Genomic DNA, 135,000 nt, shown 5'->3' on the forward strand with positions numbered 1-135,000 from the left:
ATTTGTTTTTGTATTGGGTAAAATTGGGTAAACACAACGATGGTTCGTTATGAACCTTTGGGTCATGTGACCCAAAGGCAGCAAAAGGGTTAAGGTGTGTGTGTGAGTGTGTTCACATGTGTGTGTGTGTTAAGGGACAAAGAGGTCAGTTGGCTGATGACATCATTAACCACATTCTTGTCTCTATGTCCTCAGCTTGTGACATTGCTGCTGAGAAAACACTTTGAGAAAAAGAGAGAAGGAGAGAGACAAAAGACAAATGACCAGGCCTTTAGACCACATAACTGGACCAGAAACGTCCCAGAGACTTAGGCCAGTCAACCAATCAACACTTTGACCTCCACCTAGAGTATACAGTAACACCTTTTAATACATTGTTTAATAAGGCTGATAATTAGCTGTGGTAGATCAGTGTGATGAAATGCGGACTCTGTTAATAGTTTGGCCATCCTGTGTCCCTTGGGCTCTGTGTTAGCCAGCATTAACACCTCAGCAGGAACCAGTCAATTAATTTGGACCAGCACCATGGTTCTTTTCATATTACACTTCACCTTTGCCATGGACTCCACTTGACAGACCAATCAACCTGGAGCTGGGGGCAGATGGGAGCTGACAGGAGGACAAATTGAGCCTCTTTTCAACCTGCTCACGCCGTGCCCCTCCTCCTCTCCCATTCCTCTCTTCCTTCATCGTGTTGGACCAGAGAGGCACCGCTCCATCACACCCAGGACCCCCGCAGCCCCAGCCGCCTTCTCCCAGAGCCCCCTCCCCTCTCCTCTCCTCCCCGCTACCCAGCTGCCTTTGCTCCCCGAGCCTCATCTGCATATGGCTTCTGGCCTCTCTGGCCGTACCAGCTCCCCAATGAAGGATAGTTGTGTCAAACAAAGGGCTCATTAAAGGTTTAGATCAAGTTTGTTGTGCTGGCCAACATCTCCCTCTTCCCCCATTAGGTAAACAATTTTACTTGGTGGAAGCTAAAACAATTATAGGGTGACGGCAGGGACTCACAGGGAGCCAGCCAGGCAAAATGAGATGAATTCTTATGTGAGAGATCAGACCCATATCTGGCCAGGATAAACAGACAAGATGAGCCAAACGTACTTGAAAGAGGGAAAGAGTGAGAGAAAGTGTGAGCGAGAGGAAAGAATAGAGGAGTCCATGAACAAACAAACATACAATGAGCGAATTAATGAACAAACAAACAAAATAGAAAAGGGAATAAAGAAAGAAAGGATTAGAGATTGAATATCAAATATTCATATTAATTGCTGTAGTTCTTTAACATGGTGTCTAGAAGCACTTTAGAGAGGGATGTTTTTTCAGCAGACAGGGCTATAAATGTGTATCATTTTAGCCTCCTGAAGAGCTAGCGAGGTGCCAGGTCCACTGTGGCTTCAATGACAATCCTCCCAGCGTGGTAATGTTGTCTCAGTAAAAGGGTTTGCACAGCCACTCACCTTCTGCATAATCTGCCTGGAGAATCTCCCAGACACAAACGGATGAAAAAGCCCTTTCCAAGCCATGCCATTTACCCTGAAGCAGCCGGCAGAGAAATTCACCCGTTTAGCCACGTTAAGAGAAAGGTCATCAGCCCACGGTATCTGCGGACCAGATGAAAGCCATTTTCAGAGCAGCTGATAAACACTTGTGATTAGTTTTTGGTCGGGAGAGGAGGAGAACGAAGGCGAGGGAGAGGGGGGAGACAAAACAGAGCAGAGATAAAGACCTGCCAAAGAGCCTCTGCCTGCTCAGATTAGTGAGGGCATGCTAGGCTTCACATAGACCTCGCATTAATGCTCCCCCCATGTTTGAGCGTAACAACTTCCTACATCGCACATCGACTTGTGTATCACATATACAGCAATCAGTATGCTGGCACACCGGATCAGGAAACACAGCAAGTCCTTCAGCATGATGTTTCGCTGACCGCCCATCCTCTAACCACTGTCATAACTCCACTTACAACTACCCCACACGGTTGCTTTAATCAGATCAACTGCAAGTCATGTGAGGTAAAAGCCCGCAGAGAGCTGAGATGAGACAGCTTAAAGAGGACAGGAAGCGACATGCAGGGAGTCCAATCAGATTGTGAGATGAACGCGGCGCCAGGCGCAATGTTGTTACCAGCCAGGAGGAGACCAGCATCATGGACATGACAGTGACAGAATCACCATGGTGATTAACCTTGGGACAGGCCAGGGAGTACAGGGTGCCGGTTTTGAGAGAAATTGAAACATTTGGTCTATTGCTACAGTGGGAAATAGTGCTATCTGGGGGTGCGTCTGTGTAACAGTGGCAGACGGTCTACCGCCTCGCAGCCCCTCGCTGAAGGAGAGCCTCACACGAGTCTCAGCAGGACGAGCGTACAGACGTTTGTTTTTCCGGAAGGCATTGGGCTTGGCTGTGTCTCTAGACCTTGTGTAGTAATGGAAAATGGGGAGGGGGGGTATTGTCTGATTTATTTGTGACGTTTTCCACTTTGTCAAAGACATTCGAGGGCAACATCAGCTTTTAAATCATGAGGAAAATAGCCCAGTGCAAAATGGATAGTCCAGGAAGAAAATACTGCTTTAGTTGGTTTAAAACAATATTTTTCATCTGACCTCCTTGGGCGTTATAGCTGTGTGTTGCCTGCTATGTATTTCAACAGCTTTTAATACTGAAATTCTCAATTGTAAATTGCTCCTGCATTGCCAAATAACACTCAAAGTTACATTATGTGTAGGATTTATCCGTTAAATAAAAATGGTCTGTCTCAACTGAGTCGTTGTTTTGAAAATGAGTCTAGATCAGCCAAAAAACATGCAGAAAGATGTATGTTGAATACAAATATTTTGAGTGAACCAAGCCTTTCAAAGCAGTTATTTCATTTTCACTTGGCTCCGGACAACTTAATCCACCAGTGATGTAGTTAATATAAAACCTCACCCCTCAATGTCAACACAGTGCCCAAATTATACATGCAAATGAAGTCATTACTATCTAATTAGCAGCCCAAAGCAGAGCAGGACAGAGAATAGCAAACACACACATACACACACACACACAAATACACACATACATACACACTTTCTCACTCTCACACAGACAGAGTACTGGGCAGATGAATTCAAGATAGCAGTCGCACCAGTCTGTCACAGGGAGGGAAATTCACATTTTGGCCTGGATGTGAGCTGAACAAGTAGCATGGAGTCAAAAGGAAACCACATCTGGCCTCTCCTGGTCACTCCATCCAGAGTGACCATGAGGGTCTTCAGTGGAGGAACCAGTACAAGACAAATGAATCATTTATGATATTCCCAAATTAAGAATAAAACTTATGCACCCAATGTATTTTAACAAAAAAAATAAGAAAAAAAAAGCATTTAGCTTGTAAAATTGATAAATGGAAAATATTTTAAGAGGCTTCAAGGAGTTCCCAGGAGTTTTTGAGTGAGGGTTTACATGAACATTTGCCTCAAATTTTTCCTGGCATGCATTGTGCTTAAATACAGATGGTCTTCTGCTGACAGGTGCCCTGCCCATCCGAAGTGACCGTGAGGTGGATACAATGACTCGAGCTCTCTTGTGTGGGTGAAGTCTCTTGTTAAGTCTTTTGCTGGAATGGTCATGTAATGTGCTAGACGACTGCATGCTCATTGTTCATGCTACAGCATCAATCTGTCTCACGGTTAATCATTGATGACAGCCATTCTACTAGTCTATTCAGTGACACACTCCAAGTCACTCCCTCCGGGAGCTGGGAGCTGATCGCTAGACCGGGTGTTGACCAAGAAGGCCCCTTCTACAACCCTCCAATTCCAGCTCGATCATGTGATCAGCTGCAATGAGCCCTGGCAGTGACACTATCACAGAGTGGGCAGAAACCAATTTCAGCACAGAGCTCAGCAAACCCAGATGCAATTTGATGAGGGGAAGATTTCTGAGAGTGGGTGTACGGCCGAGTCATTTCCCTCGCTCAAATTACAGGTTTGACGTTTGAGAGATTTACTTCTTGTGAGCACTCTTCTGCTCCTGCCCCTTGCTCCTTGCTCTCTCTCTCTCTCTCTCTCTCTCTCTCTCTCTCTCTCTCTCTCTCTCTCCCTCCCAACCTCCTTCCCGCCACTCTCCTCTTCCTTCTCTACTTTATCTGCCATTTTCTGACATGACTAATGGATGTTTGGGGAATCCTGCAGCGGATGGGAAAGAAAATAACACTGTGCATCGTGACCTCCCATCACCCCTCATCTCCTGAGGGGCAGGAGGACTCAGCTACCTGACGTGAGAAAGAGAAGCTCAGTTGAGGGGTGCAGTGTTAATACCCCTCTTAGACACACACCTGCACACAGACACATCACAGCCAGTCTAAGGCACACGTAAGTTCACACATTTAGATGGTTCTGATTTAGATGGAAGAAAGATGGAAAGGAATTGCTATTACTGGGAGTCGATCTTTGGCTTCTGTAGAGTGATGGAAAGAATCAAGTTCTGTTCAGCATTGTCTGTCTATTTCTGCACATCAACATCACACATCCCATCTCCCGTTTCTGTTAAGTGACATCAAATTTTGATTTACAGGATCCTTATCTGCGAAAAAATTTAACAACCATAACCTGGACCATGTGTTGTAGGATAAAAGGATCTCAAACCAATTTATTGTGTCTTGTTCAATTGGCTTCATATAGTTTGAAAACCCAGTTGGTGTTTATCAATGGCTTTCATACGTTTATTTTCACGTCCACACTCTCTTTAACTGTCAGAATAGTTGGTTTAAGAGCTGATAATGGGTGTTCCAGATCAGCTATACCTCCATGGATCGTCAGCCCTACCATGAAAAGGAGTAAACAGAGAAGTTACCTGAGACCAGCACACAGAGGTGACTTCCCCATCTGTAATATAGCTGAGCCCAGCTGCTCCTACCGACCAACGCTGGCCTTTTATTACCCAGAGTTCATAGGGGCTCTTCCAGCAGTCACCCAGACCATTACTTTATCATGTTACTACCAGCTGAGCACAGAGATATAGGGGAGAAAGGAAGGAAGATGCAGAAAGAAAGAGAGAGAAAAAAAGAGAAAAAAAGAGAAGAAAAGAGCGAGAAAAAGAGAAAGAAAGACTGTGGGGCAGGGGAAAAGAGAGAGTGCTGCGGAGAGGTGGACCAGAGATAACCAGGGAGATGAAGATAAAGAGAGAGGGAGGCAGAAAGAGAGCGGTGAAAAAGAGTGAGATAGGCCGTCGGCCATGGAGATTGATACAGCCCAGGTACAGCACATCAGTGTTCCAGATGGTCACCTCTGTATGGGATGTTTGAAGGTGTTAGCTGAAGCAGAAGGATCCAGAAGCCGTGTTTCTTCCCTGTGCTTAAATCATTCCCTTACCGCCGTCCCAGACTCAATCCAGAGACGACCCCTACAAACAAAGCCCGTCTCTAAATCTTTCTGGAGTCTCATTCCTGGGATGTGTTTGTTCTGTGCCATGCAGCTGGACTGCTTAATATGTTTCCAGCCTTCCCTTGGTCCAGATGGCAGAGAAACGAGCAGCTATTACGACGCATCTTAAATGCTTCAGAAATCATTAAGGGCCGCTGCCAAGCTCTTCTAATGCAAGGCCGGATTATATTTAGGACATTTAGGACAATCGAAACACAACAATGTTGTCATTGCAGGCAATTGCATTTAATGTTATGCATCGTGCCCTGTGATTAGAGGATACTGGAGGATGCTAGCTATTATGTAAGTAATGTGTACAGTTTGCACACACTGTGGAGGGGATTGAACCCCGTTATTGCTCTTGTCAAGTCCAAGCATCAGCCATTTGAATGTAATGTAAATGGGATGTTGAATTTCAAAAGCTAACCACTTGGCCACAAAAACACTCACAGTTAGAGAGAACTGGCGGACATGACAGAGCTAAAGACCTCAGGGAGGCTGATCTGTTTTCAATTCACCACCCTGCATTGGTCGAAAAAGCCAGGTCATTATCCTGACTGTTATTTCAGGGTGTCATAAAAACGAAGTGACATTTTTACAGGTCAATCATTAAGGCCTGTCCACAGAGAATAACAATGCGTGACATGTTTATGTCTTGACGTCCAGAGGGCTGATGGAATGGGGTTTGGGCCAGGTCAGTGTCATCTCCAGAATGCTCGCTGGCGGCCTTGGATGTATGTGTGGTTTGAATACTAGACTGACTCTAACTGTTTCCTCCTCCTCCATAGCTGGATCAGTTTACAACCCCCTGTCAACCCCCTGTCAACCCCCTGTCAACCCCCCCCCCTCTCTAAGTTCAAGACACTAGTGCTCAGGCCAACAGTGTTCCCAAGCGACACATTCCAGCTGATGCTCACGCTGTTTCAGTGCAGGTTCTAGAGTCTCAGACGACTGCTGAACCAGCTCGTTCGGAATCTGTTCCAACCTGTTCGGACTCGTTTCCAGTTTACGGTTGTGGTGCTGGATGTGATGCAGGGTTGTGGAGCTTGGGACTTGGGACTTGTGACAGGGTTCTGTGGATTTCACTGGACTTTAGCCTTGACCTTCTGCTTGTCGAAAAAGAGCATCACAGTGTCTCTGACCTCCACCTGCACACACACAGCAGGGGGCGACACCTGCTGAGGCAGGGAAGAAGGACTCTCCAGCCAGCCTGGGAGAAAAGCACACACACAAGTGCACGCAGCCACACACACACACACATGCACACAGATACCTCACACGCAGACAAATATACACCCAAACACTCTTATACAGTCAGGTGCACAGACATTAATTCCATCTGACTGTCACTCTCTGCTGGTATTAATATAACCAGAGATGGAAGATAAAGTGACAAGCTGTAGAATGAAACACAGGAGACGGAAAATAGGAAAACTGACAGTGAGAGACAAACAGGGCGAGAAGGAAAGAAAGAGAGAGGCGATGGCGGGGTAAAAGATGGATAGACGGCGAGAGGAAATTACAGCCAGGACGTCACGTTTGCCATTTGGAGTGATGGAGGAAACTGGTCCGTAGAGCTACTTGGAGCAGAAGACATTGGCTGACTGACAGGTATCCCATGGTGGACCATTATCTGGGGGCACGGGGAAATAAAGGAGTAAACCCTGCATTGGAGAAGGGTGAAGTTGCCTGCCGATTCCCCATCGGTTTCTCAAGACCACTGTTGCCAAGTTAGCTGAAAGGCTAGCCCGCTGCCCAGTAGGAGACAGTGCCTGTGTGGAAGCCTCCCTGCAGGTTTTTAACTGCCATGCAAGGTGGATTCAAGATGGAGTCTACAGCCCAAAGAGGAGTCTTGCTGTGCAAACTGGACGTGTGCAATCCCCCATACGTTCCCCATTACAGCCTGGATGTTTATCCAATCAGCTCTACAGCCGGGGTCCCGCCCTCCACCTGGACCAGAGACCCAGCCCCTGTGGAGGGATGGAAGGATGGGGGGGATGAAGGCATGTAAGGGGGTAGAGGGGCGAGGGGAAGGAGGTGTCGAAGAGACTTAAGGGGTGAAGGGATGGAGGAAGGGAGGGGGTAGAGGCGTGGAGGGAGGTAGAAGATTGAAGGGAGGTAGAGATGGACGGGGTAGAGAGGGGAAGGATGGAGCGGATTGACACATGACGTGCACAGTATCTGAATACAGTACAGTAGACACAGCGCACGCACTGCAAACAGTATGTGATGCATGAGTAGCTTCGTTGTTTGTGGTGCTCATGCTCCAGCAGGTGGACCAGCATGGCGACAGCCATCCTTGCCACCCCAACACCACTCCCTGCTTCTCTTTCATTTCCACCAATCAGGGCCCCTTGCTGGGGCCACGCAGGGCCATCGGGACAGTGACAATGTTACGGCAGAGCAGGGACATCGGGAGGTCATGCCAATTACTCTACGTCGCTTCGCCAAGTGCACACTGGGAGTCATACATAATTCAAGAAAAGGCTTTCAAATTAAACGTTCCCCCCACACGTTCACCATCGCCAGAACCTCAGCGCTGGGAGGAGGCAGGGCCACTCGGGAGGTTTCAGGGTTTGATTTTGTCTTTTTTATGCACTCGAGCACGAAACGTTCATGCACGTACCAATGCAATGATTGTACAAGAAAAGAAGCATTGACGTTAACCCCCCGAGCACATGTCAATCTCCTGCCATCCGTCGGTTTCACACACACACACACACACACACACACGCACACACACACACACACACACACACACACACACACACACACACACACGGTATGCAGGCAAGTGTGCAGCATTGATCCTCTCTATCTATTCATCTGTAAAGAAGCATGGCTCCCAAGGTTGTTTCATGGTCAAATACATGACTGTACAGCACAGTAACATTCCAGACCAGTTAAAAGCCTGTTATTCTCCTGTGTACCCAGCACAGCGTTGTATCACGCCTCGTCAGGTCTCGAAAGCTTTCTTAAGAAGGCTGTGATGACGAGGGGCAGCCATGACGATCCCGGGCATGTCGCTGATGGATCTACTCCTTAATGATCTGACCAGCTATCTCACTGTAATGGCCTTCTTTGGGATGGGAAGAGCAGGCTTTGATGGATTTCAAAAGGAGGAATGGGGAGGGAGGGAGGGAGGGAGGGAGGGAGGGAGGGAGGTGAGGATGTTATGGCTCTGGTATTCTTCTGTTGAGTGATTCAGTCAGGTGACCCACCAGGGATCAATAATTAAGAGCTCTGAGCAGCAGAGTAGGAAGAGGACAAGAGAAGAATGCTGTTGCTCCTTATCTCATGTTGAGACACACAGCTGGCGTGTACAACATCTCCCTGGCTGGAACTTCCTTCATGCGACATATTTATGTACAGATGATTGCAATTGTAATAATTGTTAGTATAGTGTACTAATCATGCCTGATCTGTATGTATACAATTCCCAGTTCATACTTATTATACTATATGTCTATGAAGAGCTGCAGTATATTAATAAAACGACCAGATATGTAGGATGGCCATCAAAGAGATTATTCCAAAGAGAGTGAGAGCCATCTGAAACTATCCTCCATGGTTATGGGCAGAGAGACAGCTAATAAAAGCAAATGCTTTTGCTCGTTGAAAGCCTTATCTAAATATGATTAACTCGGCCACACTAAAGTGCCGGTGGCAATGAACGTCAATCTGCTGAATGGAGAGAGAGTGTAAAAATCCCGGTGAGCATCGCTTCAAGGAACAGCAGGAGGGGATTTTTCTCATCTCTCTCTCTCTTTCTCTCTCTCTTTCTCTCTCTCTTTCTCTCTCTTTCTTTTCTCTTTGTCTCTCTGTCCATCTCTCTTTTTCACTCGCCGTCACTCTTTCACCCTCGCCCTCCTCCCTACCATATGCATCTCTCTTTCACACCCTCCCTCCCTCCCTCCCTCCCTCTCTTCTCATTAGACACCCAGGAGCAGGAAGACTGAGAGCTCTGTCTCTCTAACAAGCTGCAGTAAATGTCACACCTCCATCTGACAGAAACACCTTTCCAACCCGTGCAGGTGATTCTTTCCGCAGGGTGTGGGACAGACGGATGGCTGAACCTGACCACTAATCATCCTCCTGTATTCACCATCCAGACGAGGAGCAGAAGGAGGAGCAGAAGAAAAGAAAAAAAAGAATGCTTTGTCACCCGGGCCGTAATATCACCAATAGACGGAAATCTTTTCAGCCGATTTTGATTCGGAGACGTAGAGGTCATCGATTAACCCCTCTGAACGACTCCAGGTTGCTAGCGGTAACATTGCTCTCCTGGGGGTGCTGACATCCCCACTTTGTTGCGGTATCAAATGATGATGATTACAGTGATAGCTGAGTGAAACCGACAGAGGACAGGAGAGCACATTAAGAATGACAATGTTATGGCTCGGACAGATAGGCTGATAGATCAGCAGAGGCTGTAAATGACTCGTCTGACCTTCCCAGCCAGCTAGTATCAAATCACGTCTGTCAATCACCCAGAAAAACACAGCGGTTGAAGCAACTGTGTCAAAATGGACGCCCTTTTCTTTGAGGGTGTCTGGAGTCGACATCAGCAAAAGACGGATGTCCTGATGTCCTCAGGCAAGATTTGCTTTCGTATTGTCTTCTATCAGTGGTTGCCCTAGAAACCCATGAAATATATATCAAAATATCTAGGTCCACCCAATCCTCTTTCTCTCCCTCCCTCTCTCTATTTTTTTTTCTGCACTTCTCTCTGTCCCTCCCTCACTTGCTCTCTGTTTCCATCTGTGTTCTCTATCTGGTAATAAAGCCCTTGTGTCGAGCCATGTCCAGACAGGACCTAGCCTGCGTGGTTTGCCTCACACAGCAGCTTTGGAGCCCCAACATTGAGAGAGAGAGAGATCAGAAGCAGAGCACAGGGCCAGTCGGGGTGAGACTCTCTCTCTTCTTTAACACCTCTCCTCCTCTGCCTTTTCTTAGACCTCTCACCGGTCTCCGAAATCGATTTCTCCGCTCAGCAGGCCCTTAAAGAGGGCGCGGGAGGGAGGGGGAGATGCAAGGAAGAGAGAGAGAGAGAGAGAGAGAGAGAGAGAGAGAGAGAGAGAGAGAGAGAGAGAGAGAGAGAGAGAGGATGAGAAAAGGAGGAATGGAAAGAGAGGAAAGGGCTCTGCACGGTGGGAGGGGATGAGAGCAGGTGGATGACGTGAAGTGTTGCTTTCAGCCCATGGCTGCGGAGGGCTGGACGTGGGAGTGTCGGCAGGGACTCCTCTCAGAACCTCCTATCACAAAGAAAGATAGGGTTTGGCAGGCAACTTCACACAAGGCATTGAACTGTACTTTATGTGGAACAAAATGTCCCAAGTTCTATCCATGGAACGTTAGACAGTACATACAAACGCAACATTTCATACAGGACACAACCTGTAACATACCTCTGTTTTGCTTTTGTTTTTTAGGACATACCAGGACATTAATGGAGAACGATTTGTTTATGGCTCAAGGGTGATTCGATAAAATTCCGTATGTGATTATATAACAGTTCCAAAGGGTTTCTTTTCCAGTTTTTTGTATCTATACAAACAGAATGAAGGTCTGAAAGTGTGATGAACTGATAAAACACTTCAATCATCTTCTGGCTGGAGAGGAAAAACGACATGGAAAGATCCACAATCTCTCTTCTTCAAGTCTCCATTACTCTGACTCCTCCTGCAGCAGTAACAGATTAAAGATCCTGGTTGAGATGACACCTGGGCTGTCTCACTGTCTCACTGCTGGGCTGTCTCACTGCTGGTGAGACAGCCCAGCAGTGAGACAGTGGTGCCCTCCTCCAGAGGGGCCCCACCCAGGGAGAGCATTCTGGAATGCTGGTGAATGTTGGATGTGCTTGGCTGTGTTGGTCAGATGAGTCTTTCAAGTAAGCAGGGCCCTATGGCATGTGCTTGTTCAACCATGGGACCCTTCAGGGCCAAATGACCCAAGATCAGCACTGGCTCCCAGCACACAATCTGAACCTCTCGCTCTCTGTCTTTCTCACTCTCTCGCTCTCCCTCCCCCGCTCTCAGTAACATAACTGAACACACACGTACACACAAACACACACACATTTGTGATTGTCTGGTTACAGTCCTGCCCTGCCATCCAGTTCCTTATCCGTGAGAGTAATGGTGTTGTAATGGCATTGTCTTTCTCTCTCTCTCAACCTGTCAATATTCCTCTCAGCCACTGCTTCAAAGGTCAAGGTCACAGACGTATGCTGTTACTGTAGCACCACCAACCCCCTCTCCTCCTCCTCCTCCTCCTCCTCACCATTTCTTTCCTCCTCCCCTCCTCTCCATCCCTGTCCTACTCTGCTTTCCCCTCCGCTTTCTCCTTCCCCACCTCCTCCTCCATCCCCCTCCTTCTCCCCCCCCCCCCCCCCCCAGCCGTGGCTGGTCTATTAGTGTTCTCCTCAGCCGAGTAGACAGGCATGTCGCTTTATTGTTTGAACATATCCAAGTCCACACCAGCCAACTTCCACTGGCTTATTGGACCTGTAGGAATATCAGCTCTCACTGGAAGACTCCCCTCAGTGTGAGAGAGTGGAAGGCAGTTTAAAAGTCATTGCCGTGTAATTGTCCTGTACCGAGTGACACGAGGGGGGGGTGCTGTGTCTCTGTGTCCCCAGGAAGCAGTCAGCGTAATCAGGCCGGTGTGGTGTGACGATGACCCTCCGGGCACAGTGTTGAGGAAGGTAGGTAGGCTGGCACAGAGTTCATCGATTTCCAGGTGATGTTTCGGACATCGATTCAACCCAAAGTGGGCCTCTTCTCTTCCTGTCCTCTTCACCTGTCCTTGTTGGAGGGCAGTGTTTGTGTGTGTGTGTGTGTGTGTGTGTGTGTGTGTGTGTGTGTGTGTGTGTGTGTGTGTGTGTGTGTGTGTGTGTGTGTGTGTGTGGAGGGTGAGTATCTGTGTGTGTGTTGTTTGTCTGTCGTGTGGATCATATGGGGCACAGTTAAAATTAGGTTTGAACTCCAGATAGAAGTTCATCGTTGAAGCTGGTTTTGGATTGTGTAACTCGTCAATGCAGAAATACTAGAGGACAAAGAACTGTGCTTGAGGTCATTAAGTACAGAACTCTGTCCAATCACACCACCACAGACTGTTAAAGTAAAGTAGGCAAGCCTCTCATCTCTGCTAGACCACTCCAGATGTACTTCAGTGCCAGCTGCACATGACATTTCCACTGGCTAACATACATCACAAGGGCTCTACAGTGTTTCCTCATACAGGTGACTCTCTCTCTCAGCGCTGTAGTTACTCCTACGTACTGGGATTTCAGGCATGGAAACTGCTGTGCTGTCACAAAACACCCTTCAGCCCACCACAGTATCTCATCGCACCACGCACCACACTGCATCAGTTTGGGCAAACAGAACAGCTGTGGTCCAGTTCCAATCTTGCTTCCATCAGGCAGAGACTGACCCAGATGCATCTAGTCCTGTCCTCAGACACTGGGGAGGGGAACCAGGTCAGAGCTGTTGTTGTGACCAGCATGGCCATCGGGCCTCATGCCCAGATCTGCACGTCCCAGGGGTACGATTTTAGAACATGAAGGAATACTCCCCCACACACACACGCACACTGAATGCACACACACATACACAACACGGCCACACATGCAAGTGCACTCACACGTGTACACACCCACCCAAGCACAAACAAAAATAGATCATTGCGCACACACGCAAGCACGTCAACACGTCAGCATGTGAGCACGTACACACACACGCACACACACTCACTGCTATTTACTGAATTTGGCTCCTTCGGGGTGAGTTGCTGTGACCAGAGAGTAAACCTGGGAATGTTGGAGGACAGAGAGAGAGTCTGATGGCTCAGAACCTCCTGAAAATACAGCCACAGACAACAACACAGCCTGGGCTGCAGAGAGACTATCATACATGATAGCCTCCCTATCTATCTATATTCATATGCCAAATTGTATTTGAGGAATCAGTTCTAAAGCAGACGTTAAATAATTGATGCTGTGAAATCAATCTGTAAGACGGACATTTGAAGGCAAAACCAATCGTCTTTCAGATGTTCTTTTCAGTTCTTTCCAGTAAATGTAGAGGTGAACGTCTTCCTAGGTGAGCACAGGAATCACTACCTCCTTCCTTGTGTGTCTGTCCCCTGTCGCTTCAGCTCAGGAGCGCAGGACTTGGTCAATGGATGGGACCAGGTTGGTTGTTTGAGAGCCACCGTCCAATGGAACAAGCTTCTCTCTCCTCAGATCGGCCAATAGACAGTCTTGGTGGCTGACCGGTAGGCGGTGCCGATCATTGCCATGCCAACACCGCTCCCCAATGGTGTCCTGATTAACGGGGTGACGGCTGAGATGTGGTGAGTCCCACGCCACACACGACAGTGAACCGGCAACGGGTGACTTATGGAGTTATATTTTTAAAATTGGCCTCTCCAGTGTGACTGATAAATCAACACACAGGTCATTAAATGGTTCATTATCCCTCTAATATGATTCATTGACTGCAACTGTGTGTGTGTGTGTGTGTGTGTGTGTGTGCGTGTGCGTGCGTGCGTGTGTGCGTGTGTGTGTGTAAAGGAGAGGGCAGTGCCCATGGGCAGTAACACAGATGCCAGCGCAATCCACGGGACATGTTGGTGCTGTCCGTCAAATTGATTTATAGACGGACACTGCCATGGACATCCAAGAGGTCAGGGGTCACACTACACACACACTATTTCAGCTTCTCTCTCTCTCTCTCTCTCTCTCTCTCTCTCTCTCTCTCTCTCTCTCTCTCTCTCTCTCTCTCTCTCTCTCTCTCTCCATCCCTCTCTCTCCAGCTCTCTCTACCTCTTTTTCTATCTCTATTTTTCCATCTAACCTCCCAGGGGGTGCAACCTCTCCGCAGACTCTACCTCCGACACACACACACACACACACACACAGTGATATCTAGTACTGCATATCTAGGGCAGGATATTTGCCCTTGGTCTTTCCTCTTTTGTCAGTTTCAGGGTCTCTAAGGGGGAAGAATCTGTGTGATCTGTGTGTTTGAGCAGCTGTCAATAGGAAGCTTTATCCCTGTTGCTTTTCTTTAGGCTGGCACAGACAGACAGAGCTCGGTCACAGTGTTGCAATCACCTAGAGATGACTCTGGGGGGAGGGCTTAACGCCGTCCATCTCCATGCATCTCCATGGGCCTGTTCAAATACTGTCATCATAAGCGTGCTTTGGCTGTGTTCTTAATGTACAATTATAATGAATCTCTGTTCTTGGCATCAAAAGCATCAGTTCTAGGACGACCAATTATAGAAATGGTAGTGCAGGATGCGCTGCCAGGTTTCTAAAAGGTGGTCTCTCCACAGCGAGTCCCATCATAGTGCGCAGCCGCGCACTGAATCTGAAGTGTTTGTTGTCGTGCCTGTTGTATGAAATGGCTTCTGTTCATTCTTGTGAACGATACGCTCTTTGTCACTCAGCATGTCGTTCCCGCAGACACCGTCGTGGACTGAGTCCGATATAGTCTGCGCACGGGAAGAAAAGAAACAGAGGAAGGGTGATAGAGAGGGAGAGAAGTGCAAAATAGGACGCAGAGCAGCGTTGAGGAGTGTGGGGAGGGGACGCTGAGCAGAGTGAGTGACACAGAGCGGACGGGGTCGATCAACACTTGAAAATGACATCCCCCGTATCTCCCAGCGGTCCTCTCTCCCCCCCTCCCTCTGCGGGGCTAATATGAAGAGACGACAGCGCCCGCTCTCTCCCCATCCGTCCATCCCTCTCTCCGTCCCGGTCCCTCCCCTTTTTCTCTGTTTTTCTATAGCTCTCTCTCACTCTCTTTCACCTTCTTTCCCCATCTCTCTCTCTCCGCCGCCCCTCTCTGACTTTCGCACAGAGCACACGCGGACTTACCCACTTCCTCTCTCCATCCCGCTGTCCCTCGCTCTAACACATGCGTACCTGTTCTCTCTGTCTCCATCCCTTGGAACAATGCAGTCGTGAAACGGCAAAGATCACCGCTGCCGTTGTAACATCATCATTAATTCACACGACCGAGTGTGCGAGCGAGTGTGCGTTGCATGCGTTAGGGAGCGTGCGGGCGTGTGTTGGCCTTCTTTGTTCAGGTTTAAGCCCCCGCCGCGAGGCCCGCCTGCCGCTCACGAGGTGAGTGGAGAACAGAGAGGAGAGGCGCCGCGTGCTGCATCTCATTACGGCCTCCATCCCCCACGATGCATCACTCCTATCGGTAGACGCATCGTAAAAACATTCACGGTGCCTCGTCGGGAGAGACACGGGAAGACCGGGGAAGAATCTCCCGTTAACGAGGCTACCTAACGTTTATTGCTATCGGTTCACAAGGCTGGGAAGGCTTTGGCTTGGCAGGGAGGGGGATTAACTAGCATGTTACCTTGAGGCAGTGCTGATTCACAGTCTGCACAGAGCCACTGCATGGGTGATGTGTGGATCAGATCCTTCGACAGCTGACGTTCTGATTCAGTTGGCTCTCGTATGTGTTTCCTCTTTGATGATGTGTCTGTGATCTGATAGATCTACCATGTGTTGGATGGATCAGTACCACACAGCACATAGAAAAGTCTCTGGGTCAAAGGGTTGGTCCGAGTCCAGAGGTCCCACTAATAGTCTTCATCTCTTCTTCCTCATCTTCCTCTAACTCTTCATTCCAGCTTTGTTGTTAAAATGTGAAGTGTCTCAACAACTCATGAAACACAACTACTGAAATAAAAATGGAAATACCCCACTGCACTAACTTTATCCATATGGAAACCAATTGACAGCTTGTCCCGCACAATCCCAGTATTCATGTGTGTGGCAGTGTACGCATTCGTTATGCTAAGCATGCTTCTGACTTCCCTGTTCATCTGAGCGTTCCCTATTTGATCTATTTCTGACAGAGAAGTATCATTCAGTATGCTGAGAGGCTGAGCGGAATGCTAGCACTGCATGTAACGCTGCAGCCTAATCAGAGAGAGAACCCTTATCTGTGAGACACACAAGAGAATGAGAGGACACACACAGCTGTACACACATATGGAACACACACACGTACGTACACACACACACACACACACAATCTGTGTTGATTGTTTGTCTTTATTGGTTGTTGTCGTCTCCCCCCCCCACCCCCCCCACCCACCCACACCCCACCCCTTGGGGATCTATCTAGTGACAACATTGCCTCCTAGTGGCAGTCCAAGCAGTCAGGAAGCTACCAAGGGCAGCTGGGAGGAAAAAAGCTGAATAATACCTACACATTCAGTTACAAATGGAGATATTTGATGGGCAGGTGAGGAGAAGAGAGGACCGGAGAGGACAGGAGAGGAGACGAGAGAGGAGAAAAGGAGAGGTAAGGAAAGGTGAGGGAAAGAGATGTGAGGTGAAGAGAGGTGAGGTGAGGTGAAGAGAGGCAAGAAGAAGAGAGTAGAGGTGAAAACATAGCCACCACAGTGTATTAAGTGATACAGTAGGTAATTTGAGCCAGCCGCACAGAGATACAACTCTGGGAGCAGTAAGCCTGTGTCACACACTCTAAATTACTCTTCTGCTACAGAAATACAATCTCCTTTGGAGCATTTAGCGGTATTGGAAAGGAGAGAGAGAGCATGTCTGCACAACAATATTACAGAATTGCCCAAGCCTTTTTGCTGATGAGAAAGAGAGTTAGCAAAACAGAAAGAGAGAGGGAGAGAGAGGGAGAGAGGAGGAGAAGGGCAGAGGGAGAGAGGGAGAGATGAAGATAAATAACTAGCCAGAAAATGACATAAATATCTTCAGAGACTGTGAGGGAGTTTTTCAACACACAAAAGTTGTTCCCTCTGTACCTGGCACAGAATATGAGTTAGATCTGAGTGAGCAGGCCAGCGAGCAAGATCATCTCTTTCACTCACTACTCAGAAATACATGTATGTCCGTGCTTTATCTGGTCAGAGGGAGCTCTTTCTCCAGCTCTTTCTCTTTCTTTTTCTCCCTGTTTGTGTCTTCACTAAGGGCTTGGTGAGAGAAATCTGCGCAATAACCCACAGGTCAGTGCTGGACTCTGTGAAAACGTCTTTGTGGAGGCGGTGGTGTGTGCGTTCATGTGTGTGTCTGTCTGTTATCAATTCTGAAATCTTTATGGTAATGACAGATGGTTCAGGATGAGATGAGTGAAGCTGAGGTTATCTGGAACTGATAGGAAGTTACAAAGGGAACGTGAAACCTACTCCCCAGGGCTGAAACAGTGTGTTACCAAAGGTTTAAGGTGTGTGTGTTTGTGTGTGTGTGCATGTGTGTGTGTGTGTGTGTGTGTGTGTGTGTGTGTGTGTGTGTGTGTGTGTGTGTGTGTGTGTGGTTGAAGCTGGGGCTGGAGCTGACAAGGCGGGCTGAGGCGAAGGCTGAGACGGAGGTTATGGCTGAGGAAGAGGCTGTCTGTGGCTGGGGCTGGGGATGAGGCTGGAGCTGTCTTCCTTGTTCCCTCAGAAGACAGGCTCGGGAGGTAGACCATTAGAGCAGACAGGATACATACAGATGCAGGAGATAAATGATCTGTCACACTCTGTCTCTTTTTCCCCCTCTTTCACTCTCTCTCTCTTTCTCTCCCCCACTTACTCTCTATCTCTCTCTCTTTATCTCTCTCTCTCGATCCATCTCTCTTTGGCACACCGCAGCGCCTATCCGATAAATAAACATGGGGACATCTTGCCATTGTTTAGCGTGTCAGCGGCGTGTCGGCCAATCCTAGCAGGAGGCCAGGGTGGGATCATGGATTATGCATGAGTGCTGGTGGTTTCGGTGGTGCACCTCCAGCAGGGCCAACATGTCTCGTTACACCTGGGAAACAGCTGGCCATGGGGAGGGGTTGGAAACAGGCAGCTATCCAGCCTGGAGCTACGGGGGGTGAGCAGGGGGGGGCAACATGGAGGAGATGTGTGTGTGTGTGTGTGTGTGTGTGTGTGTGTGTGTGTGTGTGTGTGTGTGTGTGTGTGTGTGTGTGTAGCAGTAGGTGCGTGTGAGCGAAAAAAGGGAGCGAGTCAGCAGGGAGAAGGAAACAGAGGAGTGTGGTGCTGAGGCACAAGTCCTGAGTTGAAGTGAGGCAGTACCTCCATGGCTCTCTCCCGCTGCGTGTGTTAGCGAAACAGAGCAACGCAGAGACACTGTGCCGGCACTGATGGCTGATGACTCACGCCTGCTCTCCCTGTCCTCCTGTGCCAGCAGGTCCGGGGCCTCCCCAAAGGCACAGAGGCGTGATGCAGAGACGGATGCAAACACCCCTCGTCCTTGGACCCGGCTGTACTACACGCCGAAACAAAGATAACAACATCCTCAACAGGCGCACCGTATGGATTGATTCAATTTGGGCGTGCTCCACTCTGTGAAGAAGACAGGGGGGTCGGAGGCGCAGGAGAGAGGGATGAAGGGCAGGGGAGTCGAAGAGGGATGTTTGGAGGGAGAGCGGGAAGGAGGGAAGGACAGAGGAGAAGACAGAGGACGAGAGGATGCTTTCAATTTACTTTGTTCAGTGGGCTATGGAGGAAGAAGAGATATTGGCCCTGTGGGCCTGTATAGGTTTTTACAGGTTGAAGAGGGGAGCAGGGGAGGGAGGTAGACAGACAGACAGGCCGGCAGGAAGGAAGGAAAGTAGGAAGGAAGGAAGGAAGGAAGGAAGGAAGAATAGAAATTATGTAGGATGATGGAGACCAGACTGTGGTAATTGCAAGAAATCTGAGCTTTGAGCTGTGTTTTTATGTATGTCTGTGTGTGTGTGTGTGTGTGTGTGTGTGTGTGTGTGTGTGTGTGTGTGTGTGTGTGTGTGTGTGTGTGTGTGTGTGTAGCTGGGGGGGGGGGGTTGGTGGGATACGGGAGGTCGTGTTATTCATCAACCTGCCTATTAGGAGTCTACCTTTGAGCCATTTGAAAGATATGAGGGGTTTGTGTATGTTTGTGTGTATGCCAAGGTCTGATCCCCTGCTATTGATCTAGATCATTATCATGCAGGACTTAGCTCCAGACACAGGGACCAGGGACCAGGGTAGAGACACTCAGACAACCAGGGAGGAGAGAGAGGAAGACGGGGGTGGAGAGAGATAGAGAGAGAGTGAGCGAGGAAGACGTGAAAAGGGGGTATCGTATTTACAGTCATAGGTAGAGGTGGACAGGTAGATGTTTAGAGAGTGTGTAAGTGTTGCTGAGACTCAGGAGAGCCTGACTCCTTTCTTTAGAGGGTCACCAGGTTGAGCCTGTGTACAGTCACCCATCACATTTATAGGATAATGGCTCCAAAAGGAGCAAAATTACAAAACATGACCTGCATCGTTGTCTCTGAACCACCCTGTCGCGCAATTAAAGCATTTTACTGAAGAAAGTGCTCTCAGACAGATCCAAACAGTTAAAATGGTGATGGCTCATAGCTGAATGCAGCCTCAATAGAGTGTTTGCCTAATAACTAATAACTGCCCCTCTATTTAGGCTGGCATCTCTCTTTCCTGTCCTGTCGTCTTATTTCCTCTCCGCTTCTCTTCTCCCCTTCCCTTCCCTCTCCTCTCTTCTCTTCTCCTCTCCACTCCACTTTTCTCCTTTCTCCTCTCCCTTCCTCTCCTCTCTTCTCTCCTCCTCTGCTCGGTTTTCTCCTCTCCTCCAGTTATGAAGCAGTTCTCTGGTTGATTGACACAGAGTGCTTGGAGAGTAGAGGTCACTTCTGTTCGCAGACAGATTAGCCACTTGTTCAAGGAGCAGAGCTACAGGTGCTCCTTGCCTGGAGGGTGTGGCCCCAGACAGAGAATCACTGCTGTTTTAGAGTTTCATTTTGCTGTCTAAATGACTACGTTTGTGTGGAACAGCTGCCACCTGTGGTTTAATTGTTAAGTCACTGCTTGTTTTGTGAAGGCCGACCAACTGTTAAGTAGCACCAGTCTGATAATATCCTTTGAGATGGACCTATAATCACCCACTTGGAGAGAAGGTTATCTCAATCCAGATGAAGTCAAATCCTTGAATACAAACTACTACCTTCTACAGAGACTTCCATTCCATTACCTCTCAATAAGCCCCATGTGTTGGGGGAAAAGGCAGCTTGTGTGCGTGTGTGTGTGTGTGTGTGTGTGTGTGTGTGTGTGTGTGTGTGTGTGTGTGTGTGTGTGTGTGTGTGTGTGTGTGTGTGTGTGTGTGTGGGTGTGGGTGTGTGTGTGTGTGTGTTTTTCTCTGTCCAGTCTAGACATTGACTCATGGATTCACCCACCTGTGGCGAAGTGCTACCTACATGGCTGTGACAGTTGTCAAGTATGAATTTTAGTTTTGAATTCATCTGCTGTGAAGCACCCTCGGACAGTTTCCGCCTCGACTGAGAGAGAAATCAAATCCCAAAAATGATACTACACAGACAGACAATGTGGAGGAAGAAATGGAGAGAGAGAGGAGGAGTAAAATGGAGAGAAAGAGAGCGAGAAAGAAAGTGAGGAAAAGAGATAAGGGAGGGGGATAAAGAGAAAGTGGAGGACTTGATCATTAAAATGAAAGAAAACCTATTGTGCTGAGACGTTATTAAAGAAATGGATTCAAGATTTGAAGCCACCCCCAGACAAAGGTTGAGAGAAGAAGCAGAAAGGAAGTCATTTGACGGGAGCTGTTTCAAAGTGGTAAACTTCCTCAAGTGAGACTGCCTGTGTGAATACCGTATCTGGAATTAACTGTCTGCTCAATATGTCCATTTCATCCTGATATGCAACTCCATGCCGGTGGATAACCAGTATTATGTTTCCTCATGTAGTCTAGGAAGGGTTCTAGTCCTACTGTCTCAGATTCTCAGATCCATCAATCTCTTATTACATGTTGAGCTGCGTAGAGAACAGGAAGGGAGAATGAGGATGAGCAGGAGAGTGCACCATGTTTGCCAAAATTGATTTTAGCTGCGGACCATCAATCACCAAACCCTTTTAGTATCCTTGGTAGCAAATCCTTCCTAATTTCAGCATCAGTTATAGACCACACATCCTCTCATGCCGTCAGTGACTGTTGACAGAGAGCGGTCGGATGTGGGGCTATCAAGGAAACCTTGCCATGAAATTGAGAAATGTTTTCAAATGTGAAAAGGTTTCCATCCTTCAGCGGGGTATTCCAAAACCGAAGAATATATTTGTTTGTTTTTTCAGAGCAGAAAACCTAGAGAGCATTTGTTCCTGGACAAGTGTTGACTCACAAAAGACAAAAGCATTAGCCTCAGGAGTGACTCAAGACTCAAGACACTCTAGTGCGTCGTTCCTGTGGACTGATGCACATGCGACTGACACAACGCCTCATGCGTTCTCTCGAAACAAAGACGTCCATTGAACATGTGGCCGCTCATTATCCACTGTCAACAGGCCGCTCTAGGCAGCGCTCTCCCTACCTGCCGGCATACCGTGAAGACTAAACATCATCAGAATAGAGAGAGAGGGTACATCATGGGAGGGAGGGAGGGAGAGAGAGAGAGAGAGAGAGAGAGAGAGAGAGAGAGAGAGAGAGAGAGAGAGAGAGAGAGAGAGAGAGAGAGAGAGAAATGTGAAATTATTATAATAATATATTATCTGTTACATGGCATTATTATAATTATCGATTTAATTATTTATTATGATTAAGTTCTCTGATGTGTGTTACAGTAATAATTACATGTGTTGTCCCATCACTGTGGACTGCTTTGACAACATGATTTAACCTGAACATTCATGCCAAGAAAATACTTTGAACTGAATTGAATTAACAGAGGGAGATAGGGAGGGAGAAAGAGAGAAAAAGAGAGTAGGACATCGAGAGAGAGTGAGAGAGAGAGACAGAGAGAACAAAAGAGAGAATGAGAAAGAGGGAGACAAAGAGAGAGAGACAGAGAGAAATAGTGAGAGGGTGAGAGATAAAGAGAGAGAGAGGGATAGGGAAAGGAAGAGAGAGATAACAGTTCCTGAGTTTTAACTGCAGTAAGCAATGTGGAGGTCAGGTCATCTCTATCTCTTTTTATTTTAACCTGGGGTCTGGTGTTCACACAATCTAATGGAATTCTGGGACCAGCGTGGCGGTTTACATTTTAATCCAAATTCCGTGCATGGAGGTTAAGTCTTAGTTTGGCTTTCATCAATAGAGCACCAAATACCCAGTCTATTCAGGAGCTCAGGTTAGAGAGCAGTGGAAAGTGAGCAGTCACCGCTTTGTGCTGTGTTGTCTTTGAAACCCAAACACAGCATGCCCGGTATAACATCAGACAGGATTTGCTCCAGTCACATCCATTGAGATGTTATGTGTGATGTCAAAACATTTCCCTCCCTCTCACATTTCCGTACCTCTGTCTTCCTGTCAGTAGGGATCACTCTAGTGGCAGCATCCTGTGTGTGTGTTTGCGTGTGTGTGTATGTGTGTGTGTGTTTGTGGGTGTATGTGTGTGTGGGCGTGTGTGTGTGTGGGGGGGGGGGGCGTATGTGTGGGGGTAAGCGTGACCAAAGGGCTTGTGACAAGCTGAGTCATCGTTTCCCTTGGTCCTTCGTTTAAATGCGAAACACATGCTGGGTCAACCTTCCCATTACAGTAAAAACACACAAAAAGCTTGTATTTGTTTTCAACTGATGCTACAGTACAAAAGCACAGAACCACGGCTCTGTTCAGAGCCAAGCGAGCGCCTCTTGTTTACTCTCCAGCATCGTTTTGCCTCCTCCTTCCTCTGGGAGCCATTTCCTCTTCCTCCATGCATTGTTTCTCAACACGCGCAAAGCGGTAACTAACCACCCGTCTGTAATTTTCACAGCGGTGCCTCGAACGACAAACAGGAGGTATGAAAGCACTGTAATTGTTATGAATGGGCAGAATCAGGAGAGCAAACAAGATTCAGAGGAAAATAAACCCAATATGTTTCGTGACAGGTTGAATTAATCTGGAGCTCCTTAAGCAGCCAGTGGCCCCTGTGCTGCCCAGCACCACATCACTGAGGGCCTGATGGACTGGCTAACTGGCCAGACGGACGATTCATCACAACACAAGAATCAACGCTCCCCTCACGGGCCGCCATCAAAATGGAGGCAAACCTGTCCAACAGGTGCAGAACTGCCTCCCTCTCGTGCTGTTGTGTCGCCATGGCAATCAGAGTTATACCCACAGGGGATTGCCGTGGGGTGTGTAGATGTGCTTGTGAATACATGCTTGTGTTAGTGTGTGTGTGTGTGTGTGTGTGTGTTTGTGTGGAGCGTTGAAGAGAAGCATGTTGAGATATGGACGGCTGGATGATCAGGAGCTCCTGTGGGCCCAGGGTGTACTGAGCGTGCTCCCTGCGGAGGAAGAAAGGGATGAACAGATGGAGAAAGAAAACAGATGCCATCCTTCACTCTGAGAGACGACTGGCTGAGAGGGGAGAGACGAGACCTGGAGAGAGAGAGAGAGAGAGAGAGAGAGAGAGAGAGAGAGAGAGAGAGAGAGAGAGAGAGAGAGAGAGAGAGAGAGAGAGAGAGAGAGAGAGAGAGAGAGAGAGAGAGAGAGAGAGGGGGGGAGAGAACAACCTCTGAGAGCATGGGACTAGACTGGGCTAACTCCTAGTGTGTCGGAGGTTGAAGGGGAGTAAATATTTGTCTGGCTTAGACTTGGGATCAACTGAGTGGAAGAGTGAGAGAGAGAAAAGGGACATCTCACTGTAAGAACGTACTACCCAATAGATTAGATGACAGCAACAGCTTGGAGTTGGTGTGGCTACACTTCTGGGGACGGGTTTCTAAAAGCTTGTTCTAAAAGATGAATTGGTATGAAAGCGTAACAGCCCAATCTGGCTTGGATAGCTCTTCATCTTCACTGGAGGGTTTGGGAAGTTACTGACACGTCTGTGCCCTGTTCTTCCCCACAGCATGCATCAAACTGGGTTTCCCCTCAGCACTCAAACAGCACCTGGTGCACGTCTGGTCACACCTGCAGGACACACAGGTGAGTATCTCTTGCTTTCATTTCACATACATTCAGCACTTCTAAAACTCTGCTCGACTAAAAAACACCTATTAAGATGAGAAACTTGTTTTTTCTGACTGTATTTTCCTCTCTTTCTCTCTGTCTCTACCCCTCTCTTCGTGTCCTCTCTGTTTTTTTACCTCTGTCTCTGCATCTGTCTTTGTCTCTACCTCTCTCTCCCTTCTTTCAGTTATTCCTTTAATACACACACACTAGGAGTCATGCAACTAATGAATTCATTAGTTACTCCTTGGGGAAAACTTTGTAAAGCAACACTCTCAGCTCCTCCCCTACACTCCCAGCCCTCCTCCCCTGCCCTTCCTTCTCCTCATCATGCTCTTCCTGCTCCTCCTTCTTCAGCTTTAGGCCCACTGAAGATAGGGACAGAGAGCTTCAAGATTGCAGAATACTGTATGTGTGTGTCTGTGTGTGTGCATGCAGTCCTTATTGTGTGTGTGTGTGCGTGTGTCTGTGAGAGAGTGTTTCCTCACTTTGGCGTTGGCAGTGTTTGTTGTCTCATCCCCCTCCGAAGATAACATATCGTTCATGGGCTTAGATAATTACTCTTCAGTGTGTGTAAGGGGGATAAAGATGTTTAATCTTCTAAGACTCATTACTCACAGCCCTGTTAATTACAGGGAGAGCAGAAGCATCCACAGACCTGAGGAGGGAACACTCGCTGTGCTAACAAACCCCCAATACAACACTTTACTGTAAAATGGGTCCTGGCTTTCTGCCTTGTTTCAAGTTAAAAACAGCCTACTGTCATGAGGTTGGTGAAAGACTCTTGATAAAACCCAGTTATCTCCCTCCAACTACGTCGCTGTGATTCTCAACATCTCTGAAACAAAACAAGAACAATAATACATGAAAGTCATATTTTAGATTCTTTCAGATGTTCTTCTTCCAAGTTTCTCATTGTACTATCTTCTGTGTATTATTTACTGTGTTCAGCAAAGGGAAAAACACGTTTGTGTGTTTCATGTGATTCTCCAATCCAAACTCTCAACATGTTCTCTGCTCAGACACACTGGTAAGAGTGAGGGAGTGAGTGAGCCCACAGTGAGACAGATCAGCCCAGTGGAAGGACAGGGATTAAGGATGGGGTGGGGGGGGGGGGGGAGTGCATCAACACTATCGGTTTGCTCTTTTTTTTTTTACTATTACCTCACCGACAGTCAATATTCATCCCAGTGTCTTCGACCCGGTCCACAGAGGCCTGAGATGGATGACTGTGTGCTGTAATGTATGGGAGATCCCTGTTTAAAGTCACTCTGTGTTAGTAGATGCATCCGTCTGACTTGAGATATTGGACTGTATTACAGTAACACTGAGGTAGAACACTCCATGCATTTCTAAAGCGTTGAAGCAATCAAATAAGAACATATTGGAATTGAAAGACGTGGCTCATGTCTCAAGGGGCTTGAATACATTAATAAATCTAATTGATTGAAAGGTAACAATAACAAGGAGCTTTTGTTAATTAAACAGTGTTCAATGGAATCTGTGGACTTTATATTACTTTTCACATGGAGGACAGGAAACACAAATTGGGTATTTTGTCAAGCGTTCACATTTTGTCGCATTCTCACGCGTCTCTTGAGGGCAAATCTGTTCCAGTGCTGTTTTGTCTGGCAGCCAATGTCATTTTAGATTTGGTTGTGATTAAAAAGCTCTCCAAATTCCAAATTCAAAGTGACTTTGCCCCCGCTGTGAGAAGCCTCTGTAGAGACAAAGATAGAGGGGGTAAAACGCCCCCTTCCCTCTTTTTTCCACAACACACAAAAAATATTCCTCAAGCATTTTTACAGAATGAGGAAAGCAGGGACAAACTTCAGATGGACTCTGATGCTGCTTTTTGTATTTATTGACTTTCCTATTCTCCCATATTCTCTTTGGATTGCATTTCTTCTCCTTTTCTCCCACCTCTGTGGTGTGTTCTTCAATATGAACATCTCCATGTTTCTCCAGTACCATAGAAACAGCCACCCTGCAGCACACGCTACATCAAACAGAAGACAGATCCAGTCTTGGAAGGGTGGATGGAAGGAAGGGCTGGGGGAGTGGAGCAAGAGGAGTGTCTGTCTGTCTGACTGACTGACTGTCTGACTGTCTTTCTGACTAGCTCTCCAATGTTCTTTCTGCCTTTTTCTCACTCTGATTCTCTGTTTCTCTGTTTCTCTGGTTCTCTGTTTCTCTGGTTCTCTGTTTCTCTGGTTCTCTGTTTCTCTGTTTCTCTGTTTCTCTGGTTCTCTGTTTCTCTGTTTCTCTGGTTCTCTCTTTCTCATGCACACTCCTTCAAAAAGACACAGAAGGGAGATGAATTATTTAAAAGGCGCACTTCGTTAACATCTTACCTCAGCCTCTTCCTCCTCCTCTTCCTCCTCCTCCCTCCATTTCCACTTCCTACTCATCCATCCTCCTCCTCTTCTTCATCTTCCTCCTCCTCCGAACCCCTCCTCCCCTTCTTCCACCTCCCCCTTGTCCTCCTTCTCTCTCCTCCCCTTCCTCCTCCTCTCTCCCCTTCCTCTTCCTCCACCCCAACCTCCACCAACTCCTCCTCCTCCTCCTCTGAACCGTGTTCTGAGCAGGTGCAGATGCAGACCTATTTCTGGCCACTCTGTTATTATGACATCATCAGCTTCACTTCCCTGTTATTATCTCCTACCTCAGCTCTGTGACCCATGTTGAGATGGAGAGAGAGGTGACTGATTGGCCACTGCATTTCTTCATGGGCCCAATCACAGGAAGGATGAAGACGGCCGCTTAGGAAAGCTGTGGCATGCTGCCTTCTTTCATAGATGAAAGCAGTTTTTACAGATGAGAAAAAAACAAGAAACAATGGCTTAAAACTTGTGCGTGCGCTCACACACACACGTACCCTCACACACACAAACACACAGACACACAGAGACATCCTCAGGGTGAAGGTCTTGTCAGCCCTTTAATAAGCTCAGCAGGACCACAGGTTTGTCTGCTCTGATGCACCTGCAGCCAGGAGGAGAGGGTGGAACAGGTGGGATGATTAACTAGGTGCTAGACCCGGTCCTACCTCACCCTCTCCTCCCTCTTCACACTCCTCCCCCTCTTCCTCTCTCCCACTCCTCTCCCACCTCTCCCTCCTCACCAAATTCTCCTCCTTCCAACTTGCCTCACCCCCCCCCGTCTCTCCTCCAACACCCACAACTCACCCGCCTCTCCCTCTGCACCCTCCTGGCCTTCTCACGTGGAAGGACATTAATTGGCAGGGCGCTTTCCATTTTAAAATGAGCAGCACTCACACACATTTCAGCTTGCTCATAGTCTGACTTGAGTCTGCGGGACTCTAGAAGCGAGGGTGAAGCGAAGCGAAGGTGAGGGAATCGGGCTAGTAATCCGAAGGTTGCCAGTTCGATTCTCGGTCATGCCAACTGACGTTGTGTCCTTGGGCATGGCACTTCACCCTACTTGCCTCGGGGGAATGTCCCTGTACTTACTGTAAGTCGCTCTGGATAAGAGCGTCTGCTAAATGACTAAATGTAAATGTAGAAGCAAACCTGTCTCTCAGTCTGCATCCTTCTTCAGCCCTAATGAGACAGGCCACAAGGACACACACAATCACTCCAGTCTTTATGCCAAGAAGGATACAAAAATACATCATCGCGCAAGCAGTTACCCAGTCCCCCACAGAAATAACTATCTCTTCTGGATACTATTTGTAAGATGATCTATCTGAAGCCATTAATTGCCTGGCAGATTTACATAGTGAAAGATAGTGAGTAGAAACCACCTAATAATGTAACAATGAGGGGACCTGACTCTGAGATGAATAGAGATGACTATCAGCCAGTCTCAGAGGGCGTGGGGAGGAGAGGAGAGAGAGAAAGAGAGAGAAATAGAGAGGAGAGAGAGAAGTGGAAAGGGATAGAGAACAGATAGGAGAGTGAGAGAGAGAGAAGTAGAGAGGGATAGAGAACAAAAGAGAGGAGAGAAAGAGAGAAAGAGAGTGAGGGAGAGAGAGACAGAGAGAGAGAGAGAGAGAGAGAGAGAGAGAGAGAGAGAGAGAGAGAGAGAGAGAGAGAGAGAGAGAGAGAGAGAGAGAGAAGGTACATTAGCATGCATACCCAAGTCTGTTGAGTTACACATACAACCATCAGAGCCATGATGAGAGTCGCCAGGCTGGGATGAAAGCTCTGTACTTTGATCCTCATTATAGAAATAATGGCCACCAATTTCTTTCTCCACTTTGACTACGATGGACATTGATTCTGGCAGACGTCCATTGCTGTGCAGAGTTGACAGGAGAGGCACGTTGGTATACAAGGTTTGAGAGTGGAAGGAGGTGAGGGTTGGCAATGAGGTGTGTACATATTGTAGGCAGGGGCAGGTGGCCTGCTTTTGTTCTCTTGTTTTCATTCCCATTGCAGTGTGGCTTCTGGAAAGCCAACACAACAGACACAATGGTACTCCTCCAAGAACAGCAACCGGTCTATAAAATTCAGAGAGTTGAAAAAGTAGAGAAAGAGAAAGAGCGAGAGAGAGAAAGAGGGAGAGAGATAGAGAGGTAGAGAAAGAGCGAGCGAGAGAGGTAGAGAAAGAGCGAGCGAGAGAGGTAGAGAAAGAGCGAGCGAGAGAGCAACGGGGCGCAGAAGGAGGGAACGGCAGCCAGGGATGACGCAACATGGTGTGTGCACGGTGAACTAGACGTGCTGTGTACCTGAGGACGTGAGGAGCTGGACTTGAGATAACCCACTTCTGTCCCCTGCAGGACAGCGGCAAGCTGCTGATAGATGGTGCTGTGTTTCTCTCCTGCTCACACGCATGCACGCACAGACTCTCTCACACACAAACACACACACTGCTAACATTCAGCCAGGGAGGCTACAGTATGAGCCAGGGTATCATTACCACTCATAGACACAGATGTGGTTCCACCTGCTTCTCATGCTCACCTCACTCTGTCGGATTCTTCAACTCTGGAACCTTTCAAACTCAACATGGAAAGCCCTTTTTTTAGGGTCGATTTTGTCCAGATCGTCGGGTCTCTTCCCCCACCTTGTTGCATCTCCATTCCCCATGTAGATCCTATCCCATGTAGCAATGTACATATATCTGCATACTTCAACACCATTCAAGATACTGGCAATACTTCAAATGCTCGTTAAGATCTGGTGGGTTACTCAAATCAGAATCACCACAAGGTCTGCTGTACCTGGTTGGCTGTTTGCACAGTGAATGAGGAGTTAAACAGCTCGTTAGAATTATCTCCCCTGACATCATATTCAACCGAAGGGGGGGGGGTGGGGAGGAAGGAGAGAGGGAGAGAAAGAGGGACAGAGAGAGAAAGAGAGGGGTAGAGAGAGACGATGTCTGTCTCTCCTATCGCGGGCATCAGTTGAGATTCTGGTGGGAGCACCATGGTGAGAGCTGACAATTACCGTGTTTAATCCAGCACAGAAGAACCCCCAAGCCCCTGCTAAGCCCCTCTACCAGGCCCTGTTGAGTATGACAGATGGACGGAGATATGGCAGTCATTAAAACAGGCATACTGCAGTGAATGACCCACCAAGACTCGATTGTAGTCCATCGATCCAACACTGCTACACGCTGTGTGGGTGAACACACCACACAGACACAAACACGTGCGCACACGCGTGATCACGGACACCGATCCCTGGATACTGGCTGGAGACATAAAAGGAGAAGGTTGTGAGTTTTAACACAGGGGACTGGGCATTATGTAGCTGGATCCATTAAGAGTGAGAGCCTTTCTCCCTCTTACATCTGCACACCGTTTAACAGCAGTAGAACATTATTCTACTGCTTTTAGAGCCATAAATGCTAACTTGAGAGGGACATGAGAGTCTCTCTCTAATACTGGCAGATTAGGTTCTGGAACAGTTTGAACTGATATTATCAGATACTCGAGTCAAGTAGGTAGAGTGTGTGAATTAGAATTGCCACGAAAACTTTTAACTTGTATCATTAGAGTCCACAAAACTAGCAAGACAAGATGAACAGTAGTTGTCTCTCGACTGATCTAGTTGCAGGAAAAAGATGAGGTTTCACCAGAAAGCAATCACTGTCTATATTTATTTACAGAGATGGAGACTAAAATGACAAAATATGGGTGGAATTTGCGATGATCTCTAGTGGGGAGCGTCAAATATGGGCTGCACTCCAGCCAGTTTGCCAATAAAGGGATTTCAAATAAAGCTTTTAGGAGAGGAGGAAGTGTTAAAAGGCTGAATCCATCCATTCTGGTGCCTGGGATAATTGCACCCCATCTGTGACAGTTCTAACACTCATCTCCCCTCAAACGGAGCCAACTCTTAACAACTTTACTTACTTTTTACTGATCAGGTAAAAGAGAATGGAAAGGGGCCTTTGTGTTGCCATTTGAATAGCTGCGACATCTTTTTTCCCAGTTAAATCTAGCTCACATGTCGAAGCCGCTGGCTGCGCCTGGCACTAGCATCGTGCCAAACGTAAATGTGGGGGTTCAGTGACAGCCAAATACCCCACAGATGGTGTAGGATCAGTGGTGGACTGACTGTGTGTGGTAAAACAAAGCGTCTGGTCCTCGTTTGGATGATTATTGTGTTTGAGCACATAATGATAATCTGAAGCCAGGAGCCTGACTGTCAGGGAGCAGTATTTTGAGTTTCTATCAGTTGTGCTTCTTCTTCTTCTAAACTGAAGCTTTAAGAATATTCTCCAGATAGCCCTTCCTGGACTTTTCTTTGACAGGAAACAAAGTTTTGAAACAAACGTTTTACATTATGTATTTGATTCGTTAACATGAGTTGCCCTTTGAAAGTTTATCTCTTCTGTACAATTTACAGTATACAATTGTCCATGTTGAACTCTTCACCATAGAGAACCGGCAACAGAAAATCTATGAACATGACTTACAATTGGTTTCAAAACTCCCTAGACCAAGATGATGAAAGACAGGTCAAACACACACATACACTCACACACAGCAGGGAGTGCAATGAGACACATTCGTTCTGTCAGGAGTAAAAATAAAAATAAAACAGTTGGATTGTAGAGAAGTGAGGTGAGGTCATACAAGGACAGGCAGCATCAGACAGAACCGCAGTACACAACATCTGTTTAGGTATTTTTGTTGTTTCCTTTTTGTTTTATCTGCCCAGTTGTATATCTTTTAACTGCCTTTTCTTCGATTAGTTTCCGACTGGCGTCCATGTTGTTCGGACCAGACCAAGTTGTTGTAGGCGCCATTCGTTGCCGACATAGATTTCCAATTTCTGTCAAAAATCTATTTTGCGGCTCTGGCTCCCCCCCCACACACACCATCTCAAAAGCATTTTCTACTGCGCTATAAATTCAGTGGTAAGAGGAGGGCGGCAGAGTGAGACATGAGTCATGGGTTGAACTAGACGTTTCTAGACAAAGCTGATCAACATTCAACTGGAAGTAATTCTTAATTATAATATGCACTTTTTTCCAAAACTTCCCCCGATGACAGACCTGCATTATTTATGACCGAACCTCATATACGAAACATAGTATGACAGCTCTTTGTTTTCCTAACAGTACATCTCCGACACTGAAGGTCATGTGAGCATGGAGGCTGGAGAGTAGTAGGGGGGCTGATAAAGATGAATTTGGACAAAAATGTCGTTGAATTATTCCTGGCCTGGAGCTACGCGGTAATATGCCTTTTATGTCATGTGATATGGCAGCAGTAATGGGGTTGCTTTGAGGATTCAGTACAACTCTCCATTCCCCCCCCCCACCCACACACACACACACACACACATCAGAGACGGGTGTGATGTCAGGTTATTTGTGTGAAGGTAGTTCCCCCCGTCTGACAGACTTCCTGTCAGTCTCATTTCCTGTCTGTCCTCTGTCCCCTCCAGCCCCAGCTTTGGTCCTCCGGGAGCCTGACACTCAGTGGAGATGAAACGCTGGTGAGTAGAGGATCTGGCCTGCCACTCCTCCATCCTCTCCTCCTGACATCTGTACTCCTCTACTCTGTTGTGGCACAAAATCAATAACTGTCCTCTCAATCGCCTTTCAAAAACAACTGGTCATTTTGGATCAGACAGTGACCCAAGCAATGGCTGCCTCATCTGTTCTGATGGTATAGAACAGTGAGGGGATGTTCATAGTGTTTCCATTCCATGTTAAATGGGTCAAAATAAAGCAAAAAAACGCTAAAATGATATTAGAATAGGACTGATTTCAGGACTGTGTCAGACATGTCACTGTCTGGGCCTTACCTGTGGATAGGTGATTGGTACTACTATGATGATACAATGACCATTACGTATTTCAGCAATTTGATTCCACTTGATAACTACAGAACACAATAGAACATCATACACATTATCTTCTCTCATTGTCAAGTGAGAAGCCATTGTCACTGCAGTGCTGTCTGAAGATCCTGTTCACCAGCTATTCTCTGGTTTCTTACCATCCAGCACACTCATATCCACTTTAATTATGACCTGCACCATTTAATTCAGTTTTGGATTTGTGGAATAAATTGTTCTGCTAAGTTCGGAGTGAGTCAGTAAAACCTGTCGAATTTTCAGCGAGACACGCCAGATTACGTAATTAATCAAACTGCCCTTGGTGTAATGAGGTTTTACCAACCCCCTTTTAATCCCCTGGAAATTAATCATCTGGAATTAAACAATTGTGAGTATTTTATAAAAGGTTATGCTTTAAGCCCACAAAACATAACCTCGCTCTCGCTTCACACTGCAGTGGTGCCAACTTCAATTTACACGCTTCGTAAAAGTACATTTTCCGAAAATGAATAGAAAAATGTAAACACAATTTCTCATTTTATTCGCATTTGGTGTTGCAATGTTGAGAATGCTTTCAGCATAATACAAATGGGCTGAATTAAGCCACCGAGGTGAAAAACAAACGTACACTCTGCAAAACATACACTGTGCATTTAACTCAACCAAAGAATTGACATTACCCCAACTTACAAACGTACGTCACTGAATTACAAAACTAGATAATGTGTAAAAATGATACAATATTCATGACACCGTGGGGGGAAAAACTGTTTTCAGTGAGTGCTTCGTAAATACATTCAACGTGTAGACATAAAAATAAGACTCCAGTCTGAAGCATTACCAACTTTCATTTCATAAACTCAAGACTTGAAAACAACAGTCCATCAAAAATGGAAATTGTAGCTAAAAGGCCTGTTAAAACCATTAAAAAAAATGACCCCTTTCATTTTGTGCTCACTCACAAACCAGTGCAGCATAGAGGAATGGCTAAAGAAATAAATAAAAGGACAAAGTGTCTGTGGTTTGTGCATGCTTTCTGTCATAAAGAAACCAAATAGGGTTCAGTAGAGGAAGCTTCCGAAGCTGCCCTTGCCATTCCGTCTGAACTGGTTCCCCTGGATGGAGACGAACATCTCTTGGGAGAGCAGGTTGTCCACAGCCTGGGTGCCCAGCTCCCTGATCCTGCTCCTCTGACGACACAGCTTCTTGGCCGACGTGGCCACCAGCTCCCTCTCGATGGCCCCGTTTCCCTCGGTGACCTCTGGCGGGGTGTCATAGCAATGAGGGGCCGACGTCTCCGTGACCTCTAGCCCGATGAGGGGAACGTCCGCTTTTGCCTCTCCGCCAACCCCCTCTCCTCCCTCGGCCTCCTCGCTCACCCCCTTCCCCTCCTCCTCCTCCTCCTCCTCCTCCACTGGCTCTCCTAGGAAAGAATCACCAGGATACATGTTAGCATAAAGGGTGTGTGTGTGTGTGTGTGTGTGTGTGTCCCAGCGTGTGTACCTGCAGCAGCAAACTGGTCCTGATCCTCGTCTGCTCCAGGTTTGACCAGGATCACACCGTAGCCTTCGTTGTTGTGGATCACGTTGTTCACCATGGTGATCTGGGGCATGCTGTCCATCTCATCTGCAAAGTCCTGGAGGGAGGAACACACGACAGAGAAGGACCAGGAGGAAGGGAAGGAAAGAATGAATGGGGAAAGAGGAGATGGAGGGGAGAGAGGGAAAGAGGATTGGAAGCAACAGGTGGCAGAGAAGAGAGAAGAGCTAAGTGTTGTGGAGATGGTCCTCCTTCAGGTTTCAAAGCTCGACACTTTAACCAAGTGGGTGAAATAAGTGGCAACTTGAACTTTCTAGAACAAAACACCACTTCTCTGCATGGAGACAGACCGGTTGAGTCACATCTACTCTGCAGGGTACAGGAAGTGTATAGTGAGCACATCAACACAACCTGAGCCTGCCAGTGGACCTCACCTTAATGAGAATTCCTTCTTTACAGTGATGGATGCCGTTGCCCACCAGACTACACACACTGCCAGGGTAGATCTCCACGCCAGCTCCCTAGAGAACACAGCACAGGCAGGTGGGGATGGGTGTGGAGAGGCACAAAAACACAGCTGTGACGCAGACAAACAACATTTCACACATTATCGATACATATAACCTTACACACACACAATGTCATGCGCGCGCACACACACACACACACACGTATACCTTTGATCCGTAGAGATCACACATGTTCATGGTGAGCTGGGCAGAGGTGCGGACGACGACCCCAGTGGTCTCACACTGCAGCACACAGTTCTCCATCTCCAGCTTCCCCTGACGGACACCTGCAGAGGAGGGGAGGGAGGGAGGGAGAGTGGGGTCATTCCTCAGCCTCCAACATCAACATTCAGCCCCAACTCATCTAGAGTGGCTGAACCTCAAAAGGTCCGGGCCACCATCTTGGTCAGGCCCAGCGGAGCGTGTCGTCTCAGTGCTGGCATCCACAGCAGGAAGCTAGCTAGCTGGTGGTGGTGGTGGCTCAGTATTGGTCAGCTACTCACAGAGAATTCCCTCGATGGCGTCGTGCTGGATGAACTTGACGTTGGAGATCTTCACGCTGGCTCCCGTGGACTCCAAAAACGAGTCTCCTTTGCTCTTCTTCTCGATCACCACCTCGTCAGGAAGACCGAACCCTGCCCGGATACACAGCAGCCATTATAACACCGCATAGCCGAGGGGAAGCACAATAGCCAGGAGGGCGCAGCACCGGGAGCAGTCTCATAAACACATCAAACAGTCTGAGGGGAGGGGGGCTGAATTGTGGATAAATGGGCCATTGCACTTTCCCTCTCCCCCACTATCTTTTGAAGAATCATGTTGACAGGGGCAGGGATCGGCGAAGAAATTACACAACATGTCATGTAAACCCTTTCAGAAACGCTTTCAGAAAGGGTTGGGCTTTAAACCGCCCCTCAACCCCACCCCCCCCACCCCACCCCCCCACCACCAACCCTTGGCTCAAGGCACGGAGAATCAGTGGTCTCTGAGAGAAATAGAAGACAAACTTCTGGGTCGTGCGACGAGGCTGGGAGTGGTGCAACACTCCCAGGAGCCACCTGAAGTGGAGCCCTGGTGCCTGGGTCGCTGACCGCAACTCTCTGGGTCTCCAGTGTCTTCACATGAGGAAACCCTCCAAACCCTTCTTTTAGGATAGTGGGGACTACATAAGGGCCAAGGGGAAGAGGACAAGCACCTTCACTGAGGGCAGTGGCCCAGTCCAGTCATGATGTTCGAGACAGAGCTCCGCTGCAGAGCTCCTCCCTCCCCTGGGTGGCAGGGCTGGACCAGAGGGCAGGCTGTGAAGGATCGTTCTGTCAGCCAGGTGTCATTAGCTCTTTGACTCCAGGTGCTCCACACTCATTACACTCACAGCCATTATCAACACTAGCCTTGGCCAGATCAGTCTCTGCCCCTGGCCCCTACAGCAACCCCCCCCCCCCCACCCCCACCCCGAGCCCCCAAATCCCTTCCAGCCCTCCGCTTGGCCTCTTTGATATTGTGGCTGTACAGTAAGTAAGACAAAGCGCTGTGTGTACGCCACAACCATCTACACATCGACTCTGTTTATGTTGAGGGAGAACTGGATTGGAATGAGCTCTAATTGAGTTGCTCTTCTGCCGACATCATGCAGACCACTCGGCCTCATACCAAGGCCTCTTAATGCTCCCCTCAGGGGATCATTGACGAGCACACACAATCACGCACATATGCCATACAAGTATAAAGTAGGTTTTCTTGTCTGTTTATATACCATTATACAAGCATGAAGCAGCCTTGTTTCGTTTCCCCCAGCTCCCTCCTTCCCGCGCTGCGCCTTCTGGGCTGTGACCTCACTCCTACGCCAGGCGCCCCGCTCTCCCCCGGGGCTCGCCTGGCGTTCCTCTCAGCTCGGCTCATTCATTATCATTATCGGGTCCTCGCTGCGCCATCAAGCCCAATTTAGCCGAGCCAGGGCTCTAATCTGGCTGCTCTGTCCTAGCCGCTCTGGCAGGCTGCTCCTGTGCGAGGCGGCTCTGGCCTCAGCATGAATTAGCATGCTAGCTAGCTAGCTAGCACCGCCGCCGCAGCTCCGGAAGGTCACGGCGCCGGCTGATCGTCTGCAGGTGAGACGGCCACGCAGAGACGGGGAAACGAGCAGCAATAAAACACTCTCGGAGGGTCTGATATTGACTCTTCCCCTCCGCCGCTCGCCGTTTCAAACGAGGTTATTTAAAATGGAAGCAGGGGGGAGACCAGACCGAGCCGAACAGCAGATTGCTCTGCTGCGAGCGGAGGATTAGATTCTCAAGCACACCCCTCTGACGTGTGAGCCCAGGTTACATGGGAGGACGGCCGTGCTTTATGAGGGCGCTGTGTACACGTGCTAATGTACGAAAGGGGCAGCAGGTGTAGCGGCGAACAGTGTTAGGATGAGCGCGGCGAGCGGCGTTCATGGCGCGTGTGTGTCTCGCACCGCCTGCTGTACATTCAATTTGCACCGTCCAAACGCCACTTGAGATTTCTCATTTTCGGAGCGTCGGCTGACAGGAGCCAAACAGAGATCCCTTACCTTCCACCAGGATGGAGTCTGGGATGGTGATGGAACTGGGGATGCTGTAGTGTCCAGGCAGGATGAGGACCACGTCACCTTCGTAGCAGCTGCCCACGGCCTGCACCGGGTCACTGTGGAACTAAAACACAGACACCCCAACAGCTGAGCACTCGCTTACTTCCCTTCTCTCTCTCCCCCGATTGGTCCTCGGCAGAGTTAGCAGAGACGCGTGACGGAAGCGCGAGGATACATTGTTCCCTTTACGGTGTTTAGCGTTGTGTCCCTACTGTTTCCCAGCGAGTTCTTGTCACACAACTGAAGAGAGACAGACAGACCCACTGGGTCTCGGAGGAATACACAGAAACGAGAGGCACTCTGCGCTGCGTGAGCACACACTGCGCTTTATACACACACACACACACACAGGCGCGAGTCTCCCTGGGGAATAGAACAATACATGAACAAGTGAGATCAAAAAGTAATATAAGGAAAGTACTTCAGCTGCCCTTGCAAATCCCAGTGCTAGACGCTGCTTAGCTAGCCGTGGAGATACAGCAGAGAACTGCATTGAGGTGAACCAGATGCAGAGGCATCTCTAGGTCTGACCTAGAGATGTGTCTCCGTGGTTTCAGACCAAGAGCATTGGGGTTCATTACAGGACATCCATTTACCATTTTGACAGATTAAAAGCTAACTGAATCGGATTACTAGAAGACAGAACTGTCTGGCTGGAACTGAAATTCAAATGCACATCAAACCTGTTCTCAGCACTGCTTAAACCCAGCAGGGTTGCAGAAGTCTTTGCGAGTAACCATTTCACACAACCCGCTCCTCAAATTAGACTGGCAACAAAGAACAGGTGGCAGCTTGACAACATAAATGTTATGTTACTGATTTCAACTCAGCCACCCGAGCCGATTAGAATCTCACTTGAATTATCGCTGCACTTTGAAATGTGGAATTGAATGTCGAACTGCCAGTGAACCGTGCGCATTCTGGGGTGATGTTTACCTGGACCTGGTAGTCTTCTCCAGAGAACTCAGGCTGCAGCTTGTTCACCATCAGGCTGTGGAGCTGGCTCACCTGGGTGGGGGCTGAAACCACGTGAACCAGCCGCCCCCCACCCTCCCTCACCCCACGGGCGCTGCACGACTGCAGACCTGAATTCACCTTGTATCCCAGAACATACCTGGGGGAAACAAGGCAAGGGAGGGGAGGGATAAAAGAGAGAGAAGAGGAGAGAGGAGGAATAAAGAGAGAGAGAGAGGGAGGATGAGGGGGAGGAGGGGTCAGACTGAGTTGAACCTTGACCAGGTCACCCTTTTCTGAAGTACTAAAATGTTGTTATCATACACGGTAGTGGTAGCAGGGAGCAAAACGTAATGAGCTACATTCAGCAACACATTCTTCACATCACGAAGCACGCGAGACGCATTCCTCTAACATAGCTTCACAGAGAAGAGTCTGAGGAATGTAGTAAACATTCAGCAGGTTCATCAGTAGACCCCATGAAATAAATCAGTCTTCAGCTCCCCTCACCGCCCCCCCTCCTTCCTCTCGCTCCCCCCCCTTCCTCTCGCCCCCCCCCCCTTCCTCTCGCCCCCCCCCTCCCCCTCACCTGAGCAGGGGGTTCTCCATGATGCAGAGCTTGCGCTTCAGGCCCTCCATCTGCTCGTACAGCTTGAGGCCCTCCACCATGGAGACGTTGTCCAGCTCCGACTCAGAATCACTGCTCAGGCCGTTCCTCAGGCTGGAGAACTCCTGGTAGCTCGCTGAGCAGCGCTGCAGCAGAGAGACGTACTCAGAGACCAGGCCGGCGGGCACGCGGTCCTCCAAGATGTCATAGTACCTTAGGGACACACAGACACAGGGAGAGACAGGCAGAAAGAGAGACAGACAGGAAGAGATACAGACAAAGAGATCCAGAAAGAGACACAGAGGAAAGCAAGAAAGGAAATGGCTTTAGAAATTCTTGAATCTAATAAACACCTCCACAATATTAAAAGTAGAGTAAGAGACCTTAATAAACCTTTTTAACGCGCAACAGCATTCAACGCCATGGGCAATTTTTTTACATAAGTAAAATCACTGTTGTGTGAGATGCTTTTATATTTGGCGGAAACCTTAATATATTATATTATAAGACGTCTTATATAAAGCATATAAAGAATGCAGCCAACAAAGTTTGTCTCTTTTCTACATGCAAAAGTAGAAATGTCAAAAAATCTTGAGTGCATCATGACTTAGTAGCATCTTTCCTCGCCAATAGACCTCAACCCTTAAGTAATAGCTCCCTGTCCATCTGTCAAATACCAAGCGGTTGAGCTGTCCCTTCCTTCCTGTCCTAAAGAAGGCTTGAATGCCCCCAGAAATACTCAAACCGTAGCTTCGGAGAACGGACAACTGGACGTCCCCCTATCCCACAGCGCCATCTAGTGTTCATGTCTGGTCCTGCCCCCGAGCCTCCAGTATCAGCCGCAGCCATTACACGGGCAGACGGACAGACGCATGGATTTTCTGCTAAACGCGGAAAAAAGAATGGTGCACGGAATGCTATGCAGGCCGTGTCAACTGTCTGATTTGAACAAAGTCAGCTGAGATGACAGAACGGCAGCCAGTCCAAAACAGACTGCTCTGTGCGGCGTGTTTACCGTCTCCTACCATCCACCACGCCCCTGTGACATGCCCCACATGTAGACCTACAGTCTGAGACGAGGCTCCACACATCTGACAAAGTAGTCAAAGTCATCATCTTCATCCTCCTCATCCCACTGCCTCCAAATGTGCTGGTAGAAAAACCTGAGGGAAATAGAGAAAAAAGAAAGAAAGAAAAACAAAAGAAAAATGTCATATACAAAAAGACAGAAGAACCAGATCGTCGAGTACCATCCCCTCAGGCTCCCTCCCAAACTAAATCACCTGAGCCACACCCCTCCTGGACTCTATGAACAGGTCTATTGTCATCTCTAAGCCACTGTATTTCCATGAGAAAAGTCTGCAAGAGAGAGACTTACCTCAGGTGCTCCAACGCTAGAGCGGTCTGGTCAAAGTCCCCAGACTCCTCGTAGACCACCTGGAGCTCCTGCAGAGGGGCTCTGTGGAGGGAGGCCTCCAGCAGGACACTTATGGCCTCCTCTGTCAGCTGACAGCCCCTGGCCTCACACTTCATAGGCACCACCAGCTTCACCTTAGCCTTGAGCTCCTTAAAGTCCACATCGGCCACCTGGGAAAGCAGGACATGGAGAGTTGTCAGGAGAACCTTCGATGCACAGCAAAGAGTAGGAAGGATTTTAGACTCTCAAGTATGGTCACACTGGAGTTTCTAACAATTCTGCTTCAAAATAAAATGCTTCCGTAAGCATTGCTTGCTGGGGAATATTGACTCGATATATTTGAGTATTTATAGGTTGTTAGCTCTTCCACATTTTGTCTTCTCAGGACACTTACCTCCACCAGCACATCAAACACTTCTGTGCACCAGAGAGCTTGCCAGTCACAAGGCTCAAGAGCCTTCTCCAGGTAGTCAGCTGTGAACGATTTCACTTCTGACATCTTACAGTCCCCTGTCCAGACACATGACCACACGTCAGACCATTAGACTTCAAGCTCAACTCAAACAGTCAGACACTTCTCTTTTCAATGTGTGACAAAATCATCAACTCAAAATGAATAAGCTGAAGGACATTTGTATGTTGAATTAATTAGCTAATCTTAGGACAAGCTAATCACTCACTCTCAACTTCTTAATTGTATACCTAGCATGTAGTCTTGATACACCTTGAATCGCTCATAGTAGAGGAGATGACTGGTCTGAAAGGTGTCTGGGAGGGATGATTTCCCTGGACGCTCTGCTCGCAGAAGCCGAGTACCAGCCTGGTCTGTGTTGAAGTAGTCTGTGCCACTGTCGTCATCATCTTCACCCTCGCCATCGCCCTTGTCTTCGTTTTGAAGGAGTCCTGAACATTGTACAAATATCAGCCTAAATAACGTCTGATGGTCAGCAATGGAATATATCTAGCTATGAACCTTTTAGATGGTTACTAATTACCTCTCTACTATACTTAGTCTAGCTAAAAGGCAGGTGATTGATTGATTTAGTTAGTTAGCCAGCTAGCTACTATGTTATTGCTAACAGTTTAGCTAATGTGTTCACTTGCTGGCTAATAAACAATAACAAACTGGAAGTAAAGGGTTTCATCAACGAACCTGTTATAGCAATATTTTGTCTCAAATCACCATCCTTGACACTCTCTTCAATTTCCACGTCTGACTCCAAATTCAAACATTCGTCTGTCTTAAATCCACTTTCACTTGAAGAAATGATTGTCGGGATTATTATACCAGCTGCCTCCCTGCTTTCCCCTGATTCTTGTGTATCCATAGTTGGACAAAATACTTCGTCGGCCATAAGCTATCTAGCTGTCTACTGTAGCTAGTTAACTTTTAACGAGTCTTAAATTGAAAAACACGACACTAGAATCGATTAAATCGTTGAAACAAGACACGGTCCGGTTGTTGCCAGTATTGGTGGCTGTAGCTAGCTTGTCTCTGTTTCAAACATTCAAATTTTCCCCGGTTCATTTAACCTCAGCCAATGAACATGGACGTTGGTGTGTTTCCAGACGTCTTGGGCGGTTCCTAACTAAACGTTACAGTCCAACCATGCCACAGTCCATGGTCCTGCTGGTGCATAGTAGTAGACTACAAGTCTGTCTTCCGTGACCTGTCGTTAGACTCCCATTCATCAAGATTGTTTTAGCGTAGTTAGAACGACTCAACCACTATGGGGGATCATTTAGCATTAATAACTAAACATTAAAACTTCTTCCAATACACCAGAAGATGTCAGCAGAGGGCAATCTTTTTCTGTCTGTCAGTGTCATGTTGCATTGCTCAACTAGAATATACAGGAAAATATGTGGGCAAGCCTCTGACTTAGGAGAATAACGTATTTGTTGATGACAGTCAATATAAATATATATATATATTATATTTAGTTTACTGAGCACTTAATAAATTATGGTGCACAGCTATTGATACCAGCTCCAGCATCACTCAGCAAAGTGTGGGGAGTGTGTATGTTGAGCACATGTCCAGTAGGCGTCCAGACAGATGGACTGTCAGAGACATGGTGTCAGCTTCACCAAAATGACTAACAGTAAGTGAGACTGTACCCGAGAAAAGTAACAACATTGTTCACACAGCATAACGTTTGGAGAATATCTGGATGAGGTCAAAATGTCCCATTATTTATACTACAGCTTGTAGTATAAATAATGGGACATTTTATGGAATGATTTTTATGGCACGATATGTAGGGAGGATAGTAAGCTAATTAGAGTTTAGGGCACTTCCATTTTAGCACGCACCTGGTGATAGTACAGAGTTCAAACGGATTATGTTCAAGGGCCATTGAAATTAACAATAGGAAACTGAAGTGGATGCTCAGTTGGACCTGAAACAAACAGAATGGTAACATTCAGAAGGTCGTTATGTATACGATTTAGACAGCAACATGAAATAAACCAGGTATGTGAATATTAACCATACTGTAACCATGGAGCCTAAAATGCCTAAAATGTTATTATATCCACAAAATCACTGTCATAGCATCAAACATGTGCGTTGCGTCCCAGTCACACACAGATTCTAGACTTGATAGGTTGGTTTTGAACGTCTTTACGTGCGCCCCACCAGAACCAATAGACATGCAGATCTCGTGTGATAAAACACCATGCCTCACAGTTAAGAGGCGTCCTCTTTTTCTGCCACAATAGGATACTTTTGGTTGAACACTCAACATGGTCCACTTTGTCTCGGGTGGTTTGGCTTCTTGACAGTTAAGCTACATTTTGGCTACAATGCAATCCGAATTCCCATCGATTTTGTTGGGCGTCGGATCTCCGACACCCGTCACCCCCCAATGGAAATCGGAAGATATTCTAAGCAACTTGACCTTCGCTTCCCATGGAAATGCAACGACCGTAGGTGAGATGGAGATGCCAGGTAACCGGCGCACACAGTATGGACAGTTCTCTCCTTCCACCTCGGTGTTTCTGGCGGTACTTATGACGCTCCTTGTCTTTGCAACAGTGCTAGGAAACGCGCTCGTAATTCTAGCTTTCATTGTGGAAAAAGGTTTACGCACTCAGGGCAACTTTTTCTTTTTGAATCTGGCCATAGCAGATTTTCTTGTCGGTGAGTTGGTTGTGTATGGTCTATTACAATTGGTAAAATCAAAATATTTTTCAGTCCTGAAACTTTATTGTGAAACGTGGTTGATGGTTGTCATTCCACCCCAGGAGGATTTTGCATTCCAGTGTACATCCCTTATGTCCTGACGGGCGAGTGGAGACTGGGGAGAGGTCTGTGCAAACTGTGGCTCGTGGTGGACTATACGCTGTGCACAGCATCAGTCTTCAACATCGTCCTCATCAGCTTCGACCGGTTCCTATCCGTCACTAGAGCGGTAAGAGAACATTTACGCACGGCAAAGCGCAGTTGATGAACACACAGGACGGACTTACTATACTATTTTTCTTCGTTTACGCAGCACGTCGTGAGTTTGTCTGCTAGCACAAATAACTCAGTTGATTGGATACCCTTTTCGAGTTAAACAAATCAGGATTTATCATGTCAGCATAACATTGGAACAAACACTTATTAGAATACAAAATATCACACAACCTTTGAATTTATCAATAATCCACTGGGGTAATAACTGACATTTTCATTCAGACATGCCATTCAAGCATGCAGAATACGACAGATTCAATTCATTGCATTCATTCATAAGTCTATATTTTCATAACACGCTATGAAGCCCAAACTGTTTCCTCCTGCAACAGGTGAGCTACAGATGTCAGAAGGGAGTGAACCGGGGGGCTGTGATGAAGATGCTGAGCGTGTGGATGGCAGCCTTCCTCCTCTACGGTCCAGCCATCATCAGCTGGGAGTATGCAACGGGCAGCAGCGTGGTGCCCGACCAGGAGTGCCACGCTGAGTTCTACTTTAACTGGTACTTCCTGATGACGGCCTCCACCTTTGAGTTCTTCACGCCCTTCGTCACGGTGACCTACCTGAACGTCAGCATCTACATGAATATCCGTCGGAGGAAGCTGATGAGGGACGAGACCCCGGCCGACACCGTGGTGGCGGGGGGGAGCTGCGAGATGGAGGAGCTGGGGTTGGCGGGTGGAGGAAGAGGAGGAAGGGGGCTGCAGCAGGTGTTCTTCGTCAGGTCGTTGGAGGCCGAGGGCCGGAGGAACCACACTCGTCTAGTCAGAGCCAAGCCGAGAAACTTCACACTGCCCAGTGCTAAAGTGTCGGTGGTGAGAGGCGACAGCAGCCTGGGGAGGGGGAGAGACAGCGCCCTGCTGGACCTACCTCCACTGCAGATGGCCGAGATGGTGGTCCAGCACCCCTCTGAGAACGCCTTCCACCCCCAGAGGAGCCGCTCAGACGTGGCCGCCAGCCGCTTCCGTCTGTCCAGGGACAAGAAGGTGGCCAAGTCGCTGGCTGTGATCGTGTGCGTGTTCGGCCTCTGCTGGGCGCCATACACCCTGTTGATGATCATCCGAGCGGCATGCCATGCCCAGTGTGTCCAGCATTATCTGTATGAGATCTCCTTCTGGCTGCTGTGGATTAACTCCTCCATCAACCCAATCCTCTATCCACTGTGTCACACCAGTTTTCGAAGGGCTTTCAGCAAACTGCTCTGTCCAACCAAGGTTAAGATTCAACCTCAGTACATGGAACAGAAGTATTAACTGAAACTGAGTGATAGATTGGGCTAGATGTGACCAATCATGATGCATATGTTGTTAAAACCACAAAGTCTGGGGGAACAAGAAGACTCTTCTCTGGCAGCATTTTCAGCAGTTTCCAGGACAGGTCTAGATGTTGGAGCTAAGGCTTTCAAACGTCGGGACTTTGCAAAAAAGGTGCCGCATACCGTGTTATTGCATGATGGACTTTGTGTTGTGAACCTGATCTTGTTTTTTACAATATTGGAATAAGTGTCGTACAGTGCTGTTTTCTTTGTCTCAAGAAATCATCAATAAAAGCACTTCACTTTCAGAGCCTCCGATCATTATGTCTCAGTTGCAGACAGCTTGATATCCAACAGCTGTTAACCCTTGTGTTATCTTCGGGTCGTTCTGACCCATCAGCCGTGTGACCCACCGTCGTATTGCGACAACTTTACCGCATACAAAAACAAAGTGAAGCATTTTCTTTTAACCGTTGGGCTGTCTCAGACCCCCCACATTGCGAAGGTTAAAAGAAAATTATTTGTATTTGTTTTTGTATTGGGTAAAATTGGGTAAACACAACGATGGTTCGTTATGAACCTTTGGGTCATGTGACCCGAAGGCAGCACGAGGGTTAAGTGAGTCTGCTTGTATTTACTAGATATCAAGCCTAGAAGTGTTTAGACAAACAAGTGCAATGTATTTTATCAGGTGCTTTTGTTATTACTCCAGAACAAATTAAGACATTGAGACTATTCCAATTAGAGTTTCCAAAGGTACAATAATACCATATGGTTAGTGTCACCGGAGGACACTGACAAATGTAATTCCAAACCATTGAAGTGCCCCCAGCAACTCTATAGTTCATCCTATCAAAATGGTAGTCATAGTTTCATATACCTTTGTTGTGTCCAGTAGTCTGATTTATGTACCCAGCAACAGTTGATAATGCCTGAGTGAGTCATCCTTGATAGACAATACCTTTCTAGTGTATTCTTGGAAATAGTATGTTTCAGTCAGGGTCACTCAACTATAAAATCTCTCCATGATATACTATGACAGACACTACAATTTCTGTAAATAAAACCTATTTAATTACAACTTCTGCTTCTCCACGGAGTAAGCGGTTTGTTAATTAAAGGAGCCCTCAACAGCCTTCTGTGTATTCAGCTTGTTAATAGAAGGCAATTAGATTATTCACAACTGACAGGCAGATATTACATTTGGGGAGTCGAGGGAAAAAAGACACTAACAGTTTAAATCAAAACCTGGTAAACAAGATGGGGGGAAAAAAGTAAAAAAAAAAAAAAAAAGTAGGATTAATATGAATTAGTTTATTTGTGCAAATGACATTGATGATAATCGATGATATTTATTCTGCTTTTGTTTTTTTTCTGATTTACAAGTAGGTTATACATACAATACATAAGGGTTCATTATCCAGAAGAGAGACAAAAAGATGAACAGAACCCTCCTCAGACAAAGATTCTAGGCAATCAATGCAGTTCATCCAAAGAAAATACATCCATCAGAGCTCCCCTGACAAAAGACCGTCGCACACACACGTTTCAAGTCCCTTAGCACTCGCAGATTCACATAGGCAGGGCTGTCTAGAAGCATGGGCAAACACAGCGCACTTTCACCTCCACACATGGCTAGCAGCCACAGGACACGGCAACAACCAGAATAAAAAAAAAAAAAAAAAAAAAAAAAAAAGAAGAAGAACAGCTTAGAAGCAAACATGAGATTCAGAAAAAGAAAGAGGGGAATGAAAAGGAAATGAAAGAGAGCACGTAATGGGAAATCTACAATGGCCGCCCTTGAAGAGGAGGGGATGGTGGGTGAGGGGGGGGTCACAGCACCAGGTGCATCGTGGGATCCATATACAACACAGAGCTGAATATGACATATAATATGAGCGTGAAAACAAGACAGCTCTACAGCAGGCTACCTTAATCTCCTCGACACAGCGAAGAGCGCCACTTGTCCCCCAAGCATGCACTCATATACTCCTCTCCGGTCACTCACGATCACTGATGGCTCGAGGAACTGATTAGTACCCGCCATATCTCATAGCAGTCGCTGGTGAAGAGGAGTGGATAAGGGCAATTTTGGGGAGGCGGGTGCATAATCAGGACAGTGTATGAGGGGAGACAAGACCAGATGGTAGGTTATGGGCAAGGAGGTGAGCATGAAAAAGACACACGCAGCTGCGACCGGCTACTCCCCTCTTCTTAAGCATGACGAGTCTGACAATAACGTGGTCAAACATGCAGGAATGATACGGTACCACTCTGGAAGTGCAAGGCAAGGCAAGGACAGCCGACTGGCAAACTGTGCATTCACGTCTCTTAATCAACACCTTCTGTCACAGTAGCAACACTACATCAAATTCAAATCTCTTTTGTGTAGACGGGAGTACAGCGAAGGAGAATAAAGAGAGATGGACAGGGATACACACACACACACACACACACACAAAAGGAGCGCAGATGAACGGTAGGCGTCGTGGGGGTTGACATCTTTCCCACTGGATGGAATACCCTGGTGTGAGTGTGTGTGTGTGTGTATATATATATTTATATAAAGGTATTTATCTCTGGGTGTGAGGCCCCTACAGAACCAGGCCCTCGTACGCCGGGCCCTCAGATTCGGGGGACTCTCTCTGCAGGCGCAGGTGCTCCAGTGTGTTGTGGAAGTGTTTGTTAATCTGCTCCGTCTCCTCGCTGGCCTCCAGGTTGGGAAGGTCCTCCCTGATCTTCTGGATCAGCTGGTTCAGAACCTGCACCGTGACCTGCGCCGAGGAGGGATGGAGACGGAAAAAGGAGAGAGAGAGAGAGAGAGGAGATGAGTAAAAGATTGATCGTTTTTACTGACAATCGAGTCTGCAGCACCTGGGACTAGCTGAAACAGCATGAGTGAAACCAAGGACAAAGACATACAGGCCGACTGCCAGCCAGCAGTCGAGTTCTCCTACCGCATCGTTCTCCCGCTCGTAGAAGCAGACGTATCTGTTGAGGATCTCGATGAACAGCTGCACTTGCAACGAAGGGTCCATGCACTGGTTGGCGATCTTCAAGGCCTTCTTCAGACACTCCATAACCCTCTTCCCATCCCTGATCTGGGGAGGCACAAGGACACACAAAACACTCATCATGACAGTCTGATGAGAGTGACACTGCCGAGTTCGGGACTCCGGCCCACACACAGCCGACGGTCGACGTTGACGCACACACGCGAGCACACACACAGCATGTCAACCCATTTGAACGGATTAATTAGCTTGATATTTTATTCAGGCTATCTTTAACCACAGAAGCTGTCAATCAACAAGACGGAGCGTGGCAAAAAAAAAACGGAAAGGAGTTAGTGTGAGAACATCTGCTGTGAGATGGTTCTCAGCTCCGCTCCTGCTGATCACTCGTTATGCAGTATGCACCGTCACAATCATCTCCCTTCAGTACAGCAGGCGGAAGGAGGGTTCTGCCAATCAAGCTAGCTATGAATCCCACCAAGCACCGTGAAACAAACACACTCTGCCTAAGAGGCTTGAGAAACAGCAGGCCCCCCTCGCAACTACGCGTGATTTCATCATTTACGCGCGTGGAGTGCAAAATTGCTTGATGGAATCCCATTATTATTCCATAACAGTCGTTAAGATTTTGTTTGACTGATTGCAGTCCTTCAGTGTCCTGGAAGTAATACTGCACTGTTATACACACACACACTTCCTCCACACCCAACGCGCACCTCGTCGCCGCTCTTGTCCGTGTTGCGTCCGGACCAGAAGAGGTGAGCGCAGATGCTGACGGCGCGACACTGGTCGGGCTTCTTGAGCAGTTTGGAGGCGGCGAGGGCGCACTGCGTGCGGAGTGGCTCGTGGTTCTCCTCGCTGAAGCAGCGCGTCCGCTCAAACGTGCCGATGATGAGGGTGATGGCCGCCAGCTGCGCCTTGGAGTCGCTGATCTCATCCTCGTACAGAGAGAAGGCCTGGAGGAGAGCAAGAGAGAGATTTCAGGACCGGACTATCCGTCTTACCAGTATCCAACTGTCCGTCCATCTTTTCATGAGCTCGTCGAGAGGAGCTAGGCGTTCCTTGGTCTTTTCTGTATTGCTGATGCTTGCGGAATCCCTCATCTAAAACGTTGAGAAACCCATTCAGCAGATATACCGTCTCCTGTGTCACCCCCCGGTCGCCTACCTGGGACATGAACTCGTAAGCCACCGGCTCGTGGTTCTCAAAGCCGACCTCGCCGGCCGCCAGCGCCCCCTGCAGGAACAGCCTGAGGGGCAGCTCCGCCAGCTCCGCCTTGATCAGGGCGCTGATGGTGTGGTGGGCAAACGAGAAGATCTTCTGACATTTCTTCTCCCACTTGTCGTCCTGAGCCGGGGGGGGGGGCAACACACAGTACAAGGTCAGCATCTCCGTTCCAGTGGAACATAATGCATTGTCAACAGCCATCTGGGATGGTGAGGCACACAGTTCCTTGGAACTAGCCACCGGAACTGTTGGTTTCCTGCTGTTCTTTGACCCCAACCTTGTGTATAATTTTCCCACTACTTTGGATAAAAGCGCCTGCTAAATGACTAAAATGTAAAATGACTAAAATGTAAATGGGATGAAAACGGAGGAGGGTGGGAGAGTGGCGGAGGCGTACAGAGGAGGAGTTGTCTTTGTAGCGGAAGGCCAGCTGGTAGGCAGCAAAGACCAGAGGGGGCAGAGTGTAGCGAATCCTCTGGTTGCCTCCTGCGCCAAAGTGCTTCCTGGCTGTGTTCAGAATCTGAAAGAAAAAGACACACAAACGGGTGTGTACACACACACACACACATTACTTAACACCATGAGCAGGGATATTGTTTTCTACTATCTTCAGGGCTGCGGTGTACAAATGGGTATGAAGGCCACTGTATTGTGGTATGCTCTGGGCCACTGTGTACCAGGTACTGTTGGTCGGGGTCATCGGAATGGAGGAGGTGGATGAAACGACCCACAAGGCTTTGCTCCTCTGCAAAGTCCTCAGGGTCTGGGTCCTCAGCCGGCTGGTCGGGCTGGTCCTGAATCAGCGTTGACACCAAGCTGAGGATAGCATCAACCTGGAAGAAATGACGGGGAAGGGGAGAGATCGAAAGAGGGAAGTGAACAGTGTGAGCGGAGCTATACTGGTCTGTGCTTTGATTCCTAAATCAACCCCGAGCCTGGCCCCTAAAGAGAACTTGATTACGAATCAATTGGTAACTTCGTTAACCTCCGGAGGTCCTGACCAATGGTCATAATCAGGAATAATCAGGACTTGTTTGACCTGCACAATTGCACCACGACAGTCGTCGTGGAAACGAACAGTGAGTGGGTGGCTCTCATTTGGTTGAGGGTCATTTAAAAGGGCAGTGCTCTCCTGGCATTACTTGAAAATCAATCTCGTCTTTTTGTTAGCTGCCATCGCTTTATGGACATAAAGGATGTGTGAGTCATGCTGGACTTCTCTATTAAAAGCCGGTGAAGGTTTCAAACCTGAACTCGTCGACATCCCTTAAAAGAAAGAGGAAATGTAAACAAGCCAAGTGATGTCGCTGGCAAGGCTAAGCCATATGTGGCTAAGCGTAGCACAGAAGATCAATTGAGAGTAGGCTCGACATAAAAAATGCGCGTGTACAATTCCAATGCTTGCGAGTACCTCAGCGTACATGTGAATACACGTCCGTTAGTCCTGACCTGTTCCTGGGAGATGATGACGGTGCTGTAGTCCAGGGTGTTGCTCAGCACGTAGCAGCTCATGCTCTTGCGCGACTCGTAGTCGAAGTACTCGAACAGCGGCGGGAAGTGCTTGAGCTGCAGCACAGTCAGGATGTTGTTGTAAGTGTCCACCGGGATCTTCAGAAGACGCGTCAGCTCCTTGGACACCGCACTGCTGGTGGCGATGCTACAGACAGGGTGGGGACAGATCAGTTCAGGCTAAGCCAGGCTGGATTCATTTATGTCAGGAAACAGGCTTGAGTTACCTCAGGTCATTTGTACCTCAGGTCATGGCTGAACACTGGGACAAAGTTCGATTTTGAAAACATATGGTCCATACTGAATTATATTTGATATTGTATATGACATTATACAACAGATGGTATAAACAGTATTGACAGAATGCTAAATGTGCCACAGAGCCATTTCTCTCTGTGTGGCCAAGTGAAGCACATCTGCAATGCAGAGCAATGTTACATCCAGTATGGATACAGCCTTACACTGCAGTGAAACAGCTTATATCGTTCAACAATTCTGAAATATCATTCATGTGTAACATCTGTTTGTCAGATGTGGCCTCACATGGATTTGTTCGAGTGTGAAGATGAAGAAGAAGAGGGTGATTTTCTATTATTATGTGACCTAGGAGATCAAAACAAAATGTATTGAGTTCTATAATAGTCTGCTTCAAAAGATAATTAAGGCTTTTCACTGATGGCTTTACCTATAGGAACAGCCCAATATGGAGTTGAGATGGGATGGAAAGGGCAGCTCAATCCAGATAATTAGGATAACCTGTCTTTCCCTTTCTCTTTTGTGCTTTAATGTCTCAGTGTGTCTGGAAAACTACAGTACTCCAATTCAGACATACTAATACCTTACCCTTCCTCGTGCTCCCATTTGTTGGAACAAAGCACTCTGGTGAAAAATTGTTTTTTTTCTACGTCTTCATCTAACGACTAGAGAGCATTGCTCTTTCCTGGTCACACACAGTGTTCATTTAGGAGGTAACTTTCTGACAATGTCCTGCATGAACAGGGAACTATCCTACTTAGTCGACCAAAAGTTCTGATCAGTGAGAGAGAAGACACCCTGTGAAGTGTCAGCACACTGGGTTCCTGGGTACGTGTGTGAGTGAAGTCAAGCTAGTGCACATTTGGTGTGCTGAGAAACTCCCATCCACACCGCCGGGTACGGCAGCACCTGTTGAGTGACGGCGCTCTGGTACTCACTGTTCCAGGTTGAGCTTATTAAAGATGTCCACGGTGCTCTCCAGCACCTTGTCTACATAGTCCACCCTGTCAGGGTAGCACTTCATGGCCAGGTTGATGAGGGACACCTGCAGGGACACCACATCCTCCGACGGCATGTCCTGGCGAGACTGGAAAGGCAGAAAGCCACACAAGCGGACGAACAAGGTCGACACGGCTCTTTTTGAAAAGGAAAGCGGCAGACCTTTCAGTTGGATGCACAAGCACTTAGACCTGGGGGGAGGGCGGGGGGGGGGGGGATAGTCACTGTGTAGCTAGGTAGGTCATACCTGTATGACTGTGGCCACTTGTTGGGAGAAAATGTCAAACAGCTTGATCTCAGCAGGGATTCCCGGACCGTCTTCTCTGTGAGCAAACAGCGCCAGTCTGCACCGGACCAAACAAATAACAACAACATCAGAAACCGGAGGACGTCAATACGCTGAGATAAATAGACTTCAGGGTGTGGAGTTGCTATGTTTGAACTTGAAACAGATTGTAAGATTTATAGTGTCGTCCTATTTTTTCACCCCCATTTGTACAAAGACCAGTACCCGGTGCACAATGTCCACCAAACAGACCAAGCCTAGCGCTACAGTTAACTCAAACAGGTAGGCATGCAGAAAATAGCTTCTCATGGCTCCACCAGGCTGAATCCCTTTGCCAGGGGAACTGTCAGTGGGCTGCTATCCTGTACCTGTCAATGAGAGCGATAATGATGTTCTTGACGTTGACGTGCTGGTGCAGCTCAGCGCAGGAGCGCAGGAAGGGGTTGAGCGTCTGCAGGTGGAACTCATCTGGGAAGACCTGGAGCACAGGGGGAGCGCCGAGTTAGCAGCGTGTTCCTCCGTGTGACGCAGGGTACTTGGGTAACCTGCTTTGACTTTGCCCATTTCCAGGTATGCGTTCTGATTCAGGGGTGTGAAACGAACAATGGGCTTCCACTTTTCACGGAGATCGTGGCTTGAGGCCCAGAAAAAGCTCCCTGGAGATATGATCTGCTAGATACTATTGAGTTGGAGTGAGTTTCACACTGATTCACACGTCAGGTGGCGAAACGGTGCCGTCTTACAATACTGTCTAGAATGAGACTGGTTTACTGTACCTGGATAATGCACTCCATCAGGTACTCCTGAGCCAAGGGATCCCTGCAGTTCACAACCTGCTCCAGCACACCTGACAGCACAATCTAGATAATCACAAACAAACATGTATTCAACACAGACAAAACATGGGGAAAACCAACACAGGGCTTGTTGGTTCAGCAGATTGGTGTTAATCCAATCAAAGCACAGGTAAACACTGACGGTAGAACACAGAAAGGGGGGGGGGGAGAATCTAGATGTGCATGAACGGAATCGTAACTCAATTCAAATGTAATGTTAACATAAACACAAAAGATAAATCACAACTAAAGATGTGCCTCCTTGTGTGGGATCTGTATATTGTAAATGGGAATAAATCTCTAATAAAAAAACACATAAATGCTGGAGTGAGCCCTTCAAAATGCCAACATTCTCTTTGGAAAGGATGTGTTTTTCTTTTCATTTGCAATTCCAATAGGCTCATCGGGCATACATGAGGCAGATGGTAATTGATTCACATATTAAGATTATTCACTATTCTCAGCCCACACTACAGAGCCCTACTGGGACAATAATGCCCTCCATTAAAACCCACTCAATAATTAGGCCTCAGTCTTATGCACAGGTGCTATCTGCACGGCATGCTGCACGTTCTGCCCTAGGTCTTACCCTGCTCTCCTTTACTGTTACACACTGAGCTTGGCTCAAGTAGCACTTCATTTGCAAGTTAATATCTAACAAGTGGTTCAAGCGACACGCATCCGATCAAATAGAATTTGAGCCTCACAGAAACGCACACGTTTCTCCCCTTCAACAAAGACACACACACACACACACGAACGCACTGTCTCGCTACCTACCTGTTTGTACTTGTCCACGTTGACCCCCTCCAGCTGGCTGAGGCGGACGAGGTTGGTGCCCACCAGGATGCGGAGCTCCTGCCTCTCCTTCTCCCTCTTCTCCCGGTCGCGGCTGTGGCCCTGGTGCTGCATGCGCACCCACAGCTTGTTCATCTCGGCAAAGTTGAGCAGGACAAAGTCGATGGAGTCGTTGACGTCTCCCGTCATCTCCTCCCCTCCCCTGGACGGGTAGGAAGAGCAGGTCATGGGGGTCACATCGCTTTCATGACTCCATGAAAGCATCCCTCTTTTCCCAACGTAGTCTTTGAACTAATGTCCTTTCTGGATGTTCATCTAAGAAAAGGACTGTTCGAAAGGACTGTTCATCTAGGGCCAAACAATAATGCTGACTAAATGCCGGGTCAACCCCTTGCCATTTGCTGTAGTATACTTGTGAAGTTCTGAAAAATCCAATCAAGAGTAAAGAATATAGAGAACAAGTATGTTATTTAAACAGTCGGAGGGGTAGGTCGGATTCAGGACCCTTCAGTCAATGGCTAATCTTCAGCTCCGCAGGCTGAGGCGCTCAGACTGGCTGTTTGCGGTACATACTCTGCCTGCTCCCCGTCGTCGGGCAGGATGTTGCGGGTGCACTGCAGCAGGTAGTTTCGGAGGAACAGGCCACGCAGAGGGTGCTGCACCCCGCGACACATCTCCACCAGGTCCTTCAGGATGTCCTTACGGGACTGAGGGAAGGAGCGCACGTACACCACCCCCACGGTTATCAGCAGGTACCTAGAAGGAGCAGGAGGAATAGGAGGAGATGTGGATGGATTTATTTCAGGTGGCATGTCGATTTGGGTTGTGAAGTCAATTTTACATTAGTTGGTTCAAGTAAACTTGACACACTGAATAAAACACAGCTCTGGAAATTCAACATCTGCCGTAGATACGTGACTCAGGTGGGACTAAGAGGCTTGGAGTGAGTAAGGAAGCTCACAGTCTGGGGATGATGTTGCCTGCATACTGGACCAACTCGTACAGGTCAGCCACCTTTCTGCCCTTAGCAAATTCATCCGTCAGGTACACCTCCAGGTAGTGGAGCTCGTCAGAGATGGCCATGTCTGCACCCAGAGTTAAGGAGGGACTCAAACTGCATATTCTGAGGTTCACGTGGACTCATCAGTAAACTTGCAAATTGCAAAAGCATGAGACTGAATTCAAACCGGGCTCCGAGTTAGAACACTACTAGTTTTCCTGTGTGTATCCATTGCATTCAAAGGAAAGCAAAGCAGAAGACTGAAGTTAAGATTCCACATGTCTATAAAAAACACGTTTTCAAATTTATAAGAGAAAATGCTGTACCTACCCTACCCTCCCCCAAACACCCAGTCCTTAATATTGTAATGAGAATATAAAAAGCACACACCCCAGAGAATGAGAAGAATGCAAATAATCTAAGTATTAATGTAAGTCTAGACCACATCTCGACCACAAAGGCTCCACTGGCTGGAGTCACAAGCCCCTTTTACGCTGGCTGTTCAAGCCGGGAATGTTGTGCATTTATTCTGCCTCGCAGTTTTGTGTAAAAGGAACGGACACGGAGTGTGTGTGTGGGGGGGGGGGTCACTGTACCGGCAATAAGACGGCAGCGGAGGTAGTCACAGAGCTGCATCGCATTATAGGACTACACACGGTAGCAATGACACTGACGTCGTGTCCCTGATTCCAGAATGCTGGCATGCTATCGAAAAGCATAGCCGACATGGGGCAGCATTATGCCGGCTTTTCTTGGTCTTCTTTACAGCAATATTGCAGGGTCTCAGAGTAAAAGGGGGTACACACTAAGGATACAGAGTTCATAGTAGCTTTTTGGAGACAGCATGGAGGTCCTGAGTTCCCCCAGCATGTTGGAGGCATGTTTCAGGGCATCCATCAGTTTGTTCTTGTCCTACACAAGCAGGTCAGAGGGCAAAGGACATCAATTATACAAATTCTTCTTCATGGGAAGTACGAAGTACATGGGAAGTAAGTCAATTACAAGAACAGAGTGATATATCTGGATGAGGATAATGTTACATCTGTAGATTGCAGAGGGAGGACAGTGCATTATAATAAAATGAATGCAAGGTTTAATTACATTCAATTTAAAAGGTAAGCTACAGCATTGCTAGTAGCTGTGTACAAGATGTGACACAATTTAGCACAGTAATCTGTGGCTGCATAAGAATCTCGTTCTCCTTTGTGGTCTTACCAGGCATCGCTTCATCTGAAATGACTGCACCTTGACAGCCTGAACAGCTTCATCCAGAAGCTTCTCCTGCTCGTCCTGGGGCGACTGCTGCATGGTAGGCTGAAACACAGCCCACAGGAGCTCAGAGGACACACAGCACCGTACCCAGACAACTCCAACAACACACCCATCTCATACTCTTGAGGCTTGAGATTGCAACGTTAGCTACGTGGGCCCAGACCGTAATCTAGGGATGAAATATATTGGCAGACGAACCAGTATTCTACTTAGTGAACTGTTCACAACAAGCTAGCTTGCATACAATTATTGGCAGCTGTCAGATGACATTCACTAGCTTTCCAGTTAGCTAACGTATTAGGCTAGCTAGCTACCGGTAATAGTCTAGAGCTGACAAACTAGTGCTAGCTAAACTAGCCTGTACATTCAAGAACAAAATGTGCTACCTAATATGCTCAATATCAGAAAGAGGACTTGCTGCAATCACGCAATTGATGAATTTTTAAGGCAATACTACAAATATGTATTGTGATTAATCATTTGCATCACCCTCACTACACACTGGAGTTACATCGCTAGACTAGCTGCTAACTAGCCGACTCAGCAAGCGTCCAACTAGCTAGCACAAGGCCAATTTTGACAGCTCGCACAGGCTGCACTTGCAGGTGAAAGTGCGATTTTTAAAAACACTGCAACGCCTCCGACAATACATTTCCTTAGGAAGGGATGCACACCCTAAAACCAAATAAAATCACTCGTTCCTTAAGGAGTGAGGACATGGCTTGCTAACGTTAGCTAGCGACTAGCCAGGCCCATTTAGCACAGCGCCACCCAACATTCCATAAAGCTTGCTTGCTTTAAAGCCAGCTAACGACTGCCGAATTCCACATTCATTAAATCAGTTCCTGGTACAAAACAAGGATAAAACACGAACAAAACGGATATATAAATGAGTAGAAACTGTTTTATATCGGATTTACTTACCATGATGATCAAGTCTGTATCAGGAAACGGGAACCCTCAACCCTGAATTATTTCCCAGTCATGTGACTCCTTCGAATTCATCCAGTGACCCCTGTTCGTCTGCATTGGCTGAGCCGACAAGTTTGTGATGCAGCCCGTCCAGTGTGTATTACCGTAACTAGATTGTACAAGACTGGAAACAAATGCTGTACAGTATCACATCAAGCTATAAGAATGTATTATTTATTGCTAAATTAAACCGTTTCTCTCAAACGTTTTAAGAAATGTGTGTTTCGTCAATAGCGTGGCTGTTGCTGCATTTTGACAGTACTGCTTATTTTACGACTAAATGTTTTCCAAACTTCTCTAAACAATTATGCTTGTTGTTGTATGGAAACAAAGGGTTGTCGCTGCTGCATCGTGATAGTCATTTATACTTATATCACATGTCTTGCAGTGATCACTGCCGTTTGAAACAAATGGAAAAAAGTAAATACACAACCCAGCACTAGGCAGGATGCACGTACATCCACGCGTGTACGCGTTTCTTGCTTTAGCCAATCAAAAGCCGAAATCTGGCTGATAGGCGTGGTTACCGTCAAATTTCCCGCGGAATCCGACTTCAATTTTAACGTGAAATAAGCATTCCAGTCTGGTTGTCGGTACGTAGAATTAGTGACTGCTAAAAATGGACAAACACATGTTTACAAAACTTGCATCGAGAATGGGTATAAGCTCCTTGAGAGTAATAAGGTGAGTATTTTATAACTCGTCGAACAACTGGTTGTTGCATGCAGCTAACTTTTATTTTTTGGGACTGGTGTGGTATCTGAGCTAGCTAGCTTTATGCTAACGTGGTTCGAGGCTAGCCTAGGGTATTTAAAATATCAGTGTAACTCAATCTTGTTGGTGAAAGTGCATTAATCATCAATTGTCTGTCCATAAAGCCAAGCGGAAGAATATATTCGGTTATCTCAGGTGAAATGCACAGGACTTTGCAACAGCACGGCCACAAGCAAAGCTGTGATCTGCCTGGAGCTGGCCGCAACTTGTATGAAGCTACCCATTGACAAAGTAAGAAAGAACAAGAAATGTTTTGGTTAGCAAAAACAAATAAAGATTTAAATGATGTTAAAGATGGATGACCTCAACTTTCTCCATTTAATAGGTGTATGCCATACAATTATCCGGATTAAATAAGAAGCTGTATCAGAGTGATCTGAAGTCCATGGAGTGTCTGCTGGGTCTTGAGTCTCACCTGGGCTTGAGAGATCTGGCTGTGCAGTACGGGTGCATGGACGCTGTCAAACTTGCTGCACAGATACTTGAAAGGTGAGACTTGTAGTGATCCTTGCAGTTTGGGGTTTACAATCTAGCTCACTACTCTAGATATGTTCAGTGCACTTTCCACACTTATTAACTGTTTCATTTTGTCTGACACGTCTTTACTACAATAAAGATATATCAGCTTATTATACTATTGACTCTTTCAGGTATGAGGCTAGTCTACCAGCTGCCCAGCAACAAGACCTGGACCTGTCTAAACCCCTCTTTACAACAGCCGCCCTGTACACTGCTTGCAAGTAAGTAGTTCTATGGTACCGTGTAGGGATCCATGCTACATTACATGTTCTTTCGACCAGTTTATCTATCTACCAGTTTGTTATGGTTAAGCTGCTCACCAACTTAACATTTCCACTTACCATGAGAGTTTTGCTTCATGCTCCAGGTGTCTGAAGATGAAAGTGGACAGGAAGCTAGCTTTGTCATCCGGTGCTAAGAAGGGGATTTTTGACAGGCTGTGCACCCTGCTACTGAGGCTGGGCCAGGAGATGGGCAGTAAGTATTTCAATAGTTTAAAAATAAAAATAAAAATATATATATGGGATTGCTTTGGAAAGAGCACTAGACTTATTTTGAATCCCGAGTTTCATGCTTGTCTGGTTCAAACCCTTTATTCACAACCATCTTTTGGATTGGCCCTCCTTTCTTTTAGATCAGGCGAGCTAATGCTTTGGCTAACTGCCTGATGGTGTTCCATTTCTTCATGTTGTCATGGCGACTGTAGTGCTGCAGGCTGAATGTGTCCTTGCTCTCCTGTAGTAGTGAAACACGCGCACACAAGCCACCTTGTTTTGATGTAGACCACACATTTGTCTGTGAGAAAGTCCAGCCTATTTCAATAGATTCAATGTGAGTGCTGGCATGCGCTCACCCCATGCTTTGTTTAATGGTTTGATGTTCAAATGTGATAGTTGAGTCCACTTTGGTTTCCCTCCCTCAGAAGAAACCACTCCGTTGAAGCCCCCAATAAAAGCCCATCTAAAACGACAGAAGACCCTGATGGAGAGCATTGAACTGGCAGAGCATGGTGAGGGGTCTTGTATTCATAGTGTTCTTGTAGAACGATAAAGCACATGAAGCACTATTGTGAAACTGATAGGCATGCTGATCTCTAGAATCTTCATGATTGCTAGCATAGACAATATATTGACGGTGTTTTCCCTACCATTATATTAGCGGGGCGCCCCCCCCCTGGATGGTCAAGTTAATAAAAATATATATTAGTGCCAGATCACAAAATAAGTCATTTAAGGTTACCATTCCTATAAAACAGGTCTATAGCTTGCTCTTTTATTAAACAAACTAAATAGCCTTCTGTTTATCTTATTTACACGACGGCATGTCATTTCTGTCTCCACATGGTCACCAAGCTGCAAACCTAGGGGAAACACTGATGAGCACGTTTGCATCAGTGTGAATTTTTTTTTATTCCAACCATGTAAAAACTGTTCATGGCCACCCAATTATCTCAGTAAAAAAACAGATTGGCTTGGACTGTTAATTGTGCTTAACCGCCGCCACTGTTTATCGAAGCGTTGTTTTTTTTCTTTTTCCTTCTTCAGAGGATGAGCTGTGTATGTCGCCAAAGCAACAGAGAGAGGAGTCAAAGGAAAGTGTCACACAAGACTACGAGGCATGGAAGAGGAAGATTTTAGAAAATGCCCTGAAAGCCAAAAATGTACACTCATGACGACAAAGAAGACGTCCATCTGGTTTTGTCTTCTGGACAATAAGGGTCTGAGAACAGAGGTCCTTTTATCCAGGGAGGGGGGACTCTGGTCAAATAGTTATAGCTATAATAGACCAACTATAATGTGGTTCAGTTTCCCACAATGTGCTGTAAAATCTGTTACTTTGGGGGTGATTAAAGTTTTTTTATATAGATTTCTTTCATGACATGATTGTGGTATAAGTACTGTCATGGTTTTATGTTCTTTAATTTAGTTTACCCCCAGTTGCATAGCTACAGTTCAATGGATCCACTGACACATTCCCAAAAGACAGTAGAATACATTGTCTCTGTCAACGTTTTAATAAATTATTTCCTTTTTGTTCCTTGTAAATTCACAAATTATTGGAGGAGGAGGTTGGGCTACACATTCGCAGGGACATAATATCAGGTTATTGTGGAGAAATATGCAAGCTTATAGTCACTTTGGGCCCAAATTTACTTTTTTGTTGTTTACTGTCTTTATAATGGAAATAATCAGTTATAATGTTGGTGATGATGGGTATCAACCCAGATAGTGTAGCTCTTGTTATTTGTAACATGCTTTTATTCACTGTTGATTAAATGCTTGTTATATCTGGGCCTCATTGCTCCATAAGCCTTCACAGAAGGTAATATATAATTGTCAAATTTGACAAGTTATACAACTGGTCTATTGTGTACCATCTAGTAGGTCATGTGACTAATGTGCCATTGATTTCAATATATAGTATCAAAGAAAACATTCATCAGCAAAGCTCCACTTTAAACATACAGTACATACCAAAGGTTTGTCTTCGATCAGCACATAAATAATATTTCAAATGAAGAGTAGGAAGGAACATATTTCAACTATCCAGAACAACACTGTAGCTGCACTGTAAAGATGAATTGAGAACAACATACTGTAATCTGTATAATAAGTCCACGTCTGCCAAAGCAAAAGAGTCTCTGATCCAGATGGATCAGCCTCCCAGACAGACCTCTAGGTAATAGGTGAAGGGTTAGGGGCGCACAGTTTCAACCCAAACTTGTACTTTGCGCTACAAGATGGGGTGGGGTGGCTTGATCTCAATACATTTCTACATGAAAAACCCTGTGAGTTTCTCCTCACTAACGGTAGTCCTATGGATGCTGTCCAGGCAGGCAGCCGTGGATGCGAAGGAGGGATGTCCTCACAGCCAGGTGAGGGCCAGCCTGACAGAGTTGTTACGCTGGGTTGAAGGTGCGATTCTGGTGAAACCTCTTCAGACGATTGGCTGCTGCAACCACATAAAAGTGCTTCTGCAAGGCAATCAGCCAGAAGACACAGTTAATCCAGAGAAAAAAAGAACACATATAAAGATATAGAGCTTGGCCCTTTTGTATTTTTACTGTGCAAGATGCTACTGCTGGTGTTGTAGATTTGGCTTGTGAGTGTCTAGACTAGTAAGACTATATGTATTCAATCAGCCTGTATTCCTGTATGTATCAATACATATGTATTGAAATATTTGGATTGAGTCTGAAGATTACCTTCCACTGACGATGAACTGTCAGGTAGCGCTGAAGCTTGACTTGGGACTTGAGCCGTACGCTGTGGAGCTTAGCTTTCTCTTCTAGGTTATTCAACCAGCTATGTTTCATACACCCAGAGGCACTCAACCGACTGCTGCAGCACAAGAGAAAAAGACGGAGAATTAGAGAGAGAAACAGGGAGAGTAAGAGCTAAATAGATGGACCAGAGAGAGAAAGGACATTGAAGTTGTCAGAAAGGAGTTAGATGGCAGTGAAATTGTGAAAGATACAAATGCAGTGCAGGCAGGCAGAAACAAGGAATACCATTTAGTATTATACGCTCATTTATCCCATAGCTATTAGCTACAGAACAATATTTAGTAACCTAGACCTCATAAGTACCCATGACCATTAGGGATGAAGCATAGTGAGTAGGTCGCAGCTAGACTGACCCTGGCAAACCATGTCATAACATCATCATGCACTTGCTAAAAGCTCAGACAGATAAAAAGGATGGTAAAAAAACAGAGAGAAAAAGAGAGAAGGGAAGCTAAAAAAGATGGGGAGAGAGGGAGACAGGAAGATGAGATCAATAATAAAAGAACAATGACTTGTTCCCATGACTAATTCTCTTTATCACCACCCTTGTGAGGGTACACAGCCTACTGCTCTCAGGCACCAATTACGTCCAAATGAGCATGTGATGCCTCTGCAGCGCACAGTCATTGTTCTCCCAGATGCCACCTTTTTGCCAGCCTGCCAAGCTGCCGGGCTGAGTCCTGCCCGAAGCCACCGAGCGTGAAAGCTAACAATTGCCGTCAGAGCCCGGCCTGGCAGGCCGACACCATCCATCAGGTCCAGAAGGGCTCCAGCTAGGAAATCTGACTGTGATTCAGTGGCAAAACATTGAGGTGCGAATGCAACACTGCACTTGTATGTACTTGTATGTAAGATTGCTGCTAAAAGTGTCACATTCAGTTAGAATGGAGCCACCAGCTGCTTTGCATGAATCACCACAGTTGTTCCAATTGTTTACCCAGATAAGGCAGAAAGAGAGAGAGAGAGAGAGAGAGAGAGAGAGAGAGAGAGAGAGAGAGAGAGAGAGTGGGGGATGAAGGTGAGAGATTTGAGTGGTGAGAGTGGTGGAATTTAGAGATGAACACAACATAATGACAGGGTAGATAGAAGGCGGGAATTGAGATCAAGAAATAGAGATATGATTGAGAAGGTACCATTTGGATGGGATGAGCAGTCTGGAGATGAAATCCTTAGCCTCCTCAGAAACGTTCTCGAAGGCCTCCGAGTCGAAATCCCAGTTGGCATGAAGAATGTTGTTCATGGTCTCTGTGTCGTTATCACCCAGGAATGGAGAGAGGCCACTCAGTCTGACAAACACAAACACGCGCACACACACACACACACACAGTTATCCCTCAATAAACATTTCCTGAGAACCATTCCGAGTAGTTGTTCATCTTTGATGCTTAAAGTTTATAGTTTGAAGTTTATTTAAATTACTTAAAGTTTCCTTCCTACAGATTGTTCTATCTTGCTATAAAGAACTTGTTTTAACAGTTTTGATCCATTAAATATATTGAATAATTTACCAACATCATGGATTTGTCTGACCATGGATTGATACAGCTTGTAGTTTTTATGTACAGTATGTCTCTATGCTGTAGCTGATGCACTGCTGCCCCATATGATGGACAAGAAAAGTATAGTCATGTTGTTACTGACAAGCTGTTGGGAGGTACAATCCCCCGCATGACTGAAGCAAAACACTCATTTGAACCCCGAAAATAGATAACAATAATAATAGGATTAGCAGTACCTTGGTTTCCAGGGTACTGCTAGAGTAGCCAAACAGGCGACATGGAGAAAGCATAGCAAACATACACACGCACACACCTATGTATGTATGTTTGTGCACACAAACACACATCCACACAGAAAGACACATGCTCTCTCTCTCACACACACACACACACACACATTCTTCTGTTGGGTGAGACCCTCCTTAATCTCCTGCAACAGCTGTCAGGTTATTAGCCTTAATTGAATCAGCGGTGCCCTGAGAGAAACCCTGTCGATGTCACACTGTCATGCCAGTGGTTGATCTGGAGCCACAGCCCAGGCTGAGAGGCATGGCAGCCGGGGGGCAGTAGTTGACAATACAGGGACAGAGAGAGAGAGAGAGAGAGAGAGAGAGAGAGAGAGAGAGAGAGAGAGAGAGAGAGAGAGAGAGAGAGAGAGAGAGAGAGAGAGAGAGAGAGAGAGAGAGAGAGAGAGAGAGAGAGAGAGAGAGAGAGAGAGAGAGAGAGAGAGAGAGAGAGAGAGAGAGACGGAGAGAGACAGACTGACCATGTGTCTGTGCATGTGTGCGTGTGTCTTTGTGTGTGTGTAAGTGCGTGTGAGCCACAGCTCATGTATTATATATTTGAACTCCCACGCTTCAATCCTCAAATTGAAATATGAAAAGGGTAGACCCTGAAAAAAGACCCAGCTGATGAGTCCTTCATATTCATGAATAAGCTCTGAGGAACACAGAGAAGAATGGCTCAGTGTCAACCAATTTGGAGCTCTTCATAGACAACAGAAACTAATAAGTGTGTGTGTGTGTGTGTGTGTGCGCGCGTGCGTGCGCGTGTGTGTGTGTGTGTGAAATGGGTGTGTGTGTGACACTTACAGCATGTATGTTATGACTCCCACGCTCCACATGTCTGTCGGGAAGGAGACAAAGTCGTAATTTACAACCTCGGGAGCCAAGAATTCCGGAGTGCCAAAATTCACCTTAAGCTTCTCCCTGGGCCTGTACCTGGTGGACATACACACACAAGTCCCTTAATTCAAAATGTTGCACGTTGTATGTTAATTTAACAACTAAACAAACACTGGGTTACATATACAATGATTATTAATGTTGGTGAGGCTACTGTGATATTACTTTAAGCAACATATTATATATTGAAATATTATATTGTGCTGACCTCCAACAAGTTTAGTGACTTACTTTCTGGCCAGACCAAAGTCTATGATTTTGATCTGGTTTCCTGTTGAGCTGACACACAGGATGTTCTCTGGCTGAAAGAGAATACAAGATGAGATGAACCAGTTTAGATGTATTGTCTGGTGGGCATCTGGAGTACTGTACCTTGAGGTGTAGATGGAGAATGTAATTGTGATTTGTATAGTGAGAGTAATGCATTAAAACTACAATACTTGATGTATAGATAGAGATGTAAGATGTCTAGTGTCAATACCAAACTAGAGAGTGTTGTATTGAGTGTGGTAGAGTACCTTGAGGTCCAAATGGAGGATGTATTGCTGATGGAGGTACTGCACTCCTTCACAGATCTGTCTGGTAAACACTATGGCATCCAGCTCCGTCAACTGGTAGCTCTCGTCAACGATGCGGTCAAACAGCTCGCCACCTTCCACACTGCAAACACAGGGAGTCCCTTTCAAGTACAGATACAGATGATCATGACTCAGAGAATCCTGGCTAATTTCTCTCAAGTTATGTAATTTCCATTAATATGCCGTCGATATTGTCATTTTGTTTTTGTGACTTTTCATAAGAATCACTTACTACTCCATGATTAGTGTAAGATTCGTCCTGGATTCAAAGGCGTCATAAAGTTGAATCAAATTCACATGGTTCAGTTGGTTCATTACCCCGATTTCATTTTTCACTTCATCCTTTGATTCCATTGGGAAGGGGGGGAAAAGGGAAAAAGAGAGAGCCAAAAACAGAGAGAAAGATGGAGTAAGTCAAGGAGTAAGAAGAGAGAGATAAAAAATGGGCAAGAAGGAGATACGTTTATTCAATCTGAAAGGTCTGTACAGACAACATCTACAATGTCAAAATCCTGCTTGTTTTCTCAAACCACCAGACACCAGGATTGCAATATCATTTGTAAGTTTAGAAGGGGGTGAGAAGAGACTGTCCTTGTGTGGAATGAGTGTCCTTTTCAGAAGTGTATTTTCAATTAATCGTAAGACGTCATTTGACAAGTGAGTCATGGAAGAGCATCACAGTGGGTTATGACTTGTAAGAGGCAGGCAAACAAGAGAGGGAAAGAAAAGGAAAGAGAGAGAGAGAGAGAGAGAGAGAGAGAGAGAGAGAGAGAGAGAGAGAAAGAGAATCTGGGTGAGTGTGTGTATGTGTGTGTCTGTTTGTGTCACACTTAAGGCCACTGCTGGTGAATTACTCACATAGAACCTCATAAATAAACTTCACGGGAACAGAGATGGGTTTGGGTGGGGGCTATATAAGCATCGCTCTGTTCTTGTTTATCATGTCCACTCACCCTCTCCCTCATTCCTTTGACTTTTATAATCTTTGCAGCCAAAGTCAGTCCTGACGACAGCTCTGCACACTTGTGGACTTGACCAAAACGGCCTCTGTTAAAGTCAGACAGTCACAATGGAAAATATACAGTTATTTTGTATACATATTGCACTGTACATAACTGTACATGCACATCATGGAATGAACTATGTTCATTATACATTTTTACATACCGACATATCTGTCAATTATGTTTATATACCTCCATTAATGAATATATATTTAGTGGGAAATTATGTTCAACCTTTGAGTTGAAAGTTGAAGGCTCTTTAAAGTGCAGTACAACACAGTACATCACATGCAAATACATATACACACACACACCAACCCAGAAACAGACAAGTACACACACACACACAACCTTCACATTTGCCTTGACCCCAGTCGAGCTGGAAACACCTGTCAACCTGTCGTACTTTTCTCCTCTTATTTCACTAAGCGTGTACACTGCCTACATCAGACGACCGCAGAGCTTCTCAAGCCCCACGAACATGGCCAGGGCCATTTAAAAGGAGAAAAAGAGAGGGGCAATGCAAAAGGACCCTTCTCAACACCTGACCAAAATAACCCCAGTCCCTGCCAGAGCGAGAGATCCAGGCTGTGCTTATTCCTGGCTTGTGAAGGGGATTAGACATGTCTGTGTTGCCAGTTGTTCAGCCTTGCCGATATGTGCTATCTATCTCCCCCTCCCCTCTCTTCCTCCTCCTTCTCTCCCTTCATCCCTCCCTCGCTCTTTTGCTCCGTCAGGCCATCACACGCTATCATGGGCCGGCTCAGTCGGTCGGTCCTGTGCTGATTATCTGTGAACGGGGAGGCACATTTCTGCACCAGCCAGACGCTGCTCTTGGTGTTATCTGACCTGCTCCGCATAACCTGGAGGACCTGGGCTAGACCTGGCCAGATGCCAGTGTGACTACGTTGTGACTAGATAGCCCCACAGAACAGAAGTAGCCAGCTGAGAAAGGTCTAATGTTGTGTGGAGGGGAGAACAATGTAGAGTGTGTTTGTAGCAGAGGGGTGGGAGGGGGGGGGGTCTATATAACACCTATCTCTGGTAAGAACAATTATTCATGTGTCTGTCAGGCATGGCCCCTCATAAAGTCTAAATTGGTGTTGACCTTTTTCATTTAATTGTTTTGACCCAAAACACGAAGATTTGGACTCAGCTCGAACCAGATATTGTGCTGCAAAAGGGGAACTCACTGAACGTTCCTTTACTTTACTCCGAGAGATATTAAATTGCACTCCTGAGATTGCAGGAGACTACAAATAGACCTCCAGTACAGAAGAGAACCAGGCTCACCCTCCCAGGACCTCATTGGGCTTCACAGCGTAGTAGGAGCCCATTGGGACCTGCTTGGCACTCACGATACGGTGTTCAAAAGGAGCAGGGAGAGGAGGGCAGTCATCTAAGGAGGGAGGGAAAAGGACAGAGGGGAGAGAAAGACAGATTGACAGATGGAATTCGAAATAAAGAGAGAAATGAAGAGGAAGATAAATATAGAGAGATAGTGATTACAGTGCTTTTGATGGAGCTGAAGGATAATTTCATACAGAATTCTATCTGTGTTCTTCGAGCAACATTGGTGTTTATTTTGGTGCAGGGATAGAAAGCTCTAAACTTACCAACAACCACAAACTGTGATTCAAGGGCAGGCTCTAGGCTGTTTCCTGTGGACATTCTACCCTGCAGGGAAAATGCTACCTCAGGGCTTGGCTTCACACATTCAGCCTCAGTCCCAGCCATGGACTGAGCCTCCACCAGCTCTTTAGGCTTTGACTGGACCTTAGGGCTAACAGGCACTGGCCCAGTCTCTGGTTTGAACTCTACATCCACACAGACTTTTGTCTCACTGCAGTCCTGGCTGTTCTCTGGTCCAGCTGCCATGGTGGAGTCTGGTGGAGTCATGGTGGAGTCTGGTGGAGTCATGGTGGAGTCTTGGCTGGGGCTGGGAACCATGTCCTCTGGCCTGGGAGGGAGGGGGGCAGTGTCAGGGGCTTTCTCTGGCTCTGGCTCCTCAGGGGGGCTGGAGGGCTGCGGTGACACTGCAGCCTCTGGTGCTTTGGGAACCTCCGTCTCCATGGCAACCCCCTCAGCAACCACAGATCTCTCTGTCAGTTCTGGGGCTCTAAATACAGTAACATCAGATTTATGAGCAGACCATGTTATTATGACCAATGTAGTATCACATCCTATGATGATTTGGTCATGAAAAGCTAAAGCATTTGCATTAGAAACTCATGGATAGTTTTAACGTCAGACTATTGACTATGACTACCGGTATTTCTTGTATTTTATTTGTAATGTATCAATGTACTGTATACAGTCAACAAAACACCACTGAGGGCTTTCACTTATTTAAACCCAACTTCAAAGTGACCTCCTGCATGTATGCCTCAGCTAATTACTCTTTTACGAAGTCTATGCATTATTTGAATCCCTCAAACTCTCATATGGAAGCTAGCTTCCATTGCTGTGTACTACTGCCCCTGAAAGTAGCAATCATGTGTTAAAATCTCCACAGTCATGAGTCTCACGCCACTTTGATGTTAATGCGGCCCTCCATGGCATCCTCTTTGATCTCAGCTGAACCTTTCATTAGTGAGATGAAAAGCCTGTTTCTGTCAATATCGCCACTCCCATGTTGTCGTCTTTGTGTTTGAATCTGGGCATGTATGTGTGTGTGTATGTTTGTGTGTGTTTGTGTGTATACATGTGTATACGTGTGTCTGCACATTGTGTGTGTTGTATATGCGTGTGTGTATGTTTGTGTGTGTATGTGTGTGTATATGTGTGTCTGCACATTGTGGGTATTGCATTTCCCTGGAGAAGACAACTGATCGCTTCCCACTGTTGGGTTACCTTTTGAGACAGTCGTTTTTTAATGTTCTACCAAAATAGGTGAAGCCAGTGAAGATAGAGGATTCATGAGGATAAGCTCCCACTGAACAGGTAGAAGAGTAGAACAGCGAACCTATTTTGCGCACCTCACTAGCGCTAACCGTAAACCCACACCTGGTATATAGTATATCACACAAGCCATATGTAGTGTACACTATTTATAACTGCACCCACCAAGTATATAGGCTACAGTATTGTATAACACTATAGCCACCTAGTATGTAGTCAGTTTCCTACCTGTCCAGCTCCTCCTCCACAGCAGCAGCCTCCTCCGGCCCCTGAGTCCCAGCAAGCCCCTCCTGGCTTTCAGGGGCAAAGGTCTGGACCCGGCTGGCCTCTCTGCTCCTGAGGGTGACTTCCTTGGGCTTGCGAGGACCTCTGCTGACCCCATCCTCACCGGTAGTGGGGCACAGGGCCTTCTCGTGCTTGGCGGGGAGCTCAGCCTTGTTCTTTGGAGACTCCGAGTGGCCTGGTGGGACTGGGTCTGGAGCTTTCACCTCCTCTTCAGGACCCAACCCCTGCTCCTCCACCTGGGTTTCCTGGTCACAGACGCAGGCTTTGGGCTTGGCATTGCTCTCCTCTGATTTGTCCCTTTTCTGGAGAGTAAAAAAATCAACCATAAAAATACATGGCGAAAGTCTGATAGAATAGTCCACCACAATACTGCTGGTAAAGCCATCTGGGATGTCCTCATTCTTCATTCTAACCCATGACCTTGAACTGAGCTGACCATTAATTAAATAAATAACATTAATTTACATTCAAATGATTAAACAGTAGGTTTAACACAGGAACACATGATTTCTGAAAAAAACGATTTGAAATATTGCAAGAAACATGTCAATATATTTTCCTCAACAAACCTCTTCATCAATTTGCAGCCTGGTCTCAGGAACAAGACTAAGGTTTGTATTACCATGTCTAGTGTTTGTAATGGGCTGCTGTTGCATTCCCCAGATGGCAACACATGGGGCCAAGTGCCACAGTGTGGCCAAGTAGCTGGCCTCACTCATTTGTTCCCCATAAGCCAATGCTAACGGGGAGATACCATGTAAGTAGATACAGCCTGTAGGGGAATCTGGAAGGTTATAGTGTGAGTGTGTGTGTATGTCTGGGGTCTGGGGTCTGTGTATATGGGATAGAAGGGTCAGATGGTTGTTACTGTGCAAAGTATATGACCTTTGACCCGCATTCTTTTTAAAAGAGCATTTAGATTTCGGGGTCAGTGGAAAGGTTTTGGTGACTTAAGGCAACCACATGTTTTTATTACTATATTTCTGTAGTATCCCTTTGTATAATTTGGGGTAACCCTATATTTTGAGAGGCTACATATACTGTAGAAGGCGTTCTAAAAATCCCTATCACTATCAGTTCAACATTCAACCATCCATTATCCTAAACATTAAAGGTTGTATAGGCAAGTTGTGCGAAGCTAGCTATGTTAGCTTCAATTCCAAACGATTCAAACCATAATATCCGCGTGCAGGTAGGTAGGTAGACAGACAGATAGCCCGTCCAATCATGAGTCAGGGTACGGCTTAATGATTGGTTGTGTTTATTACAGTCTTGCGACGCCCACAGATGTTGGATTAATTTAATATTACCGTATTATATGTATTGGTTGCTATCAATATGTTATGTTTATTTAGGCAAATATGAGAAAAAGTGCTTCTCAACAACATTGCCTACCCTGCCTTTAAATCCAACCAGTTGTTACATGGTTGTTGAGCATATGTAGACTATAAATAGGGCCGTCTTAAATGGTTTGATCTAATGTGTTAGTTAGTGCTATTGCTAGCTACTGCTAGCCTCAAATTGTGTTATTATGCAATCATAATCTCAGCTAAAATAGCATAATTCTGCAACAAAGTACATCGTTTTTCAAAGACTGCACAATTGTAAACAGTTGCACAAGTGTAAAACAGCTAGACAGTGCCTGTCCCTGTAATTTAAGTGCACAAGTCTTATAATGTTACCTGGCATCAACCAGACCTTGTGATGGAATTTGATTGATTGAACATGTTTTTTTGGACAAGACCCCATGCCTTCAGAACACACAACCTCATTGTTTTGAGTAGGTCATAACGTGTGCAAACATAAATGACTGACATGGCAGCGATTAACAAAAAGGCCTTGACGTAGATCAAGAAGTATCAACATCAAAACTTTCAATAATTGTCACAACCACAATCCTTTTACATTTACTAGACCTTGGAACATGGTCTGCTCTATTTCATTATTTAATTATGTTTTATGTAATTATAGTTTCCTCCACTAAAGCAATTTGATGTTGGAATTTCACTAAGTTACCATAGTAAAATTATAGTTTAGTAAGAACATCCCCTGCCATTCTTCCCTCAGCTTAGAGTAAGAAGGTGAACCACAGACCCTCGCCAGGACCGCGTTGTTGAGACTAACACACCAACATTGTAATCATACACTGAGACATTAAGAGCAACTCATTGTTTCCGGTGGGAGTTAACGCTCATGCTGTCAGCTTGCTAGGAAAAGCAACTGTGAATATCAAGTTTACCCTATATATAGTCAGAACTTCGACCCACGGGTGGTTATTGCAATGGAACAGTTGAGAGTGACGTTAACACACCTAACATGACAGGAATGAAGCATAGCCCAGACTGACCTGTTCCTCAGTGCTGCCTAGCAGCCCTTTCAGTCTCCAGGGAACAACGCCTTTCAAGATGAACTCCACCACCTTGGAGCTTCTGAACACCTCCCCAACGTATCCTAGCATCTTGTCCACGGCCGAGACCGAGCACTCAATTCCCTCCATTTTCTCTCTCTGCCACCTACCGTCCTGCTGGAGACTCTTGAGCATGGCCACAGTCTCCCCACACAAGGCCCTGACCTCCGAAAACAAGGCAGGGTCTCCTCCAGCAGAGCCTTTGTTGTGGTCTCCCCCTTGAGACGCCCTGTCCCTTTCTGGCTCTCTGTCTTTCCTGAACTGGCCCGGATCCTTCGCCAGAGAGCCCAGGCCCTGGCACACGGCATCCAGCCTCTGCAGCACCTCAGTCTGGCTGGAGGCGATCCGCTCCACCTTCCCTTCCAGCTGACTCAGTTTGACCTCCATTCCTCCCAGAGTGCTCAGGAGGCTGTTTGAATTGGGGGGCTTCTTGACTGGAATGACAGGAGCCCCTGAACCATCCAGCTTCCCCCCCTCATACATCTTGGCTATGCAGGTGGTCAGAGAGGCTGATTTACTCATCGTGTCCGTGTGAGGAGAGGTTGAACGAGAGAGAGGCAGAGGAGAGCAGCGGTCCTGCTAATCCACTTGGCTCCTCATGGGACTGTGTTTGGTTTTGAAGACCTTCAAGGTGTCCTGGTGGCTATTCCACCCTTATTCTCCCTCTCAATCTCTCGCCCTCTCTCTACTGCTATTTGCCTTTCTCTCTCCCTCTCACACTCTCTCTCTCTCTCTCTCTCATGTAGATAGGCAGCTCTGTGGAACTCTGTTGTCTAATTGTGCCAGAGACATGACACCACTTAAATAAACACCTCCTCCTCGCTATCTTATCTCTCCACTTGTCTGCCCTCCTCCCCCTCCCCCCCCCCTCACCCCTTTACCCCTGTGCAAATGTTTTTTTTTATAAAGCAGGCGACTGGTCACGGCCAAGATTCCAATGGCAGCTTGACGTCACAGAAACATTTAAATTCACCTCGAACGATGCTGTTGACTAGTTGGCATGTCGGGAATGACATTTTCCAATACAGTCCTCCCTCCGCTAAGTTGGTCGGAAATGTTACCAGGAGCTTTGGGAAGGTTGTTGCTTCAAGCATGCGACCATCCTGCTGCTGCTGCACCCAACAAACTTGTTTGTTTGTTTTGTTTTGTGTCTCTTTGAAGAGTTTTAGAGGGGGGGGGGGGGGGTACAGGGCTCCAACAGAGTGAACTAGTGGGTGGCTTCAACATTCTGGCTTGCTCTCAACTTGTCCTCCTCCTCAGTGCAGCTGCCTTAGTTGTCTCACAATGCCCTGCGTGGCAGAGAGGAACGTGACTTGACATTGGCTGGCACTCTCCTGTAAAAATAAACCGGGGGCGGACAGTGGGACGATGATGAACTGCAGTCAGGAACCTCGCCAGTTGACCTGCGATCTCACTCAGGATCCTTGATGCACCTAGTTTATTAGAGACAATATACTTTACTTTCGAAAAACAACAACACCTGGGTCGATCCCCTCTCTCAGCTGTTTAGAAAGTTTGTTGTTCAACTAAAAGTCTCACCTCAAACTCTTACCTGGAGTGGTTGAGTAAATAAACAGGATTTCTGTGATACGACTTACAATTTTGAATAGACACAGTGCATTACATGTTCATTTTCTTCTCCTGAGGAAAGCCCTAACAGATAATAAAGGGCAGCCTGCCAGCGCCTAATCTTTTCATAGAGAAAAACATTTCCTGGTATGTTGGAGCGGAGCAAAACAAGGACCACAACAAAAGAACTATAATTATATCATGAATTCTATTGATATACAGAAGGTCATACAGTAGTATGTGTTAACCCCGGCCAAAATTTTAAACGTGTCATCGGATCGTTTTTATACACCACATGTAAATACAAGTAAAAGTTCCATTGATTCATCGAAGTCTACCAAAGATGATGGAGCATTAGAGACCACGGAGAGGCTGGGAAACCATGAACAGATCCCAATCTCAGGATCAAATATTGCAGAGGTGGAACACTAAACCCTCATACACCACCAAAAGCATTGGCTCTGTCTGGTTATACGGGCGGTAGAGCTGGCTCAATCACCAATCACCGGCCTCAAAGCCTGCAGATACACACTCCCTCCACATACCCAGGCTTCGGCTTAGTAAGTCGACACATTCTTTCAGGTGGGGGGTAGAACATTGCAGCTCTCTACCTTGTCACACACTGTGCTACTAAACACCATTTCAGCTGAGCTACATAGCTGGAAGGTAGAGGACAGTCCTTTAGGCTCATGGAAATGGCCAGAATGTAAGCCAGGGACTTTCATGAAGTCCCTCCTCATAAGAATATAGCCCCCCAGCTTTGGCCGTTAGCCAGGAGCCGACCCGCTGATACATAACCATGTTACGCATCCGTGCCTACCAGCCATACACAATTGAAACCTCTTGAAAGAACAGTGTCAAACAACAGGAATGGAGCACCAAGGTGGTTTTCCACCAAAGGGCGGGTCTCTAACCAAGTAAGAGGTGGGAGGGGCTATGTTATGAAGGTAAACATCTCTATTTACTGTCTCCACCAATAAGCCCCAGGGCCAGACTAGTTGGAATCCTAGCATGACAACAGTCTTGGCAGAAGTGCCGTCCTCATAACAGTCCCCTTTGAGATCAGGTAACCTTAAGCGCAGATCTCCAACCAGCTAAATCTTTCCAATTCCTAACCTCAATTATTAGAAAGAGGGATCATATAAAACTGGCCTAAAGCTGTTGTCTGGGGGGGGGGATATCATTCCTTTTCAGAACATTGCGGGAGATAATGAGATAGACATGAGGCAGAAGATGCAATGTTTGAACATGGCCAGGCGCTAATGATCTCCCTGGTGTAGACTACTCAAGCTGGGATTAAACACATGTGTACTTCTTGCCTATTCCAAGCTTTCACCATTAAACCTGTCAGTGCAAGGACACCATTTAGGCTACAGCATGGATAGGCTTTCACAAGTCTTGTTAACTCTTTTGCCTGGCGAAAGATAATACATTGTGGAATGTTTCTGAAAGATGACTGCATAGTTTCCATCCTGCTACCCTAGCTTGAGGTAGCTGTCCCCCGACTGAGTGACAGAGTTACGAGGGCTAGGTTGAAAGAGGTTGAGGGTGAGGGTTGGTCAGAGGTTTGCCGGTGTAGCCCTAAAAGCTAATTCCATCGCCCCTGACAGGTGTGCTCCTCAGTAATCTGATACCATAGAAATATCTCCGCCTCAGACAAGGACATCACGTTATAGCCAACTTCTCCATCTTAACCACCTCCATGGTTTTCCTCGCAGGGTCTCCAACCCCCGAGTAGAGTATGACAACACCTACCCCAGAGAAAGTGAGGTCACCGTGAGTGGATCATACTGGTCAGGCTGATAAAGAGTTGAAGGGGATGATGATCAGATGAAGAGTGTAAAACATAAGGAAGTGTTTACCTCTGGGCTGGCAGGCTCTGGAGATCTAAAGCTGGACAGTGTTTATAATACTTAGTAGCCCACCTTTTCTGTCCGACCCCTGATATTTTTACAAAACGACCACGCTCCAGCCCAGCGTGCCATGGTTCTTCGAGTGGCTTTCAACAGCACTACTGGTAATGCAGCGCTGTGCGACAGAGTGAGAAAACTCTTCACTCAAAAGTCCTTGTTGCTCTTCTTCTAGTAAATCGTAGAGCTATAAAGTCAGCACCACATGGCTGGCCTTTGTTATGGCCCGTGGTGGTGTGCAGAGGTGGACAGAGGTGGCTGAAATGAGTGGAGTGTTAACAATGTGATGTCTCCACAGGGCTCTATGACCTGGAACTTGAGATGTGATACCCAGACGGAGGTTTGCTCTCTGAACAACACCTCTCTCTTTGTCTCTCTCTCTCTCTTTCGTTCTCTCTTTCTCTCTCTATGTCTTTTGCCCAATGATTCTGAAGTAGCAAATTATTTGTAAATGAAAGAAAAAGAAATGTAAATTGTCATCACTATCATTGTACTATTTTAAACATGAGATTTAATCAGTCAAATAATATACTCAAACCAAATCCTAAGTGATTTGTAAATGTTTGCAAATCATTAAGTAACACACATTTGTATCAATATACTGTGTATATTCATATATACATTGACATAAATATATTCATCTCCATAAATAAATGTGGCAACCTTAAACAATTGTTAACTTAAACATTCTCAAATGTATTGTCAGCAATGGTTTAGAAATGTCTTATAAAATAACATTGTTACAAAGTGTTACCTATTCCTTGTGCAGTTAATTATGCTTCAGAAATAGAAATGTCTGTGCTGTGCCAATTAAGAAAAATTAAATTGAAATTTAGTTAAATTAAATATTCGAGTTTATTATATAATGATGTGTCTGTCAGTGCCTCAGTCCTTATGCATAATTGATTTGGAAGAATATTTTCGAGAAATTAGATTTCCCAGATGTTTAATCACATTTTTACATGTATTAACTCTAAGATGAATTTCAGCAGGTTGTGGCATGTTCATTGCAGTTAAAGAAAGTTGATGAGGAAGAATAATTTGCTACTGGGGGAAATTGTATTCGTATGGCCCTATTCACAAGCAATGTCACAGAGGACTTCACAGATGCCCACAGATGAGCACCTATAACCAAACTAAACTCTCAAACTCCAAATCAAGTGTTACTCTCTCCTGCCTATTAGCAGAGCTGTGGAGTGTCTCTTACCGTAAACTTCCGTATGTAGTCAGAAACACTGAACCCTCTGGTCCTGAGCTGTAGAGATCTCTGGACAAAGGTCCCCATCACAGTCCATTCATCCAGGGCTAGGAGTCAGCTGTACGTGTGCTCCCCAGACTCTGGGCTCTGTGTCTGGAGGAGGGAGAGAAAAGCGGAGACAGGCCTCCAGGAAGCTGAAACATGGTGGAAATGCTGAGAGAGAAGAAAGAGACACTTTTGTTGACAGAGACAACTCTATCTCATCACCCCCCTCTCCCTGCCCACCTCTCTCTGATAGCCCTGGGCTGGGCGTCCTTTCAGGGGTCCCAGTCCCCAACCCATCCCATCCTGCTATCTGTACGCCTGCCCCCCACCCGCTCCCCCTCCAGCCCACCCTTTCAACCACTGCCGACCCAGAGTCTGAAACCACTTCCTGCTGAGAGATAGCAGCTGCCTGAGATTAAACAGGGTATGCAGGAAATGCGAGTGTCCTGTTTTATTAATAGGGGTCCAGATTGGTTGTTTTGTTTTGGACGCTGTGTGTTTGTGTGTGTGTGCGTGCTTGTGTGTGTGTTGGGATGGCGAGCGTCCTCCATCTCTACTCCTCCTATGTGCCACCTCCGTGATGATGGCCAAGAAGATTCCTGATCTGAGGCGAAGAGAACCTCCCTCTCAGCTATCTCACCAAGCCCCCCCGTCACACCACTTTGTGTGCGCATTTGTGCGTACCTGTGTGTGTGTGTGTACGTGTGTGCCTGAGTGAGTGTGTGTGTGTGTGTGTGTCCATCTGTGCATGTGTCCCAAATTCTCTGTGTGTGTGTGCCTGAGTGTGCCTTCCTCAGTGTGTGTGTGTACAGGAACTTGTCAGGGAACTGATCCCACACGCCTCTGCTGAGCTGAGTGCAGGGCTGCAGAGTGCGTCACCAACACTTAAATGAAGGGGCATCGTGTTGCTTGTCTAAACCTCAGAAACGCCCTCTGCGCACACACACAAACAAGGCAAAGGAAAAGCACAGACACGCACACACACACACACACACACACACACACACACACACACACACGTACACACATCTTAAACACAAGGATAGACGAGGTGCATCCATGGATGGAGTGGAAAGGTCTACCCCTTCTCACCTCACCAAACCCCCCTCACAGACAGAATGTTTTTCCCATTGCAGTTTCCCCCTCATCACATCACCTTGTTTGTCAGGGCAGAGGGGCAGCAGGGTCTCCACACCCCCTCTGGAGGATTGCCACCAGACAGGATCGTCCACAGGTGATTGGTTCGCTTCTCTGATGTAAATGACAGTGTGCGGACCTGCTGCATGCAGTGGCAGTGCTGCGGAACCTAAATGTAGGTGAGAAGAAGACACTGAGATGGGATGGTGGTGATGAGGGTCAGGGCTCAGGTGAGGAGGAGGAGGAGGACGAGGAACTGATGAGCATTTTAAAACCTTCACTTCCTCACTGTGTGGTCCATGACTCAGTTTGCAGCTGGACATTGAATGTAAAGGACTATTATACATCAGCATCACCCAAAGCTTAGTCATTACTGTCATCACGTTTGAATGACAGACTCTGCCATTCATGTTGTGTGTGTAGGTATGTGTGTGTGTGCGTGTGTGTGTCGGGGAGAGGGGGGCTACACTTGTGTATACTGTCTGTACACATCTGCACCCATCCTTTTTTTCAAACGTGTTCACCCAGGCCTCATATCTCCCTCACAGCTGCAAACACATCCTCTTCAATGTGGTGGGAACAATAGGAGCTGGAAACAAGTCCAAAGAAGAACTGACAGTGTGAGAAGAATGGGAACATTTATCCTATTTTTCAAATGTATCGTTGTTCTACTGGTAACTGATTATTCCACGTGTTAATCCACTTTGTCAGAGAAAAACACAAACAGAATATGAATCCCACAGTCCTTTCCTTTATTCTTTTTAAATTAAATTTGATTGATATGGATCATTTTTTAAGTCAATGGGGTTGTTTTTTGGAGGTGCACGGTTGTATGGTTGTTTCCTTATGACGACGTACTAAAGAAGAGGAGAAAGGACAATGCCAGTGCTTTACTGAGTCATGATGCACCAAAAGGTAATCCACTGGTGGCTGCAAGCCTGTGACTCCGTTGATGAATTATACGCTTGCAAGCCGCAGCTGCTCCTCCGCGTCATTGGACTTCCCTCTGGTGGCTGGGAGAGGGAACTGCATCACTGGATTGGAAAATATTCCTGACCTAGTTCAACTAGCTATTTAAAACAGTTGGAGCACACTGCAATTGCACTTGAAAAGGAAAGAAGGCTAGGGTGAAGTGTGTGTTAAAAAGATGGAGAGAGATAGAGAGATGGAGGAGAGAAAGAGAAGACACATTTTTTGTTCCCCTGTAGATGCCTCTAATAGGCTGGTCTATTCAATATTAGTGTATCAGTGTATCACTCAATATCAGCCACAGAGCCACATGAAGAAGATCCATCTGATTTGGTATATTTCTCCCCCCTGCTCTTCTCCCCTCCCCCCCTCACAGACACACACAATCACATTTTCCTTTCCATTCTCTCTGACTCCCTACTTGTTCAGAGACCTAATAAGGACAGAGGAACTGGGAGATTTCCCTTGGCAACCAACATTCATTTCCCTCATGCTCTACATTTCAGATCACCGACAATCTTACTGAAGCCTTGTGAAAATGTGGTAACACGCTAAGCCATTAATTTTTTTCAAATGTTAAAAAATGTGTCATGAAGGGTTGTACACAGATATGGTGATCTTGTGTGTGGTAGGCAGGGTCTAACTGTGAAGAACTCACAAGAATCAGTGGGTTGGAATGGTTCAAGTTGTTTTTTGCATCACAGCTGGAATCCTCCAATCAGCCCTTATTATGCAAATCAAACTACCTCAAGCCACTCATGGTGTTGTCCTTTACAACAAGTACTGAGGTCAGTATGAAGAAGCTACAGAATATTACACAGACAAAAACACTGAAAAATACTGTTTATTTGTAATGTGTCCCAAGCCTGCCTCCACCCTCAAATTCTTTCCCTACGCTGCAAACACATTCGTATTTCAATTGTTTTGCATCAGCGTGAGGTGTGCATAGAGGTTCCATGGAAACTGGGCCGGGTTCCAGGTGTCTGAGCCTCTAACAGGAGGGTCTGTCGTTTGTGTTTGTATGTGCCTGTTGTGAAAAAGCACCAGCTGTATCCAAGGGAAGCAGTCAGGTCACAAACGGGTGTTTAAGGGGACCTTTGCCCACTGCTAGCTGGGTAATGGAGTTTTATACATGGTGGCACAGAAAATACATGGTTAAAAAATAAGTCACTTTATCCACCTGTACCAACAAACTTTATTCAAATTATTGATTGCAGTATTCCTTGACAATGTCAGTGTTTGTGAAATAAAGGAGCCGCTGATCTGATTGGTCTTTAGAAGGTTTTGATTTACATTTGTACATATGCTGACATCCACATGAAATCTCCAGACAAGGACTCCAGCATTAGAGATCAATGAGCTGTGATTCTCCACTTAACTAGATATTGGATCTATGCTGAAGCTTTAACTTCCGGACAGTCACAGTAGCTCATACAATATATAATTCAATTACATAAAAACAAAGGATAAGATATTAATTTAAGGTAGTATAGGCATTATAAATAGACAGTATAGCCGATAACATACTCACAAAGTGTTTTGCATGGTATAAAAAGAGCCTTTAGACTCACAAACAAATATCGAGGATGAGCCAAGAACACCACAGAAGTCAGTTGCAATGCTGTTGCCATGCAACATTACCTCGCAACACATATATGCCCTGTAAGTTTTAAAACGCTGTTTCAACAAAGCTGAGCCTCACAATATTAGGACTTTGACATGATAATCTACAACATATTATATAAAATTGAAATAAAAGAAATATTCAGACCGATTCCTAAGCAAAATTGTAATCAATTGGTTCCTGTTTTCCCCTTCAGTGGCACTAGAGTCTGTTCAGGCTTCAACACTACATTACAATCAGCTAGAAATGTATCTTATAGAGTAGTTCCAGTATGAGTGCTCAGCATGTGTCAGATCTAAGCATTACATATCGGTCTGTACTGCAGTAAATATTTCACTCTACTGAACGCTTCCTGTTTGCTTGCATCTCTGCTGCTTCCCTCAGCACCCCAGGCCATGTCCAATCGTCTGACACCAAGGTTATTTGCAGACAAAGCCCTTCCAGGTCAGAGTTAACTTTCCCATTGGAGCAGAGACACATGTCTGTGGTGGTTAATGAGTCCTTCTCTCACCACAGACAGTCTCCGGTGGCTGTTCCTTCTGTTTGATCCACAGAGTCTACAGGATCAGTCTCTGGCCCAAGATCTTCCTGTTGATCTCTGCCAGGGCCACAGAAAAAACAAAAGCCTTCTCATCTGAGAGATTGGCATAAATGTCCACTTCCTTCTCTTGTTTTTCTGCAGCAAAAGAAAACAAAAATAGTATTCATGAACAAACTGTACCCGCACGTATGTCTTGGCATTGTGGATTGTAAAATTGGATTCCCCTGTGCCTTATAGCCTTTGCATTCCTTTAGATTTAACATGATCAGACAGGCTTAACACACATTATTCCTTTCCATGTGTCATCTAAATGTATCCCACCATTTTAGATCTCAACACTAGTGCTTCAGAGTCAGTGAAAGACACAGAATAGAGAGGAAGCTCTGCCCTTATAGATGGGCTGACAAAGCGCTGGGCTGAAACCAAGGATGGCATGATTTATTTATTGAGAGAGAGAGAGCGAGAGAGAGCGAGAGAGCGAGAGAGAGAGAGAGAGAGAGAGAGAGAGAGAGAGAGAGAGAGAGAGAGAGAGAGAGAGAGAGAGAGAGAGAGAGACTGTTTGTAAATGATTAATCCTTACTGCTCTAACAACCCCTACATAATCAAAAACCCTCCTTCATGTGACTGGGCAACATGATGACACATTTTCATGTGCAGAAAGAAGAAAGCATCCGCTCTCTAAATGACCAAATGTGGCAAATGCTCAACAATTAACACCAAATAATTAATGTTTTTTTTTTAGATTCACTGTAGCAACACGTCTGCTCTGAGATCATAGGTAACAGCCGGTTAACCGTCCAGGAGTAGAGGCTTTCTCCTATCCTATTATGAGGGTGAAGATTAGCTCAGGGAAGGTAAGGAGGAAGGATGGATTGGAAGAGTATTTAAGCAGGTCTGCGATGTTACCTTTCTCCTCCTCCTGCTTCTTCAGCCCTGTCGTCTTTGGTCGTCCTCGTCCGCGTCGGATCTGTTCGGATTGGCTGTTGGAGCGGGACTGCCTGCTGTTCTCCATGTCATTGGTTGTGGGAGAGTCAATCTTATCTCTGCGAATCCTCTCAGTTCTCCTCCTCTTTGGATCAAACTTATCTGATACACACAACAACATAACGTACAGATCTGTCAAGTGATTGCAGTGATCACATTAAATGATACCAAATTCTGTTCTGAATACATTTGTTTAGCCGTCCCATTAATGTGGTTGTATTAATGTATACACAACATACTACAGTGTGTTTGATATCTGAGGTAGATTACAAACATGTTATTGTGTCAGAGTTCAACTGAAATTAAATAATGAGCCGCTAGGCATGTGACATCCTATTGTGCTGGGGAACAGATTATCTTGTACTTGAAACAATACACAATTTTATTCATTTGATATCAAAAGAATGAGTAGGATGAGTATATCATCAAATATACTTAAAACTTTAAAATAAACAAATTGTCAAAATCAAATAATCCCAAAAATATCCAACACTGAAAACTAAACAATTTAAATGCCAATGAAAATATCTCTCACCAATGAATCACTAGTGAGAGGAAACAAGGACTTCTCTTTTCAATCATCCCCATGTTTTACCAAAGCCTGCTTCAAAGAGAGGCAGCAAAACCTCAAATAGAAACTTGATATATTTTACACAAAGGAACCTTCTTTAAAGATTTGTGAGAACACGTATAGCTAAAAACACAAGTTCATATTCACACAGAAACTATGCAGGCCTCTCTTATCAACAACAAGCTTTAGTAGTAGCCTACTTTATGTGCTGTAGTGGCCTACTAGCGAGAAGTGCAGGAAGGGAACAAGCTATTCAGTCAGCCAGAGAGCTCCCATCCCCCACCTCCAGTAGGCTACCAATTCAGGCAAACAGCTTTTTAAACCCAGCTACCACTGCACCACTGACAAATCCTGCTCACAACTCTGACCAGAAACTTAACATCATAATGCCCTCCACTGAAAGCTTTAGAGGTCATAATGTTTCCCCCAAAAATACCTTACATATTATCACACAGTTTGTGAATTATTTTCAAACAAGGAATCCTACAGTAGTTCAAAATGCTAACTCTGATTTTAAACACCCTCAACACAAAACAATAATAATGACAACCATGGTATTTTAAAATAATAGTCAGATCAACATATTACAATTTCAAAAACATTAGTTCATACATACATAATAATAATCATCATAAATGTTAATAATATATATTTTATATACCATTATTACAAATAAAATAAAAAAAGGACATTCAACTATATTCAGAATGCCAATTATTTACCTATTGGTGATGACCTCTCATTCAATTTGGCATTTAAAAGCTTTCTGCTTATGAATACATAGCCACAAGGACAGGACTTGCAAGCAACTGGGATCTAGACAAAAACAGGGAGGAACAAGGTTATATAGATTATTTAACATTATGGATTGCTGCTGTTAAAATGGAAGGCTGCCATGCAAATCTAAACCTGATATTGCAAGAGTTGCTACATAAACTTGTTTACCATGCTAATATTTCAATAAGGGCGTAGTCAGTGTGAAACCCTCTTTCAAATGTGAGGCTATACCTCCCAATCAAAACGAATGTCCTTTGATTCAAGAAAAAGTCCTCGCACCACATACAGTTGGCTTAGGACACGTGCCTGCTGCCGTGACATTAAAACGTTTTAAAGCACTCGAGCAGTTTGGCTATGCTGCTTGATCCAAAAGACTACTTTATCAAAATAAATGGTAACGTAGTCTGTTATATTGCAAAAACATATCAGGAAATGATCAGCAGAAAGCACCACATGTCGCCATTTCAATAGGCAATTTTATTGCGATTTGTACAACTTTCTCGATATATCCGCATTATGAACAAGCGATTGTAGCCTATCACTAATGCATTATTGTAACATTTTGAGGTAGGAAGTGAACGATAGCCCACCACAATTTCAGGCTGGCTAGAGTATCAACACATTGCAAAATTATGTGGTACATTTTCTGGACAATACGATCTCTTTAATAGCCAACAGTAGGCTGCTAGTCAGCCATCGTCTAATAACGATATAGCGTCGCCGTGTTGCCAAATGAAATGATTCAATATAGACGAATTTGTGTGCTGAATCTATATTTGTATGGTTTAGCGTAGGCTATAGGCTATCATTCAAATGATCATATCATTTATGATTTTGATTCGACGTTATATATTAGAGATTTCGGTTTAGGATTAGCTAAACATCATATACAACTAAGTCAATAATTAATAATACAAACAATATATTTGTATTCTCACCTGTTGGTCACATTCCGGACATGATTTAGTAGCCATTTTTACTTTCTTTGCTTTATTTGCCGACATATTCTGATTTAAGATGCAATGGTTCTTTACGAAATACACTTCGACCAAGTCTTGCTGTAAAACTTCTTTCTGCAATAAGCTACATGAACCGCAGCTGATCGACCTCACACACATACACACCAAACTGACTGCAATCACACCAGAACACTGACCATGCGCACTGGGTCATTAAGGAGAAAGACCTCATTCTGATTTTCTTTAGTATGACATGCGCTGTATCCACATGCAACTCAGCCTAAATAGTCTACAGTAGATGGAATTTAGAGCCATGGTAATGCTTGCATTTTTTTACGTCCATTAGGCTACTGAGCATGCGTGCTAACTCGGTAGGACTTGGCATCACACGGTTGAATAACTATGCTGAGAGGACACAATGCATTTGCTGAAAATAATGCAATAGGCTAAATCCAAATATAGCTTCTCTAAGCCAACTGTATGTATGTATATGGTGTGTGTGTGTGTGTATATGTAGGCTATATATACTGTACACGTGTGTGTGTGTGAATTGTAATATTATGTTAAATGTGGTGTTAATTAATAAAATAGCTGACAAAGAAAACTCTATGAACGACATTAAACATAGCCTATGGACTATGATTCCAGAAAGATGAGCTTATGAAACATGCTCTTTTCGAAGGCAAAAGCCTACTAATATGCTCCCCTTTTTCCACCCCACCCCTCACGGAACACAGTACTTAGGCTACTTTGCCTCCCATTGACAGTCATGGGGCTTATGTAAATATGTTAGTCTATAAACCAAATCACCAAATAAAGAACATTATTTGTTTCAGGAGTATGACTGAATATATCAGATAAGGTTTTTAAACTGAAACCCTCACCTTGTACCTCTCTCTTCTGTGTCCCCTGTTTCCATGCATCCTTTCCCCCCCAGATGGGTCATTACTTGGAAACTGTGTATGGTGGACAGACTAAAGCTGCCTATAGTGTGGTCGACCAAACACTGATGTGGGATAACCATCATAATACAAATTATGTATTTTTAAAAAGGTGTCCCTACTCAATTGGAGTTGTGTGTTTTCCATTATTTCCAAATACTAAAAATGTTTATTTTTTAAAATTAAAATGGTTATCTTCAAATAGTCATAATGTAATAATAGTGTGTCTGAAACAGAATGTGTATATGGTACAATTTTTTTTAAATAGTTCATACAGGTTGAGAGGTTAAGTACAAAATTAGTAGTTATTTTTACATGATCTGATTTATTACAGACTCATTATCTCGTCACTCACTTATTTTGCTTACTGGCCGGGGCATGTTCTATAGCATCAATATAGCAACCTTCAAATGCATACATGTGTCCCTAATTATAAAATATCCACAAAGCAGGTATTATGATTTTTTAAATAAATTACTCCCATAGTTCAATTTAATGTAATTTAATTTGCATTTTAAAGGGGCTTGAATAAAATATGATGCAATCAAATACATGAAGTCAACATTTGCATTTCTGAGGAAAATAGCACTGGCAAAAGGTAATTCGGACAGGGGAATAAATTAATGAACAATGTTAACCATTATCCAACAGATGGCACTGTCTACCACTGTCTTGATAATTTGAAAGTTTAGTCTGTCTGACCATCAGATGCACATCAGATGTGACTGCATGTCCAAAATGACCAGTGTCCAGATACATTAATACAATTAATAAGAATAAACAGAAATTGGTAACTAAAATACATTATAGTCTACTAGTGCACCGTAAAGTATGAGGCATGGGTGGAGATGGTACCAGGGGCGTAGCCAGGACATTATTTCTGGGGGGGGGGGGGGGGGGGGAGGGGCAGCTCTGGCCAGTCTTTTATTTGGGGTGGCACTTGATTGTCAAAAACTACTATTTTAAAACTCAAACACTGCATCACTCAGAGCAGCAGTTTTCAACGGTATCCAGTGGTTTGCTGCTAGTCTCCGTTGAAGCACTGTCAGAATGCACGTTGGTTTGTGTCTTGCGCTGTTGATGGGGGCGTGGCCCAACATGTTGCGAATATGGGGCTTGTAGTGTAAGTGACAAATGAAAATATAAGACGACTTGATAAAAAAAATACAAATGCATTTATTTCAGCTTTATACAGTTTCTGTTCAGGAGTTTTTTTTGTGTGCCTTGAGGTTGGGGGGGCAGGCAGGGTGGCCATTCTCTGACCAATGGTGGCCGTGGCCCCCCCCCTGGCCACCACGTGGCCACGCCCCTGGGTGGTACTTAAAGGCCTTGCCTGCCATTAAAATTTTCCGAGGTAGAATAGGCAAAAGTGGTATTTGGGGATACATCTATCAAAATTATAGTATATAGCTCCGGGAGTTGACGTCACGCAATCCCAGCATGCACCGGTCATCGCCATTTTGGCAGGAAAGTGGAGCGGCAAGTGGAGCGCCAGAGTGTACATATATGATATTATACATAGTTTAATTTCCTGCTTATTTCAATAAACGTTGATTCAACATGGTGGATAGCTGCTGTGCGCCGGGATGCCAGAACCATCGCGGAAAAGATAAAGGATCCAGAGAGAAGAACCCCATAATTCCTGACAACCACCCATGGCTTCAACTGATGATCATTCAGTCTCTTGGAATGACTTATTTATAATAAATATGTAATTGCATTTTTGTGATGAAAAGTGCACTGATATAATGTACGTTAGCGAACGTTAGTAGCTAACCGTTGACGAACATTACAGACTAGCTAACGCTAGCTAGCTATAGCCTACAAGTTATAAAACTGACTGCATTAACGTTACACAGCAATTTGTAGCCGGTAGACTTCAAAGCTGAATATTAATCACTAATCCAGCTGATTGCGTCCATTTATATCCCTCCAGGCTTTTGTAGGCTTTCAAAGGCTCCAGAGTAGGACGGAGGAAAGTTGATAAGAGAGTTGTAAATATCTGGATACAGAAGGTCAGGGAAGCCCTCCGTTTCACTCGTAAAGGTCGTAAAAATTACTCCGGGAGCATTATATGGATCACTAATGTTTAATCGATCAAGTTTTGCTTTATAGCTGCCTATGTCTTTTGAATTAACCCTTGTGCTGCCTTAGGGTCACATGACCCAAAGGTTCATAACGAACCATCGTTGTGTTTACCCAATTTTACCCAATACAAAAACAAATAAAAATAATTGTATTTTAACCTTTGCAATGTGGGGGGTCTGAGACAGCCTAACGGTTAAAAGAAAATGCTTCACTTTGTTTTTGTATGAGGTAAATTTGTCGCAATACGACGGTGGGTCACAATGACCCGAAGATAACACAAGGGTTTTTGCCACTACCAGAGCCTGGTTAAGGTTAAGGAGAGCCTGGCCACTCCCTATTAAGCCCCATTGTACCGAATTTTGTTGCGGTTCCACTAGAGTTCCACTGGGAGTGATCGCGGTCGAGTGCAAAATGAATGGGAGTCTATGGAGCTAAACGGCTAAATTTGTCTCTTTCACCTGATTGTCGTTGAGAAATCTCAGATTTTATTGTAGTTTTTATATGTTCAACATGGATTATAGGTCGAAAATTTAATGAACAAGCACTTATGTCCTTTCTATTTCTTACAGGGTGATTCGTTGTTGCCCATAATACGCTAGCATTCTGCTAATGAACGCTGATTGGTTAGTGAAGGACTAACTACGACCAGAGATCCCGCTTATGGCATCCGAAGCAGAATCAGAATGTCAGAGCATTAGCAACAACATTAGCAACCCCAAACTCTTTCTAGCATGTGTATTGACAGGGAGAGCCTAACCCATAGATATATATATATACATGTATATATGTCTATGGCCTAACCTGTCAGCTGTATTGTCGATAGCTCGAGATAAAAAAGGAAGTGACCAGAGCTTGTCGTAAAACAATGTGTATGACGTCAATGACATTTTAAAAGGATTTTTAGAACAGAAAGGCGACTTCAAAAAAATCTAACACCCAGCAGTGTGTATTTGTTTTGCCTCCCCTTTCGAATTCAACATTCAAATTACTAGAAAGTGGCAGTTCTCTCCATAGATATATATAAAAAACATTTTTTTACCCTTTATATATATATATGGTTCTCTCTATTAGACATTCTCTGCCACTACTTTCCTGCCAAAATGGCGAAGTAAACAGTAAAGTCACGTGACGTCCGGAGCTCTATTCAGAATAAGAGATTAGGATGCATTGTTTAGTCAGATTCTAATGATCGCGTTGTGAAATATCAACAATCCAGTTAAAACACCTCACTGGGTACTGTAGTTGCAAAATGATCGTATGTCCTAACGACACGTAATGCCAATGCAACAAAAAAACACAATACCCAGAATCCTCATGGAAAATGTATTCAGGGAGTCGCGGCATTTACTTTCAGATTGTCACTTGATTCCGATGCTATGAGTGAGGCGCGGTAGAAAGCTAACCGGTCTATCACAGAATCAGATGCTAACGATTTACACTCACGGATTTCATTTGAAAACATTTATCTGCAGTATAATTCTGATTACAATATTACATTCTTACCTTTAGCTGTGATTGAGCATCGTGTCGTCGGCCTGTTTTATGTTCAGTGGCCTATTAATTCAACACCGGCAACATCTTAACATGCATCGGCTTCACAACGTTGAATTTCGGTCGTTAGTCGCAGGTGCTGTTAATCAGTCGTCCGTTCTTTTACGGTCAAAGTCACTGGAATCATCAGGTATAATCAACTTGATTCGATTGATAACTCAGGGGCCGGTAGAGCAGTATGGTTTGAAGCGATTCAGCACAGCTGAGGCTACCGTGGAAGCACGACACAGTGGCAAGATTCGGGAGAAGACCTTGACTATGGAGACCCTGAACCCGCAGGTGAAAGCGGTGGAGTACGCTGTGAGAGGACCCATTGTCATCAAGGCTTGGGACATCGAGAGAGGTTTACAGCAGGTGAAAAACACTCAATTCATCATGATTTCAGATTTGACAGAAACGGAATAGCTTTATGGTTGTTGTTTTTTACAGGCAGCGAATGAGAAGTATTGGTTTCTACATATCTAGCTCACACTAGCTAGGGCATTTGTATACGTTCTTTAAACGTGATCCAGGACAATACTGTGGGGACTGGAGTGATAGAGATGGAGCTTAAAGAGTTCCGTGTTGCATCATCCTCTTTGCGCTCCATCCTTCCTTTTTCTCATAGGTTCTCATCTGAGTGTTCTAGCATAGGATGATGCAAGATACCGCGATAGTTAATGCACTTATATGTAGCAAGCTAGTTACTTCCTACATTGTCTACTGTGAGTAAACTACAAAGAGAGAATACTCAGCTAGCTAGATCTCCAATATGACTCACGAGGTGAATCCTTACATTACAACTGTGCACTATCCATTTCGACAGTTTACCAATTCCCCATCAGCCCAGTCAAATGTTTTTTGTTTGTGTGAAAGATGTGATTCAGCCATCTCCTAGCCCTAGGTCATGGAGATGGACCAAAAAATACTGGTGAACTGGTTTGGCAAATTGGCATTCAGCCAACTAGCATTCCTTCTGCTCACATCAGAGTTCTATAATGAATTCACCCTCACAAGTCTATCATACAGATTTATCTAATCCTAAACTGGCCTAAAAAAAGGACCATCACTGATAGAGGTGGCCTTATTCAGATGAAAATCATCTTATTCCTTGCCCCAGTGATGGCTCATCAAATTCAAATGTTACTTGTATTACTGGTACTTGTATTTACCTTTTTGTGGTCCTTACCACAAATCCTTTGCCTCTACCTTTAGAATAACACTGAAGCCAACCTAAACTCTCCTCTGAAGGTCTTCTCTTATAGTTCTCAGTCAGACACTTCATTAGAGACCATGTTTTTTCAGGGACCTTGATGATCGATTTGAAACAGGTGCCTTGCTGTTGATCTGGTGACATCAAATGATACATTTCATCATGGCAAATGGGTTTGATGTGTGTATGTGCCAGTGTACATGGTTTAATTTGTCTTTGTAATGTGCCCTCTGGTTATTTGCCACATGTAGCTTGTGTGTCTTACTGTAGTATAGTGTGTGTCTAACAAACCCTTTCCTTTGCTCCTGCCAGGGTGTGAAGCAACCCTTCCAGGAAGTCATCAAGGCAAATATTGGAGATGCACACGCCATGGGTCAGAAACCAATCACCTTCCTCCGCCAGGTAAGGTGTGGGATAACACAGAACTGGTAGTGCTGTCATGACAACTGTCACAGAGCTGCTCTAAATACATCCAACTAACCTGCTTCCAGATCCAACTAGTCCAGCGAATGCCCTGTCTAGCTACAGGAAACAAACAGCTAATGATTTGGTGGGGGTTGAATTACTAATGAACTTCACCAAACATGAAATGTTTTTAGTAGTTGTCTCTCCTCTATGAAAGTCTGTAACAGCAGTAATATTATCGTGTTCATGGACTTATAAATTCATCATTACAATTCAAGGTTCATTTGAAGGTCTGTATTTGATTATACTGGAACACTGTGCAACTTGTGTACTGGTTAGGATAACATTTGAACAATTTTGATATTGGCAAAAGAGGTCTGCTTTTCAGTCTTACTGCCAGTCAGTTGGTATCTTCAAGCGAACATTCCAGAGAGAGCAGGGTTACTATTGTGTATCAGCACCATGCACCAGGTTGCCATAGCAACTACCCCACCAGGGTGTAACAACAGACTGTGTTTCTGAGGCCTCCCTCAGCTTCAAGTTCCCATCAACACAATCTCCACTATGCAGTCAGATTGACTGGACTGGATCGTAGAATAAAACTGGTTAACACGCCAGTCATATCATGATGTGTTGCCAGTCAAGGGTTGAAACAAATGCATAAATAGAAGTTTCCCTGTGATTGGTAAACCAGGCAGCTTTTTTTAAATTGAGTCATTGTTTGAGTGAGTCAGGCTCTTGCCCTACTACACCCACATCACCACACCTAAATTAAAATATATCATAACTGGTGTGAATAGGTACTGTAGTATGCCAGTTGCTTAAGACATTCTCCCGTACACACAATTTTGGCATTAAGGATTTGTTATTCAAGCCTTCAAGTGAGCCTAGTGAAGGATTGTAACACTACAGGCCACTGGCTGTAGTGTAACTGGTCTGGAACATCAAACAGCTTGACCCTGGCACTCTCACTGGCACACATACCTCCTCTTCAAACAACTACTCTTCCCCTCCCCCTTCACCAACCTTCCATCTCTCCTCCACCCTCTATCCCTCCCCCATCCTCCATCCCTCCCCCTCCTCAACTCTATTTTTCCATGACAAACTTAATCCCTCCCCCTCAACATTCATTGCTCCCCCTCCACCACACGGTATCCCTCCCCCTTTATCCCCTCATCTTCAGCACCAGAGCAATACTAGAAAAGGAGGTGCAATAAGGACATTTATTAAAGGGGAAAAGCATTCAAATTGAGTTGCAAGAGGAAAACCAATTGTTTAAATTTGTAGAAAAGTTGTTCTTCTTCGTGAAGCCCCTTCCCTCTATTACACTTTGCTTAGCACAGCTTGCTATGTGAGGTTAGTCCTGTGTGAAGGGAGGTCTAAGTGTGTCTGTGTTTGTGTCTCCAGGTGGAGGGAGGTCTAAGTGTGTCTGTGTTTGTGTCTCCAGGTGGTGGCTCTCTGTTCCTTCCCTGAGCTGCTGGACAGCCCCAGCTTCCCAGAGGACGCCAAGCAACGCGCCAGACGCATCCTGCAGGGCTGTGGGGGACAGAGCCTTGGTGCGTGCGACTGTGTGCGACTGTGTGCGACTGTGTGCGACTGTGTGCGACTGTGTGCGACTGTGTGCGACTGTGTGTGTAAGTGTACATGTGGTCATGGACCCCAACATGTGGATTTTGTGCGTCCATCTAGGTCAACAAAGTGTCGAGTCTATTTGCATGCACTTGAACAAGTTGTTCTGGTATGTGTGTGTGGGCTTGCAAATTGCTTGCATTCCCATTCTGGTGTTCATATTATCGAGCCCCACAGCTGTAGCCTGTGCCCAGAATGCTGAGCCTGTAGGATCTGTGACCTAGCGTTCTGGTTTGTTGTGCTCAGCCCGGTTCCTTTGACAAAGAACAGGATGTTGGGGCTCAGCCTTAGTGATATTCTGGGTGTTAAGACATGCTGAGTCAGCAGTGCGTCAGACACAGCTCTCCAAAGACCCACTTTTACAGTCCCGCAAACAAATGAATTATGACAAAATAGTCACGTACGCAATGCGTGTGGCTGGCCCACAGGACGATAACAAGAACTATAACTATATAGTTAAAAAAACTATAAGAGTTGAGTTGGAGAAGATACAGGCTTTTCGAAGAGAACCAAACCTAGCTGTGCTTGTGTGTGTTGGCTGTCGTGCGCCCTGGCACCCAGGGTTCATGTGAGGGTTTCTGTACTCCAGGGTCCTACACAGCCAGCCAGGGGGTGGACTGCATCCGCCAGGACATTGCTGCCTACATCGAGCAGAGGGACCAGGGGGTCCCGGCCAACTGGGAGAACATCTACCTCACCACGGGGGCCAGTGACGGCATTGTGGTGAGCAGCAGGAGGAACACTTGATGAGATTGTGGATCCTCGCAGTGCATTTGTTCTAATATTTCTATCTATGTAGTTATTGTTGATGTTGTATTTTTTTTAATGTATTTTGAGAATACAAACCAAGGAGTCAGCTGTCAAAACACCAAGGCATGGTTGTGTTCAGGAGGAAGAGGAGTAGAGACTGGTGTCTCAGACAGCTCTGCGGTTCTGTATCCCGCTCTCTGACTAGTGGAACGTGCTTCCTGAATGCCACGTGTCTCTCCCCCCCCCCCCTTCTGCAGAGCATCCTGAAGATGCTGGTGTCTGGCCAGGGCCGGTCCCGTACTGGTGTGATGATCCCCATCCCCCAGTACCCCCTGTACTCTGCAGCCCTTACAGAGATGGAGGCCGTCCAGGTGAACTACTACCTCGACGAGGCCAACTGCTGGGCTCTGGACATCAACGAGCTGCACAGGGCCTACAAGGCTGCCAAGAAGCACTGCCAGCCCAGGGTCATCTGTATCATCAATCCCGGCAACCCCACCGGTGGGTAACAATCTGTGCTACATTCAAATCTGACAACCCCACTAATTTGTTACTATGTAGACAGGGGTCCCCAAACCTTTTTCTGCGAGGTCCAGATAATTTTTCCTTTCTTTAATGTGGGTCCGGGTCGGTCTGTAACAGAAAATTACATGGGCCGGAGCAGTGTATGGGGTATATTATTACTAATATATATAATATATATTACACGTAATATTATTACTTAAGTGAGTGACAAAGTAATATAACGCGTTACTTTTTGACATGGAGTCATATTATTACAGTTACTTATTTAATTAACTTGCGTTACTTGTCCAAGTTACTGCATGAATTCAACAAAGGACTAAAATAGCCTTATAAATACAGATTGTTGCCTAAAGAACACTTCCTGGGCGAAGTGTTTAATTCACGCTGCAGACAAAACACAACAGCAGATTCAGTTAGCAGCAGAACGTGTAATGTTTTCAGGGTTGGAAATATTCACACTATTTAGCTTTCATTGAAGAGATACGAAAAAACATGAAAGTGAAATGCAAATTGGGCCCTAACAAAATACTATCTACTGCCAAAAACAGCACTTCATCTTCTCGAAAGTGTCCACAGAGAAACGAAGCTGGAAGCTAGCAAAAAATCCACTTTAAACCATAAGAGAGGCGACCCGTTTCCACAACTCGCTACTAAAAGTAATAATAAAAGTAAGATAATAAGTAATAATATTACTTATTATTACAGAAACTAAAAATGTAACTTAATCACACTACTCTGACTGACAATAATAAGTAATAACTAATATATTGCTTTTTTGAGTAACTTCCCCCAACACTGGGCCAGAGTGACTACCAGTACTATTGTGGAGATTTTATTATGATTTAAAATGTATTTGGTATGCTAGATTAGTTTATTATTTTGTCATGCACCATACATCCGTACATATCAAGGGATACATTACAGCCTATTAAAAGAGCATTATTACTATCGTAATGAACTTTTTTCATATTCATTGCTATTGAAATCAAAACATTTACTTACTTATGCATGTAAAAATGTCTGGCATTGTTCAGAGGGCCGGTCCAAATGCGTGGGCGGGCCGTAGTTTGGGGACCCCTGATCTAGACTATATACTCAAACATGTCAGCCCCACTGCTGGGTGACATTCTATTATAGCCAAACCCGACAACCCCATTGGTGGGAATTTGTCAAGAACCATCAAAAAACAGTCTGTACTATGGTCAACCTGGCAACCACAGGTAGGTCCTCAATTAGAATGAATTATTTAACCTGGCTAGGATATCAATTAATTTCTGTCTTTGTTTAATTGAATATACAATATGCAGGGGAAAGGATGTCGATAGATGATGTTATTATGTACTGTAGGACTAGAACATGGAGCACATGACTTGCACGTCAGTGGCATGTGCCACCAATGAGTAAGGGTACATGAGCTTTTAGTGGGTCAGAGGTCTTACAGCCTGTGGCAGAACATGTGGATCCGGCCTGGTCTGCTGTCATTGGGCAAGAGGAATCTTATAGGTATGGCAAGGTCAGACAGTAAGTGGAGCTGGCCAGGGTAGAGTGTCACAGAGGAGGGCAAAGGTGTCCTTAGTTACACATTCTGACTAGTCGTGATTTACTCTTCTCAGGTTTCACTATTCATGTTTGTGTCTCTCCAACGTGAACTTTACCCTCCATTCCCTGTCCAAAGCTTAACCACAGGAAAAACGTCTAACAACACTCTTCCTCTCCTCTCTCCCCTCTCTCTCATTCTCTCTCTATCTCTCTACCTCAAGGCCAGGTCCAGAGTAAGAAGTGCATAGAGGAGGTCCTGCACTTTGCCTACGAGGAGAATCTGTTTGTCATGTCTGATGAGGTAACTGACACTGAAACATGTTGACACACACACATGCAACCTGGTTCTGTGAGAAGGGTATTAGGTCCCTAACCCGGTGTCCTTCTTCTTCTTCTATTTGCAGGTGTATCAGGACAACGTGTACTCTCCAGACCATCAGTTCCACTCCTTTAAGAAGGTGCTATATGAGATGGGCCCAGAGTACTACAACAGTGTGGAACTGGCCTCCTTCCACTCCACCTCCAAGGGCTACACTGGGGAGTGAGTAGGCAGGGCCTGGACCTCCAGCACCACACACTCTCCCTGTCCTTTTATTGAAATATATATTCAGGGCATTTCTGCTTCATTGGGATAGAGACAGTTTGGTCTTTAGAGTGACAGGACATGTAAGGAAGAGAGAGGACATATCTTCCACTCAGTGTTTTTAACCTCTGGGTTCTGTTGAGAGGCCTGGCGTGTGTCTGTCCTCGGTGCTGACCCAAACATCTGCTGTCCTTCGTGTCTCGTTCATTCACTCACGTATCCAGGTGTGGTTTCCGAGGGGGTTATATGGAGGTGATGAATCTGGATCCGGAGGTCAGGGCCCAACTGGTGAAGCTGCTGTCTGTGCGTCTGTGTCCTCCAGTCTCTGGACAGGCAGCCATGGACGTCATCGTCAACCCCCCACGCCCAGAAGAACCCTCCTACCTCCGCTTCCTCAAGGTGTGTGTAGGATTAACTTATGAGATCATTCCAGGCCTAAAATGCAATTTTGGATCAATACTAAAAAATATGCCGTGTGTGTTCCAGGAGAAGAGTGCAGTGCTGGGGGTCCTGGCTGAGAAGGCCAAGATGACGGAGCAGATCCTGAACTCGGTCCCGGGGATCCAGTGTAATCCGGTCCAGGGAGCCATGTACGCCTTCCCTCAGATCTTCATCCCCCCGCGTGCCGTGGACGAGGCCAAGGTTTGGAGAGCTCAGCCTCAGCCCATAACCCCCAGTGACACAGTCTCTGTCTTATTCTGAAGATGTCACCGCATCATGCCATATCAAGTGTTAGCCCCCTGGAGCCTTTTAGTGTTGATATCACTGTGTATTACAATGGCCGTGTGTGTGTGTGTGTGTGTGTGTGTGTTGGTCCATCAGAATCGGGGGATGCCAGCTGACATGCTGTACTGTCTGAGACTGCTAGAGACGACAGGCATCTGTGTCGTACCAGGAAGTGGTTTCGGACAGAGAGAAGGGACCTATCACTTCAGGTATCCATCTTGACTCATAATCCTCCCCTTCACCCTCCTCACAACCCACTTCTAACTTGCCTCACCCCGTACACACTCAAAAAGTCCAAGTGATTCAGAAGTTGTTGTTCTTTCTGTGTAACTGGTGCATTACCACAACAGCTGAGCTATTTTGCCATATCCAGTTGCATGTTACATGTTATAGTTGAGGTAGAATGACTTGGGTGATGACGCACACATGCCCAGTAGAAAATTATAAAGATTTGTGCATTTGTCTTTCTCAAGGATGACCATCCTGCCCAGCACTGAGAAGCTCAAGATTCTCCTGGAGAAGGTACGAGAGTTCCATATCAAGTTCCTCAAGGAGTACTCAACATCACAGGATGACCCTCAGAGATAAATGCGCTGAGGAGAACCACAGCGGAACCTGCTAGAACCCTCGAGTAGAACCCTAACTTGCCAATGCTCAGCACTAACACCAAGTCAGCTTGACATAATTAGTTGTGTGGAGTGAAAACGATTACAACCGTTTATTTCCTATTCTGAATCTGTTTGCTTGAAGATTAATCTGTTTGGAGGACCTTATGTTACAGATGCTGTGCCTTTTATGTCTGATTTGTGGTCAAACATTAAGGACAAACTACTGTCTTGAGATGTCAACGACAAGACAACACAATGTTGTTGTTCACTAAAAGCTGCTTTCCTAAACGAGGACTAACCCAAATTATTGTTAGTATTATTATTACCATTATATTACTTGGATATTTTTACAATTACATATCTGTCAACCTCAAGGCTTGTCTCATCTCCCGCTAATCAGAGTGTCATGTTGGAAAAGTAACAACACAGCCACAGTGAGTACAAATATGACCCAAGATCCGGCCAACTGCTGACCCCTCCCACTCCCTTTGTCAAACAGAAGTGGGAAACAAGAGATGGTTTATGCAGAAGGCCAGGGACGACCCTCTGAGACCCCTGACCTTGCTCAGGGCCAAAATAATAACCACTTGGAACATAATGTTCTTTCCAGTCTCAGAACAGCATCTCTCTGTCGGGCCTTAGAAGGTCTGGGTGGTATGTGGTCTGGTATAGTGTCCACAACACCAGGTCTGTGGGCTACCCGATGCAGGGACCACAACTCAATGTCTCTGTGAGTCCTGTGATTTCAAATCTGCGGGTGGAACGAGTCTAAACTTGATATGAACTGGTGTTACTTTTAACTGTGTCTCGCTGGCATCTGTTCATTATTTACATGACTGGATCCCCAGGATTCACCCCTGGTAGTTTACAGTTCTATAAGACACAAGAAGGTTCTAGAATACTCAAGATGAGGTTCTAGAACACGCAAGGTGGGGTTCTTTAAGATTCTCTGGGTTTCTAGACCTACAGTATTACGTCATAATGTGCATATTGTTCCTGAAGTTTGTTTACACTCCAAACTAATGGTGATTTGAACTGGCCATCTTCTTTGTGATTATGTGCACTTGAGAAAGGGAAGACCCGTCTAGCAGGTAGCCTAGCTGCAAGACAATGTCCTGGCTGATATCCCTCACTTTAAAGGCAGTGGTGAAATGGTTTCCTTATTCATTCATTTAGCGGCCTGTGGTCCTGCAGCATAAGCCTTTAACAAATGTTTGTTGAATATTGAAGTCGAATTTTCATCTGATCCACAAACCTAAGCTTAACCTGATTCTGCTTTCTTGGTGCAATCAAATCTTTTGACTCTTGACGCACACATACGTTTTTTAAGTTCTTCTCTTGTAGTACAGGAATGTATACTACTAATACAGTATTTGCGATGGTACATGCTAATGCCACACATTAATGTAGAAAAATCAGTCTTGCATATTCTCCAATACAATTGAATAGAGGTGCTTTATTTTGTGTAAAATCATACGCATTCATATTGTATCTATTTTTGTATGCAGTTCATCATACTGACACTGAAGAGGGTGCAGAGTTATGTATACATTGGCATTTTTAGAGCATTAATCAATTCTAATTTAAGAAAATATAGTTTTTGACCATTCAACAAAGACAAGTTGCCTTTATTGGCATCAATCTATCTCTTTACTTTGGAGAAATACTTGAATGTGTTGTACATATGTATTGCTTGCAGTATCTCTTTGTATTGAATATGTATGTTTTGATTTTGTATGCCTGGTTTCTACTATATCATATGTATCTGTTATGAACTGAGGAAAGACACTGACAAGTGGGGGTTTGTGTTGGTGATGAATATGAGTTAATTAGCCTTTTTAAACCGAGCTACTGACTACAACTTTCTCTAGACTTTGACTATAACTTTTTAATATGTAGTCTTAGATACAATTAACATTTGAACATTTTGTTGATGTAACTTTTATTAGTTTTTTTTCTATAAATAAAAACAAGTTTGCGGTCCATTCCTAATTCTGTATAAGTAATGACCAAACTTTCAGGGTTTTTTGGAAACCCACATTAAACTCGATATATATATATATATATATATATATATATATATATATATATATATATAGACCATCGAATCCATAACCAGTGTCTCAGTAGCGTCCAAGGGGCGGTGAAAGGCTTAATTAGCCCTTCCTCCAGGACACACACGGTGCAATCAATTATTCCAATCAATGTGCAGCAAAATGCCTGATCGCGATTTAAGTTAAATACATTTCTGGTGAAATTCTTCTGTAAGTATTCTGGAACTTGGAGAAGCAATTGAACCGAGAAGAGCGCGGAAAGTGAGGGCGGAGGGGCATTCCATGGCATGGAGGAAATGAGCAGTGAACTGAACAGTAAGAAATATGGCACAATTGCACACATTGACGGCAAATTGGGCTTTAATCAAGCAAGTTGCGTGAAATTTACTGAACAGTCACCTTATTATCCCACAGCACAAGGCCGCAGATGGTCGTGTCAACAAACGCTTGCCACGTTAGACAGGGGAACTGATGGAATGCATTACTACTATTATTACATTATTAAATGTACTCCTAATCAATGTAATTCAAGATGTAGGCTAATTTCTACATCTTTAAATGTTGGTTTATAGACGATTTTTTATTTGGATGAAAGGTCGGCTGGAAAAGTAACAATCGCCATTACTGTAAACAATGTCTTAGGAATATTATTAATGGTGAAACAGTGCCATTTAGTGGACATGCACAGTAACATCAACATCCTACCGAGGTGTAGTTAGTTTCATATTCGACATTCGTCTCACATTCGGAAGACGCTACTTTGCAGCGTCGCGTAGGGACCGGGTGAAAACTACCCATACAATTTTGAAAAATGATGAGTCTTACAATGATTTTATGAATATAAAACCTCAAATTGACGAGTATTCTAACAATGTCTGGTATACTTCCACAGCCTTTTCTGAAATCTAATCAGATCTCTCTAATCTCTGAAAATAGCATGAAATCCTCAATATTCTTAACTTTTTCAAAATGGTGTCAAATCTCAACTTTACACCTGATTATTCTAATAAAGTCTGGCCTACTTCCACACCCTTTACATTTTCAATTAAGTTTCAAACAAAATGATAAAAAATTGCCATCTCTGAAAATACCTTGAAATCCTCGCTTATCTTAAAAACCTTTTCAAAATTGTGCTGAAAAATCTCAGATATACACACAATTTTGAAAAGGTTATGGTTAGCGAGGATTTCATGCTATTTTCAGAGATTAGCGATTTATTTGAATTTTGTTTGTAACTTACTTGAAAATGTTAAGGTTGTGGAATTAGGCCAGACTTTATTAGAATAATCTGGTGTATCTTTGAGATTTTTTGACAGAAGTTTAAACAATTTTAATAGATTAACGATGTTCTATCATTTTGTTTAAAACGTAATTGAAAAAGTAAAGGCTGTGGAAGTATACCAGACATGGTTAGAATACTCTGGTGTCCGTTTGAGGTTTTATATTCATAAATTATTTTCCAAATTGTATGGGTAGTTTAAACACGGTCCCTAACGCGACGCTGCAAACTAGCGTTTATCGAATGTGAAACGAATGTTGAATGCCGAATATGAAACTAACGTCACCTCGCTCAACATCCTGCCATGTAATGTAACAATGTCTCCTGAAATGTCAGCTACTCTCCAAGACGCCCAGTGGGAAAGGAGGTAAACGTTCTCTTTTAACAAATCTGTATCGTATTATAACTCATGTTATCACTAAGTGCACACAAACATGCGTGCCCCTAAACGCTTGAATGTAAATTTTGAAACCATAGTCAATTTCATTGCAAATGTCCAACTGTTAATCTGCAGTTGAAATCAGTGACTATCCATCCAGACCGCATCCAGCGGCAGAACCGGTTATGGTTTTAACCAGCATCATTGGCATTCCGAAATCGTAATTTTGTGGTAGAGCACTGATTTCAGTAATGTAAACTATGGTCTATTTGTTCTCGTTTCAGAAGGCTACCAACAAAGCAAGGTCGTATGATGTATGATCAGTAAAAGCACCGAACTCCAAGTTGCTCTTTTCCAAACATTTAAAGACTGTTTATGGTTGCCGACCCTGGTGGTCTTGAATCAGTCCAGGGCTGCCATTCAGGTAAGTCAAGTCATTAAAGGTTAGTTGACGTTCTGATGGTTAACTAATTAGGAACACATAAAATGTGTTTTATTTTGTCTGGCAGGGTGGTGAGCATTTAATCATTCAGACGGTTCCGCTTCACATGGTCCAATATCTGCTTCGCTTGGGGAGGTAACTTGAGTCACCACCCTTCATTGATGCCAGCCTAACCAGTCATTTAGAAGAATTACAAAAAATTCTTCCCAGATAGTTAGTCTTTCTGAAGAGACCAAGAATGAGTTATTTTGGGCTAATTGATGATGGCAGTTTTCCAGATGCAAAGGCATTGCATGGCCAAAAAAAAAGCCTCCATGGGTGTTCAATCCTGGTCCTCGGGGTCCACTGTCCTGCATGTTTTAGATGTTTCTCTGCTCCAACACACCTGATTCTAATGACTGGGTCGTTAGGAAGCTCAGCAGAAGCCTGATAACTACCTCATTAGGAGCAGGGAAACATCTAAAACATGCAGGACAGTGGCACCTGAGGGTGGCCCACCCCTGGTCTAGTGTTCTCTCGACACTGCTGCAACATGACAGTATATAAGGTTGCAGTTGTTCACCTTGTTTGTATACTAACCTGTCAATGCAATACTGAATAACCACTTAATTCTTGCAAGACAATTTTGGTACTTCCGAACACTCAGAGCAATGGTTGCAGATTTTAAAGAACATTTTTATTCAACAACTTCATGACCTTTTCACATAAGTATGACGCTTTTTATTCACTCATTTGATTGGATGTTTAGTCAGTGCAGGAGCTAAAGTGGGCTTCTACATGCACCTGGGCTATGCACAGATACAGGCCTTTTACTAATGAAATCATTTATTATCGTCAATCTTGTTTTGACACACCACTTTGTAGCACAGCAGCTGATATAAAGCTGACTGACAATCATTTCTTAAACACAATATTGTCTTGTTCCAATTAAAAATGGAAACCAAAAAAGTAAAAACCTACTAAACGTAAAGCAGTAAAAATCAAGCACAGATACATACAAACCCTAAAAGTGTGGGTAAATGTGAGTTTTGTAAGCTGGGCTCAGTCAGTCCTGCACTTTCCAGCTCCACAACTTTGAGTTCTGAGGCTGTATCCAAAACTGCATTTATACAAACGGATGTGTGGTTAGTTTAAATTAACGTAAAAGTACTATGAGAACAAAAATGCAAGTTACACAACGAGCAAAGAACCAACCTCTTCCCATCTAATCTGGTGTCACCACAGAAAGCAGGAGACGAGGGGAGGAGGGAGGGGAGGATGTGCATTTATTACAAGGGAATGAGTGGAAGGGGAGGAGGGAGGGGTTGGTGATGGGAGGCTGGGCATGTTTCTTTTATCATAAAAGGCAAACCAGATAAAGCCTGAACCACATCCGTGTTATCTCCTGTGCAACTCATACATACTCCCCTGTGTGTGTGTGTGGGGGGGGGAGAAGAGCTGTTACTGGTGCGCACACTGGACCCCCGGGCCGTGGTGGCCACCCTCCTCGTCCGAGCTGTCGTTGTAGGCCTCGCGCCGGCCGCCTCCGGACGTGCCCTGGCTGTTGTCGTAGTCCTGCAGGTCCACCTCCTCGGCGTCCCCAGACATGATGGGAGCTTCAGAGCGTGTGGGCAGCAGGTCCTCCAGCTCCTGGGGAAGGGTTACACAGAGCACAGCAGCATGGGTACTGGAGCAGGGGCCAGGTCAGGGCCAGGTTCCTTTGTTCCACCATCCCTCAGTGCTTAAGTTATACCCACGGCCACACATGCATCTAATCTCAGAATCAGGGATTATCATACAAAGACTGAGAGTCACACCTAAATAAGACCTAGTGCATAGAGCCTCTTGATTCACACAAGGACTAGCATTAGTGGTGTTAATAACCCCCCTACATCCTGGACGCTACAGCCCATACCAGTAATCACAGACAACCAAGACCCTCCTAGATAAATACAACAGCAGGTTGATTGCAGGACCCTCCCAGCCACGAGGCCTTACTGTGAGCTTCTCTGAGCTGATCCAGTTGTTGTCTGGGAACTGGACATCAAACTTGATGTAGAGGTCTCCTTTCTCAAAGGGGTTACGGTACTGGGGCATGCCCTCGCCTCTCACCACCCTGATGGAGCCTGGGACACCAAACAACCAGCATTATTACTACTACTACTACTACACACGATTTATACATGTTCAACCTGCCCTGCTCATTGATTGATCTGCAGACCCTGATCTGAATAACCTCTGGCCAAGATCTCCAGTAGTTCTCTAGTCCCCCTCAGCACACACACACACGTACCTGGCTCGATGACTTTGCCAGCGGGATATTTGACTACGATCTGTCTGGCGTCTAAGTGTTTCAGTGTGAACTGGAACCCACAGAGCGCTTCCACCAGTCCGATCTTGTGGGTCATGTGGAGGTCGTGGGCGTCTCGTCTGTAAGTCTGAGGTGAACAGGGTTACACTGTCAGATGGCATAGAACAGCCCAAAACTATTACACACACACACGTTGATTTCACATTTTACCATCATCCATGTTCTATTCCAAGAAATGTTTGACCATTCGTATCTAACTGAATGAGAGAATTAAATATTGTTAAGTAGAAAATGGAACAGGTCAATTCCAGGATGCAGTGAGAGTTCTGGTGGGCCCACCCTGTCTGTATTCCCAGGAGAAAGTGGGTTACCAGCAGCCCCTCCCTCCCAGCCAGCGTGCTGTAGGGGCCCTTCTCTCCAGCAGAGCCAGGTGCCAGCAGCACCCCACACCTGCCATTCATCCCCCTGCTTCACGGGAGGGCTAAGGAGTCTGGAGGTGACACCAAGGGCTGAGGGGACCAGCCCAGCACCAGAGCAGGCTATCCACGGCTGGCTACAGGATTAAACACCACAGGGCCAGCCTTTCCACTCGTGACTAGTATTAGTCCAGAGTTATGATACACATGCCACAGGGCTCAGGGGGTGGGCAGGATGGGAATGGAAACTGGATTACCAAGTGTTTGGACACACAGAACAGCATCCCAATTGTGCTACAGATCAAGGTAGGTCATGACCACCTTGTTACCATGTCGGGAGTATTTCATCCGTCCATATTTACACACTCCAGTGGATTAGATTATGGCTCTTCAATGATCTTTCTCTCTACAGACTACCAAGTCAAAACATCTAAAGCATTGTTCAAGCAGCCCATGCATGTGATATCAATACAACAAGCCAGACACTAAGCCAGTTTTGTGTACTACAGTCTATAGGTGCTGACAAAGAAACCTGCTACATCCTGACAGTGTGGAGGACCTCCCCCCCAGACAGCTGGTGCCTTTTGTTCCACCAATCAACCTCCACTCAACAGTCACCACTTGCCTCAGACCACACACACAGTGCTGTACGTGCACACATGCACGCACACCACCCTTACTGTCAAGGACCAACACATTCTGATCCAACGAGGAGTTTCATCTAACCTCTCCTGTCCTCTCCAGGACAGGAAGTGATACACTGTTTTGACAGGTTGTCCTGTACATCATGGTATTGTTCTGATACCGAAAGCTGCTGATGACAGCAGTAGTGCTATCAGTATCTTGTGCTCTATTCTGAGACAGAAGGTAGACAGTACTGGTATGTCAGTGGTGGTTGTGTACCTCGTGTTCTTTCTCCTGCAGGACCAGGACTATGTCTCCAGGCTCTACCCCCGGCGCCTGGTCCGCCTCTCCCCCAAAGGTGATCTTCTGGCCGTGCTTCATGCCCTTGTCAACGTGGACCTCCAGGATCTTCACCTCCTTCACCACCTTCTTCCCCTCACACTTTTTACAGCGATCCTTCTCACTGATCACCTCACCTGGAAGAAGAAAGAGACAGGATTACCTCCTGCCTGGTGAGGCAGGGCTGGAGGGGGCTGGTACAGGGGGCAGATGGGGGTATGTCAGTATAACACTGACGGCACCACTAATACACCGTGGGCAGAATCTATCATAAAACTCCACTCCACTCCCACCATCTCCTTCCACCATCTCCTTCCACGTGCTTAGTGGAGGCGGTGGAGAGGACATCCCAGGGAGACAGACCCAGACCAGGCTGTTCTTGCAGCAGGCGAGCCCCTCACCTTCTCCGTTGCAGTCGGTACAGACAGACTGCATCTGCTGGACCATCCCAGGTGCCAGCTGTCTGATCATGATGCGCATGCCACGCCCCCTGCACGCCACACACTTCTGTACAGCTCCTGTCTTCCCCCCCTGGCTGGGGATAGGCACAGACAAGAGCAATCAATCACTGAGCACAACCCCCACTTAAACCACCAACACACTGCATGTGACTACTCCAGAGGAAATCTGACTGGACAGGAAGACGGAAAATAGTGGGAATGCTAGGTCAGAGTATGTGGACCAATCACAGTGTGGCTTGGATCTAGCCCATCCGTTTAGTAATTTATAAATGAATTACTAACTCAAGCCATACAGTTATTAAGAGGGACTGTCCTACAATCTGGCCTATGATTTGGTCAGAGACCAAAACACCAGCCTCTCCAGACAGTAACAGTGGCTACAAGCACCATGGACACTAGCTGAGTGCATACTGTATATTCACAATGTGATCAGAAAGAGAAAACAAGACTGTAAACTGTTAAGCCTAGATTTAGGTAAGAAGAGAAAAATGAATGCACAGTGAACAGAAACACTTACCCATTACAAGTGCTACACAGGACATTCTTGCTAAGCTGTAGTTTGGTGGTTTTACCATTGTACAGGTCTTCCAGTGTCACCCTGTCAAAACAAAGGGCATGCAAACATGTTATTATGCTAGTCAGGCTGTAAAGATAATCGAAACAGTATTGTTGTGTAACAACAGGGACTAAAGTCAAGGAGACTTGTGCTTGATCAGAAAAACACACTCATAATCAGCTATTATTAGTACTGAAGGTGCCTCTACAAGGGACTAGGGTTCTCTGGTGATTTCAGGCTATTATAAAAGAGATGGGCACAGTCTCCTGGCCTTGATTTCCTGAATCACAAGACTCCATGCAGCTCCTGCAGCACATGGCATCAATCAAAAACCATGAATACATGTCCAGTGATAAAATCTAGCCCCTGCATCAGTCACAAACATGACTAAACCTACATTCCTCTACTGACTAAACATACTAGTAAAGATGTCTTTACCCTAAAGCTGACAGACAAGTGTCATTGACTGACTGGGAAATTAGGGGTTGTCATGGTTACTGGGTGGGGTTGGAAGGCCTACTAACTTTAGTGGGTGAACCATGTCTTCTCCTCGCCGTCTTCCTCCATTCCGGCTGCGTCCCTGTCCGCCCATGAAGCCAAACAGACCTCCTCCAAAGATGTGGGAGAAGATGTCGTCCATCCCCCCACCTCCACCACCTCCTTCCCGCAAGCCCTGCTCCCCATACCGGTCATACAGTTCCTTCTTCTCTGGGTTGGTCAGGACCTCATAGGCAAAGCTGATCTCCTTGAACTAGACAAAAAATATGATTTGTTTAAATTGTATATCTTCATGAGCTCCCATGTACCATCACCAGCGACAACCATCCCCTTTCCCTTTTGTAGCTGGGTCTGAATTTAATTGTGTGTTCTTAGACTTAAGTCAGGTCTGGAAGAGTAAAGCACTTTATTCTTACCTTGTCTCCTGCATTTGGGTTTTTGTCAGGGTGGTATTCTTTTGCCAGTTTCCTGTATGCCTACAATAAATCACAAGCAAATTTCATCCAACAGATTGGAGAATACAAGTACATTAATACCATATACCCATGAAATAAAAGAACAATTACCAAATGTGAGTTGTTTACCGGGGTTAACCCCATCTACCTACAGCAGACGGCTGTGCGCAGTAACATGGGCCTGAGCAGTAGCCTTAGTTAAGTTAGCCTTACGGCCCGTATAAAAACCTAGCTAGTAAACTGACCGTATTTGACAGCTCAAGTATATCTACATTAAACTACTAAATCAAATCAGTACATTATCCTTAAATTCGCCTAATGACGGTGGACGAAACAATGCAAATTTACATGAAACTGGCTTGTGAGCTAACCAGCTCCAAGCACGTGAGTTGATTTACTAGCTACTTACGCGTTAGCGCCCTAGAAAGCGCTAGAATATTTTCAACGCTATAAGTCAAGTTGGGGAAACACGGAGTTGGTGTCAACATTTCAGTTTTACCATTTAAAATAGGTCATTAGCTCATCTCTCCCTAGCACCATGTTGCAGTGAATTTTGTGGAAGCGTTTCTGGCTGAAATAAACTAAGAAGTAACCAATGTTGGCTGGCTAGCGAGCTACACCAGCGCTAAAACTTGAGTAGCTACGCATGTCGGCTTGTTACATGCCTCGACTATTTCCTGGAATTAACGTTCCATGGCCAGTCTAGCGTTTGTTTTTGTGACAACCTAAATAGCCGTTCCTAACTACAACGTATGTCGCAGATACTTGAATTGTTACTGTTGGCGCTACACGGCGAAACACTTAACGCCCTTTAATTAACGCCCCTGCTACAGGTGCTATTAACATGTTGGGCTAGTCTAGTTACCCAGCAACGACGTACGGGTAGCTTACGGTGGCTAAAACGCTAGTTTGCATTAGCCTAGCTAGAGTATTGCTAGCTTGCATTAGCCTAGATAGAGTGTTGCCAGCTTTAAATTGGTGTTACAGCCCGAACAAAAAAGTAAACATGTAAAAAAACAGCTAACACACGAACAATGCTAACCATCTAAAACTCAAACGCTTCAAGTTACATAACAGCTAGTTAACCCTTCCATGGCAGTGGACACATTTACGGACATACTAAGATAGTAGTACAGTACTTCCAGCAAATACACCTATTCCAATTTGAATAGCTCGCTAGTTGGAGCTAGCTAGCGCTAGACTAGCTGCTAGCTCGCTCGATTATGGTTTATGCATTGCTAACAAGCTAAGGCAATTTCCTGAAACTAGGAGGAGTTAGAATCTCAATGTACATAATTCAATTTTAAAATCAAATAAAAACGTATTTCGAAAAGATCTACCTTTTTCAGCTCATTCTCGGTGGCAGTTGGGGAAACTCCAAGAATGTCGTATAATTTAGTATCAACAACGTTAGCCATTATATACAGTAGCTCGGGAAGGTCCTTCAACACGAGAGGCAGAGAAGAGAAAGAGAAGCCGGTAGATATCGTCTTCTTCCAGTTCTTTGAAGATTTCCGGCAGTGTGAGCTATGTTGGTAATGCTGCCGCTCATCGGTTGGAGTTCTCTTGTCTGGAACGTCATTAAAGGTAGGCTCCGTAACGAAAATTAAATAAACTCATATGTATTTGTGTTTAAAAAATTAACTTCCCTACTGACATTCTCAACTAATTATATTAAAATGTGTCACAACTGTGCCTAATGAATGATTCATTTAATTAATTAATTCGTTTTAGTCAGTTGCTCAGCTCTTTCAGATGTCTTATTCAACATGACAGCAATTTGGGTGGTGGAAGGGAACTGAGAAAATTTCTTATCTACCTTCCACGTCAGTACTGTCTTTAAAACTGAATTGAGAGTCAGACAAAGGTCGATGAGTAAATTCTATTTTAATCCAACAGAATAAAACTGTACAACCAGCAGTAAAATAATAGAAGTATGGCGTTGTCTGTCTCTGTCTCTCAAGAAACAGGTTGTGCTTGTTTATACACTGGATTTCACATGAAACACATAATTCATTTTATCCAACTGGTGAACAGTCTCAGCAAACTATTGCAACTTGCCAACTGTCTTTTTACGAAGATCTTTCATTCATAAAACCGACTGGTCAGATATTTAATAGGATATGGATATCAGAAATGCTTGGCATTGGGCTCATTTATTTTGGATTCAAGCATAAGCTTATTCATACAACTTTAAGGTATTATTCAACCTATTGGTTATATAGCAGTTTACTTTTCCCATTAGTTAAATATTGTTATTTAAGTATTTGACATGAGAGGTTTTGTGTTATCCTTGATTTTCCTCTTGACAGTTCCTGTTGAGTCCATATCATTTAGTTATAGTTTAAAAATGATCTAAATGGACATCAAATTGCATACAGCAAATCAATCTCTCTTTTTCCCAGTGTTTCCTCCTCCAGACAAACAGTTTTGTGGAGCTTTCCCTACTAAGCCTGCTTTTCCTCATCATCAGCATCACATCATCATCATCATCTAGGCTTCTTCTTTACTAAAATCAAACTATGCAAAATGAAGGAGTTAAAAGCCAAGCAACAGCATGGAAATTGTCCATTTTTTAATACACAGTACAAGAGACAGAAATTAAGATTCAAATAAGTTATTATAAGTAGAAGCATTATTATATCTGTGCATTACGTGTAAATGGATGTAAAAACTCTAGATAAGAATGTCTATTGTGTTGGCCCTCCTCTGAGTGGTAGTGTCCTGTTCTTCAGAGCAAATCAGAGACACCTGCATGCGAGAGTCCTTCCTATCTGATTGGAGGACATACTGAATGAGTGTGAGGCAAGGTGGGAGGTTGTCTCTCCTCCAATCTTCTTATCTCCACTAGAAGTCCATTGACATGGAACGCTGCTGGGGGTCGACCACGCTGGTGTTGTTACGGGCACCGTTGCCGCGGACGCTGAGGGTCCCGCAGTGTCCCCCGGCAATGCCGCTCGCCCCTCCCACTCCGCTCCCGACTCCTCCCCCGGCTCCGCCGCGGACGTAGATCTCGCAGGGGATCTCCTCCATGACGCGGTCCTCGATCACCTGCTCGGCACAGTCGAGAGTCTGTTTGTAGCCGTAGCAGCCCTTCTTGTAGCTGCTGGTGCTGTTGAAGGTTTTCATGGGCGGGGGCTTGGAGAAGTCGTTGTGGTAGGACAGCTCCATGGAGCTGAGGGTGGTGCGGCTGTGTTTGATGCTGCCTCCGACGGAGGCCTGCGAGCCGCAGTGGTGCTCGTGGACACAGCGCGACATGGTGGACGAGCGCCGCAGCTTGTGGTAGCTCTCCAGCTCCTCCGATAGGTCCGCCAGATCGGAGGAGATCTCCTTGTCACGCAGGGAGAAGAGCTCATAGTGGGGAGGGTCGAACACCTCCTGGAAGCCCGCCTTGTTGAAGACCGGCCGGCGGGCCACCACCTGTTGATACAGACAGGATCAGGAAATAAAGAAACCCGAGTTTCAGAAAGAGCAGACTGGGCAGACTTAGAAAGCAAACAAATATATATATGCTCACCTTCTTCCTGGGCTGTTTCATTTGGACCAGGATGGAGATGATTAACAGAACTAAAACCACTCCAGAAGACACACCAATCACTGTGCCATGGGTCTTAGTGATCTGGTGGAACAGACCCTTAGACCTTTTTTCTATGGGTAGGAGAGTGGGAGAGGAAAGGAAAGAGAGGATATGAAAAGAGAGCGGGAGAGGAGGAGGAGGAGAGGATAGGAGAAGAGGGCGGGAGAAAAGATAAAAGATAAGTTGAGATGAAAGGACAGGAGAAAATAGAAACCGTTTATTTGTAAAAGGCCGGTCCCCCACCTCTAATCCCGACAGCACATTCATGATTGAAGACCTGACCACTGACCTTTACAGTGGTTTTCATCCCAGGGGTAGACACAATTCTGAACCCCGTTGCACACCAGCGAGTTGTTGATGCACATGTTGCTGTGGCAGAAGAACGTGCTGCTGGAGCAGGGGGCTGGAGAAGTGAGACGAAGCAGATATTACAGATTACTTTTACAGATTGCTGGCGATCAGCGATAACAGCATTTACCACGGCTAACACGGAGGCTCGGTAATAGACGGCATGGAGAGCCATATATCCTCATCTGCAGCGACGGCACAGGATCAGAAGAGGAGATGACTGCTACCTTCACGGCTGTGGCAGCAGTGTGTATGTGGAGGCATGAGGAGGAGAGGATTGAGAGGGGAGGAGGTGAAAGGCAGTAAATCAATTCCGACGGCCATCACGAGGCACAGATGGCTGGGCGCCATGAGACTCCTGACTAAACTGGCTGTTAGGATGCATGTGTGTGTGTGTGTGTGTGACGGGTGTGACAATACAGACGTATCGTGTGCATGTGTGTTTGCCTCCGGACTTAATCGCCTGTTACGATGCATGTTTGTGTGTGTGTGTTTGTGTGACAGGTGTCCCTTGGTATTGGGTGAATATTGTGTGTGTGTGTGTGTGTTTGCCTCCAGACTAAACTGGCTGTTAGGATTCGAGTGGTGATGTGCTGGCGAGGCATGGTAATTGAACGTGGCTGTCAGGCCTTTGTTCAGGAGGGCTAGGAGATACAGAAAGGGGACTGGTTGTAGACTTCTGGTTCTGGTACAGCGGACCATACACACACACACACGTTAGCCCTCATTCCCATCTTGTGCAGCAGGGATAAATGGTCCTGACAGTGGGACGAGGGGGATCGTACCACCCCTTCTTCTCCCGTCGACTACACAGATCTACTCTCCTCACTCTGCGCTCACTTCCAAAGCGATTAGGCGGCTCTCGCCTTCAAACAGCCCCTTCACAGTGGTGTCAGACCTGCTCCACGTACCCCATTTGCTCCCTTTCCCCCCCTGAGAGCACCCAAGGTTGCAGAGGTAAGCAGAAGGATGGAACAGGCCAGTCTGAATGCATGTTAGAATGTGTAAGAATGTGTGAGCGTGTGTCAAGTGGTTTTATTTTTAGATCATACAGTTTGATGAGAACAGGGGTGGTAGATGGTAGATAAATGGGCCTAGAGGTCTCTTGTTTACTGACTAATGAAGACGAATGGATCTGTTTGTGTCTTCTCATCCCAAACTAGGGTCTGTGCTTATCAGTCAAAGCTTGGCTCAGATAGAGAGGGAATATACCCAGTGTATTCTGAATTCTGACACAAAAGTTGTTTGCAAAGCAGTTCTGCCCTCCCAAAAGAAGGAAAATAAATTACACTTTTGAATTTACAAAGCCATTAGGAGGCTGCAATAGTGATGAGTTGGCTGACTATGACTGCATTAGGATTCAATCACAGTCAAGAAAGGAAAGCAGCAATTAACCACTAACATATTCAGGCATTTAATGAAAGTGCTGAAAGAATGATTTCTTCTCTAGCCTTTTCTCTAAATTTACATACAACCTTTAACTGCATGCGTCAAAAACTGGCACACAAAATGGCAAAGCTTTGTGCTTGGCTACAAATAAAAAAAAATATCTTTGAAAACCCAATTCAAGCTTTTCACTTCATCAATAGGAGATGAATTTCCACTTTTCCTATTTGAGTGACCTGTAATTACAGTGACTGTGTCAGAATGTGACTAGAATACCAAGAACCTGTTATCTTCCATAAGTCACACAGTGAAAGCTGTGGGTGACTAGCATTTGGCTTCCCAGTATTAATGCTTTGAACACAAGATTGTATACTTTTACAAGAATGAAGCCTTGAATGTGAGTTAGCCATTCAGGCCCTGTTGATAGCAGAGTATCTGGCCTATTCATCAATAGCACCTTCAACATTGCCTGTCATAAATGTATAGTGTGTGCCTGGAAGATTAGTGAGGGCTTAATGAACTAAACCATGAGAGGAGAGGACTTCCATTCTCCATCATTTTTTGGGGTACTTAGCTACTTCCAGTGTACCTTGATTAATCCACTGTCTCTTCCTATATTAATGCATTTCATACCTATTTGCGTTCATATTACTCCGGGGAAATACAGTATATGACCGACAGTGATTAATGTTACTACAATGACTAGCACCTCAGACAACATTGAGTGCTAATAGGAGTATACTGTAGATGGTAAAAAGGATAGGAGTTTTGCATAGAAATTCTTAATATTTTATATATACTATATATAATGTATAAAATATTGATCTGGGGTAATATGTGATTAACATGACTATACACTATCTGCTTACTTCAGCAAGACAGATGGCGAACCCTTGGTGAAGGTTCTATTAGGATGATGGCGCTACCAGTAACTACTCACGGTCTACAAACGAGGTGAAGAGCATCCGGAAGCGGCTGAGACGACTCTTCTCGTCCGCCCACATCCTGATCACACCCACGCCGTTGTCGAGCATGACGTCGTTGGCGATGGTGCTGCAGAACTTGGCCTTCAGGTTCTCTATGGCGCTGCTCCCGTCGTACACCGCCACAAAGTTCTTCTTGCACTCATTGGAGTGTTCCATCTGGTAGTCCATGAAGCGCAGATAGATCTATAGACCCAGAACACAAATCCACGGGTGAGAATGGAAAGCAGAAAAATGATTTGATGTGAATGATTCGATTCTTGCACTTCTCCCTACTAGTGTTATGATAATCACTGATCTGGTGTGACTGGAGTGGTGGTAGCTGTGTAGAGAACCATGAACTTGGAGGGGGGGGGGTGCATTTTCAAACCATACCATCTATTGACCTGATACTGTGATGAGATGTATGTCATATTCAAGCTGTAAAGAAGGTACGCAACAGTTGTCAAATATCCTCGGAGCAGATGTGTGCACATTCTAAAGCTGAAAACCCTGGAGATGTTATGATCCCAGACTATTCAATTGATTTCTGCTTGTTCCGTCTAGTCTGTCAATAACAGCTCCTTTTTCTCAGCCTTGCTCTTGCCAACCTTGTGAATTAATCTCCAAGAAATCCAGCCTATTTAGCACAAGTGAGGGCCTGAGTCTGCACTGGCTAAGTGGCTGCTTTTAGCCTCCTCCTTGTACTGCTGAATCTGCTTTTCAGCGATTTCCGCTTCATTGGCCTAATACCTGCTGCTCCCTGCTTGACTTGCTGCTAATTCTAGATACTCTGCTGCACTGTTTCAGCAGAGAGAACGAGTTCAGAGAACAGAGTGTGTCCCAGTGCTGGTGTCTTGTCGCCTAATCACTGTGTGTATGTGTGTTTGAGTGTGTGTGTGTGTGTGTGCGCGTGCATGCACTCATACTTGCGTTTGTGTGTGTTGTCTTCCGTGGCTGTACCTCTGCAGTGAGTGGCATCATGATGACCCATTTAGCCACAGGAGAGGAAGAATTGAGGGGAAAGAGATGAAGAGGAAAAAGAAAGCTGCTGACCTTGGACCGGGGTGGGGCGCGGATGGTCCAGATGCAATCCACAGCATCGCCAGCCTTTATCTTGTCCTCCTCTTCGACCTGACTGGAGCGGATAACACCATCATAACCCCCAATCTCAAACTGGCAATCTGAGAGGGAGATTGGACCGGGGGAGAGGGGGGATTATAAGAATAGGAATAGCCGATGTGTGAACATAAAGGGAGAGATGAAGCTGATAGAATAAAATATACAGGAACCAAGGAGATTGGATCGGACCAAACTGGTAAACATTTGGCACAACTTACCTGGGATGGGATTTAACAGTCCTCCCACGTGAAGATGGAAATCAGGGTCTGGAATGATAAGGAGGAAAACTCTTTTTCACTTTCGGTTCACACAGCCGAAATGTGGGAGCTGAGAACAGGTGATAAGATCCCATTAAAGCTGAGCAGATCGTGTGAAGGACCACGCCGGGGGAAATATCTGCCGCCTGATGGGAGTTGCTGATTACAGCTCGCCGTTTCAACGCAGCAGAGAGGGAACAACATATGGAGTATTGTTCCCGTGTGAGATACTAGAATCTTCTTCTCCACTCTAGACACAATTATCATGTAAGTATTATTTGATCACTAATTCATCTTACCACCTCTCATAACACAAAATCTGAAAGTGAAGCTTAAAAGGTTACAAATATGTATTACCTGCTATGAATGTGTATGTGTATAAGGCACGTGTTCTGAATATTTATTTCCTGCTGGATGTGTATCTGCATGTGTATTCGATGATCCCATGCGGGTGTATATTACGAACTTGTATTTCCTGCCATGAATTTATATTTGAGGAGGGCTTTGCAGGTGTGTGTCATAAATCAGTCGTACCTGCTATAAATGTGTATTTGATGCGGAAGCCAAGGCCCTCCAGCTCCTCGTCGCTGGTGAACTTGATCCACATGAAGCGACCTGTGGAGGTGACCAGGCCTGGGTTCTTCTGCCCGCAGAACCGGTCGATGAGGGGAGAGAAGCCGAACGGCCCGTCTCGGACCTCGATGTGATCGAAGCGGCACTCGAAGGACGGCTCGATGTAATAGTTCTTATCGAAAGCCAGCTGGACTCTTTGTCTGGGGAGCGCTGGGGGACGGAGGAGGGGAGACGGAAGGAGGAAGGGGAGGCCGAGATGGGAGAGACACACTTGAAGCACTGCACAGGCAAGATACATTTCCTCTACACATCCAGTATGTGCAACAACAGCATCCATGAAATAATGTTTACTCAAATGTACCAAAGAGAACACCGTCCGATGAAGAGAAATGTCCTCACGTGGCAGCATGTTGCCTTTCTGTTCCGGAACCATGAACAAAATACTGCCTCAGCCATACAAAAGCGATCACAAGTTCACTTGTCATGTAAATAATCCTCTGAGCCTATGAATGACCCAGATTGCCTATATCTGTGTTAAAGGGAGAATTGTTTAGGCTACTATGCTTATTGGAGCAAGACAAAACCTAACATCCTGAAGCAGTACAATCTTACAAGCAACTGACAACTACAATTACAACATATGTATTTTTCTAAACCACGAAGACAGTGTCACAACTTTCATTTCCAACTGCCCTTGTGTGAATTTGGATTACTATGTAAGATGGTGAATGAATGTTTCTGAATAAATATTAATAATACTCTTGCGTAGGTGACAGATGAGTGGTACAGGGTATCACTGGACTTGAGTCATGTATTTGACTGGTGTTGTAGCACATGGTTTACAGACTGACACTGAGGGACAGTTTTCTATTTTAATAATATGTCAGAAGACAGAATGTATAAAAGTACAGCTTTATCTGCCATTTAAACAAGGGAAGTTGGTTAGCTTCACCCACAGGGGGAGCCCTTGAGCTACTACAGATCTCCCTCTACAGATCCACGCCAGGTGCTCCGAAGCTCTCTTCTTACTTCACACACGCACACACACACACACACACACACACACACACACACACACACACACACACACACACACACACACACACACACACACAGAGTAAAACAGCTCTTCCCTATCCAAAAAGATAAAAAGCATCGACAGACAACTCAAACAGTAGCTGTCTACAGCCCTGGCAAACAGCCAAATATACGCCCCATCAACCAACAACCAGCTTTCTCCTTTCCAAAACACCACAGAGACCGTACGTGAATCATAGAGACAGATGGAGGCAGTTACGTTCCTCAGCAGACCTCCCAACACTAACAAGAAACCTCTAATAGTTTGCTGGATGGTTAGATATCTCTCGTTTCTTTAACTTTAGTGCATAGCATCTCTGGTTTTCCCTCCATACTCAAGCCACCATCTACCAGCAGAAAAAGTATAACACTACAGACATACAAGTGATAAATCGACCCTAACGCCCCCCTCCTTACCTTCAATGATGTAGGTACATTCCTTGTTGGCGGGGTAGGTGCCAGGATAGTTGGGAGAGGTGAAAACCCCCCCATTGATGTTGCGGACCCAGGTACCGCAGTCATTAGGACTCTGAGGGGGGCCCTCATCACTCAGAGACTCTGCAAACACAACCAGCGATTGGATGGATGAAGGGATGAATGCATGAAATAATGAAAGGATGAATAAATAATCCTTTTGCAAACCTCATTGAAGATAAGATGCATATATATAATGCCATACATACAAGGATTGCTTTTAGACACAGATCGTCCTGAATAATCTATTTTTAAAGGATTCTCTGGACCAGAAGTGGGGTTTAATCTGTGTCCTGGCATCCATCCACAATGTTTATTTAGTGATACATATGCATTTATTCAAAAGGTTTAACACTTAAAACAGACAGTATCAACCAATATCAGATATCGTTTAATCTTAGTAGTAGAAGGTGACGAGGTACCTTTAGTTCTCTGTGCCAGAGCAAATCCCTCTTCTACCAGAATTAAAAGTATCCAGGCTGTAGAAGACAAACAGCAGGAATCAGTTAGCTTGTGTTTACAAATGCATTTTCTTTCATCAAAGGACCATGGCATATTACCAGTTGGTAGTAACCTATACATCAAAGAAACAGGTCCAAGGATATAGCAGAAGAAATATCTTCTTGTGAGAGGCAGTAAACATGCATGAACGTAAACGCACACACACACACACACACACACACACGCACACACACACACACACACAAGACCATCTTCCACTCATGGTAATCATGACCCAAACTAACTCAGTCAATACATTATAACCTTTCTCTTTCACGTCTATAGACAGAGACAGACTTGTGTATTTCTGCAACCCACAGCAGAACAAAAGGAAGCTAGATAGATTTATACCGTTATACATTTGCTGAGGTGGTGTCAGATGGGATGCTATTAATACCATATCCACAAGACTGAACTGAGTGGAGTTGAGCTGGCCTGATTTCTCAACCGCCACAGCAGGACTGGACCAGCAGAAGGGACTGTGCTGAGGAGAACGCGTGAAGAACAGATCTGCACCAGCGCCGTGCGGCTTACATCAGCAGCAGAGGCTAAATGTCTCGCAGAGAGATCGACATCAACGCATCAGACGGTACGCAGCCGCACTGGTCACCTTACGACTGGGTTCGGCCGATGAGCTAAAGCCCAGGCAACCACCTGCAGACGGGACGGGCCTTAGTGGGGATGGGATGAAAGCATTCAGGTACGGGCAACAGACACAACAGGGCTGGTATTGTACTGAGCATGACCAAATCAGTTCTAACACCAGCCATACTACCCCCTGTGCATGTTGCAGACCACAACGCTGTCTTCAGCTGATAAGCCCACGTAGGTTTATCCCTACTGGCTTCATAATAGGCTGGCTCGCTGCTATGGCGTTAGAGAGAGAGTGTGGGGATGACAGATTGCATAATGAAACACAGGGAGACTGCGGAGTCCAGGGGAGCAGAGGGGGGGAATCAGGGAGTGCATTTAGCCCATCTCCCGAGAGTCACGCGCACCCATGCGTGCACAAACGCACACAGAAACGTACACACACACACACACAGATATGCACCCCGTGCCCCAAATGAGGATACGCTGAAGTTAAGCCCACACATACGGCAGTACACACATCTGCACACACTCGCTTTCCCAAACGCACACACACACACACACACACACAGAGACAGACAGACACAGACACAACTAGTTGCCAAAACACATTGACTCTCAGCCAATCCATCTCCATTAATCATGGGATAGGGCTTGAAGGTGGGGGAGCACATATAAACCATGATAGACACCTTTGAAGATCCTTTCCTCCCACTGTGGACAGCACAGCACAATAGACACAAGTCACACTGAATGGAGATTAATTGCATCTTGTTACTTGTCAATGTATGTGTTCTAAGGTTAGTTGAAGAAGGTTGTAAAGGCTGCATACAGTTTAGTTGTTGCTTTCTGTGCTGTTTCCGAAGTAGAATATGTCCTCACAGGACATGCCTCCCATAAGGTGCTATGCTATGTATAATACATCTCAATATGATATTTCTATGAATTCCACATGATAATGTTTGAAAGCCTGTCCTCACTGTTGCGTTTTAAATAACGCATGCTGGACACGAGAAAGATTGTTCAGCGTTCAGTTGTAGGTTTGCTTTCGACCATGTTTTCCTCACATTGCATAGGCTCCAGGGAGACTGAGCCGTGTCAATCGGTTGGTGCAGTCATGGGTTGTGTAGCCGACATAAATTAGGGTAGACCATTACATATTCGCGTTTCCCGATCGGTCACAAGGGGGCAAAGACGTAAAACAGTCAGAGATTTAAAACAGATTGTGGCGGCTTAAAAGGAGCCGCAAAATCACTGGTTTGGCTTGTGCCCCAGATGTGGTGCGAATCAGCGGGAGCTGTCACTTCAGCACCACGAGTTCGAACGTTGATCTGCTGAAGCGCAGTGAAGTTCACAGGCGAAAAGAGCAAAAAAAATAAGCGAAGTTTGAGCACGGCATACGTAGTGTTAATTGCAGATGCTATTATTATTATTAATAATATGCTATTATTTTATCAGACCTACTAACATCTTCAGAGGCAGTTTTGTTTTCGTAATATGGAGTTATTTAGAGTCTGAAGACGGTTGGATTTGGACATGAATCATAAACCTGTAGACTATGGTGCAATTATGGAATTCTGGTGTTCCTTAAATCACATTAAAACAGCTTCGTGGCTACTAAAGAAAACACAATTCTCCCCCCAAAAAACAACAAAAACCATATACATGAATAGATGCTGTAATGCCACCGCAGTCAAGTTTAAGAATCGATTTCTAATCTCTTAAACACAGAACCTATCCAACTCCTGTTAGCTCTACCACATTATAGCGCATAACCAACTCACCCGTGTGCATCTCCTCTCCTGGGTTTGGCGGTACCAAGTAGGCTGCGTCTCCAGAAGCTTCTCTGCAAAACACACTTTATCTTTCCATGTTACGGATCCAGGAAGGCAACGATATGCTCTTCACAAAAATAAAAATTTTCTCCGATGTCCTTAATCCCATCGCCTATAGGCCTATAAGCAAACTATCCTGCGCGTCTTTCCCTCCGCGTAAAACGATTTCTTCAACCACTCCCGATAGTATATAGAAGAGCCGCCGTTAATTCCATTTAGACGAATGAGACATATTTCCACGAGGTTTCAGACTCTGATGCCAGCCCGTCCAGTTCTACCACAAGCGTGTATTTGGCAAGAGACAGTCTGGCGATAGAAAGAGCGGAGAAGAGGGAGAGCGGAGACGAGGAGGCGGTCTATCTGCGGTTCAACTGAAGTAATGTCACTAAACGAGGCTCATTTAAGCCGTGGGCGCTGTTTGCTTGAATGAGCAGCTTGTACGCATGTACCTCAGCGCCGAGTGTAAAATCCCTGGCGTTCATCACGCTCTCTCTTTCCCTCTAGTTGTGCCGAGGTTTAACGCTGACAATAAAGGGCAGATGCGCGCCATGCCCCCAAAAAAGCATTGTGTACCGATGTGTTTACGCGCTTAAATCCTAATTAGGTTATATGTGGAAATGAACACAAGGAGAGAGAGAGATGTCTTCCTGGAAACTATAAGCAGGCCAGTCCCTGCTCATTAGGCATGGCCCAGGGGCTATCCCTGTTGAAGATCACGCACAGAAGCCCAGGATCATACATAGTAACACATTCATCAGGCGCTCTGCTGTATGGCAGCGGAATTCATTACCGAGGGCACCATGGATTCCAGATTACACGCCATGAATTTCGCTGCAAGAGTTCACAAGAGCTCCGAACCATCTGCTCCAGCTTCTGCAATATCTCCGTGGGAGGATTTCACACTTCTCATACAAGATGAACAGGATCACAGAGATTCTTCTGATTTGGAATAAAGTGATATGACTTTAATTTTATTTCATCATAAATTATTTTAATTTGCAACCCCAACACAGTTGTTAATCAACACAAATGAACACTTCATAAATTCAACATGTAAACCCAATTAACAAAGACTCCAAAATGCAATAAATTAGACATGTATGCTGAAGATCATTAGTACAAAAGTGCAAACCACAAGAACATGGCTGAAGGTTGGACAGCGGTATTCCAACACACTTTGTCCATTAGTCTGAAATGGAAACATGCGGAAGCCTTGGCTTCAGATTAGTCATGGGTTATGCCTCCTACTCGTGGATGAAGGTCAAATAAAAGTCAGAGCCACAGTAATGCTTTAGTTAGCCTTGTTGACTCGTAATTATTATTATTTTTGTACACATATAGACCATTTGGTTCTCCAAAATGCACCAAGTGGACCCTGTTAAGTGGAATATGACTATGAGCAGAGACAGTATTTGCCCGAGGCCTAGCTATGAGGATCAAGCTGGAGAGTGCAGCAGTAGCAGCCTTTCACAAGTTCATGTCAGGGGTGGGGACAGTCAACTGGGATAAAAAGGATTCAAGGTTAAAAAGGTTAAGACGGGAGAGGAGTACATTCCAGTGATATGAGTAGGGCGGACAGGAAGTTAGGGTTGAGAGGAAGGTCAGTGGAATTTCAAGTAACATCACATATACAGTAGCAATGCAAACACACAAACAGATGAACAATCAAACAAAAACAAAACGTTGGGGAATCTCACTGATCTGAATTTTGACATTTGGTCGAGACATTTCAGAAATGTTGCAAAATATTGGAGTAGCATCTCTCTGTGTCCATGTGGTACCCATTCCTAAACGGAGCTACAGTGGAACACAAGAATATGTCCTTCTCTCAAGTCAGAGCCATCCAACTCCATGGTCCAGTGTGATAACTACATTTTGGCATTTGGAATACATGAGGGTGAAGAAATAACAATTTAAACATTCCGTTTTCAACTCGGTCAACACAATGGGCCCTGAAGGAGGCCAGCCAACTGACTGTCCAAGAAAGAAAACATTGACATTTTTTTCACGCCTACTATTCCACACAACGAGGACTTGTCTGGGGGCATGAGCACATGTGCAAGAAGTGTATAGAAGTGTGTGTGGCTCATGTGGTATGTGTGTGATGGATGTGTATTATGGGTGCGTATGTGATGTGTGTTCATGCGTTTCACTTCGCCCACAATGCCCGTCTGGTCGGCAGCTCCTTCACATGGCATCGAAATGAAAGCGGTGGGCTTCCTGTCTCTTCTCCCGGTCATCCGCTTTCTGAAACACAGTGGGGGGGGGGGCACAAGGTCACGACAATCACCTGATAAACCACTGTTATCATTCTGACCTTTCAAATCGTGATGAACACACAGGGGTCTGACCTTGACACGTCTGCACTGTACTCAAGGACCAGCACCTCTGTGTGTGTGTGTGTGTGTCTCTGTGAGAGGTGTGACACTGTACACTCTGCATCTATGAATATGTGGGCAACAGTTAAAATGTGAGTGTGCTTGGCTGCGTGCGAGCGTTTGAGAAGAATCCTTATCGGTAACGTGACAATGTTCAAAATCCCATTGTTGAGCACTAGGGAACAGGCTTTCTGTGGCTTGTTTTACGGAGATAATTCAAGAGTATATTTTTAGGTTTTGCTCCTTTATGTCTCCCCCGGCAACAGGACACAAAGGCTCCACATAAGTAGGATGAAAAGAGAGGAACTTCAAACAGGACGGAGATGAAGCTGTCAGATTTGCGGCAGGATCACTCCTTCTAGAACAGTCCAGGGCTATACACACATCTGATCTGACCAGAGCGATATCACAGTTTTTCAGATGAAACTTTTAAAGATGACTAGTTTGAAAATGTATCTTAGATCTGTTGTTTGGATCGAGTTTGGATCCGTTATGAATGTAAATGTGATGTCCTGACATTGTCGGAAGGTATTTTCTAAATTCATAGGAGGATTCTGAGACAGGTCTATCAACCAGTACAGGAAACAAGACTCTCTTTACAGATACTAAAACACCTCTCTCATCTTGAAACTCACGTCTGGGACTTGCATAAGACGTGCACACTCAGATAAACTAATGTTGTTATTGAGTGCAGAGGAAACAGATGTAAACATTCTCACTCTCCATATTCAAAGACTTGGCTGGTGATCCTGTCAATATGCCGAGCTCTCGTCTCCTAATTGCATGTTGAGGGAATAGAACCTAGTCAACGTTCGGAGACCTACACCATCACTCCGACAGCCACTGATTGGTCTGAAGCTCAATCCTGTAATGAGGTGGTCAAGGGATGGATAGGAGAGAAGATGATACAGATGCACAGCATGTGGCGTTTGTGTGTGTGTGTGTATGCATTTCAATGGTGTGTGTGAGATTGAGGTGCAGGAAATAATCTTCTGCCGACTGAATGTCAAGCGGTTGTAAGTGGATTACTTGACCCATTTTAAAGGTATAAGTCTACATTTTCAACGATATTCCGCAATTGTCTTTCATGACTGCGGGGCACAGAGCATTCCCAGCAAGACTGAGACTGACTCCACACCTGAATCTTTTATCTCCACAACACGTGAAAGGTGTTTTAACTCCATGAAATGTGTTTTTTTGACCCGTTGAAAGGTGTGAAGTGTGTTCACCATCTGAAGGTGTTTCCATCTGAGCCTGCACCGAGCACACCCATATCTGCTGCTTGAGATAACACTCCTCCATCTCTACCTCTCTGTCTCTCCCCTCGCCTCCCTCTCCCCCTTCCCCCATCTCTCCATCTCCCTTCCTCGCTTCTCCTCCTCCTCTCTCTCTCTCCTCCATCTTCTACCTCACTGTACCTCCCCCCCCCCCCCGTCTTTCTCTGTCGTCCCCCCCCCCCCCGCCCCCCCCCCCCCCTCTGCCCGACATTGAGGCTGGTGGAACAAACAGCAGAAGGCCAGGTTAAATATCACCTGCCAAATGTCAGTCAGCCGTCAGTCCCAGGCTGACCTATGGCAGGGCTCGTCTGTCCGGCCGCCTCGCTGGACCCCGTCTGTCTGCTGTAGTGTTCCCTGCTGCCCCTCGTCCCTGTGCCCCCCCCCCCCCCCCCCCCGCCTGCCTCAGACAGGGGCCCTGAGCTGAGGGGAGCTGTCGACCACGTACAGTCTGTATACAGCTACGGCTGAAGACGTCAAAAACGCTTCAGTTAGTCAGCGGTGACAGGCGTGCTAATGCTGAACATGCTGCCATGTGGAGGGAGAGGAGGGGCGCCTGGGGGGGGGGAGTTATATTGCCGAAGACAAGTCGTAGAAATTTCAACCGAACGAGCAGTTATTACCTGCGCGTTCATTACCAGCGTCATCACGCCCGTGATCGCTCAATCGCTCTCTAATCGACGCCAACTCTCCGTAAAGCCCTGGCCCGGCCGCTCCCTCTCCATGACCCCCACACCCCACCCACCGTCTCCCCATGTCTCATTAGTGTGCTGTAAGTGGTAGAAGCGAGGCCTAAGATGCGGAGCCAGACGTGCTATTTTAAAGCAGAGTCTGTCAGCTTCGAGCTGCGAAGTCCGTGTTCCTGGAGACGCCAGCCCGTGCAGACAGCCATCACGGCTGAGGCTGTGTAGAGCGGGGGCTGTGTAGAGCGGGGCTGGGTGGAGCGGGGGCTGTGTGGGGCGGGGGCTGTGTAGAGCGGGGGCTGTGTGGGGCGGGGGCTGTGTGGGGCGGGGGCTGTGTAGAGCGGGGGCTGTGTGGGGCGGGGGCTGTGTGGAGCGGGGGCTGTGTGGGGCGGGGGCTGTGTGGAGCGGGGGCTGTGTGGGGCCCGGGCAGACGGCTCGGAGATGAAGCCAGTGCCAACCTGCCTCGCTCAGCAGAGACAGCTACTGTGCATGTGTGTGTGCCTTGGTCAGTGGGCACAGCCCAGATCCGATGGCACTGGGCTGTTGATCAGTTGCTCGAAGACTGGGCATGCTGGATACACACATACAGTCACTATGGCAGTATCTCTTTTCTCTTTCGCTCTTCTTTCTATCTCTCTCTTTCCCTCTCCCTCTCTCCCCACACACACACAGAGGGTGTGTAGTCCCCAGAGGGCATATTCACATGGATAATGAACAACAGATTTGCCATGCTGAAAGGACAGAACAAAGCAATTACAGCAGACCATCAGCCCAGGTTGGGGCCCGCTGCTGTCTATGTGTGTGTGAGGTGTGTGTTCGTGTGTGTGTGTGTACGTGTGTGTAGGTGACAGAGAGAAATAAAGTGATGAGAGAGACAGAGACAGAGAATGTACGCGTCTATGTCGATGTGTGTGTGTCGGTGTGTGTGGGTGTGTGTGTCAACCTCTGAGTCTCACCAGGGAGCTAGAGGACTTGAGGACAGGGACACTGGGCTCCATCTGCTGCTGGTACTGACCCATCTGCTGCTCTCCCTGGGACAACCATCCCCCCACCAGGGGGCTGATGGTGTCAGCCCCAGCCCACCAGCCCACCAGGCCCTGGACCGGAACCAGGGCCCTGGGGAGGGAGAGGGGGCCAGGCCCTGCCCTTCTACATCAGTCTCTACAAGCCTTCACAGAGCCTGGTGCTGGGGGAGAGGGGAGGGGGCTGGTTGTTTAGACACGGCACTGCTGCTGACACGCAATGGTGTTGCGTCCAATCAGGATTGAGATTGTCAATCAGTATGTACACACACACACACACACACACACAAACACACCCAGTTATTACAGGTTCCATCTACAGATCAATCAATGGCTGTCACAGTGATGAGGACTAGGTTTTATTCTCCCAACATGCAATTAGGAGACAGGCTCCAGACCTGCATATTGACAGGATCACCGGCCTAGTCTTTTAATAGGGAGAGGGACGTCGCCCTGTTACCAGTGCGTCTGTCTGTCTGATCCGCGCTCAATACCAAGGAGCAGAACAAATCGAAGACGGGGGATAAACTGAAAAATGGAGGTGAAGAAAAAACCAAAATGGAAGGATGTTGATGAAGCACGGGTTGTTTACCTTCTCTTTCCAGTGGAGTATTCCGATGATGACGAGGATGAAGACACACACCCCGATGAGAGCGATGGCCGTCAGCAGGACGATGTTGCTGGGGGTGAGGTACAGCTTGGCACTCCAGCTGTACGGGCACCAGAGGGGTGGGGAGGGGCTACGTTAGTGTCTTGGAACACATTTCACCTCCTGAAACTCCTTAACCGACAGGATATTGACTAAAAATGATAACTATTTTGACAATGTGGGTAGAAGAACGTCAGAACGAAAGGTGCATACTTTTTTTACTCCACTCATCTAGCATGATGAAATACAGCAGCATTTTCTATTCTGTTGCTAAACGGTTAAGTGCTGTAGCTACAAAAGCAGACACCAATTTGTTTGGGAGGCCTTCATTTGAGCAGGTTTTCGCCAGAGTTGGTAAACACATTAAATATTAATGGTGAGCACCAGCATCGTCAGAGTTGACACAGAGTGGCAGCGGTAACATGCTGACCTGGACATCTGCCACACAGTGACACGGTAGACATTAAGACATAACTACATTTACATGTAGTTATGTGGATTTGCATTTGTTTTCCCTTCCTTTATGCTTTACTGCACTACATTTCACGGCGGTAAATCATTTGTATGTGTGCGTTCATATGTGTGTGTGTGCGCGTGTTAGCTGGCCATACGAAGGCAGAGACTCCTCCCTCTGCCCGCCCTCCTGAGGGGTGGCTACATGTGAATCACACACAACACCATGGAAACCACACGGAGATCATTCTAGAAGGAGCTGAGGAACACGCTGAGAGGGTCTGCCTCTCCTTGTTGCTGCCCTAACTGCTGTTCTATTGGTCTGCCATAGCAGCACTGGAGACTATCACCTGCGTGTCTCAGTCGTAGCCCGCAGCGTTTGAAGTCACATTTAAAATCCTTTGAATGTGTCCATGCGCGTGTTTGTGAGGTCAATTGGACCATTGTGTATACGAGCATATGTCTGTGGGTGCGTGGTGTCAGCGGGTCAGTGTGTATGTCCCCGCGTGCGTGCGTGCGTGCGTGAGCTTATACCTGCGGGGTTCATTGTGTGGGTACGGGATCACGATGAGCTGAGAGTTGGGGATGATAGCAGTCCACTCCTGCTTCCTCACATCCTACAGAGACAACGACGAGAGAGGGAAGAGGGACATCAAGACTTACCAGTGTCAGTATACATTTACATTTACATTTAGTCATTTAGCAGACGCTCTTATCCAGAGCGACTTACAGTAAGTACAGGGACATTCCCCAGAGGCAAGTAGGGTGAAGTGCCTTGCCCAAGGACACAACATCAGTTGGCATGACCGGGAATCGAACTGGCAACCTTCGGATTACTAGCCCGACTCCCTCACCGCTCAGCCAACTGACTCTGAGTATAAGGTAACTGGGGCCGGGGAGCGGAAAGGGAGGACGAACGTGCTTCACAAGCCAGAAGAGAGACAGCAACACAAGAGGCCAGGCCACAGCTCTTCACCTCTCTCCAGGGAGACACATCCCTTCTCCTCGGGGCTGTCAGCCTACAGCGCACACAGCTCCCAGACCTCACGGGAAGCTTTCCTAAGCCTCCCTGTATCAATTACAAATTTTCTCTCCTCAAGTTGTTTCTGGGCAGCAATTAGCACCAAACGCAGAATTCATCTTTCCTAGCTGGGGAGTCCTTTCGGGACTGACAAGCTAATTTCCGACAAACCGTCTATCATTTGACAACATTTAGAAGAAGAAGAGGACACACCCGGAAGAATCAGCGCAAGCACGCGCGCACACACACACACTTTACTTTTTGGATTTTCCTCCAGCAGAGCAGCAGTCTAACGAGCTCCCGCGGTCGAGGCGGGCTCTGTATGGTGGAGGAGCTATTTTAAGGGTGTTTAGGACGGGAGGCAGGCGGCTGTGGTAGACAAATGAGCGGTAATAAGGAGACCACACCTTCTAGCACGACTGGCCCGCTCACACAATGTTCGGTCTAGCCCCACCCCATTCGCTGAGAGGGTTAGCCTGGTGTGTGTATGTGTGTGTGCGTGTGTTGTGCATCTGTGCATATGGAACCTATAGGCACTGAGAGCTGTCAGGTATCCCAGGATAGTTAGGCTGACATGGGAGGGGGAATGAAATGTGAGATGTAGAACATTCCACTGTTGCTGACACAGTACCGGTACAGCCTCATCAGTTTGTTTATTAGCGCCGGTTTGCCCTCCTAGGTTCAGACTTGTACAGACTCGATGACAGACAGACAGGGTTGGTGACACGGAGAGCTGTAGGCTGGGAGCAGATTGGTTGTTAGGACGAGAAAAGTGTTTTCTTCTGAGAGCATTTTTGTTGCCAAGCCCAGAGACTCAGTGAGAAAGAGAGGGGGAAGGAGAAAGGTAGATGAGAGAGATAGAAGGAGAAAGACAGAAGAGAGGGAAAGAGGCCGAGAGAGGGAGAAAGAGAGAGGGGGAAAAACCATAGGGGGAAGAAAGAGAGGGGGAAAGAGAGAAAAAAAGAGAGATGAGCAGGGTTTGAAGAAGTCTGGCAGAGGGAAGCAAGGTTTCTCTCAGGCGAGCAGTAGACTGTGAGGGGAGAGGAGCGAGCGTGCGCGAAAGGAGAGGAGAGAAGAGAGGGAGCTTGATTAGTGAAGTAAGCCTGAAGAGCAGCAGTGCCTTCTCGAGGGAGCGTGATAAGTGAGGCGAAGGACAGAGAAATGGTGCACGATGCAGTCTTCACATCTCTTTCCACCTTCAATACCTCCTCCGTCCTTAACCCTATCTGGGCGGGTTGAACAGGGGCCAGCAATAGAGGATAGAGAGGCTAGGACTAGGACTGGGGCTGGGGCTGGGGGGCTAGGACTCATCTTAAACCTCACCCTGTTAGACTCGAGAGGGGTTCAAACCTTGGACTAAATGTAAACTGGAGGCTGGGAGCTTAAGCAGGAAACAAATATCTGGCACTAGTCTCTGTGAAGCCTCGCCTACTGTCCCCAGTGTAGACTCTGCCACTTCTGCCAGTAATTCCAGGTTCCTTTAGTACCTGGGCTGCTACCACAGCTCTCCTCAGGCCCCTGGAGGACGGAGCTTCTTAGCATAATGAGAAGGATCATAAAGGTTTCAGCGGGCTCTTTGTAGAGCAACGCAAGGCTTTGTGAGGGGAAAATATTTCCTGGCGTAACCCAAAGCGGCACCGTGGGACAACGTAACAAGGGGAGAGGGAGAGAGAGAGCAGGAGAGAGGAAAGACAGAAAGAGAGCGAAGAAGAGAGAATGAAAGAGAGAGAAAAAGAGTGCTCTTTCACAGACGCTCCCTCGCAGGGTGCAGAAGTGCGGCAATCTAATCTGCAAGTTTAATCTGCTTGGATGAAGACCTCGCTTCCCTTGTGTAAACCGGCGGGTGGGAGGGAATCCGCCTGTCCGGTTCAACTAGAAACCCCGCGGCGGGGGGGGAGGGGGGGGGGTGCCGTTGAGGAAGCAAGCGAAACGCTTCCTCTCAAACGCACGTTGGTCGCCGTCTCACAGGGAGCAGGGGCGACGGACAGCTGGGGCTCCTCGCTGAGGCAGAGGCTCCAGGTACAGACGCTGCCACACGGTGAGAGATGAAGACGGATGAATTATTGACAGTGTGCCATGGGAGCTAGGCGTCACTCTAGCTACTGGGGGGGGGGGGGGGGGGACACACCTACCTTCAGTCATGTGACAGGGGTCACAAGCCCAATGTTGTCAACACTGGGTTTATGTGTGGATTGATTTTTTAGGATGTATGTCTTTTTGTTGTTGTTGTGGCTGTGTTTTTAGTGAAGCAGCTTCAAATGTTGTTATGAAACGATGGGATTGGAGAGGAAGGGGCTGTACCATGTAGCTGTTGTCATGCTTACGGGAGGGAGGATGGGGGTTGGCATCACTGCCCCCCCCCCCCCCCCCCTGAACAGCTGCAGGAGTGTGTCTCAGGAGCCCCTGGTCCCACAGACTGGTGAGTGGAGACGGTCTCATGGTGTCTCTACCTGCCCCCCACCCCCCCCGCCCCGACCTGCTCCTCTGTGTCTGGCTCCGCCCCCCCCTATCCCCACCATAAACACCCCACCCCCCCCCCATCTAGCATCCAAACCCCCTCCAGTTTGTATTACACCCCTCCCTAGTAAGTCTCCCCTCACCTTGTGTCCGGGAGGGTGGGGGATGCCCACGTAGAGGTGGTCCAGGAAGTTGGCGCTGCGTCCCAGGCCCAGCACGGTGTAGGGCAGCTGCAGGGAGAGGTGAGCCGACTGGCTCAGCTGGCCCGCTGCACGGAGAGAGGGGGGAGGGGGAGGAGAGAGGGGATGGGGAGGAGGGAGGGGATGGGGAGGAGGGAGGGCGGGGAGGAATGATGAGAGGCCGGGGAGAGGGGGATGGAGAGTGAAGAAGAGGGGAAGGATGGGGGGAAAGCATGTGTAAAGAGAGTAAGTGAGAGAGGGAGAGAAAGAGATATAGATAGAATGATAGAGAGAGAGGGTGGGGGAATGGGACACGACACAACAACAGTGCCATTAGACATTCATCGTCATAAACAACCCCCGTAAAAAGACACAAATCAGACCATCACACCATGATCCAGATAAGCCCTCTCAGTCCTTCCTTTCCATCCCTCACTTTCTCCCCAGGCCTGAGTCACTCTCCTCCCCCCTCCCACGCTCAGACTCCTGCCAAGCGCAGCCAATGTAAATCAACTGCTTTACGGTCAACAAAGACCAGCCTCACGGCAACACATCAGGATAAATACGAACGGACCGCATCTCCCGGAACCACTCATCTCTTCTCTATTCAAACAGGAACACGAAGGGATTGTTGGGATACGGAGTCCGTACCGATACAAAAATACAGATACAAAACCCAACATGCTACAGATGGATGAACTCTACATTACACAGCATGTTAACCCTGGGCCTTGAGGGTGTCCACTGGTAACCAGAGACATTGATCTATGTCAGTGTCTTGAATCACAGATGAAAGAGCCTACCGCCGGTCAATCCCATTATGAAACCAGGTCTGAAAGGTTACACGTTTATCCACAGAGTAATGGACAGGAGTCTCCATCTTCGGAAGGTTCACTGTGAAATCTGGATAAGAATGTACACCAGCTCTCTTTCCTATCATGGCCACACAAAGCCATATGTTACAGAATGTTCTAGAAGGAGCTCTGTTGTAAAGGAAACCAATATGATACTACCTTTCCCAGTTTCATATTACTGCGGCACTGTGTGTCACTCCGAAGCTTCATAATAGCGGTGCCTGTAATCTTGGTAATTGCGTAAATCAGTGAAAGATGCTCGCTCGTCTAAATAAGGCCTCTTGCTGGGATCGACTCCTGGGGAGTTGGACAAAGGAGCAGAGAGAAACTTCACAGACAGTAATTTCAGGTAAAACCACGTAATAGTCTATTGTAATGATCCTCCGAGATACACAGGGGCCAAGGAGAAGAAGGGGCAAATGGAGGTGGAGAGAGAGAGAAAGACGGAGATGGGGGAGAGAAGATGAGAGAGAAGGAGAGATGAGATAGAGAGGGAGATGATATGGAATAAGGTGGAAAAGGAGAGAGCGATGGAGAGAGCCAGGAGAGGGAAGGATGGAAGAAGAGAGATGGGTACAGATTGAGAGAGAGCCAGAAGGAGAGGGGGATGAAAAGGGAGATAGAGGAGCCAGAAGGAGAGGGGGATGAAGAGGGAGATAGAGGACATACAGAAGGAGATGGAGAATAAAGAAGGAGAGAGGGAGAGAACAGGACCAGAGCCCGGCTATTCCTCTGTGTTTTAGGCAGTTCAGGTCAGGTCATTCAAACTGGGTCAGCCTTACTCTGCACACCTCCACATCTCTGACTCTCTCTCTCCCTCTCTCTGTCTCTCTGACTCTCTCTCTCTCTCTCTCTCTCTCTCTCTCTCTCTCTCTCTCTCTCACGCATGCACATTCACACGGACGCATGCACGCACACAGCACACACACACACAAACACACACAGAAACAATTGCATTGCATGTGCATAATATGTACAAATGATGAACCCAGAGAAACACAAACACCTCCCTCAGTGTAAATGCCAGAGCATGATTTAAAAGGTCATCTCTATCGTATCAAGGTAATAACATATGAAGTAAAGACAAACACACACACACACACACACTCCTGTCTCCTCTCTCTTATTTTATTCTTTCCTCTCACTTTTCCTTTCTCTCTCTCTCTGCCTCAGATTCTCTGGTCTGCTTTAACCATATTCTCATAGTGGACTAGCTGTCGATTGCTAGAGGCTGGCTGGTTCTGGAAGTGTTGCAAAGGGGTGGGATGAGTGTGTGAGTGTGTGTGTGTGTGTGTGTGGGGGGGGGGGGGTTACAGGGTTAGTCTGCAGGTTGGCTGCATGGTTGGAAAACTGCCACATTGCCACAGACTAGGACTGGAGGCTGGCAAATGCAAAATGGTGTGATGTGTTGTGTGTGTGTGGCCATATCTTGTGTGTGTGTGTGTGTGGCCATATCTTGTGTATGTGTGTGTGTGGCCATATCTTGTGTATGTGTGTGTGTGGCCATATCTTGTGTATGTGTGTGTGTGTGTGTGGCCATATCTTGTGTATGTGTGTTTTGGCCATTGTCCAGTCCAGCAGCAGATAAACCCTGGCAGAATACTCCATTCAGCACACAGCACTGAGAGCCTCCAATCCCCTTCTTAGAGCACACACACACACACACACACACACACGTACACACTTACATACCACACATTTTACACACAAAACAATACACCCCCACCCCCCACAAACGCACAATCCCTCTCTTAAAAAACAAAGAGGATTCCAAACAGGCAGCCAGCGAAGCAGCCCAACAGTTCCAGGAGAATTGGGCATATACACACACACACACACACACATACGTGTTGCCACGTGTCACTGTTTGTGCAGTATGTAGTCATGAACACACACACACACATTCAGCATGTATTGTAGTATTGGCTGTGTTGCAACACCCAGAACAGAGTTCAGTGATCACAGCCAGAGAGTCAGCAACCCTTAACTCCCAAGAACCAAAACAAACACACACACACACAGTAAAAGCCTGAGTCAGAACATCAAATTTGCAGTGTTTGCTCCACTGTGTGAGAGGGTGAGAGATGGAGGGCTGGATGGACGGAGGGATAATAAGAGTGAGTGGAGCAGTGGTGGAGCAGAGGAGAAGAACCTCAGCTTTCTTTCCAACAGTGGAGAACTATGGTTTAACCCCCATGACTCACTCAAAAGCACAGCTCCAGCCAAGAAGCACGGGAAAATCTCTCACAGGCACGCTCCAGACCTAGGATGTGTGAGTGTGTGTGGGTGTGCACACTAGAGTGTGGCTCTGAGACTGACTCAACACTTCCCTTCTTCTGTAGAAAGTAGGGGACAGACCAGGGCTCCTGGTGATGTTACAGAGCCATAATGGAGTCCCAGATGCTCCTCACGCCACTCTCCTCGGGGGAGACCAGAGGAAACTGGCCCTCTCGTGTGGATCTACCACTCAGACTAGCACACATCAGAATCAGTTTTATTCGCCATGAAAGTTTGCACAGACAAGGAATTTATTTTGGCAGGAAGGTGCCTACCGAGGCAGCCATAATCGGCGCCAAATGGCTGGCTCACACTCGCTGGAGAGAAACAGTGTGCTGCACACGGTTAAAACACACCTGGTGTGCTACTTGGGGCCTTATCAGGCTGTCCATGGACATACAGGGTCGAATTAACGGAAAACATTCAGGGAAACGGCTGGTGAGAATCTTAACAATCCAGTCATTTCATTTTACAGCTCAATTATGCTAAACACAACATTATCTGCAACGGTCAGCCAGAGCGGCTGTGTAGCAGCAATGTGCTGGCCTGAAGCACTGACACACACACACACACACTTTACAAGCTTTACAAAATCTCAATTAGCTTCACATAGTCAGGAAAACAAGCAAAACATTATCCCTATTTCTCCCTCACTTTCTCTCCCTCTGCCTGCATCTCTCTCACCCTCTCTCGCTCCCTTCCTCTCCATCTCTCTATTTCTCTCTGTTCCTCTTTCCAATTCCCTCACTCTCCAATGCTCTTTCAGGCTCTCCATCTCCCTCCCTCCATCTCTCTCATACCCCTCCCTCCCTCTCTCTTTCTGTCCCTCTCTCTACCTCCATCTTTCTCCCTGGCAGATTGTCTCAGAAACCTGTCTGCTGTGAGAAGCTTAGCCTCCGTCGCTATAGAAACCGTCCTCTGTCCTGACCAAGTATTACCACGGCGATAAAAGGAATTAATGTGGCCGTGAAGGCGAGGTCGCATGGAGGCGCACACACACACACACACCCAACAACGGCGGCAAACACAGATGAAAACACGTAAAAAAAACACATACACACACATATATTGTGGCTAAACTCACAAGAGGTGCCATCAACAGCCACACAATGGTGTCAGATTCAGACATTGATTGGTGGGGAAAGGTGTGTGTGCGTGTGTGTGTGTCTGTAGTGGGGGAGATAAGTGACAGACCCAGAGGGCTCTATTCCTCTTGTGGTCTTATCAGCTAGTAAAGCATCTCTAACAGAGGACAGAATACAAACACGACTCTACACAGGTGTGGACATCCTCTGTCTGTCATCTGGAGAGGAGAGGAGGAGACAAAGGAGGGGGGGGAGGGAGAGGGGAGACGGAAGCAGAGAGCAGGGGAGGAGAAGAGCGGGAAAGGGAGGAAGGAGGGGAGAAGGAGTAGGCGGAGGCAGACAGACGGGCCTACAGCTAGACAGGTGTTGAGTGAAGCCAGAGCAGCAGTGATCCCTGTCTGCGGTGGTCTCCTCCACAGACGAGGCTCGTTTCCCACTCCCAATTGGAGTCAACAGAACAAGAGGGGAGAGCTCATGAACAGTGTTGATGGGTGCCAAAGAGATGAGATATCATTCTGCATGTTTCTCTCTGTGAGATGGAGGATACCGGTCTGTATATCCCCCCCCCCCCCCCAAGCCCTCTGTCCTCAGCTCCCTAGTGTGTGTGCACGCGTGCATGTGTGGTATGTGTCTTCCACAGTACTGACTAGTAGTCCATAATGAGGTTCTGTTCTGTCAGTACCACGGGCCAGGGTGATCAATCTCACCTGCTTAGTAAGCCTGAACCATCCCCGGGACACACTGTAAAACTACTGTTCCACACACACACACACACGCTGTACTGTAAAACTACTGTTACACACACACGCTGTACTGTAAAACTACTGTTACACACATGCAAACATATTACATGCTAATCTAATCATACATGCTAAAACTACTCTTCCACCCCCCCCCCCCCCCCCCCCATAGGGTATAGGAGAGAAGAGGAGGGAGAGGAGAGTTGAAGAGGGGAGAGAAGAGGAGAGGGGAGAAGAGGAGGTGAGGTTCAGATGGACAAGCGCAGAACATCAACAGAGATGAACTGTACTCCCACACGTTCTCCATTGTTGTCACACACACACACACACACACACACACATTAATATTCTGTCGGATGGTTCACGGGTTTCAGCAGGAGATGGTGTGGTGGAGACCGCCTGGGTCCTGGAATCGATCCACACATGCTTGCTTCCCCCTAATGCTGCCTTCCTGCATCTCTACACAACACCAGATGTCTGCCTGCTGCTCGTCTGTCTGCCATTCTGTCTGTACGGTGTCTGTCTACCTGTGTATATGTGAGTGTGTCTGTTTGCCTGAGTCGGTCTGCCTGTGCGTGTGTAGGTCTGTCTATCTGTGGGTGTCTGTCTGTTTACGTGTGTTTGTGTGTGTCTATCAATCCGAGTTTGTCTATCTGTGTGTGTGTGTGTGTGTGTCCTTCACCATGTCCAGCAGGTCTGACACCACGGGTGGGGCTAGTGGACACTGTTGGTGTGGAGACCTGCCCACCATCATCATCACTGACCTGCACCTGGGAGACCCACCCAGGGCACTATCAACTGCCAGCACACAGCCCTGTGACTGGGCCATCACTCATCCACAATGAGTGTCCAAGTGTGTGTGCGTGTGTCAGAGAAAAGGTTGTGTGCGTGTGTCAGAGAAAAGGTTGTGTGTGTGTGTGTCAGAGAGAAGGTTGTGTGTGTATGTGTGTCAGAAAGAAGGTTGTGTGTGTGTGCTTGTGTCAGAAAGAAGGTTGTGTGAGTATGAGAGAGAAGGTTGTGTGTGTGTGCTTCTCTGACCCAGTTCTTCTTCCCAATGTTGATCCTA

At 46.1% G+C, this 135,000-nt stretch overlaps 10 protein-coding genes and 1 long non-coding RNA gene across 15 annotated transcripts in view; 4 read left to right on the plus strand and 7 right to left on the minus strand.

Annotated features, from left to right (window-relative positions):
* The first annotated feature begins 13,241 nt into the window (after window positions 1–13,241).
* Window positions 13,242–32,808, plus strand: LOC134028413 (uncharacterized). 2 transcript variants are annotated; one of them, XR_009931523.1, is made up of 4 exons: window positions 13,242–13,510; window positions 13,654–13,763; window positions 24,224–24,300; window positions 32,193–32,808. It is a non-coding gene; the product is annotated as an uncharacterized LOC134028413 (long non-coding RNA). The 2 variants fall into 2 exon arrangements; XR_009931524.1 differs by lacking the exon at window positions 32,193–32,808 and adding an exon at window positions 24,960–25,038.
* Window positions 32,809–33,108: 300 nt separating this feature from the next.
* On the minus strand, window positions 33,109–41,735 carry shcbp1 (SHC SH2-domain binding protein 1). Its single transcript, XM_062471842.1, has 13 exons — window positions 41,376–41,735; window positions 40,925–41,125; window positions 40,617–40,732; window positions 40,184–40,392; window positions 39,873–39,968; window positions 38,788–39,018; window positions 38,181–38,358; window positions 37,188–37,308; window positions 35,140–35,271; window positions 34,805–34,923; window positions 34,562–34,648; window positions 34,092–34,224; window positions 33,109–34,011 (listed from the first exon to the last, which is right to left on the minus strand). Exons 1-13 carry the CDS (start codon window positions 41,575–41,577, stop codon window positions 33,650–33,652), a joined length of 2,187 nt encoding a protein of 728 aa, XP_062327826.1. The 5' UTR covers window positions 41,578–41,735; the 3' UTR covers window positions 33,109–33,649.
* A 1,178-nt stretch (window positions 41,736–42,913) lies between these two features.
* hrh3 (histamine receptor H3) lies at window positions 42,914–45,237 on the plus strand. The gene is made up of 3 exons (XM_062471297.1): window positions 42,914–43,367; window positions 43,472–43,638; window positions 44,018–45,237. The coding sequence occupies exons 1-3, from the start codon at window positions 43,031–43,033 to the stop codon at window positions 44,936–44,938; spliced, it is 1,425 nt and encodes a 474-aa protein (XP_062327281.1). The 5' UTR covers window positions 42,914–43,030; the 3' UTR covers window positions 44,939–45,237.
* Window positions 45,238–46,234: 997 nt separating this feature from the next.
* On the minus strand, window positions 46,235–57,274 carry vps35 (VPS35 retromer complex component). Of its 2 annotated transcripts, none has more exons than XM_062470907.1 (17): window positions 57,061–57,274; window positions 56,080–56,166; window positions 55,680–55,776; window positions 54,826–54,949; window positions 54,438–54,620; window positions 53,847–54,066; window positions 53,007–53,090; window positions 52,599–52,708; window positions 52,192–52,288; window positions 51,884–52,032; window positions 50,631–50,838; window positions 49,859–50,014; window positions 49,579–49,701; window positions 49,122–49,301; window positions 48,671–48,910; window positions 47,898–48,041; window positions 46,235–47,714 (listed from the first exon to the last, which is right to left on the minus strand). In XM_062470907.1, exons 1-17 carry the CDS (start codon window positions 57,061–57,063, stop codon window positions 47,535–47,537), a joined length of 2,385 nt encoding a protein of 794 aa, XP_062326891.1. In that variant the 5' UTR covers window positions 57,064–57,274; the 3' UTR covers window positions 46,235–47,534. The 2 variants fall into 2 exon arrangements, with proteins under 2 accessions (XP_062326891.1, XP_062326890.1); XM_062470906.1 differs by having other exon boundaries at window positions 56,080–56,178.
* Window positions 57,275–57,654: 380 nt separating this feature from the next.
* On the plus strand, window positions 57,655–60,454 carry orc6 (origin recognition complex, subunit 6). The gene is made up of 7 exons (XM_062471292.1): window positions 57,655–57,792; window positions 57,987–58,113; window positions 58,208–58,371; window positions 58,533–58,622; window positions 58,769–58,878; window positions 59,324–59,410; window positions 59,946–60,454. The coding sequence occupies exons 1-7, from the start codon at window positions 57,728–57,730 to the stop codon at window positions 60,071–60,073; spliced, it is 771 nt and encodes a 256-aa protein (XP_062327276.1). The 5' UTR covers window positions 57,655–57,727; the 3' UTR covers window positions 60,074–60,454.
* Window positions 60,406–76,496, minus strand: mylk3 (myosin light chain kinase 3). 3 transcript variants are annotated; one of them, XM_062471289.1, is made up of 12 exons: window positions 76,232–76,496; window positions 69,082–69,440; window positions 67,569–68,071; window positions 67,246–67,351; window positions 65,902–65,995; window positions 65,181–65,290; window positions 64,889–65,030; window positions 64,602–64,672; window positions 64,278–64,406; window positions 62,821–62,973; window positions 61,607–61,742; window positions 60,406–61,375 (listed from the first exon to the last, which is right to left on the minus strand). In XM_062471289.1, exons 1-12 carry the CDS (start codon window positions 76,307–76,309, stop codon window positions 61,301–61,303), a joined length of 1,956 nt encoding a protein of 651 aa, XP_062327273.1. In that variant the 5' UTR covers window positions 76,310–76,496; the 3' UTR covers window positions 60,406–61,300. The 3 variants fall into 3 exon arrangements, with proteins under 3 accessions (XP_062327273.1, XP_062327272.1, XP_062327274.1); XM_062471288.1 differs by lacking the exon at window positions 76,232–76,496 and adding an exon at window positions 71,486–72,303; XM_062471290.1 differs by lacking the exons at window positions 60,406–61,375; window positions 61,607–61,742; window positions 62,821–62,973; ... (1 more) ...; window positions 64,602–64,672; window positions 76,232–76,496 and adding an exon at window positions 71,486–72,304 and having other exon boundaries at window positions 64,911–65,049.
* A 3,042-nt stretch (window positions 76,497–79,538) lies between these two features.
* Window positions 79,539–84,111, minus strand: c10h16orf87 (chromosome 10 C16orf87 homolog). The gene is made up of 4 exons (XM_062470781.1): window positions 83,809–84,111; window positions 82,816–82,909; window positions 81,445–81,624; window positions 79,539–80,673 (listed from the first exon to the last, which is right to left on the minus strand). Exons 1-4 carry the CDS (start codon window positions 83,986–83,988, stop codon window positions 80,555–80,557), a joined length of 573 nt encoding a protein of 190 aa, XP_062326765.1. The 5' UTR covers window positions 83,989–84,111; the 3' UTR covers window positions 79,539–80,554.
* Window positions 84,112–88,196: 4,085 nt separating this feature from the next.
* Window positions 88,197–98,349, plus strand: gpt2 (glutamic pyruvate transaminase (alanine aminotransferase) 2). The gene is made up of 11 exons (XM_062470780.1): window positions 88,197–88,763; window positions 89,914–90,003; window positions 91,454–91,562; window positions 92,225–92,358; window positions 92,643–92,886; window positions 94,671–94,750; window positions 94,854–94,990; window positions 95,257–95,431; window positions 95,519–95,674; window positions 95,855–95,967; window positions 96,232–98,349. The coding sequence occupies exons 1-11, from the start codon at window positions 88,401–88,403 to the stop codon at window positions 96,344–96,346; spliced, it is 1,716 nt and encodes a 571-aa protein (XP_062326764.1). The 5' UTR covers window positions 88,197–88,400; the 3' UTR covers window positions 96,347–98,349.
* Window positions 98,350–101,174: 2,825 nt separating this feature from the next.
* dnaja2a (DnaJ heat shock protein family (Hsp40) member A2a) lies at window positions 101,175–107,658 on the minus strand. The gene is made up of 9 exons (XM_062471116.1): window positions 107,500–107,658; window positions 106,121–106,180; window positions 105,731–105,957; window positions 105,168–105,248; window positions 104,591–104,724; window positions 104,130–104,326; window positions 102,793–102,937; window positions 102,498–102,625; window positions 101,175–102,149 (listed from the first exon to the last, which is right to left on the minus strand). Exons 1-9 carry the CDS (start codon window positions 107,575–107,577, stop codon window positions 101,961–101,963), a joined length of 1,239 nt encoding a protein of 412 aa, XP_062327100.1. The 5' UTR covers window positions 107,578–107,658; the 3' UTR covers window positions 101,175–101,960.
* Window positions 107,659–108,027: 369 nt separating this feature from the next.
* LOC134027863 (neuropilin and tolloid-like protein 2) lies at window positions 108,028–119,699 on the minus strand. The gene is made up of 10 exons (XM_062471088.1): window positions 118,812–119,699; window positions 116,358–116,414; window positions 115,879–116,019; window positions 114,346–114,594; window positions 113,773–113,820; window positions 113,489–113,616; window positions 112,411–112,639; window positions 110,026–110,139; window positions 109,677–109,807; window positions 108,028–109,579 (listed from the first exon to the last, which is right to left on the minus strand). The coding sequence occupies exons 1-10, from the start codon at window positions 118,819–118,821 to the stop codon at window positions 109,007–109,009; spliced, it is 1,680 nt and encodes a 559-aa protein (XP_062327072.1). The 5' UTR covers window positions 118,822–119,699; the 3' UTR covers window positions 108,028–109,006.
* Window positions 119,700–119,854: 155 nt separating this feature from the next.
* Window positions 119,855–135,000, minus strand: part of itfg1 (integrin alpha FG-GAP repeat containing 1) — a 63,608-nt gene continuing 48,462 nt past the window's right edge. The window contains exons 10-13 of the mRNA XM_062471817.1: window positions 128,943–129,067; window positions 125,856–125,938; window positions 124,812–124,929; window positions 119,855–121,109 (exon numbers count right to left, since the gene is read on the minus strand). Coding sequence (XP_062327801.1) covers window positions 121,050–121,109; window positions 124,812–124,929; window positions 125,856–125,938; window positions 128,943–129,067 — 386 coding nt within the window. The 3' untranslated portion in view covers window positions 119,855–121,049. The remainder of the gene's footprint in view (window positions 121,110–124,811; window positions 124,930–125,855; window positions 125,939–128,942; window positions 129,068–135,000) is intronic.

The sequence above is a fragment of the Osmerus eperlanus genome, chromosome 10 (genome assembly GCF_963692335.1).
Source record: "Osmerus eperlanus chromosome 10, fOsmEpe2.1, whole genome shotgun sequence".
NCBI lineage: Eukaryota > Metazoa > Chordata > Actinopteri > Osmeriformes > Osmeridae > Osmerus > Osmerus eperlanus.

Bases quoted from the DNA above. Each gene is read 5' to 3' on its own strand.
- hrh3 (XM_062471297.1), top strand. From the start codon at position 43,031: ATGCAATCCGAATTCCCATCGATTTTGTTGGGCGTCGGATCTCCGACA. The intron at 43,368-43,471 runs GTGAGTTGGTTG...ATTCCACCCCAG, and splicing joins CATAGCAGATTTTCTTGTCG to GAGGATTTTGCATTCCAGTG. The intron at 43,639-44,017 runs GTAAGAGAACAT...CTCCTGCAACAG, and splicing joins TCCTATCCGTCACTAGAGCG to GTGAGCTACAGATGTCAGAA.
- shcbp1 (XM_062471842.1), bottom strand. From the start codon at position 41,577: ATGGCCGACGAAGTATTTTGTCCAACTATGGATACACAAGAATCAGGG. The intron at 40,393-40,616 runs GTAAGTGTCCTG...CTGCTTTCCCAG, and splicing joins TGTTTGATGTGCTGGTGGAG to GTGGCCGATGTGGACTTTAA. The intron at 35,272-37,187 runs GTAAGGGATCTC...GTATCCGGGCAG, and splicing joins AGACTCCATCCTGGTGGAAG to GGTTCGGTCTTCCTGACGAG.
- LOC134027863 (XM_062471088.1), bottom strand. The intron at 114,595-115,878 runs GTAAGGAGGGGG...TCCGTCCCCCAG, and splicing joins ATGTACCTACATCATTGAAG to CGCTCCCCAGACAAAGAGTC. The intron at 112,640-113,488 runs GTCAGCAGCTTT...CTGGGTCTATAG, and splicing joins GCGCCCCACCCCGGTCCAAG to ATCTATCTGCGCTTCATGGA.
- gpt2 (XM_062470780.1), top strand. From the start codon at position 88,401: ATGTTCAGTGGCCTATTAATTCAACACCGGCAACATCTTAACATGCAT. The intron at 90,004-91,453 runs GTAAGGTGTGGG...TTGTGTCTCCAG, and splicing joins CAATCACCTTCCTCCGCCAG to GTGGTGGCTCTCTGTTCCTT. The intron at 95,432-95,518 runs GTGTGTGTAGGA...TGTGTGTTCCAG, and splicing joins CCTACCTCCGCTTCCTCAAG to GAGAAGAGTGCAGTGCTGGG.
- c10h16orf87 (XM_062470781.1), bottom strand. From the start codon at position 83,988: ATGTGTGTGAGGTCGATCAGCTGCGGTTCATGTAGCTTATTGCAGAAA. The intron at 81,625-82,815 runs GTAAATAATTGG...TGTGTGTATCAG, and splicing joins TGAGAGGTCATCACCAATAG to ATAAGTTTGATCCAAAGAGG. The intron at 80,674-81,444 runs GTAACATCGCAG...CTTTTGCTGCAG, and splicing joins GAAGCAGGAGGAGGAGAAAG to AAAAACAAGAGAAGGAAGTG.
- dnaja2a (XM_062471116.1), bottom strand. From the start codon at position 107,577: ATGGCTAACGTTGTTGATACTAAATTATACGACATTCTTGGAGTTTCC. The intron at 106,181-107,499 runs GTAGATCTTTTC...GATTTATTGTAG, and splicing joins CCGAGAATGAGCTGAAAAAG to GCATACAGGAAACTGGCAAA. The intron at 105,249-105,730 runs GTTAGTAGGCCT...TTGTTTTGACAG, and splicing joins GACATGGTTCACCCACTAAA to GGTGACACTGGAAGACCTGT.
- orc6 (XM_062471292.1), top strand. From the start codon at position 57,728: ATGGACAAACACATGTTTACAAAACTTGCATCGAGAATGGGTATAAGC. The intron at 58,879-59,323 runs GTAAGTATTTCA...TCCCTCCCTCAG, and splicing joins GCTGGGCCAGGAGATGGGCA to AAGAAACCACTCCGTTGAAG. The intron at 59,411-59,945 runs GTGAGGGGTCTT...TTCCTTCTTCAG, and splicing joins CATTGAACTGGCAGAGCATG to AGGATGAGCTGTGTATGTCG.
- mylk3 (XM_062471288.1), bottom strand. From the start codon at position 72,067: ATGAGTAAATCAGCCTCTCTGACCACCTGCATAGCCAAGATGTATGAG. The intron at 64,407-64,601 runs GTAAGTCACTAA...TATGTCCACCAG, and splicing joins GACTTTGGTCTGGCCAGAAA to GTACAGGCCCAGGGAGAAGC. The intron at 61,376-61,606 runs GTAATCTTCAGA...ATTGCCTTGCAG, and splicing joins CAGTTCATCGTCAGTGGAAG to AAGCACTTTTATGTGGTTGC.
- vps35 (XM_062470906.1), bottom strand. The intron at 55,777-56,079 runs GTAAGACCACAA...CTGCTTGTGTAG, and splicing joins TTCAGATGAAGCGATGCCTG to GACAAGAACAAACTGATGGA. The intron at 52,033-52,191 runs GTATGACCTACC...CTGCCTTTCCAG, and splicing joins AAGTGGCCACAGTCATACAG to TCTCGCCAGGACATGCCGTC.